The 125,621-nt window shown below is 28.3% G+C and overlaps 14 protein-coding genes and 1 long non-coding RNA gene across 22 annotated transcripts; 10 read left to right on the top strand and 5 right to left on the bottom strand.

Annotated features, from left to right (window-relative positions):
* Positions 1-4,504: 4,504 nt before the first annotated feature.
* LOC119669488 (probable WRKY transcription factor protein 1) lies at positions 4,505-26,973 on the bottom strand. Its single transcript, XM_038079392.1, has 6 exons — positions 26,367-26,973; positions 10,316-10,429; positions 9,489-10,079; positions 9,172-9,426; positions 5,395-9,118; positions 4,505-4,761 (listed from the first exon to the last, which is right to left on the bottom strand). Exons 1-6 carry the CDS (start codon positions 26,709-26,711, stop codon positions 4,709-4,711), a joined length of 5,082 nt encoding a protein of 1,693 aa, XP_037935320.1. The 5' UTR covers positions 26,712-26,973; the 3' UTR covers positions 4,505-4,708.
* Positions 26,974-29,933: 2,960 nt separating this feature from the next.
* On the top strand, positions 29,934-32,399 carry LOC119669487 (CDP-diacylglycerol--inositol 3-phosphatidyltransferase). Its single transcript, XM_038079391.1, has 5 exons — positions 29,934-30,163; positions 30,380-30,514; positions 31,652-31,805; positions 31,899-32,059; positions 32,126-32,399. Exons 1-5 carry the CDS (start codon positions 30,112-30,114, stop codon positions 32,296-32,298), a joined length of 675 nt encoding a protein of 224 aa, XP_037935319.1. The 5' UTR covers positions 29,934-30,111; the 3' UTR covers positions 32,299-32,399.
* Positions 32,400-33,048: 649 nt separating this feature from the next.
* LOC119668511 (mitochondrial inner membrane protease subunit 1) lies at positions 33,049-33,983 on the top strand. The gene is made up of 2 exons (XM_038078051.1): positions 33,049-33,186; positions 33,582-33,983. Exons 1-2 carry the CDS (start codon positions 33,094-33,096, stop codon positions 33,954-33,956), a joined length of 468 nt encoding a protein of 155 aa, XP_037933979.1. The 5' UTR covers positions 33,049-33,093; the 3' UTR covers positions 33,957-33,983.
* A 1,761-nt stretch (positions 33,984-35,744) lies between these two features.
* LOC119669485 (T-complex protein 1 subunit zeta) lies at positions 35,745-38,170 on the top strand. Its single transcript, XM_038079390.1, has 2 exons — positions 35,745-35,995; positions 36,505-38,170. Exons 1-2 carry the CDS (start codon positions 35,859-35,861, stop codon positions 37,961-37,963), a joined length of 1,596 nt encoding a protein of 531 aa, XP_037935318.1. The 5' UTR covers positions 35,745-35,858; the 3' UTR covers positions 37,964-38,170.
* Positions 38,171-39,901: 1,731 nt separating this feature from the next.
* LOC119669484 lies at positions 39,902-41,218 on the top strand. Its single transcript, XM_038079389.1, has 3 exons — positions 39,902-40,073; positions 40,129-40,615; positions 40,676-41,218. The coding sequence occupies exons 1-3, from the start codon at positions 39,991-39,993 to the stop codon at positions 41,021-41,023; spliced, it is 918 nt and encodes a 305-aa protein (XP_037935317.1). The 5' UTR covers positions 39,902-39,990; the 3' UTR covers positions 41,024-41,218.
* Positions 41,219-41,708: 490 nt separating this feature from the next.
* Positions 41,709-45,810, bottom strand: LOC119669481 (ATP-binding cassette sub-family F member 2). Of its 3 annotated transcripts, none has more exons than XM_038079384.1 (5): positions 45,724-45,810; positions 44,241-44,937; positions 43,653-44,158; positions 43,055-43,591; positions 41,709-42,000 (listed from the first exon to the last, which is right to left on the bottom strand). In XM_038079384.1, the coding sequence occupies exons 2-5, from the start codon at positions 44,920-44,922 to the stop codon at positions 41,878-41,880; spliced, it is 1,848 nt and encodes a 615-aa protein (XP_037935312.1). In that variant the 5' UTR covers positions 44,923-44,937; positions 45,724-45,810; the 3' UTR covers positions 41,709-41,877. The 3 variants fall into 3 exon arrangements, with proteins under 3 accessions (XP_037935312.1, XP_037935311.1, XP_037935313.1); XM_038079383.1 differs by lacking the exon at positions 45,724-45,810 and adding an exon at positions 45,533-45,675; XM_038079385.1 differs by lacking the exon at positions 45,724-45,810 and adding an exon at positions 45,401-45,420.
* Positions 45,811-47,611: 1,801 nt separating this feature from the next.
* LOC119669483 (beta-lactamase-like protein 2 homolog) lies at positions 47,612-49,081 on the top strand. Of its 2 annotated transcripts, none has more exons than XM_038079388.1 (5): positions 47,612-47,825; positions 47,880-48,046; positions 48,232-48,441; positions 48,496-48,605; positions 48,670-49,081. In XM_038079388.1, the coding sequence occupies exons 1-5, from the start codon at positions 47,707-47,709 to the stop codon at positions 48,937-48,939; spliced, it is 876 nt and encodes a 291-aa protein (XP_037935316.1). In that variant the 5' UTR covers positions 47,612-47,706; the 3' UTR covers positions 48,940-49,081. The 2 variants fall into 2 exon arrangements, with proteins under 2 accessions (XP_037935316.1, XP_037935315.1); XM_038079387.1 differs by having other exon boundaries at positions 48,217-48,441.
* Positions 49,082-49,091: 10 nt separating this feature from the next.
* Positions 49,092-50,554, bottom strand: LOC119669482 (39S ribosomal protein L3, mitochondrial). The gene is made up of 4 exons (XM_038079386.1): positions 50,400-50,554; positions 50,217-50,313; positions 49,622-50,166; positions 49,092-49,567 (listed from the first exon to the last, which is right to left on the bottom strand). Exons 1-4 carry the CDS (start codon positions 50,435-50,437, stop codon positions 49,138-49,140), a joined length of 1,110 nt encoding a protein of 369 aa, XP_037935314.1. The 5' UTR covers positions 50,438-50,554; the 3' UTR covers positions 49,092-49,137.
* A 196-nt stretch (positions 50,555-50,750) lies between these two features.
* On the top strand, positions 50,751-55,297 carry LOC119669480 (solute carrier family 25 member 46). Of its 2 annotated transcripts, XM_038079380.1 has the most exons (9): positions 50,751-50,944; positions 51,014-51,130; positions 52,355-52,509; positions 52,685-52,750; positions 52,971-53,094; positions 53,158-53,316; positions 53,379-53,435; positions 54,373-54,588; positions 54,646-55,297. In XM_038079380.1, exons 1-9 carry the CDS (start codon positions 50,922-50,924, stop codon positions 55,205-55,207), a joined length of 1,479 nt encoding a protein of 492 aa, XP_037935308.1. In that variant the 5' UTR covers positions 50,751-50,921; the 3' UTR covers positions 55,208-55,297. The 2 variants fall into 2 exon arrangements, with proteins under 2 accessions (XP_037935308.1, XP_037935309.1); XM_038079381.1 differs by lacking the exon at positions 52,685-52,750 and having other exon boundaries at positions 50,753-50,944; positions 54,646-55,296.
* Positions 55,298-55,392: 95 nt separating this feature from the next.
* LOC119669479 (pre-rRNA 2'-O-ribose RNA methyltransferase FTSJ3) lies at positions 55,393-58,508 on the bottom strand. Its single transcript, XM_038079379.1, has 4 exons — positions 58,390-58,508; positions 57,046-58,324; positions 56,213-56,727; positions 55,393-56,125 (listed from the first exon to the last, which is right to left on the bottom strand). Exons 1-4 carry the CDS (start codon positions 58,454-58,456, stop codon positions 55,554-55,556), a joined length of 2,433 nt encoding a protein of 810 aa, XP_037935307.1. The 5' UTR covers positions 58,457-58,508; the 3' UTR covers positions 55,393-55,553.
* Positions 58,509-59,358: 850 nt separating this feature from the next.
* Positions 59,359-67,866, top strand: LOC119669477 (thyroid adenoma-associated protein homolog). Of its 2 annotated transcripts, none has more exons than XM_038079377.1 (12): positions 59,359-59,652; positions 59,718-59,800; positions 59,853-59,953; positions 60,048-60,302; positions 60,359-61,173; positions 63,250-65,516; positions 65,573-65,716; positions 65,781-65,840; positions 66,342-66,493; positions 66,565-67,221; positions 67,280-67,461; positions 67,517-67,866. In XM_038079377.1, the coding sequence occupies exons 1-12, from the start codon at positions 59,544-59,546 to the stop codon at positions 67,849-67,851; spliced, it is 5,160 nt and encodes a 1,719-aa protein (XP_037935305.1). In that variant the 5' UTR covers positions 59,359-59,543; the 3' UTR covers positions 67,852-67,866. The 2 variants fall into 2 exon arrangements, with proteins under 2 accessions (XP_037935305.1, XP_037935306.1); XM_038079378.1 differs by having other exon boundaries at positions 59,575-59,657.
* A 2,185-nt stretch (positions 67,867-70,051) lies between these two features.
* On the bottom strand, positions 70,052-85,226 carry LOC119669476 (zinc finger FYVE domain-containing protein 1-like). 3 transcript variants are annotated; one of them, XM_038079376.1, is made up of 9 exons: positions 84,933-85,226; positions 73,296-73,727; positions 73,020-73,230; positions 72,515-72,960; positions 72,290-72,453; positions 72,033-72,231; positions 70,950-71,142; positions 70,684-70,788; positions 70,052-70,619 (listed from the first exon to the last, which is right to left on the bottom strand). In XM_038079376.1, the coding sequence occupies exons 1-9, from the start codon at positions 84,996-84,998 to the stop codon at positions 70,270-70,272; spliced, it is 2,166 nt and encodes a 721-aa protein (XP_037935304.1). In that variant the 5' UTR covers positions 84,999-85,226; the 3' UTR covers positions 70,052-70,269. The 3 variants fall into 3 exon arrangements, with proteins under 3 accessions (XP_037935304.1, XP_037935302.1, XP_037935303.1); XM_038079374.1 differs by having other exon boundaries at positions 70,684-70,842; positions 84,933-85,225; XM_038079375.1 differs by lacking the exon at positions 84,933-85,226 and adding an exon at positions 78,521-78,622 and having other exon boundaries at positions 70,684-70,842.
* Positions 85,227-85,945: 719 nt separating this feature from the next.
* LOC119669475 (RILP-like protein homolog) lies at positions 85,946-90,028 on the top strand. The gene is made up of 5 exons (XM_038079373.1): positions 85,946-86,472; positions 86,557-86,865; positions 88,866-89,305; positions 89,372-89,467; positions 89,538-90,028. The coding sequence occupies exons 1-5, from the start codon at positions 86,167-86,169 to the stop codon at positions 89,653-89,655; spliced, it is 1,269 nt and encodes a 422-aa protein (XP_037935301.1). The 5' UTR covers positions 85,946-86,166; the 3' UTR covers positions 89,656-90,028.
* A 15,218-nt stretch (positions 90,029-105,246) lies between these two features.
* Positions 105,247-112,759, top strand: LOC119666516 (gustatory receptor 23a-like). Its single transcript, XM_038075799.1, has 3 exons — positions 105,247-105,351; positions 111,260-111,418; positions 112,544-112,759. The coding sequence occupies exons 1-3, from the start codon at positions 105,247-105,249 to the stop codon at positions 112,736-112,738; spliced, it is 459 nt and encodes a 152-aa protein (XP_037931727.1). The 3' UTR covers positions 112,739-112,759.
* Positions 112,760-119,944: 7,185 nt separating this feature from the next.
* LOC119668507 lies at positions 119,945-122,853 on the top strand. Its single transcript, XR_005251503.1, has 5 exons — positions 119,945-120,502; positions 121,337-121,530; positions 121,991-122,356; positions 122,426-122,561; positions 122,650-122,853. It is a non-coding gene; the product is annotated as an uncharacterized LOC119668507 (long non-coding RNA).
* Positions 122,854-125,621: the final 2,768 nt, after the last annotated feature.

Here is a 125,621-nt window from a genome sequence, read left to right as displayed (position 1 = left end):
TAATATATATATATATTAATATTTATATATATTATTTATATAGTATTAGATGTTTATATATAATTATTAATGATATATATATAAGTTAAAATTCAATTTCTTTAAGCTTATATTTAAATAGATTATTCAAACCACATATATATAAATAATACATTATATAATAAATATATGAAATTATATATATATTATATTATATTATATTTATATATATATTATAGTATGTATATATTTATATATTATATTATATACATATTATATTATATTATGTATTATATTATATATATAGTTATATATTTAACCATTTATTTAAAATGACTTGTTTTTTGTTCTTGTATAATATAATATATATTTATATTATTTGTGTAACAAAAAATTATTAATTTTATATGAGAAAACTTTCAAGTTAATTTTTAAACAATCAAAATAAAAATTTCGCAATATACTTATTAGTGGTTACATTCTTTCTTAAATTTAAATAGTTACATTTTTTATATTATATATACTAGGACTGTTTTTTTGTTTTTATATATAATTTGTTACAATTTATCTCTAAATTGATTTTATTTTCATTGGTTGACTCATTTGATAAACTGGACATTTTGATTAATTAGCTTTTAGTTTTAATTGTTAAAAGGAAATCACACTTTGATATATGTATATTTCTGACCATAAATATATATATATATATATATTTCTAAACATATACATCACACAATATATATGTATTTGTATTTATATTTATGTATCTATATATAAACATAAATATATAAACATATATATTTTTCAATATATACATACACATTAATGTACACCCAATTTTTTACATGGATTTATAAAACAAAATTCAAGTTAGTAAATTGTTTCTGACAAAAAAAAAAACAAACTTCGTATTTAAAGAGCAAATAAAGTTTATCATTTATATTTCTATAATTCTCTAGGATTTATAAATATATATTAATTCGTTAAAAGTACTTTATAAAAAGTTTTCTCTTTGCCCTAGCCTTGGTACCAAGTCTTAGTTTAATTTAATTCTAATTATAGTCCATATCCACTCTCAGTTAAATCACCTTAATTCGATAACTATTCCCTACACCATTCTCAGTGTATATACTGTCAATCAAACTGCATATCAAAACTTATGTCGTTTTCAGTTTTGTTTTTATAACAAAAGTTTTAAACCATATTTTATTAATTTATCAATAGGGTTTTCAGAAAATATATAACATATATTCCCAATTTATAACAAACGTGTCTACCATGTTAAAAGAAGTTAGGTGTTTACATATATATCTGTATATATTATAATGAAATACATGCGTACACATTATTTATATTTATATATGTATATGTATACATATATATTTATTTTATTTTATAATAAATTATATATATATATATTTATATATAACTGACCATGTGGCATGTTTAAAGTTTATGTACAACAGAAAATAAAAAGAAAAAAACAATTTTAAAAAACGGCTAGGGAAACTCAAAGTTTTTCTCAACTTGCAATATTGAGAAAAAATTGTGGTACCACTTTTTTAATACAATTTGAACTTGAACTTTTAAAGTTCTTTAAATTGAAATTATTTTAAATTTTTTATATATAATAAATATTTAGTTTATAGGCATGTAACTGTGAAAAACAACATTTATAATAGAAAAATAAAGCTTATTATTTTTTAAGGCTTTAATTACAAAAGAATATGTGTAAGCTTTATGAAGGAAATAGTTGTTAAAATTTTTTTTTGTCTTATTGTTGATTTTATATAAATGAATATATAATAAAAATAATTAAAATTAAACAATATGATATTATAATAATTAATTAATAGATGTAAGTCTTATCTCAAGCTTTGTTTGTGTTTGTCAACTTTGCTTCCGCGTTTAATTTCCGAAATTCTGATTATATTATATACATTTTAAAATTTTTAATATGATTTTTAAAAAAATTAATGTTTAGGTTTTAGTACAATTATATATATATGTTATGTATATATGGTATTTAATTGCCTTATATTTGTTATTACATAAACATGCCACATTAACAGCACTAATAAAAATGAAAACATGAATAATTTGTGATATATTCGTACACTATTTTAAATTATATGCAATTGAATAAATGAATTTATAATTATTACGATACTTTTAAAATTTAAATACAGAAAAGTTTACCCAGTTCTCATAGTAAAAATATAAAATTATTACATTTAAAAAAAGAAATAAAAAAAATTAATCTTTGTAAAAAACAATATATTATTTTTAAAATGAATGAAAATTTTATGTGTTCAATTTTAATCATTCAATTTATTTGTAAACATTTTAAGTATATTAAAATTGATATATTAAAATCATATGCAACCCTCTTTAGTCTTAATATATACAATAATTTAATTAATATTAACTATGAATTTTGATATTTAAAAAATTAATTTCTAATTAAACGCAATTAAGGCTTTACAAATTTACATACTCTTTTACACATTTCAATTAGAGTTGAATTTCAATTAGTTCTGAAATGCACAAAACTTTTGGTAAAACTTAAAATATAATGGAAAGTAGGCTTAAAATGAAAAAACTACTTGGCCCCAAAAATATTTGTTAAACTTGTAAAAAATAAAAAAAAACGAATTTATTTATTATGAATAAGTTTTTTTTTTCGTAGAAACAACAATGAAAATTGAAAATGATCCAAGTATAAATTTTCATTCACTTCTATTCTTTACCTTTAAAAACAAAATTCATTTCTTCTTTAAGTCGAATTCTAAACATAGTAAAATGGTAATAACATTATTTATAACATAAAAAATAGTTATTTTTTAAGAAAACATGATCATGAAATATAAATATAAATAATTTTTTTATTTCTTAACAACCGTAATAAAAAAAATGATATGATCTTATTTAAAACAAACTAAACATTTAATTTTCGTTATATTTTTTGTTGTTTTTTTTTTTGCTACTAATTATCACAATTACGTGTCAATTACTTACACGATATTTAAATGTAATAATTGCTGAACGTTCTTGGAAATAAAAGTTTGTAAAAAAAAAGCAGACTGACTCTGTCAATAACATAAATAAAATTATAACTTAATAAGATTAGAATAACTTTTAATATTTCAATTAAATATGTTACTTGTAAAATAAATAATATATATAAATTTAATAAATAACAGTGATATTTTAAATTAAATAATTATATATACTCCTGACGATATTTATTCATCTATATTCAAATTTTTATATTTTTTGACAGATAAAAATTAAATTAGTTTATATTATTTAGCTAATCATTTAAACTAATTACTTAAATATAATTTTTATTAAAAATTAATTTCTTTTTCTTCTTTTTATATATAAATATATATTTAATGCTTCGAAATTTTAAATTATTTAATGCTAATTTCACACGTAGTAGAAAAATTTTTTCTTTTTTTTCGTAGTTAAGTTTTTTTATGATTGATACAGTAATAATTATTATAATTCACAATATATAATTATGTTTAACATTAAAATGTTTTATGGGAGGTTTTAAAGTTATTTTTCAATTTGCAAATTACTAGCTACTTTAAGAACTTCTCTTTTAATATGTCTGTATATTTATTTTTTTTATAACTTTTAGGACTAAATTTTAATCATGATTTTATTAAATTTATTTACAGAAGTTTAAATTTACAAACATAATTATTTGTTCATTAAAACAAAAACCTAAAAGAATGAAATTTAAAAAAAAATATTATTTTAAAATAAAAGCAAGTTTGGAACTTAACACTTTTGTGTTTTAATTATTTTATCATATTACATGAATTTTAAAAATGCTTTTATTCTTTACATTTAAAATATATATTAAATGTATAAAGAAGAAAAAATAACAACATTAAATGTCAGTAAACATAATTTAAATTAAAATATAAATCTACCCTTTTCTTTTAAGTTTTTTTTTTATTTAACTATCTATGGTGCTTTACTCTTTCTACCTTTGCTCTTTATTGAATTTCTAATGTTAAACATATTTTTCTATTCAATAAAATTTTGCTTCTTTCAGTATTTTTATTCATTTTTAGAAAAAAATTCAATTGATTTGTTAACGTACATTAATATATGTTATGTAAAAATAAAATAACATTACAAGCCAGCATAAAAGAATTTAAAATTCAACATAACCAATTGCGTTTTTGCTTTGATTTTGAGATATCAACTATTATAAATTAATAATATACAAATTTTATTATATATCATTTATAAACATAATTATTTTTGTGTTAGTTTTTCTTTCTCTTTTTGTTCTTTTAATGCTTTTTTGTATTTTTTTTTTTTTATTTTTTTTTTGAAAAAGAACATATTTCTTTTAGAAAACTTTATTTTAAATAAAAATGTCCTCTTAAATGAATATTTTTTAAATTTGTATTATAAAGTGTTTAAATGTACATATTAATCAAACCAGTAATGATAATAATATACATATATAAATTACAAGGTATTTTATTTATATAAAAGTTTTAAAACAATACGTCGCGTTCGGTTTTTTTCTTTAATACATGAATCGAAACATATTTTTAATATATAGAAATTCGCTATCAGTCACCAAAAGCTTATACAGAAAAGCAAATTATTTGTTTTATTCTACATATTTTTGTATACTCTTATGTTGTCTATTGTAGTCCACTTTGTTTAGAGATGTGAAATTAGAAAAAGCAGCTTTTTATTGTCCATCATAATATACAGTCAGCTTACTATTAGCGATTTCCTCCCATGCTATGATAAAAATAAAATAAATTTCAGTTTAATGTTAAACTATAAAATTTATGCCATAAAAAAAATTATTAAATTCACTTTTAAAAAGATGATATAAATAATAACTATCAAAATTTATTGGGTTATATGATCAGCCGGAACTACGTCCACAACCCGTTTATATAGATTACCAAGCACTGTTCATCTCTCCCAACAAATACACAAAAATCAGATTATATATTGTATTTGTTAAATACAACATTTAACACATATTTTATTGGATAATATACAATTTAATCAAATATAACGGAAAATGAAAACATTGCATGGTCAAACTGCTACTGTAATCTGGTAACAGATACGACACATTGATGTGTCAATTAGAAAATTGTAACAGTTATACTTTTGTTTCTATTTAAGAGTCCTTTCTGTGTAGAAATTGAAAGTAGAGCAAAGCAGGTAAAAAATATTTAATTGTAATAATTGCCAGAGAATAGATAAAAGAAGAGTTGTTATAATACAATATATATTTGTTTATAAAATACAATTTGTATTTATAATAGTTTATTAATACTAAATGTATTCTTACTGAATTAATAAAAAAAAAGAAGTTATTTTAAAATATTATAAAAAAAAGCTATATACTGAACTTACCGGAATCAATGTAAGCTACAATAAAATCATTATGTTGCTTATTAAATGCGTCTGAATTGGTGGGCGGTATATATTGTAAATCAAACTCCTGTTCTTGTATACTAACAACATGCGAAGATGGGTAATCTCTTTGACCGCTACTGTTACTTCTGCTACGAATTAAATAATCACTTTCAAATTGTTGCGTTTGGCAATTAATATTAGAAAAATTGTTGGCTACAAATGTTGGAGATTGTGGTGTATATTTTGCATCAACAGATACAGATGACGATAACGAGCTGCAATTCGATGATGAGTTGAATGTTTCATAATGCACGCCTTGATGGTGTTGACATTGTTGTTGGTGTTGATTTTGATTTTGGTCAGCTGCAGCGCGTGCGGCTGCAAGTATAGCTGTTTCAATGTCATTACAAGTTTCAAGTTGCTGTGGTGGACAGATGTTATTTGCATTGTAAGATGAGGGTTTACCATCTTCACTAGCTTTATTGGTAAGTGCTGTTGCTGGATTATTTGTGAATGAATTCATTTTTGTATTAGCAATTTTTGAGATAGGTGTACGTTTATTATTACTACTTGATTTTGATTTGTTGCTGTCGTTTAAACCGCTATCATTAGATTGATTTACTACCTGATTATTGATAAATGATGTATTGGGTGACGAAGCGTCAACACTAGGAATCAACATTATATCATCACCATGTTGAATTGAATTGTTGATGATATCAGACGAAGTACCTGAATCATTAAATATTGCTGCTGGCGTTGATGATTTTGTCAAATTAGTAGATATTGATACGTGAACATTTCTGTTTGAGACGTTTTCCATTATATCTGATTTCTCAAAATTATCTTTTCCGTGAATTACCTTCTGTGTCATTTCATTATCCAAGAATCTAAGCTCTTCTTCATTAAAGTCACCAAAAGTGAATTGATTATTTGATAATACAAATCCAGAATCGTCATTTAATATTATTACAGCTGGGCGATTTGAAATTGTTTGCGTTGCGTTAGTTTTGTTCTGAGTCGTATTTAACATAGAATTTATTTTCTGAGCATTTGAAGTATTATTTAGTTGCTTTGCAGTTACAACTTCATTGGCTGAAGTTGTGCAAATTTTAGGAACAGGTTGTGTTTGTGTTTGTGTAGCTGCCGATAGTTTTTGTGCAACATTAGAATCATTAGATTCATGCTTTTGTTCTTTTTTCATTTTCTTCATCTGAATTACGTTATTATTAATGAATGAATCATTTGTTGTCGAATCTATTATCTGTGATGTAATAGACGGTGATAACTTTTCTTTAGATTTTTTAATACCAGCATTGGCAGTCGTATTGGCAGGGGTTGCAATTTGTGTATTCATGGTCACCACATTGCTTGAGGTAGTTAATGGGGTACTTTGTTTTTGAATTCCCTCAAAGTTAGTATTGATTTGCTGCTTAGCAGCTGCAGCAAAATTAAATTGACCCGGCGCTGATAATGGTGTTGACATGCTATTAGCAACCACTGATACATTAGTAGCACTATGTCGTTTAACAGTCTTTTCTAGAGCTGGATATTGTTGATCCAAGTTACTATTGTAATTGTCATGTTCCACACTTTTTGACTTTTGCAACGGCTGTTGCATACCTGCTTGATTTCGAGTTACACCACTTGTTGCTGCAACAATGCTGGTCTTATCATTCTCCATAAACGTGTTCGATTTTTCGCTTTTGGGATCTTTTATGTCTATATTATTTTCAAAGGTATTTGTCAATGCAGTAGTAATAGACATATCACTACTTGTTACAATACTATTACTAGTATTATAACCTGATGGCACTGTAGTTAAACTTTGTGAATATGAAATCGGTTTTGTTATAACAGATTTAATACCATTATGTTCTGGATTTAATATTGGTAACAATTCTGGAAAATCTGATTTACTTGACACTTTTTTAGCTTTTATTTTACTGCCTAAAATAGTGCTGCTTTGCTGGTTACTTGATGTCTGAGTTTCATCGGTAATTCCAGTTACATCATTTATGTTATTATTAGAAACATCTACTGTAGGCCATTTATCGACACTATTAGCGTTAGCAGAAATTATTTCTTTATTAGTTCGAGTAATATCTGCATAAGAAATTGGAGCAGGTGAGCTGTTAGCATAGCCTTTTCCAGCAGTAGACGATGATGTTGGTACGTTCGAATTTTTATGGCGTTGTTTATTTTTAATAGCAGACTCTATTGGTAAAGAATGCACAGAGTCATGATCGCTAGAATCAGATTTTTCTGACGGAGGCATGGAGGAAGTTGATTTTCGGCGTGATTTATCACTGTTTAATTGTTGGTTACTAATATAACTTTGATGATTAGAATGAGAATTGGGATGGTTATTGTTAGTATATTCTATACGATCTAAATTTCCCGCAATAAAGCTTGAATTATTTTTATAACGCAATTGTTGCTGTTGGACTCCGGATGTTAACTTTTGCTGCTGTGTATTTGTGATATTATGTGTGCGATTAAAATTTGCGACACCACCGCAGTTAACATTTGTTTCATCCATATTTGCTCGTTGTTTCTTGGTTTTTTTCTTTTTTGTAACAACATGAAATTCGGCAGTTTCAGGAACAATCGCGTCCATTTCTAAAAAATTCACATCTCCATAAGTGGATTCTGCATTAGAATGAACAAGATTTTCGAATTTCTTACGTTTTTCGGTTTTACTGTTCAACAGTTCATCAATACTATTAACATTTTTCTCAGGTTTATCAAGAAGCTTTCCATCTTTCTCTATTTCTCTATCTTTATATTTATTATTTTTTCTCTCTTTTAATTTTTCTTCGTTCACTTTGCTGTTTTCTCCAAGATACTGCAATTCTTCTGTTCCCCAAGAACGACGTTCATTTTTTCGACTAGCAGAAGGGTTTATTTTAGAGCTACCATCAACATTTTTATTAATATCAGCAGATGATAGTGAGTGATTTTTATTTTTATTAGTAGTCTTGCCACGCATTGTTACAGCATTTTCTGTATTGACTCCACTTCTCTTTAGGACGTTATTTTCTTCATCAGAGCAATTGGCTAATTCCTCACAAGATGTACTGATTTTTGATGTCTTATTTCTATGTTCTCGACTATCTTTATATTCCTTACTATCTTTATTATCTTTCTCTTTTGTATCCTTAAATTCTTTTATATCTTTGATATCTGTGCTATCTTTAAATTCTTTTTCTTTCATATCCTTAAATTTCATATCTTTTTCCTTTATATCTTTATCTTTTTCTTTTTCCTTAATATCATTTTCTTTACAATCCTTTTCCTTAATATCTTTATCTTTTTCCTTTACATCATTTTCTTTGTTCTCTTTTTCTTTTACTTCTTTATCCTTACTTTCACGATCCTTAATATATTTTTCTTTGTTATCCTTTTCCTTGGAATCCCTCTCTTTATCCCTGCTTTCTTTCTTATTTCGATCTTTTTTCTTCGGATTTTCATTACCTTTTACACCTTTTGAATCAGATGGATTTTCAATATATTTTACCAACACATGAATGGGATCTTTTCCTCTATATCCATCTACTGATTCTAAGTCAACGATCTTCGTGTTTCGATCTTGTTGTGTTTTTTTCTTCTTAGCCTTCGCCAGCGATTGGCTATTATTACCACTTGAAAAAATATTACTAGCACCTGAACTACTTTGCAAAATTTCACTTAAAGAATTTCCGTTCTCGTCATATTGACGCTGTGAAAAAATTCAATTATTTTTAATAATTACATATATATAGTTAAACTTACACTTACTGTACTTAATTTAGAAGCAAACATTGTATTAGATGATTTCAACGTGTCGCTCTTTTCTCCCATTACTGATCTGCAGGCTTTATAATTCTCATCCAAAGGAAAATATTTTTCACCACGATCCAAATGCTCAAAACGTATTTGATCATCAACAAAATTTCGTGAACTATCAACTTTTGTTTGTACGGTTGTTACAATATTTGCTCGTGGTATACGTACATCAACACCCCAACGTTCATAAATATGATTACCCTAAAGATGTTTATTGAAATATATATATATATTGGTAATATGTTTTTTTTACGTATATATACCTGAGTTATTTCATTCCCATCTGAGAGTAAAACCTGTTGTTGTTGTTGTATATCTTCAATAGGTTCGTTTATATTAATAATTGTATCATTTGGATTTAATTTATTTATAATATTGGTACCACTACTACCAACACTATCATTAGAATTTTTTGTTGTACCAGTTGCTGTTGTTCCAGCTACGTTGTCTTTTTCCGTTTCCTTTGCAGTATTTGTTTTTGTATTGCGTCTTTGTTGCTTTAAACTTGCACTAGCACGAAGCTCTTTCATAAAAGCCGGCTGTTCAAGTGTACCAAGTAAACCCCCACTATTAGCAACATTAACGTTACTTGGTAAACTTCCACCTTCTCGTTGACGCGATGATACCGATGAGAATTTTTTTTGTCTTGAATAATGATTCGAGCGTCGATGGCGCTGCCCTCCTGCACTATAATCACAATCCGACGTAGATTCAACGAGATCTTGCAAGGATCCGCCTTGCTTATGACTATTGGACGTAGTAGAAGAGGATGAATTACGTGTAAATCGTGAAGCAATAGCACTAAATGAAAAAGTTTGATCCTCTTTTTCACTTTCAGCTTTCTCCAGTAATTGCTATAAGATAAAATAATATTTATAATAAAATAAAATAATGAATAAAATGATATTTTTGTACAATTTTAAGAAATGTATATTATCAATGTACACATTATGAGGTATTAAGTTGGTATTATTTTTTATTACGTATGGACTAACGACAAACCTAATCTTTCAATGTAAATATAATAGGTGTTTAAATAAAATCGTCTAATATAAATAATATTCAGGATATTTTCAACACATGTACTTACCAAGAAAATTTCACTCTTATTTTCTTTATCTATTGGGTTTCGATAAGAATATGCTTCTTCTAATAAATTTTTTAATTTAATATCATCCAAACTGTCTACCCAAGTATCAGTTTCCTGGAAAAGAAAACATTCGTGTAAATTATTTATATTAACAACTGTTTTTAACTAAAATTATAACAACGCAATATTTTCAAGAAATTTGTTTCACAAACTGCAAAATTCCGCCATCTTTTTTAAAAAATTATAATTTTTATTTTTATTTGTGTATATTATAACCACGCACAAAACATATATAACCGTCAATTACTTAAATAAAAATATATTATATTTTAAAATATATTTACTTAATTACTCTATTTTCTTAACACAAAGTCATAAGCAAAACTTTAATATACAATCCGACAACTTCGTGTTAGCATCAATTGTATTCTTCTTCTTAATCATAACGGTAGTTAGCAGTGTTGCATACAATGATTTTAAGGGACATGTTCAGTATTTGCACGTGGATTAAATTAAAACATTTTCACATTTTTCCCTTTTATATATTATACATATATATATGTTATATAATATAACAAGCATTTACACTAAGGTATGTGATAAGTAATGATTATATATACAATTTTTAATAGTGAATCGATTATTGATATATAAAATTTTAATATTTTATAATAATTAAAATTTTAATATTTTAACTAATAATATAACAAGCAGAATGAGTTAAAAAGTTTTAAAAATAATAATAGGACAAGATACAACTAACAAAGAATAATTTAAGAATTATTATTGAATAATCACCTAACAAAGTTAGGAATCCTATCCAAGTCGCACAGCAGATGCTGCAGGGAAAAGAGAAAAACTGCATGCCATGTGCTAGGAAAATGTCCGGCACTGATGCACAAGTGGAAGAAACTCCTGGAAGGATATTTTATGAAACGTAGGAGAGATAGGCTACATTCTGTCTTTCATTAAAGAAATCAGATTTGAAAAACTACTCTAATCCGACTAAGAGGCACAAAATATCTTTTAAGTCGCAGTGCACTATTCAAATAATAAGCACATCATTTAGTAGGTTTCAAAAATTACATGTATTTATATATGAGTATGTTCCCACTGGCCTCGTTAGACCAGTTAACTTACTTGAGATTCAAGTAATTCAAGCAATCTCAAGTTAGTTAACAGTTCTAACGAAGCCAGTGGAAACGTACTCTTATATATGTATTTTTATACAGCAACTTATAAGTACTGTAACACTGATTTCAACTAATTAATGAATTTATAATTTTTAATCTAAAAATTTCTTACATACTCGTATGTATCGAAAATGCAACACTTGGTTTCAGCCATTTTTTACGCTCGTATAATCAAAAATAATGTACACGATTTCGCCACAAGAACAAAGTGCCGTTAGATGACGTCACATGTGAAAAGAAGTAGTTGCCAAATCTTATGAAGTAGTATTTCAAGTTGTCATTGTTTTATAAAGTTTTGTTAAAAAATGCGATTTAAAATTTTATTTCGAACAAAGCTCATCATTTCAGAAGAAATGTACATTATTTTTTCAAAAAAAAATTACTTATTATATTCTAATAAACTATTGAGTGAGTGAGAAAAATTGTAAATAAAATTATATACAAAAATATATTTTTAATTATGCGAATAAAATACGCTTAATTTTTGTATACAATCCTTAAAATTTCTGCAAGGAACCTGCAGCCGTTATAAATAATATCAGTTAAATTTTAACAAAAGTCAACAACTTGAGACTTGAGGTTTGATGTAATTTAAGTAACAAATTCAATTTGGTGCAAATGGGTAAACTCGTGAAAAAGATAATTTTCTAAACCCATTTACTTCTAGCATATCTGAAATATTGGCAATTGATATTGTTAATTTCTATAAATATAATCATATTAAGTTTGGAGTGAAAGAACCGGTTTCTAATGATGTATACTGTGCAAATATGAATTTGTTATCAATTACTTTTTTCCAGGTTTCTTACAATTTAGGATTACGGATTTTATATATGACAGTTTTACCAGTCTGCAAGCGAAGTCTATGTTAGTAATTCATTCATATATACCAAATAACATATTGCTCAAACGTATATATTCAGATATGACAAACATATATAGCTTTAGTGTGCGTGTTCATTAAATTTGGATGAAAAACACAATTGTATAAATATTTCAAGGCTCTGATAGAACAGCTGTAACAGCAGATACATGGTTATTGATAATATATGGATATATATATCACTGGGTACTCAAGAACAATCAAAATGATAAATTGAAAAGGCGAAATAACTTAAAAGCATTTGAAAACTGTAGTTTTCAGTCACAATTACAACAGAATTCTCAAGGTCACGACAGCAACAACGTGACTGCAGTGACAAAAGTCAATATGGCGTCAAGGACAATTGTACTGATTGAAATTAATAACACTAAGACAAAAAGTTAGAGATAAAAGTTCATGTTCCTGGCAGAACTATACGACTAAAATATAAATCAAAGCAAAAGAAAAATATTCAACATTATTTACTAAAGTCATAAGATCAGACATTGAAAAGGTACGAGTTAAAAAGTAAACTTAGTTGTAGATATTGCAAGTTCTTAACAAAATTTATTAAAGTCATACAGGTACATCGAAAATGTCATACTACATATGTGTTACTATTATTAAATTATTACTTTTACTATTAAATTTCATTTATGTACATCTATCAAATAGGAAGTAAACTCCCCTTTCATTATACTCAACTAACTAGTAAACTGAACTAGTCAATGTTTAATTTAGCTAAAATATATATATTAAAATAGACTATAAAACTGAAACTACTACTCAACAGCATCAAAAACGCCATAAACTGATATATAAAATCACTTCAAAGGCGAAAAACTTAAAAAATTTCCCAAGTAAATATCTGTATACATATTTACAAGCATTTTGCAAGCATGTCGCAAAAGAACAAATAAAATAAGCACTACTTTCGATGGCAACTCTGGACAAAATGGAAATTTTGATAGGCTTGTATATGAAAAACAAGTAAAAAATAATGATTGTGAATAAGTTATGAATTTTTATGTCAGTAAAATAATAAATAGAAAAATTAACGTATTTATTAGGAACAATGACGACACGATATACGAATAATTAACGCAAGCATTCGTTGACAGTTAACTGGGAATTTCGTAAGTACTTCCAAAAGTCGTTTACAATAGACGAAATTTTAGTCTTGGCAACCATGCGATTTGAGCTGCTTGTTAGAGAAGCGATTTCAAAAAGGTTAGGCTAAATAAGCGAGCAGTGTTGCTATTTCATGTTATTTTTAAAATAAGCAGTTATTCTTTTGTGATATGCTTACAAAAGAAAACACCTAATGTTAAAATATCAGTTATGAAGTACGCTTCTTTACTTTATTCAAGCAATCGTTATGCATCAGTCTATAGAAACGGTCTATTAACAGCTCTTAAAAAAGCAAAAAATATAAGAAAAATGCTAGTTAACTGCAATTAAAAAAAGCAGAAAATATAAGAAAAATGCTAGTTAACTGCAATTAAAAAAACAGAAAAACAAGAAAATAACTTAATAAAACATTTCTGTAAAAAACGTCTGATATACATTTCAATGCTAAAAAAATTCAATTTCACAAGTTAGTAAATTAGTGTAACGTTGCATAATTATTTCTTTACATTACAATAAAGCACCTTATGTGAGAAAAACAAATATACATACATACGTACTCTGAAACTAGTATATAAAATAAAATTTACAAAAACAATTTTTTTTATTAATAAAAAAATATTTTTGAATATACAACATTTCTATCTATATTACTAATTAAAATAATAATTCAAAAGAAATTTTGTTTAATAAAAAATAATATAATTAGAATTTTTTCTTTTTTTTAATTTATTAACTTTTAAAATATAATATGATATATTTAAATTTAACTACGATTAAGAGAAATCAATTTTAATGAACGTTATGTTAAACATTATTTAAATTTGTTTTTTTAATATGGAAAATATTGTCAAAATTTATAGATTTATATGTAACAAAAATCTCATTTTATATTGATTAATTTTTATTTGCGAACATAATCTTCTTTCAACTATGAAATATTCAACCATTAGATTCAACCATTATTCAACATTTTAAAGCTGGTTGAGTAATTACTGCTTCAACGGAAGGCGTCGATGTGAATTATAACTCTGCTAGCCGATATGATTTGCTTGCGGCCTCAACCTTATCGATAATTTTTGATATTGCAGCATATATTGGATTTCTCGAATAAGAGTATAGTGCACGACCACGTTTAATTTCATTGACCCAATTGCACAGAATTACAAACGAATATATGATATTCAGTTTATCGATTTTGATTTCTTTGAATGTTAAATCCTTCTAATCCAGATAATTGATAAAATCCACAAAATTATTTATTTTTCCATTTTGTGTGAAGTATAGTTTGTCGAACATATGTTACATCTGGCCAAAATGGAACTATGCAATAATATAAGTTTTTAATCCTTACATTACCAATAACTATTTTTTAGGTCCGCTTGCCCCAAGAATGGACAACTGTTGTGAAGCTGTAAATGTTTCTACCCAGCGCATAATATAAAAAATTTAATGTTATGTAATGCAATATAAAATAATGTAATGTTATATAATGTAATGTAATGTAATGTTATATAATGTAATGTAAAGTGACTATATTAAGTTATTATTATATAGAATATAAAAATTCACAATTCATTATATCAAGTAAATGTTTTGACAGACGCTCATAAGTTAGATTAGAAATTCTAGTATAATGTCATATAATATCACAATGGGCCATTTATATGTAAGAGCATCGCTTTCTAAATATAGCAGTAATGAAAATCGAACTAGTTTACATTCTAAAAAAAAAAACTGAAATTGTTCGTTTTAGTCGTCTACACGATTTAAACTACGTTAAAAAATCTTGCTAACATTTAACAGCAAACAACTAAAAAAATCTTATTATTAAAACGTAATAATATCTATAACATCAAACTGCTTTCGAATTTTTGAACATCCGCGCAAAGTTGCACTCTTTACAACAGTGACTTGACTGATAATCAAGTTAACTCCAATTATTTCGTAATTTAAACAAACCAAAAATCATTTCTAGTATATTTTTGACCCAACATGGAAAAGGAATATTTATTTGAACGAATGAACGTCAACTACAGCGGTCTAAAAAAGTATTCGTCATTAACAAAATTTTTATAAAATGTTTTAATAACAACACAACGCAACAAAAAAATTTAAAAAAAATAATGTAATTTTCAACATTTGTATTCTGTTTATTTGTTTTAATTGTTTTTACTCCAAAAATTTAAAAATAAAATAACAAAAAAATCAACTCTATTGCGGAATACCAAAAATAAAGCAAAAAAAGTATTCGACATTTATGCAACAGACTGCAATTTTGGTTAGCAAAAACGGGTAAATCCCATATTTTTATTTTCTATGAAGAAAGTAGCATTTGGCTCCTTATTATAAAGTGTTTGCTGCAGTGAAGCCTTAATATTTCCAAAATGGGTCGTAAGGGAAGAGAAATTTCTGAAGAAGTTAAAGTACTTGTAATTAAACATTATAAAAATGAATTAAGTAAAAAAAAAAAATTGGTGAAATAGTAAATAGACCAAGAACTACCATTCATTATATTATAAAAAAATGGAAAGAAACAAAATCGGTTAAAATCAAAGATCCGGTCGATCTAAAGCACTTTCCAAAGCAGATGAGCAGTGGTTAGTATGACAAATTCAAAAAAATTTCAAAACAAATGCCACAATTTTTTATAATAACGTTCAGGAATATTCGAAATTCCACAATCTATTCGAAATTCGATCAAAATTTATGGTTATAGAAGAAGAACTGTACGTAAGAAACCATTTGTAAACAAAATCAATACAATCAAAAGGCTACCATTTGCAAAAACTTATTCAAAAGAGCGAAAATCGTTTTGGCATAATGTAATTTTTGCTGTTGAGAGCAAATTCAACCTTTTTGGATGCGATGATAAGATAATTGTGTATAGAAAGCAAAATACGGAGCTGAAAGAATGCAATACAGTTGCTACTGTTAAACATCGTAGTGGTGATGTTATGATTTGGGGATGTATGCGGCATCTGGTGTGGGAAATATCGAAGTAAAAAGTGGGATAATGGATCACAAATTATATATTTATATATTAGAGAAGAACTTGAAGCAAAGTGCAGAAAAACTGTGCATTGGGAATGATTTTCAGTTCTATCAGAATAATGATTCAAAGCATTCTGCGTTAAACACTAAGCTTTGGTTGTTATATAACTGTTGAAAAGTGATAAAAACACCTCCGCAAAGTTCAGACCTAAACCCCATAGAACATCTTTGGGATCATTTAGAGTCCAAATTAAGAAAACCCAACTTTTCAAACAAGCAACAGATACAATAGATTCTAATGGGCGAATGGGCAGATATGGATCCAGCTATGACAGCAAAATTAGTCCAATCAATGCCAATGCGTTTAAAAGACGTAATAAAACATAAAGGACGTTTAACAAAATATTAAATTTTAGTTATTGTTACTAAAATTGCAGTCTGTTGCATAAATCTCGAATACTTTTTTTGCTTTATATTTGGTGGTCCGCAATAGAGTTGATTTTTTTGTTATTTTATTTTTAAATTTTTGGAGTAAAAACATAACAAATACACAGAATACAAATGATAAAAACTGCATTATTTTTTTTTCATTTTTTTTGTTTCTTTTTGTTCTTGTTACAACATTTAACAAAAATTTAGTTAATGCCGAATACTTTTTTTAACCGCTGTATAGAAGATTTGTATACAATCTAAAATACTTTTAGGCTGATGTTATTCTGTAAAAGTGTTATATCAAGTCTATAGTAAGTATGACTTAATTATTCAGAATAGAGAATGACCATTGATAAAATCACGAGATTCGTAATGATGACAAATTAGGATATACATGTATCCTAACGCAGTTTATCTTTATTGAAACTATCAATTCTTTTTGGGTCTCGTAAATCAAGGGTTTTTCCGATAGAGCTTACTGCTCTACATGTAGAGGGTATAGTTTGTCGGAACATAAACATTTCTAGCAGAAACATGTGTTTAATCGATGAATTAAACCATTATGAAGTACTTAACTTACATCAGTTTATTATTAGTACAATGATAAGCTGTCATAGGAATGTTATTTTAATTTATAACATAGAAATATTATTGATAAATGCAATGATGAGCTAAACATACAAGGTACTTTATGTCGGATACCTACAACCTCTTTAGCACTCCATACATTTAGTTATTAATAAATAAATTATTTTATTAATAAAATAAATTTCTGTACTTATTTTTCATCATACTAATTATCGCATTCAATTTTCTGAATTTTTAAAAAGTGAAACCTAACATAAATTTCAATATTTCTGATATTTATCAGAAATTATTCTAATATACTATAATTGAACAAAAAGAAAATTAGTAATTTAGCATAATCAATTCTAATTGAATTCCACCCCTTTTTTACGTTAATTGTTGTAATCGACGAATTAATAGTTTAGCGATAATGGTCGTGGGTTCCTTTTTGACTTTGCCGAAGTTTCAACATTTTTCGTACTCTAACTATTTTAAGCTAACTATTTTTGATTTTTAAAGACAGACAAAATTTGTTAACGGTAGCTAATCTTTAAGTTATTTCGTATAATTGCATCCATTCATAGCCAAAATCTTATAAAATTCACAAAAACTATGATTGTAAAGTTTTAATGGATTCGCTGAAAAACAAAGAGACTATTTGGTTTGCAGACTAATAGAAAATAAACAACGTTAGACGGATTCAATTAAGAATATACAGAGTGGCCAAAATAAAATACAACCAACTTCAAATTGCTGTAACTTTTAAAGTGTTCATGAGAATTGAAAGTATCTAATCTCAGGCTAATCACTAACCGTATGGGGCGATACGCAGATCTTAGATCAGTCACTGAATAATCACGATGCTGATGAGGAATACACAAATTAATCATTGAAATGGATAGGACTTTGCAGAAACCCCCCAGCTATCAAAGAGTAAGAGTGCCCAGATGCACTAACTCAGAAAAGGCTCAACATTAGAGAATCGAAACTGCAAATCACTACTGCTGGACCACTCAAATTTCTAAAAATACAAAAACGTTTGTGCTTGAATGTTATAGATTATAATGATACTGTCATGTTGCAAAAATAACTAATAAACAAAATATAATTTGCATGCCGGGCTATTTATTTTTAAAAACAAAAATAATACACTTTTCTGTGCGTTGTAGTTGTTTTTGTAATCCCATACGATATGTATCAAAGGGTTGATGCTGGTAAGGAGTTAATTTTGTTTTTTTTTTCCTTTCATGCAATTCTATGAGATTAAAAAAAAGCAACTACACATAGAAAAGCGTTAAATTTTTCTATTTTTAAAAATAAATAGCCCAACATGTAACTTATACAGTATGGCTTCGATTAATGCAACCCTCGAATATCGCAACTCCTCGCTTATTGCAATCTCTTAAATTTTCCCTGTATTACCTTTGATATTGCAACTTTGAAAATTGACTACCGCGAAGAATGCAACTCCCTCTTTTGCTAATTGTTTTTCTCTCTTGCATTCTAAATGTTTTATTTGTCAGTTATGTGTATTTATTTGCTCTCCTTTACTCAATCATAAGAATTTGCAAACACACTCTCGGTGCATAAGAATATTATGAAATCATGAAATTATTCCAGATAATGTTATTTCTCAACAAGAAATAGATAAGTGGGTTACCAAATTTTCTGTGGAAAATGTGTCTCTTACTGAGGACAGTGTAATTACACTTTAATTCAAAAATAACGTGGCAGTAAATGCATTTAACACATGCATAGAATGGGCTGAGGAAAATTCCATACCTCTTACAAAAGTTGTAATAATTAAAGATCTAAAAATTGGGGCAGTTGTAACAATGAATCTTAATTACAATAAAAAGCAAGTTGAAATAACAAGTTGTTATCATAAAGTATGATTGCAATTATGTTGTTATAAATAAAAATAAATAATCATATTATTTTCTAATAAACTTTGTGTTAATGTCTCTTTATTAGATTCCAAAATTTTAAATGCACTAAACAAACTAAATTCGATTATTGCAACCACTTCGATTATTGCAACACCCTCGAATTCTATTAGTTGCATTAATCGAGGTCATCATTATATTATATTATATTATATTATATTATATATTATATATTATATATTATATATTATATATTATATATTATATATTAATAATAAAATGTAGTATTATTATTTATAATATAATATATTATATTATTTTATATATTATACATTACATTTCATTATTTTATGTATTACATTATATTATGATATATATTTTATTACTTTATATATATTATTTTATATATTATATTACTTTATAAATATTGTTTTATGTATGACATCGTATTATTATTATATTATAACACTTTTTATATTATACTACTTTTTTTATATGGTATAATATAATATACCATACCATATAATATATATTATTTTATATTATATTATAAGATTTTATTATATTATATTATATTATATATTATATTGTATATTATATTGTAAATTATATTATATTGTATATTATATTATATTCTATATTATATTATAATATATATTATATTATAATATATATTATATTATATTATATTATATTATATATTATATTATATTATATTATATTGTATATTATATTATATTCTATATTATATTATAATATATATTATATTATAATATATTTGCTTTATTTTAAAATGTGAATAATAAGAGTTACTATTTCATTTTTATTGTTTCAATAATAACTGTTACGATTTCTGGTTATATCAGTAATTCGATATTAATTTAATATGTTTATTTGATTTTAAATATTTTTTATTTATTTCTAAATTTTTTGAGTCCTTACGTCGAAAATATTTTAAAGTCGGTTTTTGTTTTTTAACATGTAATATGTGTATCTTAAAATACAACGTATGGAATAAAAGTTAAAATATTAAAAAACAAAAACTGTAATATAGATAAATATCAAAATTATACAATAAAAGCTCACTTTATTATGTGCTTAATATTTTTCCTAAAATGTGCAACAATAAAATAAATATTTAAAATACCGAAATACAAATATTAGAAGGCTGAATTATAAAGTTAGGTTTGAGTTAAATAAGTAAAGCGATTTTGAAGAAACTCGGCCCCAACTAAAACAAATACGTAACGTTATTATGGTACTATTGAAAATTATTTTAAAAATATAACTACAATATAAAACATATTTGAATTATATGTGAGCATGCAAGAGATTTCCATTTAAGGATAAGCCGTCGATCTCAAGAAGTCAGGATTCACTTCATTAAAATATATGATTAAATTATATAAAAACCATAAAAATATATAAAAAATCATATTCATATTTCAGTTATACCACTTTTATCTTATTTTTTATTTAAAGTCAGATATACAAAATATATTTTACAAATAAAGTCAATACAACCTTGATCTTTTGTGCTGGAACTACAGTACGCATGATTTGGGTTCAATTTCTATCAAGGTCTGGTCTGGTCTAAATACAAGCTTTAAAAAATTCTTTAGAAAATGGTTGGTAACAGAACTTCATTCCTGAGAGGGAACTTCAGGACTGAAGCTTCAACCACTCCTTAGATTCGTAAAAAAGCGACTTATCCTACATTATACATACGTATGTTGTAAGAATATTTAGCTGCATCTGGGTGTCGCAAAGAACTAATAGTCTATGTTTGATTTACAGCTATCTAGATTAACATAACCTTATTTAATATTTTTTAAAAACTTCGGTTTTGCAGACACTTTAATTCATTGATTAAAAATTTACTTAAATCAAATTTAATGGATAGAATTGTTGACATTATTTAATATGAGTTCAGTCTTTTAGTAGCTATACAAATTGGACTTAAGTACTTGAGAACATTTTTATAATTCAAGAAAATATAATTAAAAGAAAAAAACATTTCTAATATTAAGATTATTTTATATATTATAAAAGTTAACCCATCATAACGTTAAGAACTTATGACAAGTTAAATAATATATCTATTCACACTATGTTTGTAAGTTTTTATAAAAGATATTCATTGCTTTGTAATGTTTTTAAATAATTTAATAGCATTTATAAATCTAGATTCTTTCTTCAATATGTGAAACTTCTTTTGTTTTGACAATTGCTTAACACGCACTACTTTTGGTGAATTTGCGAAAATGGAGAAAGAAAAATATTGATATATAATAAGAAAGAAAGAAAAAAAAAAAGACAAAAGAAAAATAAAATATAATAAGTAATATGGGTGTAATATTACTTACAGATCCATATGGATAAATTCAAAAGTGGTTTACTGAATTTCATTTCAATTGTTTCATAACCAAAAAAGGTGAGCTGTCAAGATGCCTAAATGAGGTAACAACTTTCAATATGGTGTACAAAATTTATGATCTACTGATAAAAGAGCGATTAATTAAGCTGGACGAAATTACTGTTATAGGAGAAAACTCAAGTTAATAAGATTATAACATTTTGTAAGACTATTGCTATATAAAAAAAGTTATTAACAAGACAGATGAGTGCAGTGCAAATATTTTAGAGCAATAGTTTTTGTTTCCATTTATAGATGTGGTAGATAAGCAACAGTTTTAAGGGACAGTCTGAATTGTGTACTTCATCAGAATATATTTCAAAAGACCTGTCTTAAATTATAATGAACTACCATTATTTGTATTGTACGACGATTTAATGAAGCCGTTGTAAGGATCAAATTTAACGTGAAAATTTAACTTACACCAATTCAATTAATAAAAATAGTAAATATAAAGGGAAAAACTACATATAATGAGTTTTAAAATTAATTAATTCCATATGTAAAACTCAATTGCTTCAAAGCAGCACCTTGTTTAATTCAAAATGTTTCTTGTCGCTTACAGTGGTAGAATTGTGGTGCAAAACAGCACCTTGTTTACTCCAAAATGTTTCTTGTCGCTCACAATGGTAGAATTGTGGTGCAAAACAGCACGTTGTTCACTTCAAATTGTTCCTTTGTCGCTTACAATGGTAGAATTATGGTGCAAAACAGCACTTTGTGTGCTTCAAAATGTTGTGTCGTCACCTGCAATGGGAGAAATTTTGTATAAAAGGAAGTCAAATTGTGGCTTTCGTTCCATTTGTGATTTCACACCATTGCAGGTAAGTTGTGTGTGCTACGGACAACAGTTAGAGCTCGGTCCAAGCGACCTGAACACATGATGGTTTGTTTAGCCTTTGCTGACGGTCGTCAGGTGAACAATTGAGGTTGGATGAGCGAGGTGACGTTGGTTGCGTTACCTTTCGTTTGGCTTATGCTGACGAAGGATAACTTAACCAGCCAATCAGATTTCCATCTCGCCATTGTTGGTGGAAAACTGAATGGCAAATTACCAGCACTGTATTAGAAGATTGCTAGGGACAACAGCGGGAGCCCGGACTAGTTGGTCTGAACACATGACGATTGGTCTGGCCATTGCTAATGATTACCATGTGGATGGACGAACAAGTCTGGGTGAAGTGAGATTGGGTGGGTTGCCTACTGCTTGGTTATGCTGGCATAGTGTAGCTCAACCAGTCATCCGGACTACCATTTGGCTAAAGCTGATGGAGGAATAGATGACGAGTCACCAACAATGTTAGGAGACGTGTAGAATATACGAGCGTTTGGCAATTGCCGACGAGCGTGTTCAGGCGTAGCACCAGGGAAGGGACCTTTGCCTGGCTATAGCTAACAAGGGTATTCATCCAAATCTTTAACAATGATTTGAGGCCTTTTGTGATTTCACACCATTGCAGGTTTAGCATTGCTGATTTCGACAACGCTTCCCAACGATTACAATCGCTCCCAACATTTCCAACGAATTTCGCACCATTGCAGGTTCTACATTGCTTTATTATACATTATAACAGAGATGTCCAGCTCAAAGAACTTGAACGTGTTTGGACTCTTTACAACAACTTAAACTTATAGTTGCAAGGTTCCGGAAACAGAAATATAGAAGGTGTTGCAAACATATTTAACTTTGAAGATAAAGTTCGAGTTTTTATTTGTAAACTTCAATTGTAGATGGGCAAAGTTCCCATATGAAAAGCGCTTCTAAATAACCAAATATACGATATCATCAGTATTTATTCGATAAAATATTTACGACAACAAAATACATCTGTAAGTACTCGCTGATGAAATCAATCGATACTTTCCGGAATACAAAGAAAGTGAATCAAAAGGTATCCAAAAGCTTGTTCGTAATCTTTTTGTCATTAATTTTAGGGAAGTTACTGATGAAATCCAAAAAGAGGAGATTGATTTACAAAATGTTGGAAACTTTAAACAAATGTTTGAATCTGTCTCGTTTGAGGAATTTTGGTGTAAAATCACAGTTTTATATATTAAAACGCGCGAAAAAGTCTTAAAATCGGTTTAAAGCAAGTAATGACATCAGGGAGCGAAAATAACAGTTGTTTCAAAAATATTTAAGAATAAAAGTAGGAACTAAAAGTTGTCTGAACTCATATTTAGGTATAAAGTTATCATTCTAACAACTTTCATCCTTAATATTATGTATGATTTTTATATATGTGAGCGTTTTAAAATAAAACTCAAAAAATAATAATTAAATTTCTTTTTCTTGATTTTTATTTTTATAAGTCAAAAATAACAGTTATTTGTGCGTTTTGAAATAAAAAGCAGAATGTAAGAGTTATTTTTGATGAATATAATATAAAGTAAATTTAATTAATTTTTTTGGAGTTTTATTTTAAAATGCGAATGATAACAATTATAAGGTGATTTCTATTTTCTATTTTAATGGTTCTTGAATGATAAGCGTTGTAGCTTTGAGCACTAACATCAGCTCCAGGATTTCACAGCTATTAAAGGAATTGCAAGCTCAAAAAACATATTGAAGATTTTTACATTAAATTTGCATTTTTTTGTTATTATTTGTGCGTATTACTTAAACGAACATGATGAAGTTTCTAATAAAACTAATAATTAAAATAATCATACAGTTTATTATTCTTAAACTTTGTGGTCCTTACTAAAAACAAAAATATCACAGTAGTCCTTGGGAACTACTGATGTAGAAAAATAGGTTTAATATTGATCAAAATTTTAACTTCTTTTGTTTATCAGTAACTTAACAAAATGCATTTATTAAGATCATTAAGATTTCTGCTTTATTATTTTTCTTGTGGTCTTTTTCATTTTTAAATATAACCTTTTGTTGACGTCACTTTCAAAGGAATAAAAGACGTTCTATAAACTTTTGTTTTTAATTTTAAAGAAATTATTGTAAATGTTTTGTAATAAATTTTCTGCTGTTCTTTTTTTACTGTCAAACCCTATAATACTCAGAAACATTGTGGTGTCTTTAATTGATAAGACGTCAAACCACAGCATTATTTGCATTTGATTTGGTTTTCAGAAAAGAAATTGATAATGTATATTAAATAAACGCGATCATAACTAATCATTACTAAGAGTCGAAAACAAGCAATAGGGTTTGACCACATGATTTAGAAATTCTAAATATTAGATCTAATATAATTTAACTTAGATTCAAAAAAGTGTAAAGAGCAAGACTACCCATGTTCATTTAATTCGAAGTAATTCAAAAAATAATTATTATAATACCGCAACAAGTTATAAAACTTTAGATATATACACAATCCTAAAAGTAAAAGTATTATTGTGTTTAAAAAAAATTTATTTTTATTTTATTTTTAAATTTTATATTTTTATTATTTTTTAGTTATTTTCCCCACTTTGGTAACATACTCATATCGTTACAAGTAAAAATTGTGTGTCTATTTTTTGTTCCAGAGATTTTAAATACTAAAGACGACATAAATTAAAACCAAACAGGTTTTAGATTCTAAAAAATAAAATATATTTTAAGTTTAAAAATGTATTTGGAACCTTATCTGTCTAGGTTTTAGAAAATGAAACATATTTTAAGTTTTAAAATATATTTCAAAAGGTTTTAGGTTTTAGAAAATAAAATATATTTTAAGTTTAAAAGTTTATTTGAAACCTATTTAAATATTTGGAACGTGTTCTGTCCAGGCTCTAGAAAATCAAACATATATTAAGTTTTAAAATATATTTCAACAGGTTTTAGGTCCTAAAAAATCAAATGTGTATTTCGGGTTTTAAAGTTTTTTTGAAACCTTTTTAAATATTTGAAACCTGTTCTGTCCAGGTTTTAGAAAATCACATATATTTTAAATTTTAAAATATATTTCAACAGATCTTAAGTTCTAGAAAATCAAATATATTTTAAATTTAAAATTATATTTAAACAGGTTCTAGAGTCTGACGCTTAGCTTAATTTGTCTCATAAAATTTATCTTTTAAAATTATTAGCAAAGAATGGGGTCCCCGTCTTTCGCTAAAGTTGTAAAGATAAAAGAAAATGCTATACAAGAGATTTACAAGAGAATGCACTTATAACTTTAAACCGTAATAATAATTATAAAGAAAATAATCCAGTTTATTACACTTTGAGGCATTAAAATACTTTATCGAAATAATAAATTAACTATTTTCCTAGATTATAAATGAAATTTATATATACTTAATATGTATAAAATTGTAACCTGTCGTAGATTATACACTTTACAAGAACTAATATTTCATTAAAATAATTTTAATTTATTTAAATTAATATTAAAATGTATATACGCACATTTCTACAAGCGATAAACATATGAAATATATAAACCAAACATATTACAGGTTATATTACACAAAAAAACAAAATGCAAACCACAAAATTTAATAGAAAAATTTATTTTCAAGTCAAAAAAAAAAAAATTTATATGATTTACATAAGGACTATAAAAAAACCAAAACTATTATTAACAAAAAAAAAAAAAAATATGTTAGTATGTGGGACTCTCATTACCTTCAAATCTGTGTCTACAATTTTTTCTGATTTGTGTGCAGCAGCTGGTGTCGGTTCTTTATTCAAGTTAATATTGGTAGTGACATTTACAGCAGCAGCACTAGATGTAGCGCCTGCCGATTTAGCAGCAGCATCAGACATCGGATTATGATTTGGTAAAGATATATCGACTTTAGACGGTTCTAAAGACGTCGCTGTAGGTGTCGGAGTTGTAGTAGTTGATGTTGTTGTTGTTGTAATTTCACTTAATGTTGATCCAGCAATGGACACAATGGGCGTATCAGGTATAATGGCGGCGAGTGATGCGGTGACAGATAAAAAGGATTTGCCGATTTCATTGTTCATTTTCTCGTAAGAAAGAAAATCGCAACAAATGCCATTAAAAGTAAAATATTTTATTTTCGTAGGATAATGTATGAAGGAACGTTTGAAGAAGAAGAATATCCGATTACTTATGTTACGGAGTTATATTAATGAGTTATGACAGTGCAATAAAATTATTACACCAATTAAGGATACCCAAAGTCACTTTTAATATATGTATATATATATAACAATATCTATATTTATTTGTTTGTATACATATGTATATGGATCTGTATACATACACACATAAAATATAATTTTGTTCTGTATTTTATTGCACTTTCAGCATTTTGATTAATTTAATGCTACTAAACACTACTTTCACTATATTATTTTATAATGTTCTTTTTCAGTCAATACAATTCAGAATAAATCATCTGTGGTTCAAATATAAGAAATGTTTAATTAATTTACTTTTTTAAAAAAATTTTTGCTGCGTAACATACACAATGCAAAACACGATTTGTCAAAAATTCGCCATTTCAACACATTAAAATGATTAATTCAAGCCGCATATGACAAATAAAGATGTTGGAAAGAGACAATATTATAACATGTTTTTATAAAACAACAAATATAAAAATTCAGGGTTGGAATATGATAAGGCAAAAAGCTAACATTGACCAACGATGACAAAGGTTTATGTCTACTAATTAATAAGTAATTTTTAACAAATGTTACAGAACTAAAATAAATTATGTTTATGTAAGTGCGTATAAAACTCAGGCTTCCAATTAAACACTGTTATTATTAACAATAAATAAATAAAATTGTCTTTTGCCAATTAATCATCAAATTTTATATTTATTTTTGATAAACATTTATGAAATAATTTTAGCAATGTTTGGATAGAAGAAAAATCAGGCGCCTGTTATTTGACCTTTTCGTTGTTATATTTGTCTCTCTCTAACTACAATTTGCGAAACACGTCATTTTCAATAGATTTTTCTACCTTTGTATTGCTTCACAAATAATTCTTTTTCAAAATTTTTTTATAAAGAATAAATTAAAAATTTTGTCTACATATTTTAATTTTATTATTATTTTTAAGAACAATATTTAATTGTTTAAATTAATAAAACACAACTTATTATTTCATTAGTTTCTTTATGTTTTCACAATTTTTATTTTTTTTATTCTCTTTGATTTTTCATTCGTATTCGACTTAACTTAAAAAAAATATAGCACTCATGTATTTCAATTTTATAAAGTTTAAACAAAAAAAGCCGGATATTTATTTTAATATTATATATTATTACTTCGTTTTAATTGTCTTTTTTTAATTAATTTAATTTGCTGTAACGCCGATATTTAAGGATAATATGAACAGCAAAGTTCGACACAATTTTTCGTATATACTTTACTGTCGACTTGTGTGTGTGCGTAAATTTAGATATTGTGAATTCATTTTACAACATCGCCACACCGCGGATAAATATAACATTAAAATATTACAAGTTATAGATGCTACAGAGATGGTTTGACTACAAAAGAAAAATTAAAAAGTTTAATAGATAATCGTGAATAAGTTCATATAATTTTTATAACTTTTAATTAAAAAACAAAAAAACGAAAAATGTGAACATATAATATGTAGTTATTCTTATAAATATATGTTTTTATCATACATAATTTCTAAATACAGATAATATATTAATTATGAAAAGGGAAAATTCAATAAAACATATGAACATAGAACACATGAGCATAAAAATAATAAAAATTTATTCTTTAAGTTGAAAAAGAAGTTTCTTTTTCTCAATTTTAAAAGAATAATTTAAAATATTAAAGCATCTAATTGAAATTAGATTTAACTAATTAACTTAACATGAATTAATTAACTCTTAAATAGTACATAGCATATTCACGCTGTCTCATCTATGCACTTGCTTATTTATATTGAGTGAACGTTCTCATTATAATGAGCTCATTTATGTAGCTGATAGAACTTTTATAAACTTCATTTATTAATGTATCACACAAAACAATTATATATACGTATAGTTAATATATTAAATCATTTACATACATTTAATATATCAATTACATATTTAATTAATAAAAACAAATATTTTATTAAATACTTATTTCCTCAATGCCTTTGTTTTGGTTATTTCCCTTGTGGGAAAATAAGGAGACATTGCTATTACCTTTGGCAGCATCCTATTATTATAATTAATTCGATGAACTGCAAAAAAACTTGGACGCAAAATATTTTCCGGTATATTAAATTTTAATAAGGTATTATAATTTTGGCTCTTATACTCATGTAAAACCATTCAATAACAAATAAATAAATAATACTATGTTCACGCACACCTAAATTTCGCAAAAGTCTTAATTTCATCTTCGTTTTAGTGAAATTAAATTGTTTTCTCCATACAAAATTCAGTTTTGAGGTTAAAACGAATTTAAGGAAAATGGCCTTATATCTCGTTAAAACGAAGGCTAAAATTAAGGAACATTTCAAATGCAACTATGCGTAAGATAAATTTTAAGCAAAAGATAAAGTTGAGATAACGAAAAAGTGTCATTTTTTTAAAATAAATGTCGATGACAGTTTTATTAAATTGGGAAATATTTTGAGAGTAGTGCAAATTTTTAAAATTGATTATAGAGAAAAAACTGTAACTGTTATTTATTTAAAATAGAGTGAAAAATAAAAATTTACTAAACCTAATAAAACTACTGAATGACCTTTATAGTAATAACAATCAACTTTTAAAATTTCCCAAATACAAATCGTATTTGGAACATGTAATATTTAACATTAGATTTGTAAACAGAAAACACATAATTTCCTCTATTTGAGACAGTATGAAAACTTCGAAATTAACTTCATTTCATTTTTATGAAATTAAGGAAATTTGGCTGTCTGAACATAGTATAAGTGTACATTTACTACTACATTTAGCAGTTCAAACCATTAGAATATGCATAAAATTGTAATAAATTATTAATATTACTATTATAGTATTAATAATAACAAAATTAATATTATAATATTAATAATTCTTAAATTAATATTATAATATAAAATAATTAATATATTATTCATATTTTAATTGCTAAAAAATAGTCTCAAATATTTAATATCAGCTGTTAGCATTAATTGACATATATGCATAACTGTCAGAAATATTTTGTTTGGGCGGTGACATATGTAAATCAGCGGTAGTAACATACCTGTTTTTGGAAATAATGAGTAGTTGCATTGAGGTGTTTTGATTTTCCACGTACAAGCAAACGAGGGTGAAAATTCCGTCATAGTAAAACAACTTCCATGCGGAGAGCAGCGGGAGTGATTTTCGTTAAACAATTGCACGGATATTAAGTATAATAAGATTATACATATACAAAGGAATTAAACCGAATAAAAATGGGAATGACGGAGCACGATAATGTTTTCATTTTTATACCAAATTTGATCGGTAAAAAAAACGTCACAGTAATTATTAAATATATTCCTATAAGAATGCTATGAAGCCAAAAAAAACCTAAATGTTTTAATTTAATTAGTTGATACAAAAATAGTGTTATTGATTTTTAAACTTTTATGTATCTATACTACTTAGTGTATATACAAATATTGTATCACTTCGTGTACCTTAAAGTAATAACTTCTAAATACATTTTCTATATATTAGGATATGCCAGGATTATTTTGGCTGTTATTGCATTTTGGTTCATGTCCACAAATTACATTATATCTGGTTGGTGTTATGTAATTAGCGCTCTACTGGATGCCGTTGACGGTCATGCGGCCCGCGCTTTTAATCAAAGTAAGTAACACAATATGATAAAAATGTAGATTCGTTATCAATTGTTTTATTATAATTTCTAAAACTTAAAATTTTATGTATGAGGCACTCATATAAAAGCATTCGATTTATTAAGTTGTTATTCAATAACAACTATCTTGTTTGTAATATTTTCTTATAATATAAAAACTCTGTATATTGTGTATCAAAATGTGTGACGCAGAGAATAAATCATCTTCGATCCTATTAAAAAAACACATATATTCGTAATAAATGAAAACATTTATTTGTTTTTATTTCTTTGAGAAGACATACCAACAAGTAGTACCTTGAACCTTTGCTGAAAGGATTGCAATCAGTTTATTTCATAATGGAAATGCGATCTGAATAATACGGTATAATCATAGTAAAGATGTATTTAATTGCAATAATACAAATAATATCATAATATATTATCTACCAATAATAATAACTTACACAATATTAAATGTTTTTACTTATTTCTTTCATATCTTTTTAGATTTATTTATCATACAAACAAATGTTTTAAAAATATATTTTATAATAAAATTTTTTTATTTACTTATATTATTTATCATAGAGGGTAACGTAATTAATGTTAGACGTTATAATTTAATTTTGAACTAATCAGTTATAATTTGAAAATATAAGTCAAAATTGCTGATGATGATTAAAAGCCCTATAAAAATCTTTCATATTTTTGACTGTAATCTGTGCAAATATTTTTGATATTTTTATACATACACAGATATCAAATGGAGAAGGGTTATATACATAACAAAAAGAGTTCAAATCTAGGCTATCCTAACAAAAATAGCTATTTGTTTGCTTGCTCCGATTTAAATATTGGAACTACTGTTGCAAGTATTTCTTTAGTTTATTTCTGTATCTGCAACTTTCGTGTATCAATTTTGAATAGGATCTCAAACTAAAAATTATACCATGAGAGTTACGATTTTGATTAAACACTTTATGGTTTAAAAATACATTTCTTTTTTTATAATTTCAAAATATTTAAATAAGAATGTGTATTTTTTTTAACGTATATAATAATTTAAATGCTATTCACTACATTTATTGCTCCTAATAAACAAAATGATGGTTTTTATGTTTAACGTATGTTATTATTCCTTAAAGGCACACGCTTTGGAGCAATGCTCGATCAGCTGACGGATCGTTGTGGAACTATGGGTCTATTGGTTACCTTAAGTTATTTTTATCCAAAATATATGTTTTGGTTTCAAATATCCATAGCCATTGATGTTGCTTGCCATTGGCTTTATATGCAAACGTAAGTATTTTTAAGTTCTTAGTGATTATATATAAGAATAAAATGAAAACCTGTCGACATTATTCAAACAAAATAATTTTTATACATATATAGGAGCGTTGTTGTTGGAAAAACCTCACATAAGGCATTTGACGTCAATGAGAACATAGTAATGCGTATTTATTATCAGAAGGATGTGCTGACATTCATGTGCTGCGTAAACGAGCTTTTCTATGTATGTCTTTATTTGTTAAATTTTACCTATGGACCATTAAGTAAGTATAATAGTTACACTATTAATAAGCTAAAATATACATATATCAAAATTTATTGCCTTTTAGTATTAGGAGCTTCCACATTTAAAATATTGGCATTCATAACTGCACCATTTGCAATCTTAAAATCTTTAATATCATGCGTACATGCATATGTTGCCAGTATTGATTTAGCAGCAGTGGATGTAAAAGATCGTCAGGCGAAACGACAAAAGGAGGAGGGCAAAAAAGCAGAATAAACTAGAAGTAAGATTATCTGAAATTGAGAATTCCAAATATATTTTTAAAGTCAATCAAAGCAGCAGTCATTTGCTTTATAACTAATCAATTATAAAAAATGAATTTACTTATGTATTTATTGTTTTAAAATTATTGTATATTTAGATTTTATATTTGTAAATTTTTATTTAAATTTTCTTGAAGAAAAATAGTTTAAGTTAATTTTTTTTTGTAATATAATTTATAAATCAAAAGTATTTTATTGTGATCATAGTAAAATTAATATTATTTATTTAAAATATCATATTTCTGTTAATAATTAAAAACAAATCATTTATGACGGTAAGGCCAAAATAGATCAATTTTTTTGAGAAATTGTATTCCAAAAAATTTTATTTCAAATACTTGAAGACTTGATTTTTTTAATATTGTATATTTACATTTTTTAAAAAAATTTTTGTTTTATATCGTGTTATAAATATTTCTTAAATGTAAATGGATATATGAAAACTAAATGAATACATGTAATAATTTAAATTAAACAAATTAATTGTTTTAAAGGTGTTATTAAGAATATTAATATTGTTTGACTAACAATGTGTAATATATGTACCTCAAATAAATATTTAAAAATATATTCTTTTGTCTTTAATTTCAAATCATGTAGTTATATATTTCATAACATGTATGGAAAATATCAGCATTTGCTTCGACTGAACATACCTAATTGCAAACATATGATTTATAATTTATAGATTGGTTATGGACATTACGTCTTGTTGACATAAAAGTGGATTTGTTTAGGTTTTGTTAATATGTTACAGACTGTTAAAAATATTGCTAAATTAAGTATACAATATGCTTGTGTAACACATTGCATCTTCGAATATATTGCAGATTTTGTTGTGGTAAATTATTTCCATTTTTAGTATTAATTGGTATTAAGAACCAAATAAGTTTTCAATTCAACTTGGAAGATAAAACTACATAATGTAATTTATCATGGCAAATCTTTTACTAATTTCGTAAAGCATTCCAAATTTGTTTTCAATTATAACTAATGCTTACAACCAAAATAAAGGTAACGAGTTCAAACACTTGGTTTGCTTATTTTACCTAATGGTTATCAACGATTATTACGATGTGTTGTTTATTATTGTATTGATGCCAGGATTTTTCAAATAAATATTCAAAATAAATATATAATTGATAAGACGAGAAGAATGTTATTTGATAAAATATTATAAATTATTTATAAATCTACAATTATGAAAGGGGTCTAATGAAGTTAATTTTCTTACAGTGTTCTGGTCCTTCAATGCAACCAACATTATTTACAAATAACATTTTATTTACTGAAAGGATTACTTTGAATTATAGTGTACCAAAACGTGGTGATATTATAATTGCAGTATCTCCAACTAATGCTGATCAGTATATATGTAAACGTGTAATTGGTGTTCCTGGGGATAAAATTATAAAAAAAGCGACTTCAAATGAAGAATATAAAATAGAAAAAAACACAAATGAATATGTACCTCGTGGACATATATGGATAGAAGGAGATAATCGTGAAAATAGCTCAGACTCTCGAAGCTATGGTCCAATACCATTAGGTTTAGTTAAGAGCCGAGTATTATTAAGGCTATGGCCATTAAATGAAATGAAATTATTGTAAATAAATTAAATTTGTATTAGTAAAGAATTGCGAATATGGTGAATGTGTTATTGACAAATCAATATTTGCGGATCAAAACCTCTTAAACTCATTTTGCTTAGTTGAATTATTTATTTTACATTACTTTAATTGATGTTCTATCTGAAATAGTCTCATAAACACAATATTATATATTTTACTACAGATTAATTTATTTCAAGAAGTATCTATTTGATTTTGAAATATATAAAACGATCAGCAAAAATTTTCTGTAAAGAATATGCTCATATATTAAAAATATGAAGCGATATTTAAATATGTTTTTACCTACCCAATATATAGATAATGTATATGGCCCTGATAATCGATATATAAGTTAACACGCGTTACACTTGCTACATAAGAATAATGTGGTTATAATTCTTATCAGCACAAGAAACAAGCGTTAACTTATGAATGATTAACATGCGGTATATTATATATTGATTAGTCCAGAAGCAACAGTCACATTAAAAACGTGATCTAGTGCAGCTCTATCAAACTTCGTGTTAGTAATAATATCGCTATAACCGTTAATCTGGTTGTCTATATGTTATTAGAATACCTAGTGTTTTATTTTAGATACCGCAAATGATAGGATTCGTTAAGAATTTTAAAATTTTCATAATACTATACCGTACTTTCCAAATAAAAGTCAAGTAACAGAAAATATATCTAGATAGTTTTAGACCCTGAGTTTTTCCTATATATACGGTAACACAATCGGTCAATAAACCTAAGTAAATCCACTAGGGATCGCAGGTATTAGCTAACCTCACCTAACAGAAATTAATATGATATTTACTCTCTGAGTTTACGCACAACTTTGGGAATGCATTATAATAAATATCAAGTAATTCAAATGTTTTAGGGGCACTACAGACGATCAACAGGCTTGATACTTCAAACCAGATACATTGAACCATTCACTTTTATAAATCGTTGAACTGTACGCTCAGTTATTTCAGATTCAGATGTAGGGATTGCTGCCGGTAGAATTAGAATTGCTTCTCTTTTGTAATGAATCTTTTTATTATTCACACATTAGTTTATATTCAATTTATTTTATTTCATTTGTGTTGAAATAGTGTTTCCGCTGCAAATTTGAATATCAATCAAATGTTGAACATATACACAGTGTTATAAATGATTTCGATATTTAAATACACGATGAAAAATAAAAATATTTTGATATTTGGTCCAGTTCTACAAGATCAGTTTGTGTGAATGCATGCATATATATTTCACTTATATATATATTCAAAAGCATGATCATGTAAACTGACCGTCGGTATTGGCCTTTATTCTTATTGACCATTTTTTAAAGTTGGTAATTTTAGTTTTAAACTTAATATAACAATGAACTCTTTGTTAAACTTTGCAACAATATGTATAGAATGTGCTATATATTTTATATGAAAGATTAGGACTTAACTCGGGTTTTTAAATTTTACTTGAACAAATTTATTACGTTAAATTTTAGTTTTGTATAGCACAAAGATCTTTTTCTTTGCTATTTTTTTCTTGTATAGATGACAAAATAATAAAATTTAAGTTAGTTATTATTGTATCTTACTATAAATACAAACGGTAATAATCCTATTGTAAATCATAAATATATATGGTAATATAATCATCCATTACCTTAAACATTACCTTAAATATTAATTTTAAAAATAACAAAATGTACTGAGTAATTTGTAAATTTAATCAGCAACTCTGGTCTTTTAAATACATCTCTGGAAAGAGGTTGAACTGAACAATCACATTGCTTTTAGATTTGTCATATGCACATTTTGCATAGCCGGGCGTGATTGCTACTCTAGAATTTTCTTTTTTAAATTTAAAAAACAAATTATTTAGTATTTGTTAATATTATTAAAAATGGCATCAATAAGTCTTTTAAATCCTAAAGCGGAGTTTGCTCGTGCTGCTCAGGCTCTAGCAATTAATATATCTGCAGCTAAAGGTTTGCAGGATGTGATGCGTACCAACATAGGACCTAAAGGAACAATGAAAATGTGAGCAGTATTTTTAATTTTTTTTATTTTGTAATTGTTATCAAGTTCTGTAAGTATGTTATCCATACTTTATTTATATTAAAAACATTAAATTGGTTTCATATGCCAAGTTACAAAGCATGCAAATGTGAGGTTAAGTTAACTACAATGCGTCATTTGTGTTGAATATATCTGTTTACAGTAAGCAAGTAGCATACAACATTTGAATCTCTTTAAAGTTATACTTTAAGTGTTATAAACTGTATGTTCTTGTTTCAACTAGATTTTATTATAAATTAATATTAACTATACATAACTAAATCAAAATGGAAATCTTTGTGAAAAGCGATAATCTTACAGTGAAAAAAGCTTGAAAAACTTATTTGAAGGAACTAACAAAAATATGCAATAAAGTTTAACTATGCCACTTTAAAAAACCTTAGTTGTACTCCATTTGAGTGCATAAAGTATTAAATAAAATTATGAAATATACATTTTCTCAAACTAATATTTTTTTCTCTTTTTTAAAGGTTGGTGTCCGGAGCTGGTGACATTAAAATTACTAAAGATGGTAATGTCTTATTGCATGAAATGCAAATTCAGCATCCTACGGCTTCAATGATTGCAAGAGCAAGTACTGCGCAAGATGATGCTACAGGAGATGGTACCACTTCTACAGTATTATTAATTGGTGAGCTGCTAAAACAAGCTGATATATTCTTAGCAGAAGGATTGCATCCACGTATTGTCACAGAGGGTTTTGAAAAAGCAAAAGATAACGCATTAGCGATATTGGATACAATGAAAATTCCTATTGAAATCAATAAAAAGAATTTAACTGAAGTAGCGAACACAAGCTTAAAAACTAAGTTACATCCCGCTCTAGCTGATCTTTTAACAGATGTATGTGTTGATGGTGTATTAGCTATAAAAAAAGATGAGAAACAAGTTGATTTGCACATGATTGAGTTAATGGAAATGCAACATAAAACTGCAACTGATACTACGCTAATACGTGGTATAGTAATGGATCATGGTTCACGCCATCCTGATATGCCCAAACGGTTAGAGAATGCTTATATTTTAACTTGCAATGTTTCATTAGAATATGAAAAATCTGAAGTTAATTCGGGCTTTTTCTACAAAACTGCAGAGGAACGCGAAAAATTTGTATTAGCTGAAAGGGACTTTATTGATCAACGTGTTAAAAAAGTGATTGAACTAAAGCGTAAACTATGCGATGGCACAGATAAATCGTTTGTTGTAATTAATCAAAAAGGAATTGATCCTATATCATTGGATGCGCTTGCCAAAGAAGGTATAATTGCTTTACGACGTGCTAAACGTAGAAATATGGAGCGCTTAGCTCTTGCTTGTGGTGGCACTGCAATGAATTCTTTTGATGATTTAGAGGAATCCCATTTAGGCTATGCAGGTGTAGTCTATGAACATGTGCTTGGTGAAAACAAGTACACATTTGTAGAAGAATGCAAAAATCCGCAGTCAGTTACAATTCTGATTAAGGGACCGAATAAACATACGCTTGTTCAAATTAAAGATGCTATACGTGATGGTTTACGTGCTATTAATAACGCAATAGCTGATAAATGTTTGATTCCTGGTGCAGGTGCTTTTGAAGTGCGTGCCTTCAATGAACTTATGAAGTACAAAGACACTGTTAAGGGTAAGGTTCGTCTTGGTATACAAGCATTTGCAGAAGCACTACTTGTAATACCAAAGAATTTGGCAATAAACAGTGGTTATGATGCTCAAGATACTATTGTGAAGCTTACTGAGGAGGATCGACTAAATTCCGATGCGATTGGTTTAGATTTAGCTACCGGTGAGCCTATGAAACCAATCGATTTAGGTGTATATGATAATTATATTGTTAAGAAGCAAATTCTAAATTCCTGTTCTATAATTGCTAGTAACTTATTACTAGTGGACGAAGTAATGAGGGCTGGTATGACAAATCTTAAAGGTTAGGTGCAATGACACCTTACGATTCTACGATATAACCTGCTTCTCGTATTTTTTTCTCACAATCATTAACCACTTATTTCAGTTTTAGTAATATAATTATTTTTGCGAATTCATTTACTTGAGTTATATTAAATCACCAATATATATTAACTATAACTAAATTTAAAACATTTGTATTAACTTGTAATTTGAATAAAAACGCTTCTATAATGGTATGTATTTTAATTATTAAATTGTGAAAACTTGAAATGAAATACGCACTTACTACATTTTCCATTCGGATCGTTCCTTTAATTGTTTTTTGTGGGTCTAATGATATATTGAATAGATTTTTAGTAGATATTGTAAAAAAGATTTTTTAGATAGATATGCGTAATAAATATTATTAGTTACTTAAGTAACTAATTACCAATGCTGGTAGTATAAACTAGGTGAAGTTGCTTATAAAGTATATATTTTTTAAATTTATTTTAGCGTCTTTTAACTGCTGCTATCCTGAGAGAACACTTATGCCAACGTTTTTTTCAATTCTAAAAACAAGGGTTAAAGCCAATTACCAATGCTGGTAGTATAAACTAGGTGAAGTTGCTTATAAGGTATAAAACCATTTTTTTTTTTTTTTAATTATTTTAGAGTCTAAACTACTGCTATCCTGAGAGAACACACTTATGCCAACGTTTTTTTCAATTCTAAAAACAAGGGTTAAAGCGCTCTGCCTTGTTTCAGTTTTTATCTTTTTAATCGTGTCCAAACAGCTTTCGCAACACCTACAATTAGAATGGTGCTAAACCAATCGAATACGATAATGTGTTAAAATTTTGAGAAAATAGACTGGAAGAACTAATGCATTGTGAACTGTCTACCCACAATTGTTTGTTTTTTGCGAAACGTTTTAATGTTATATGAAGTGTAATCATTTTTCTTAACAGATTTGTTGAGCGAAAAAAAATTCTTGATTTATCACGCCACAATAATCAAAGAAATCATTAACGTGTTCTTGTTTTTTGATCAATTTAGCGTGATCTTTTTGATCTTGGCTTACCTAATAATGAGTACTATTTTAAGTGGTCTCTTGCTTGTGAGTTATAAATTTTGATTCAAGTCGTATCACCAGTTATGCATTTTATCTTATCGTAGTAGTAAACATTGTTTAATATACTTTAATATACTGCTGTTTTTCCAAAACATTGAATGTTTTTGGTATCAAACATTTTAAAATTGTCAACTGAAAGTTTTAACAGTTTCAACGCTTTCTCTTACTTAACTTACTAAGTAAGTAAGGCTTGTAGTAACTTTGAGTAACACTGTGTATAGACAAGTGCGTTCTACCAGAAAATTTAGAGTAAATGAGAGCATCTGAGAGAACGTAACATCCCTGTCAAAAACTAAAAATACTACACAAATTTCACTCGTACATTTTGTTTCAAGTAAAACTTGTGTTGATCAGCTATTTTGGTTTGAAATTAATTTTTGTATTGCTTATTTGCGCGGTACTGGTGTTCTCACCAGACTTTACACAAACCTGTTCCATGAAAATCTGACTAAAGAGAGCATAATTTGGTATTTTGGTATTTTTGAGTGTTACTACGAGTAGCTCGTGGAACAGACCTATAATTGCAGTTAAAATTTAAGTAAACTGTATTTGGAATTTAGTGTTATATTTTTGGCGAGGCGGCAACTCTAAAATATTTATTCAATTAGTTTTTTATAGTTGAATAATTTAATAAAATTATCTGTTTAATATTATGAATTGTTATGCAAATTTAAATAAAACATTAAAAAAATATTTACTAAGGGATTCAAAAAAAACTATAAATATATATATATGAATATATATAAAGCAATCTTTGCGTTATCTTCATCCAATGCAAAGAGCACTTATACAAGTATTCTTTGGTCAAAATTAAACAAAAATATGTTCAGTAATTGCAAAACAAAAATGATTTCATAAAATTTCAGTTGTAATAAGTTTATAAGTATTGTTTATAAGTTTTGAAGATAGATTAGTTTATAATTTTGATTGTTTTAAAATGGATAAATTTCCACAAAATATAATTGAACAATATTTAAAGACTTCAGTGAGATTAAAAAAGTTCGAAAGAATCGTATTCAAGTAATGAACATATATCGTTAAAAGGTATTGGTAATTGAATTTTTAAAATTTACAGACGATTCGCACCAAACGTTTCAGAAGTTTTAAGCGAATTTTCAAGCTTAGCCAAAAAATTTGAAGATGCTGGAATTTACCAGTATGCAGCGATGTGTCACTTAGGAGTGGCAAAATGCGAAAACTCAAATGCTAACACAGTAAATGAGTGTCATGCATATTTAAGAGCAGCACGTTCATTCCGTTTAGCGATGAATACATCAGAAAATCTGTCATTCCGCACAAGCCAAAATCAATACAATGAAGGAGCAATTCGCTGCTATACACAAGCAGTGCAACGTTGTCCAGATGATGTACTACGCTGTGCTATAATACGTGAAATGAAACCTGCATTTGAAGGTACAAGCAGTTTTTCATCACCTGGGCATCGTATATTTGAACTAGAACTCTCGGCTCATGAGTGTTTACAAAAGAACGATTTTATGGAAGCGTTACAGCAATTAGAAGAAATCACAGATGACATATATGAACGCAAAAAACAATTACTGGTAAGATTTGCATTATTTATTTTTATATAACTTTTTAATGTATAATTATTGTTTTTTTAGTATGAAGATTTATTAAAACGAGTTGAAATATTACGTTTACTGCTGATTATAGCATTAAGATTGCCACCGGCACGTCAGTCACCCTCACATATTAAATTAACAGAGTATTACTATCAATTGGGCAATTTTGAACTTTTTGAAGAAGAATCCAACAATTGTAATAATTCCATACAAGGTGCTTCTTTGTCATTGGATATAAAATATGCACTTGGGGAAATTGTAGTTTTATCGTTTGAAGATAAAAGAAGCGAATTAAAACTAGCCTTGCAACAATTTATGTCAGATTTTAGCTCGTTAAATGCGGCGCACTGTTTTGTAATAAACTCCATATGTAATAAAATTAATTAAATTTGTGATGTAAACATTTTTTGCTTTGTAAAGAATTAGTACTATATTCATAGTTTTGAAACCTACATGCAAAACTGTAAATAGCAAATTTATGTGCAGCTTTAGACACTTAAACGTGAAAATGTAGATCGTCAATAAAGTCAAAATTGTTTAATTTAAGTATCTATCCTATATATACTTTTAAAATTATTTAAATTTGTGAGGTAATTTTGTAATTCATAATTTTATTTGATAAAAGAAAAGAATATATACGAAATTGTGTAGTGTAATTAAAGTCAATTTTTATTTAACTCAACATACAGAGCTTTACTTTAAAACATAAACGTATTTATTTATTTCATAATGTATTTTTATATATATTTTAATTTTTTTCAATTTAAGAAGCTGTAATTTGGAAATATATTTTATTATGCATTTCATAATTGTAAATTGTTATTTTTTTAATTAAGTTGAGGCAAGTTAATTAGGTTAAAATTATTATTCGAACATTATTTATAGAGTTTATAAAATATAATTTTATGTTCTATTTATACAACTTTAACATTTTTTTATTCAAAATAGTTTTATTCTTAAATACATTAATAATATATGCATAATTTAACAAAAAATTTGGGTTTCATTTAATTAAAAAAAATTGAATATCTAAATAAAATAAACATATTGTATATATATATAGTTTTGCTTATTTGTGTGCCTTCTAATGTTTTATAGTTTAAAGAAAATACAATAATAAATATTTGCTAAATCACAAAAATTTGTATATAATTTAAATAGTTTATCTATTACCATAAAGAATATAAGTTCAAATTAATAATTTGCAAATTCGTGTAACTAATTTCTTTAAATAAAAATACTTATTTCTTCTTTCGATCATTTTCGTCTGAGATTTTATTTTTGAGATGATCCTTGTAATCTAGAATGTTACCATTCCATTTAGTTACTGTCTCATTCTCACAGATCCAAATTGCTTCGGCAACCTGAAATTATAAAATAAATAATTAATCGATATTAACAAATATAAAATATTATTAATAAAAATAATATATCAAATATAGAATAAATTTTGTCATAAATAGTAGTGTCAACTTAATATTTATATGTCAGAAAGTGAATATTGTTTAAAAATTGAAAGCACTTTTTCAACGTTATAAAAATTAAGTAATATGCTGCAGATATAATTATCACTATCTCAACTTTCAACCTTAATTCAATAGGTGGTTAAGAAAAAATAACATTTAAGAGCAAAATTTATTTGCTAACTTCGAAAACATCACTAATTACAGCACATTGCATTACACTTTACACTGTAAAGTTGCAAGAACGTCTCGAAGGCACCTATCTGGCAATTTGAAATGGCATTCACCATTTCTAACTGGTCTTCAATAATAACAACACAGTATAGAACCTATGGACTAAGGGAATTATTTTATTTATTTATTTGTTTAACACTAAAATTAATTTTAAAGTTAACTAAGAATAAGGAACTCGACAACTAGGCCCCGCGCACTGAAAAAGAATTAAGATAATATACTAGCTTAAAGCATTTGTTTCCATTTCCTTTTTTTATTGCCCACCTTTAATTTCTAACCAAGTAAGTTGACGTAGTCTAACAATTTGTCATTTGTTAAAAAAAATCTTAAAATATTTTTTTTCAAACAGCACTACTGATTAAACTATTTTGCATTAGATTGCTATCAATAAATGATATCTAAGTTTTAATAAATATTTTCTAAAAAAAGTGTTTAGTCTATCTTAATATTCGGAATTATTATAGTTATTTAATTTAATAATATTATAGTTAATTTTAATAACTATAATATGCATGAATTAGTATTAATCTAATAGTTTATATACATTTATGTATAATGAATATTTAAATTATATTAATGTTTATAACAAATGTGTAGATAATAATTAAGCATGGGAAAAAGATATAAAATAAAAGAGTAATATGTATACAAAATATTAATGATAATAATTAAAAAAAATTTAATTATATTAATTTAAATTTTGATTGACATATAAACTGACCTGATTAATCAGACGAAAATCGTGACTAACTAACACCATTCCACCATCGAAGTCATTAATTGCGTCCGCTAAAGCATCAATAGTTTCCATATCCAAATGATTAGTAGGTTCATCGAGTAGCAATAAATGTGGAACTTGCCAAGCTAACCAGGCAAATACTACACGGCAACGTTGACCATCTGATAACTGTCTAATGGGACATACTTGTTGTCTGCCTGTCAGTCCATATCGACCAATAATTTTACGCATTTCCTCTTTTTCCTTAACGTCAGGAAAAGCACGCATCATATACTCCAGTGGACTAGCATCCAGATCCAGTAATTCATGTAAATGTTGATGGTAGCGTGCAATACGTAAATGTGAATTTTTACGTATCATGCCTGATGTTGGAACTAAATCACCATATAACAATTTAAGTAAGGTCGATTTGCCAGCACCATTAGGACCAACCAAAGCTAAACGAGTATCTAAATCGATACCAAATTCAAGATTTTTATAAATCCATGGCGTGGTTTCATTATAACGGAAATTAACGTTCTAATAAAAAAAAATAATATTAAGATATAATTCTTATACACATAAATTTAAAACTTCTTACCTGCACCATTATTACGGGTGGTGGCACTTTACCACATGATGGGAAATAGAAGTTTAATATTTTATCATCTGTTACTTTCTCTGTCAAACCTTGGGCCACCATCTTAGCTAAAGTTTTTTCCTTTGATTGTGCTTGACGTGCCAGTTTTGCAGAACCATGACCAAATCTTGCAATATAATTCTTCATATGTGCTATTTGATCTTGCTCCCAATTATATTGCTTCATTTGGTTTTCTAATAATTCCATTCTTGTGCGTACAAATGCCTCATAATTGCCGGTATAATATTTAAGTCGCTTTTTGGTCATATGAATAATATTAGTACAGACACCATTGAGGAAATCTTGAGAATGCGATATAAGTACAAGTATACGTTTATATGTTTTAAGTTCTTCTTCAAGCCATACACATGCATCCAAATCCAAATGATTTGTAGGTTCGTCAAGTAACAATAAATGAGGTTTGACAAACAGAGCGCGTGCTAAAGCAATTCTCATACGCCAACCGCCTTAAATAAAATAATTTTAAAATATATTAAAAATAGTAAAAAAAATTGCATAAAAAATAAAATGCAAATGTTTTTAGTTTACCTGAAAAGTCTTTAGCTTGTTTTTGCTGCATAGCTTTATCGAAGCCAAGACCATGCAATATCCGGGCCGCCTTAGCTTCAGCTTGATCTGCAGACATATCATCTAAGCGCTCGTATATGTCAATCAGTTGCTCTTGTGCATCGTCATCTTCGCTCATTGCTAACTCTTCAGCGAGTTTTTCAAGTTTAATACGTTCTTCATCCACTTCCATAACACACTCTAATGCACTTTTGGTACTAGCAGGTATTTCGCGTGTTAAGTGGAATATGTCTATATGGTCTGGTATGGGGACTTCACGATAACCAAGCACAGATAGTAACGAAGATTTACCACAACCATTTAGACCAATTAAGCCATAACGTCGCCCACAATTTAGCTCAAGCATAGTATCCTGCAAAAGTTCAGATCCAAAAAATGTTATGGAAAAGTTAGCCATTTTAATATCTCGAGAGCGTGGATGCACTGCCGATGAACCAGTACAGGAGCGAGCTTCAGCGCTAATCCTGGCTTCTTCTTCCAATTTGGCGCACAATTTCTCTTCTTCAGTCATTTCACGAGTTTCAGTTACGCCATTAGTGCCGTTTACTGCTATTCCCTTTTTAGACGAAGAAACCTGCTGGATTTTTTTATTTTTGGCATCCTTTTTGCGTTGAGCATCGCGTTTTTTTGCATCAGATGGCATTTTTTAACACAGAACCTTAAATATATATTTCAATTTTAAAAATTTAGAAAAAATACAAGAAAAAAAATTGTAACAATTTTCAATGCTATTCTTAAATTAAATGAAAATTTTATTATATAAAAATTTATGGACACTCTTTAGTAAAAAAATCAATTAAAATTCATACTTTCAATATTTACACAAGTGTAGAAAATATATTAAAATACAAATTAATTTTCTTTGACAGCCCTTAACAACAGCCCTAATAGAACAATTAATTGTGTTTAAAATGTGTTAAGCAATGCATTAAATGGTAATATCTATAATTAAAATTTATTTGAACAAAATTTTCATTTTTCTTAAGCACTTTGTTAAAGCAAATCTTAATCTACGTATTAACTCAGGTAGTTCATTTTACATTTAGCAATGAACAGGTAAAATTTATACAAAGAGAAATACGAATATATATGTATATTACTATATATCGGAATTTTTTTACCAATTTTGGTTCTTTGTTTCTTGCGAAATTCAATATTTGCAATATTATATAGTTTTGAGTAAATATACTAAATAATTTTTCACAATTTGTTTAAAAATATAATATTCTGCCTTAACGAACATTCTTACACACCTTTATGGAATTAAACTGACGTGCTCAATAATTAATTCACGTTTTAAAAAATAAATTTTCACGTGCTAAAAAAAGCGCCTCCGTACTGGCAACTGATTTACAACGAAGAGAACAAATTTTGTAACTATGTTTATAAAAAAAACCAGCTGTCAATATTTGCTATGTTCCATAAATAATTTAATGTTGTTTACCTCTGCAAGAAAATGCGATTTATACGTTCATACAAACTCGCAAATAATCACAACAAATTTATTAGTAAATTAATTTTTGGAAATGATTATAAAGCATTAAGTTTTTTATATTCAATGTAAAAATTAATTATTATTTTGACTGATACTTCAAAAAAGACTCAATTGAATTAAATTTTAATAATATAAAATGTTGTATAAAACGCATACAAATTTATTGTATTTTTGAACATATAGTATGTTGCCATTGTCTTCATTTAAGCAGTTTATTTGATTAAGGTCGCTTATGAAGAGAAGGTCGCTGTACCAAGAGATTTTATGCTTTCCTACTTAGTTAAAAATATATATTAAGGGCAATCACACCAAAAATGTCGAATGCAACATTGCAAAATATATTTCCAGAAGAGAAATGATTATGGATTTATATACTTGTTTATAATTTAGTTTTGTTTGAAATTTATTTTGATAAGCTGTTTTCATTCAAGAGTTGTCATTCAAACAAAATTTTTAAAGAATAAGGGTGTTTTCGCACGCCGTAAATGTGTTAGTGCAACCATGCAAATATATGCTCTTGAATGGGTGACAGACTATCATTCACAACATGTTGGCGAGAAGTTGAACAATGTGCCAATATGTTGATTGCGTGTCATTCAAAGATACAGACTATTTTTAAATGTCATTATTAAATGTTCTTTCTTAAATGACACTAAAAATAATAGTCTGCACCACGTTATAGCTTCTCTTTGTGTTTGTTACAACTTGCACCCATTATTGTCATATTAGAATCATTTGAGGCAGCATTTACCAAGCCAATAGATATCAAAAATAAGTATGTGCTTATGTCGTACTTCTATGACAAATGTAACTAACCCTACACGCTTGTCTAGATAATCTCAAAAATGCGTTGAGTATAATACTATAACAGTATGTTTACATATAATACCCAAATGTGCTTAAGGTTCGGTGATTGTAAATATAAAAATGTAATGTAGAGTAATTAAAATAATCACCAACTCTGCACCAACTTGCTCACTTTACACGTTATTTAGACCTTATATCTAACTAATTAATTTAGGTGTATTCGGATGTAATTCGATAATCGATTCAAATTAAAAATTTTTTGAATAATTCACATTAATAGCAATCAGCTGATGTTTTACAGAATATTGAAGAAGTAGTTCGACCTGATTAGTCGGTTATGTTATATTCGCAAAAGTGTAAAATTAACGTCAATTTATTCGAATTTGTTTTTTACTTGCCTTAAATAGACTTGTTCCATGAGTTTCGAATTATTGCAAGTATACATAAATATATTTCAACAGTAAGTAAAAGACATCAGTTATTTAATTTTGAATTTAATCTATTAGTTAAATGTGGAATGAAAAAGTTTCAATTTAAAATGTAAAATTAAATAAAATAATAAATAAATAAAAAATTTCATGAACTGCATGTCTTCAATTTGAACATTAAATTTTTACTTGCTGTTAAATTTAATAGGAAATAAAAATATAATTTATAGTTGCTAACTTGAACAAAGCTTTTACATGAAATTTCGTTAAAAAAACGTGAAATACTATTTTATTTGCTCTCGCTCCCAGTTTGTACTTTTTTTGTGTTTAACTCGAAGTTTACTGAGTTGTTTGCAGAACAGAACTAATAATTACTAAGTCAAGATGTATAGAAAATCAAGAAACAAAATACAAGAACAAGAATCAAAAATCTAGAAATCACAGATAAAAATCTAATAACATAAGACCCATGTCGAGAAAAAAGTTATTCATATAACTCCTTTTATCATTTGGAGTTTACCTGACATCATGCAGAGTGTCAGGACTGCCATAACATGTAAAATTTTTCCATACTTAACATTTCTATAATATGCACTTAAGCCATATGTTTTTATTTACAGTAGGGTCAATTTGATAACAATAATATAGACTTTGGTAATAGTCAGCAAGTTATTCGGTATTATTTTTATTAATAAATATGGCTTTAATACCACCTGTAACACGTCTAACTGCATCTATTATACGAATACTTGGGTGCAATCCAAGTCCTATGACTCTTCAAGGAACTAATACTTACTTAATTGGTACCGGCAGGAGGTGAGTACAAAGTTCAACAGTTATAAATTCAAATTACGCTGAGTTGAATTTCAGACGAATATTAATTGATACTGGTGACTTAGACGTTCCTGAATATATAACACATTTAAAAGGCGTACTCGATAACGAAAAAGCCACAATTGGTACAATAATTTTGACACATTGGCACCATGATCACATTGGGGGCGTAGGCAGCATCATTAAAAGTTGTGCTGAAAATGGTAAGTTTAAAGGTCGTTATATACTCGTAGTACTTAAGAATTGTTTGTATAATTGTACAATAAAATGCATGTTAGCACGTTCCTTTATTAATTTTTCCTAATGCATGTTATAAATAACACAAAATCGAACGTGGTAATAAATTATTTATGGTTTTAACAAATTTTTAAAGCAAAGGTTTATGCAGATTGTAAGGTTTACAAATTTCCTCGTACCGATGCACCAGATGTTTATTCTGAAATACCATCAAATGTTAAAGTAGAAACTCTACGGGATAATCAAGAATTCGATGCTGATGGTACAAAAGTAAAAATAGTACACACACCTGGACATACCACAGACCACGTCGTATTAACTACAGAAGATGGTATATTATTTAGTGGAGACTGTATTTTAGGTAGGATTTGATATTTTTATGCAATAACTTAAGTAATTTAAGTAACTGGTATAGGTGAGGGGACTGCTGTGTTTGAAGATTTATACCATTACATGAAGAGTTTGGATAAAATTTTGGAAATAAAACCGCAAGTTATTTATCCAGGTCACGGCAATATAGTTAATGTATGGAATTTAAGATTGTATTATTATTTTATTAATTTCTATAATTCTATAATTTTTTAACTAGGATCCAATTGATAAAATAAAATTTTATATTGCACACAGAAACCAACGTGAAGAGCAAATAATGCAATTTTTCTATAAAAATTCAAATAAACGCTGGCAAGCTATGGATGTCGTAAAAGATGTTTATAAAGAAACCCCTGCAGAATTATGGCCAGCTGCTGCCTATAATGTTGGACATCACTTAGAGAAGTTGCTTAAAGAAGGCAAACTTAAAGTATTTGAAGAAAATGAAGAGAGATTTTATGAGTATCAGCGGAATAGTACATTATAATAATTCAATTCTTTACAATTTTCTTTTCGGGAGTGGTAAATTTATGTAAAATTTATATAAAAAAGGAGTGCTTTGTAGCAATATGTATGAAACTTTTACAATATATACTCAATGAAGATATTTATATTATATTCCATTAAAATAAAGCTCACTTAAAATATAAACTTACTGCTTTATTAAGAAATTTATTTAAGTTATTTATTCTGGCTTAAATGTTATGGATTCATTTCTAAAATCATGAACTTCTTCATGCCAAATATCACCTTCGTTGGTTTCATCGCTTCCAGCTTCTCTTAGTGCAGTTGGAAATGGTGGTGCGGTATTTGGTTTTCTTAACGGTAATATTGTATCATATATGTACACCAAACTATTTACGTCGCCAGGTATTCCAAAGCCTTGTACCCACATTACATTGTATTTGGTATTTATACGCCATATGCGCAGACCTTTTGCTTTACGCCACCGATTACCCATGTGTCCAGGTAATTTAGTGCCTGGCCACACGCGACCTTTTTCACCTCCACCGCCAATATTACCAGGACGACGATGAGTTTTTGTAACACCATGAGATGCAGGCATACCTTTAAAACCATGCCTTTTCACCACACCTTGAAAATTCCGATAAATTCTAAAAATAATTTATTATTAAAGTAAATTCTTAGTTATATTTAGTTACATTTACGTTTTTCCGCGAACATCAACTACATCTCCGACACGAAAATGATCTACATTTAAGGGTGTACCAGGCGGTATAGCTGCTTTTGGTGATACAATAAACCTTGCAAGATTTTTTGTTGGCATAACACCAGACGCTTTAAATAAACCACAGTACTCTTTAGTTAGAGTAGATGGATCGGTACTTTCAGCTCCAACAAGCAAACACCCATATTTGTTTATTTGCTTAACATTTGGTTTATGTGCTGGTGTATATTCTTCTGGTGGTATATATTTGATAACATGATTATCAACAACTTGAAGCAGTGTCGTTCTTATTTTTTCACCATTTTTAAGCCACATTGGATATTGACCTATTTTACGCGCTATAACCCCACAACGTCTAACCTTTGGATCCCACTCTTGTTTTTCAAATTCTATAACTTTAAGAAGTTTATTTTCATTTTGATTATAAGATGATACGCCTTTTATAAGTGCTGGTGGTCCATAAGTGTCGTGCACTACTTCTTTTATAAATGATTTATTTTCTGCTGTCACATAATCTTCATGTATCTGAAATAAAAGCTTAATATATAGCGACTATGAAACTGAATTTGACTTACAGTTCTTGTTTTTTTTGCAAACCAATAAGGATTTCGCAGACGGGGCCGATTTAGATGACCCTTCTCGCGAACTTGTGTAACCACAACCGGATTAATACTGCACAAACCATTTTTTATAGGTTAAAAAAATATAATACAATATATTAGTGAATGAAAAAATTTTGATTTTATATGCAGATTTACCGTAAACGACTAAAACTATATAACACTGAGTTTAGCATAATTAAATTTACTTTATATTTATCATATATATATTTCACTAAAATATTAGATATTTTATTATGTAGACAACCACACTAAATTGAAATTCAGCTGTTTAACTTCTCGTGAAGGGTGTTCAATAAAATTCAAAATCACAATTTTTAATATTCAATTTAATTATTTAAAATTGCTAAAGTATGTTTCATATATTTTATTATGAAGTTCAGTAATTATTTAAAATAACTTTTTCAGTTATAGTACAAATTAATGTACATATATTGTTAACGACAGATAATTTTTCTATATTTTTTTTTATTTATATTTTCACTGAACATACTAAAGCAACTGTTAATGACAGCACTCGTCAATTGTCCTGCAAATATTTTACTTGTATATTCTAACCCAATGCAGAAAATTATATTTTGTAATATATTTTTGAAAGTGAATTATTTATAGTAATTATTTACATTCAGTAAATATATTATATCTCGTTAAATATAAGCTATGAGTAATTATTCAACGTTAATGTAAGTTAAGATGTATGTTTATAAACTTTTATGAAGTGTAAAATTTAAGAAATATGTTGTAATTGATAGGTATGCGACAAATCAAAAACAAAAACTTAACGAAGATGATCAACTAGAAAGCACCCAAAGTGGTTCCGATCTAACAAGGCAAATGACGGAAGGTAACATACCTCAGCGGCCCAGACAGTAAGTATTCAAATATGTAACAACGGTAACTTTTTTATATAAAATTAATTTTTATAGTATTGTTTTGTTAATAGTATATAACAGAGTCCAATATTTTTCATGATATTTTGAAAAAAATTTTGTTTGTATAATATCTGCGATATTGGAAGACTGTTATACGCGATTATTATATCTTATTATAATAGGCTAGTCTGCTTATATTGAGCAAATTTATTGCTTACAAGTTATGCAGTTTAACGATAAAAGCATCTGTCATCTACTTTGCTTCCGCCCAGCTTGTGCACATCGACGGTGGAACATTTTAAGGACCCCCTTACTTAAAGATCTTGATCAACTACAAGACCGCCCACTAAACAGCATTGCAAGCTTCGCCAAAGGTGGTTTTAAACCCTGTGTTACTTCATTGTACATAATGGGCCAATAGATTTAAGTGGACCCTAGGAACCGCCGGTATAACCTAACCTTACCTATGCAGTCTTACCACCGCCTTAAAACCATTCGTGAATTACTTGAAGAAAAGTTTTTCTTTTCATTGCAAAAAAATCAAATTATGTGCTTAACAACGCTTCTAAATACTTCAACTAGTTACAAAAAAAACTAACGAGTAATTTTTTTTGATACTATCAAATATTTTTAATCCACTATTTTATGTTAAACAAGAATGAGATAATGTGATGTAATAAAGTGGTCGGAGCAGTATTAACAACCCTGCAAGCTTCTGTTTGTCCTCTAATTTCCTTAGCAGTTAAGATGTTAATAATTAGGAACGTATTGGGGTCGTTGACTATGTTTTGAAGAACTTTATTTTCAAGCAGTTATGTTAATATTGTTATAGAAGGTACAGTGTCAAATTTTTGCCCTACAAAACCACATTGACTTTAGAATTTGATGGTGGATGGATGTTATGAATATTGTTATATGCGTAGACTATTGATCTTCGTTTGATGAAACATTATTGAAGCTATTTTCATTGATCAAGTGGAACGGGTTCAAACGTTGTAGCTGTTCAGTAGTCCTTTCAAAGCATTTATTATTGTTATTACATATTATATACATATATTTCATACATTTTATATTGCATATTATTATATGTTATAAATACAGATTAAAATATAATATAAATAACTTGTTGAACTTGCTTGAAATGTATTCTTTATTTATATTTATTTTTCTATATTTTTTCTAAGTCCATTTAAGTAAAATTTCGTTTCTATTGTATTTCAGGCTCATGTTAGATGACGATCGATATCAAGTATATTTAAATAGTTTACAAAATGATAACACAACTGGCTTAAGAAATGTTAACTCAGATCGGGATTTATCTTTGCCATTAGAAAGAAGTAGAGGGCTCGACAATTTCTATGACAGTCAAGAAGATGGTACGTTATATTGATAATATAATATGCTATCATATCATTAACCTTCAATAATTTCAAATACCCTAAACCTATTTATATTTATATAAATATATTAGTTTTATGTTTAATTTTATTTTTCTACATTAACCTTTATTTTTTTGTACGCCTATTTGTTTTTTTATTGATTTATTTGAAGAAAATTATCCTGAATCCTTTGGTCAAGCAAGGAGTATACGTAGAAATAGTATACCAAACAGTAAAAGTATGTCATTTTTAATGTACTTTGCTAACTAACTAATTACTACCTAACTCATTTATCATTATTATTATTTTTTAGTTACTCTATATTATCCAATTCTTTATTATTAACATATAAATAATTTTTTAGTAACTCTTTCTTTTATGTAATTTATTTTGTTTTAGCTATTTTAGTTCATAAAATAACATATACGTATTGGAATAATGCTATATTTTATTTACAGAAATATCTATACGTAAATATCTTGGATATACTGTACAATGGGTTAGCTTAGTTACTGAAAATTTATTGAGTCATCCGTTCATTGTCCTGCGAAGGCAATGTCAGGTTTATAATGCATCGCAAAAGTATTTTTTTAATAAAAATTATTTTCAAAATCATATTGATAAAAAAAACATATTTACATTAAGGTATCATTTACATCCATTGGGCTTATTTCCAACAATTATTCATTTACACAGACGGCAAGGTGTTACAACGCTATGGAAAGGACTTGGCAGTTGCCTTTTAGTACGTGGTATGTCACTAGCCATTGAAGATGTCCTATGTAAAATAACATCTTGGCCAAAGTAAGTTGATATATTGTTTATCAGTAATTCTTGAAATAGTAATTAATAAAATTTTTTTTCAGGGAAGTAGATAATCGTACTGGCACAAAGCGCTTTGGTCAACATTTAATATTAAAATGGTAAGAGTTATTTGGATTTGATTAAGTCATATTTGGGTTCACCAATTGTAATAATGTCGAACTCACTATTTAAATTTATATTAATTAAACTTTTATACATAAGTAGGTGACATTTATCTTATTAAGGTGTATATAATCAATTAAAAGTATATTTGGCAACTGTAAAGTATATAAATGCTTATTTTATGAAATGTCGACTGATTTCTGAGTCTATATATTTTTCCTGTGAGATTAATTATTCATTGCTGTTAAAATCCACCTTTTAGATACGAATGTTAAGAACACTAATATCTACATACTCTGTGAAATGCAGAACAAAATATTACCATTTCTTATCTGTTCGTTTCCTGTGATTTCCAGGTAACGATCTTATACCTTAGGCCTAGTCTTAATTTTCTAAAAAAAAAATTTTACGTCAAAGTTTAACGAGGTAAACTACTAACAAATTTTAATTCATGTAGACGAAGTCACAGATTATTATTCCGTCGAAATATATCAACATATTTATTAAGATTTTAACAAACCTTAAGAATTTTCACGTAACGACTCGATGTAGTTCAATGACGCTTTTTAAAAAAATCTTAAATATATAGCTTGATAAATTCATGTGGCAGCGTAAATGTGAAAATCTATCGTCATCTTCATAAATGTAATATTGATTGAAAAATGATTAACTTACATATTTATAACACAATGACTTGTTTGTGAAGCCATAATTAGACCATGGTATGGTTTATGAGATACCAAGATAACTGTATATTATTATACATTTGATAAAATCATTTAAATAATTTAATTTTTTTACACTAGTTATTTGTAAATTCACTTTGTCGTACAATTGCAATTTATTCATTGTTGTCATATATATTTGGTTATAAACAGTTGATAATTATCCAAGCTACGCTAAACCAAGATTTATTGTTTTACTTCTATTTAGTGTGAGTATCGCCATCGTCGTACCATATTATTCAGCTTCTCTAGTCGAAACTGTACAAAGTGATATTGCCAGTGAAAAACCTGGACTGTTAGATGTATTTCGCGAAGGTACTCTTCGATTGCTTTATTGGAGTTCACCACAAAAAGGTAGAATGCTGCCAGCATGGGCCTTAATTGGGCCTAGCGTTTCATTGGGCATAACGAAATATCTATTTAGGTAATTCTTGAATATAGTACCCAAAAACAACATATTAAATTAATTTTTTTCTTTTAGTCTGGTCATCAAAGGTCTTTCATCGCGTATAATACGTCGACGTATAAAAAATTCGCAGGAGAGTAAAGGCGCAAAGTATAAAGATGATTCACTGGAAAATCAAAATGTTGAGATATATTCGAATTTGATATCAATGCTTACTTCCGAAATGATTTTTTATCCCTTTGAAACGATATTACATCGTATACAATTACAAGGTACACGTACTATAATAGATAATTTAGACAATGGTGTTGCGGTTGTACCCATATTGACCAACTATCAGGGTGTAATTGATTGTTATCGCACCACTGTTGCCAGTGAAGGTGTTGCGGGACTTTATAAAGGCTTTGGTGCCATCATTTTGCAATTTGCAGCACATATTGCAGTTATAAAACTAACTAAATGGGTGGTGAATCAAATAACAGAAATTGTATCTAATCGTCCACCTCAAAGAGTAATACAATATTATAACTTAGATAGAGGCTTAAATTCAAATTCATCAACTATATCGCCAACTACTATCAGTTCAAATAGTAATTTGGATGAAATTGCAGCGGATGAAGATCATTATGTTGAATAAATTGATTTGTTCTTAAAAGTTAAAGCTTGTTTGTTTTTAAATTATAAATTGATTATAATCGAAATTAAGTTACATTTAAAAATAATTATATATTTTTTAGGAGAATAAAAAAAATTGTTGATATGTTTGCATATTATTTTCAATAGTATTGTGATAAGTTGTCTACAATAATAAAAAGAGTGCAGTAACAGTCATGTTTAACAAAATATATTTTTTATGTTATATTACATTAGGTATCTCCATTATTTGTACTGTATATATAGGCTTATACACAGTACAAATAATGTAAAGTAAACAGACACTAAAATATTTATTAATTATATAAATCCAATTAAATTACTAATTTTTACTTTCTCTTTCTCTTATCCCTCTTTGTTTTAGCGTCTACTGCCCGTTTGTCCTTTTTCTGTCTTGGATCGACAACACGATACCTTCCTTTCACACCTGCTGGACGTCTTGCTCTTTTTCCAGTTTGATGTTTCTTAGCAACAACATATGTTACTTCTTTTTTCTTTTCTTGTGTATTTTTATATATTTTTTTTAATTGTTTAGCTTTTTCTTGTGCTGTCGCATCAACGTTTTCCATTATCTTCTCTGCTTGTTTTTTAGCTTTCGCTAGTCGTTTAACTGCACGACGCCGTTTACGAGCTTTGGCTTCCATTACTTTTTTGATTGGACGTACGTTAAGTTCCTGTACTTTACGTTGATATTCTTCTGTTAGCTCCTTCGGTACTGGAACAGGTTTTTTCATATGCACATCTTCATCTTGAACAAACCAAGCTGGTAGATTCTCATCATTAAATGCATAACGATTCCAAGCACCATCAATTAGATCCCTTCTTGTTTTTTTACCTTTTATCATCATTGCACCCAGTGCAAGCTCCTCTTCTGATAGTCGAATTTTTTTCTGTTTAGGTTCTGGAAAAAGGAACAAAAAATTATAAGTATAAATAAAAAATTATAGACATAAATAAAAAAATTATATAAATTTTTCTTTTTATATACCTTTGCCCATATCATTATTTACTTTATCAATATCTTCTAAATCTTCTTCACTGTCCTCACTGGATGAAGATTCCGATGATGACTTTTTATCAACTTCATGTCTAGCACGACGTTTAGCTTTTTTACCAAGCAAAATATTTTTGTCATCATTGTTTTGATTATCTCCAAGAATTGTAACACCCTTGCTTTTATATTCATTAGCGAGGCGATCTATATCGTAATCTTCATCGTCGTCCGATTGAATTTGTTGAAGGTTATCCTTTTCAAACCACAATTGTACACGGTGTTGTCGCTTTGAATCTTTATCTCGAAAGTCACCTGATTTTATTAAAGGATGTTCTACTTTTTTCTTCTTCTTTATATTTGTTTTATTAACATTGTTTTCCTCATTATCACTTAATCCCAATCCCTCTTCATTATAGTCACTTTCGGAATCATCATCTTCAGAAACGTCTGGCTCGTCATCATTTTCATAATTAGCATCATCATCAAGTCTTTTATCATCTTTATTATACCTACATTAAATAAAATGTATGTACATAATATTAAAAATTATATAAAAACAATAAATAATTAATTGTTAAAGCGATTTGTTTATCAATAAGTTTTTTAATTTTTACCGGGTTTTAGGTCGTTTATTTGACACTTAAAAATGATAATAAAACATTTATTAATTTGTGTTAAGCTTTTTAATATAATTTAAAAAAAAAATTGTAATACAATTATTTCGGTCTACTTCTAGACCATCTTCTGTTTTTATGACGATTTAACGACCTGAAATCCGGTAAAAATTAAAAAACTTATTATTTTAAAATAAATTTAAAAATAATTACATTTTATATTTTGGCAATTTTTCAGGTTTCTCATCATCCATTTCAACATCGAAATCAGGTGCCACATCTAACATTTCATCAAGGTCCTCTTGCGTTCTTACATTATTTAAAGTAAATATCTCTTGATCACCTTCCTCGTGTGGGCCTTCGTCTCCTTTTATAACCATGTTTAAATTCATTTTTTCATGTAACTTAGCTTTTTCTTTTTGAGTTTTCTTGCGCTTTCGTTTTACTTCCTTTTGTTCCTCAACTTGTAGATCATTAATTTGTTGCTGTAACTCTTCATCCTCCATATCTTCAATTTCTTCTTTAGTTAAAGGATTTTTAGTTGATTCGTCTTCCTCTTCAATTACTTTTGTATCTTTATCTTCCTCCGTGAAAAGTTCTTCCTTTATAGCTTTCCACCAGGCAAGTAAGCCTTTAACGTCTTTGCGTCCAAGCACTTTAATATCCTTACAACATTCAAGTATTTCTTGTGTAGTTTTTGGATGATTTGCAATACGTTCATCATCTATACGTATTGAGCCAATACCTTGTAATGCAGCTAAGCCACTGTCAGCAATCATAAATTCGGTGGCCGCCAAGTCATTTCGTAAAGCAATATCTTGCTCCGTATAACCTTCTGCTTTTATTTTTTTTTGTTTTTCTGGATGTAGTAAACTACCCTTTTTTTTACCCTCCAAATCTAATTCTTCAAAAACATATTTAGCATCAAGTATACGTGGGTCAATACGAACTGGTGCCAAATAACCTTGACATACAACAAAGATTTCAGCAGATTCTTTACGTGATGCACTTGGTTTAGTAGCATGTACTTTACGAAATAATTGTTTTAGTACCCACAATAATGCGTTATAATCTTTAGAGCGAAAAACCTTAGTTACAAACCAACCGCCGCTCCGCAAGAATTGTGTACCCAATTTTAGTGCATTTAATGTAAGACAAATTTGTTGGTACGCATCGAATAACCAGTTTCGACCAACATTGGGTGCACCATCATGTAAAACAACATCAGCTTTCCAAGATTGTAGTTCTTTTGTAAGCGATTGCCGACATTTATCTGTTGTTATGTCTTCTACAAGGCCAATACAACCTGCTATTGGACGTATAGGATACAAATCTACACCAACAACGATACTCGACACTGGCATATTCTGTTTTGCTACTTGCATCCAGCCACCTGGAGCAGCACATAAATCTATACATACTTGTGATTGTTGAAGAAAACCAAATTTCCTATTTAGTTGAATTAACTTAAAAGCAGCACGAGATCGAAAACCTATAATTTTGGTAGCACTTTAGAATTACATATATTATTAATAAATCATTAATAAATCAACTTACCTGTTTCTTTTGCTAACTGATAAAACTTATCCTTTCTAGTTTTTCCAACTTTGGTTTTTTTACCCATTTTATTATTAATTAATATATATAATGAAAATTCAACAGTATTATATCGAACATGTATTTATTGTTTAACCGATACTTTACACGTGCTTAAAAAATTTTTATTGAAGCACAATTTGCAACAAACAGAGTTTCAGTGCAATATTTTCGTAGCAGGGAAAAATGGAGTAAATAAATTATAATACAATTTTATAGTTTACTTCATATATATTAGTTAATATTTTTTTGTTTTATACATAAGCTATTTTTTTATATAAATACATATTTAAATTATGCACCTTAAACAATGCAAATAATATATACACTTACAAGGTCTGTTCCACGAGCTACTCGTAGTAACTTTGAGTAACACCTTGTATACACAAGTGCGTTTCACCAACAAATTTTCGAGTAAATGAGAGCATCTAAGAGAGCGTAACATACCTGTCGAAATTTGAAAATGCTATACAGACTTTACTCGTACATTTTCTTTCAAATAAAATTCGTGTTGATGTGTGAATCAGCTGTTTTAATTTGAAACTAATTTTTGTATTGTTTATTTGGGCGACACTGGTGTTCACACCAGATTTTACACAAAGCTGTTCCATGAAAATATGTGTAAAGAGTGTAATTTGGTACTTTATTTGTATTATGCTCACAATTTGTACTGTACCTGTGTTTTACTTAAGTTTTACTACAAGTAGCTCGTAGAACAGAACTTTTATTTTAAATAAAATTTGTGTTGATGTGTAAATCAGCTATTTTGGTTTCAAAATTAATTTTTGTATTGTTTATTTGCGCAGCATTGGTGTTCTCACCAGATTTTACACAAAGTTGTTCCCTGAAAATATATGTAAAGAGCGTAATTTGGTACTTTATTTGTATTATGCTCTCATTTTATAGTGTACCCGTGTTTTACTTGAGTTTTACTACAAGTAGCTCGTGGAACAGACCTATATTATACAACAGAAACAAATACTACTAATTTAATTCAACTCATCATTATAGTCAAGTAGCAATCCCTATTCCTCGCGTGTGATTCGTTCCGGCCTGTGTTTACATTTTGTTTGTTTTTTTTTAACTTTTTACCATATAAAATTAAACAAATATAAATGAATTCTTTAAATAATCGTGTCTCTACTATTAAAGCAAGTGAGAATGTCAAAAAAAATTCAGAAATGCGGGCCGAACTTATTAAATTACCTGAGAGCTATGAATTATGTACGGTATTTACTGTCAACAACAATATTTTTATTAAGATCTCAAATAAAAATGTGCATTTCTAGGCGAGGAAACATATTGCTTGCGAATAAGAGGTGCAAAATCTGTACAAGAGCAAGTTTCTACTATAAAAGATGTAGGCAAAAGTGTACGTATTTTATTTAAATAAATTTAAAAAAAAAATAATTATTTTATTTTAGGTTTCTAAATCTCTTGAAAATGATGATCAATTGTTCCAGTTTCTTGCTGATATGTATTTTCACTGTCCTTTAAAACATCCTGTACGAAATCAAATAGTGAAGTCAGTTGTATGCTTTAGTAATTTAAAATTAAGCAATATTTCTTTAATTTTTTATTGTTATTATTTTTTTAATAAATATTCTTTTAACCCTAAGGTTACTTATCACAACGGCTCGTGTTGGTACCAATATTGATGAAACAACAATTATTAAATATTTGACTCATTCCTTACAATCTGTTATTTCGAATGCAAAGGCGAAGATAGATAGCTGTGATTGGAATAAAGCAATTCTGTCTTTGAGTGGTTGCTTTGAAAATTTTAATTGCGGTTTAAAGTCAGTTGGTGAAACTATTTCTACTTTTTTTCCGTTTTTGTGTTTATCCTTACAAAAATATATAACAGAATTGGGGTATGTATATAAATATGACAATTACTACTAGTTATTTTTAATCATGTATTGATTAGTGTCCTGCAATCACCATCCAGAAGAAATGAATATTATCTCTATATACATAATGTGTTGAGAATAGTATTATCTTGCATTCAGGAGTTTCCTACAATGATTAAAGAAAATAAAGAACCATTGGATAAATTAAAAATAATTTGTAAAGAGATATTATTGAATGATGAAATCCCAATGGATCCTCGAACGAATTCAGGCATTATTTTGGCATACAATGCAAAAATATTTGATGAATTTGAATCATTCATACAAGAAGCTAAAAATGCAAAAAATCCAAATGAAATTGCAATGTGTGTTGGAGTCATAAATATTATAAATCAGAAAGATTTTGATACATTTTCAGCAGATATACGTGATGTTTGCGCTAAAATCGATGAATTTGCTAATTCAAATTCAACTGTGCCAGTTATTTTGTTATCAGCAACAAGAGCTTTATATCAGATGTCAAAAATAATACTGACTCTTGATTTGAGTATACAAAAAACCATCGATAGTACAAAATCGATTTTAAGAAAATTATTAACTTTCGTTTTTGGTTATTTGGAACATCATATGGATAGCGTTAGGCATATGTGTAAAGATCTATTGAGAAATATATTAGCTCTTGCAAAAAACCTGAATTTTGAATATTTATTGGAAAAAATATACAATGCGTGCAAATCGGAACGTTTATCTATATCTATGAAATGTGTAATACTTCTTCATACGGCTTCTAATTTGGGTGCAGTTGATGTTTTACGGAATTGTCCAGATTTATTTTCAAAACTATTCTCTGAGTATATGGGACGAGATTTTATGGTTAATAATTTATTTGAGGGTAAGTAGTTATAATCCAAATAGAATATCATAATATAATATCTATAATATCTTTTAAATAGATTATGTAATATAGTAGGTGTTTATATATTAAAATGATCAATACTTTTTATCATTAATTGTTAAATATAATTCGTTCTTATAACTCTGTTATAAGTTTGCATATATTTTCTGATATTCCAAGTTTATATCAGTTTTGTCATAAATTATATTCAAAACAGAATTTGATAATTAAATTTTGAGTATAGAAAGTTTTTATGCATTTATTTCCTTCCTTGGCTTCCTTTAAAAAATAAAATATTTCAAATATCTTATTGTTAAAATTAGTAAGTTCACTGTAAATAACCAAAGAATTGATTAAAATTGGTTAATTGATTTGTATGGACCTGCATTAAGATATATTAAGAACTCTATTCCGGCTCACTTGTCTCGACAATTTTAGCAAGAATGTGATCTGGATTAATTTTGTACAAAGTTTCTTTTAAATGATAAAATAAAAAGCAATTGAGAAAATGATTTAAAAGACAATTATAAGTGAGTAGAATCTAATTAAGATAAAGTATTTTTTGTTAATTTTGTCTCCTGTTAATTTTATTATATGTTATTTTCGTAAATCGCAGGTAAGTAGATGTATTGGTATCAGGACCAAATCCTTTTCAATTCGCTAAGAAAGCGGTTCGATTCCACATCCCTTGTAACTGTGGGTAGAACTGTCGTAATTGTTGGCTTATTAGTACCAGCCAGACGCATTGTGGCAAGTACCTGGTCATAATGTTGGAAATATCATTGAGTGTACTAAACAGTCGGGCGAGCAAAAGCTTAACCTTGTTTCTGAACAAATACACTACAGGTGCTAGATATGTACTACAGAAGATTTGACAGAGCAGGTCGAGCCTGCTTTCATGCAGTCTATAGTTCTCAATGTCCTGTTTTAATAGATTTTATCTTAGATACTTCCGATATACTTCTATGTATTAAGTCGAACGTTCTATATTTGGAGTATAAAGGCCACGTAGCTCTTGACCTATCTGCTTAAGAAATATGAACCCAATTCCTATAATATATATGTAAATTTATGTGCACAAATTGGCGTCGAGAGTAAAGTGATCAATATATTATCCTTTACTGGCAATTGGCAAATTCACAGTGTTAAGTTTGGCAAGTCTGTGTATTATTCCGGTATACTTTATATAGACAAAAACTACATAGGTTTAGTCAGACGCAATAGATAGATCACCCTTTTTTTAATGCGTATATCAGTGTTTTTCAGTTCTTATATAAATAAGTTATTGAATTCATTATTTATTATTGTTAAGCTGAATTTCATCAGGAGCATAGACTATTTACATAGAATCATCAGGAATTTCTATTCAATGCTAAATATCATAATTCATTAAATGCTTTGTTAGTTTTATGCTGGATGGTTTTTTCGAAGTGCTCTGAGGACTGCCGGGTCTTCAATTGCCTTGCGGGTTCCATTGTATGGCAGCATGACAGACCTCTTCGTAGGGTTTTGTAAATGTGTGCCCGAGCCAGTTGTATCTTGAATTCATTAGTCTACATGTGTTAGTACGTCTTATTATATCGATAGAAATATTTATATAGTATATAGTATCTTTGAATAACTTAAGTTACATACTTTTTCCTTTATTTTCGAGAACTTTTAAAAACTCGATTTAGCATATAGATAATTTTTTATTATATATGGTATATTTGTCAATATATATATACCGTAAATATTTTAATACACAAATCATAATAAAATTATATATATATTATTATATATATATATATATATATGTATATATATATATATATAATTTTATTATGATTTGTGTCTAAAAAACTTTACGGTTGATGAGTAGTTTGAGATATTCTTATTCTCTCTATAATCCTTTAATACCTTTGCAATGACAAATCTGATTATACGAATCGTCTTATTCAGTTATACCATTATCGTCTTGTTTTATATTACATTTTGTTTGTAGATGCACTAATATCTTAATTTTTGTTTGTGATTTGTAAGTTTTATTATATTATAAATAAAATAACAATTTTCATTTTTCAACCTTTTTAGGAATGTTTACTGTAAGTCACAAGGAATTAGAATATAACGACTGGTTTGATTTATGGATCAAATACTTACTTAAATTTGCTGCAGACAACGATGATTATATGCCAGAATTGGAAAATCTGCTTGTTAAAGCTGTTAAAGTGGAGCCAAAGATAGTGCGAGATGTTGTTGAAAATACAGAATTTGAAACTCCAACAAGTATAAAATTATCTGCTCTATGGGCTGTAAGAAAATTAGGCATAAAAATGATCGATTTCAATGAACTTATGATAAAATGTTCTTGCGATTTATTATATAGTATCGTTTCAAATTCAGACGAATCCCGTATAATAGCTTTACGGGTCTTGGTAGAAACTCATAAAACTACAGAAGTATTAACGGAAGTTGAATGTGGACATTTATTGACATATTTAGAATACAACTTAAATACACAAAGTCCGGCTACAAGACAGAAAACACTTTCATTACTTAAAAAAGTCTTAGTTCGTCTAGAAATAAATTTAGTTAAAGCTTTAAAGGAATGTAAAACTAAAGAAAAGTTAGAAAAAAATATGCATTATGGATTTTTTGTTGACGTGATGCGGATTTTAGTTCAAAATCTATTTTATGGTTCAAATTTTAGTAGAAGATCAGTGGCACTTCAACTGTTCGAGCAATGTCTACACATATGCATAAATCTTAATATTTCTTCAGAAAATGTATTTGTGCCTAGTACTGTTCCAATTCTTGCGGAAATGTTATCTGACTGTTACGAAGAAAATAAACACATTGCTGTTAATATCCTGCAAACACTTGAAAATATTCTAGGTTATAGTCTTGTGGAAAAATATAAATTAAATATTAATCGAAATCAAATAAAAGAGCTACTGACTTCGGTACGTCCAACGTATTCCATTACTGGTGCATATCAATTACAATTTTATTGCAATATGGTCAATCCGAGCATTTTCGGCACTTACGAGTTAACAAACTATCAACCTACATTCTATGCTTCGTTATGCTGGTTATTAATTGAGTTAAAGGATGGATTGGATTTAGCTAAGCAAAGCATATTACAAGCTGCAAAGTTAAATCCACTCTATGGTATTTTATTTGCCATTAAACATTTGCTTAAACAGTTGGATTTTCAAATTTTGTCTCAAGAAATTCATTGGCGCATTATGATAGCTGAATTAATAATATTATGCAAAATGCTAACCGCGGTTGTTGCGCCAATCGTAAATAGTTCTTCGCCTGAAGGACATCTACCAAATGATTTTAGTGAATTTCCAGCAGAATTCACTAAAGATGAAACTGAAATCAACACAGGTGAAACAGAAACTGTGTGCAAAGTGTTATCATCGAAAAATGCTAAATTGAATCTATCAACTGTTAAAACTACTCCACAAATGGTGCTTCTCTGCAGTTGGCGTACAATAAAAGAAGTGTCTCTGTTACTTGGTGAAATCGTATTACGATCACCCATCTACTGTAGTCAAATAAATGAAAACTTTCTGATTACAAAAGAGCAAATTATAGAAATAGGCGAACATTTCAAATTGTTGCTCTTTGAAACAAAGCATCGTGGTGCATTCGAACAAGCCTACGTTGGTTTTTCAAAGCTTTGTTGTCGCTTATGGCGTGTCGAAATAGCTGAATTAAATATGCTACCGATGGTTTGGTTACGTGATTTAATAAATTTAATATCTAAAGATGAACAGATTAATGAGAAAATATGTGCTACACGACGAAGTGCTGGTGTCCCGTTCATGGTTCAGGCGCTAATCACATCCGAACTGCAAATGGGCTCTACAAAATCATTACACTATTGCATGTCTCAGCTACTGCAGCTATGTACACCATCGGAACATATAAGTGGTGAGTCGCGTACACATGCCATGAATATACTACGAGCCTTATTCCGTTGCTCTGATTTAAATGAAGCGGTGGGTGAATTTATAAGTGAAGGTGTTAAGAGTGCTTTACGTGGTTATGATGCAGAAACGTGGTCTGAAAAGAATTCAGCAACTTTATTATTTGCTGCACTTATAAATCGTATATTTGGTGTGCAAAGAACAAAGGATTCAGAGAACTTAAATATACGTAACAAGCTAACAGGTCGCATTTTCTTTCTACGTTACCCCAAACTATATGATTTCTTCTTAGAGGAATTACAATGTGCTAGTTCATTAGTTTCTATGCAAAAGAAAGCTAATAAGTTGCATCCTTTACTTTTACTTTTAAGTCGTTTGTATCCATCAGCTTTAGAAGGCACAGAATCTAATATAAAGGTGAGCAGCTTTTTAGATATTACATTTACAGAATAAGAAACCAATTTATTTTATAGCTCTCAGAATTTATACAATACATTGTGACATGCTCTGGTTGTCCAGAATTTCAAACACGATTTTTGTCTGCTAAAGCGATTACTGCATTAATATCAAAGGATGCTGTACCCACAATGATTTTAGAGAAGTGTGCAGATATAATAGTGAGCATTTTTTCATTGCAAATAAAAAAAATGAATTTAATACAAAATTACATATAACTTACAGATGTGGGTTGATAATTATAAAGATGCAAATCTGAATGTGCTGCATGGAAATTTAATATTGGTAAGTTAAAGTATGTAAACTGTAGTAAAATGAACGTTAAATACAAAATAAGAAAAGGTAACAAAAGCGCTAAACTCACTGAGAATTAATCTTCGTGGATTATATTTTGCTTGGGGTAAAATTAGTTGTATTTTATAGGATAAAAATGTATGTATCCAAACCGAGCTTGATTGTGTGATGTGTATAAATATATGTTTATATATGGATATGTGTAAAAAAGAACCCAATTGAAACATATTGACTGTCATAAAAGTGATAAAGATATACCTAAAAACGGATCTATCGAGACGTATCGAATAAGAATAATTCTTGATTTTTATATTTATAATGCAAAAATAACAGTTATTTGTGTAAGAGTTATTTCTTCGCGAAAAAATAAAAAGCACATGAAAATAATTATTTTTGTTAAATATAATATAACATAGTTATCTTTATATAATCTATATAATCTTTTTAATTTAATATAAATAAAATCATAATCTTTAACTATTATTTCGACAGGTACATATGCTTCTTAAAACATATAAGAGCTTTGTATTGGAGTTAGCCTGTGATATTAGTTATACATTAGTGATATTCCAACAAAAAACAGAGATGAAAAATTCAATAATATTGAAAGCTATATTTGACATCTTAATTGTACTTTTAAGCAGGTGCGTTGTAATAAAATTATTTAATTTATATATGTATCTATAATTCAATTTTATCTTCGATATAATTTCAGTACGACAAAATTGAAATTCTCCGAAAATGTTATGCAAAATTTAACCTACTTCAGCACCCAAAATCAAATGATTAATCCCGAGTTTAGTAAATATTTTCCTGTTTTGCGTAAAGCATTATATGTTTATAATTTGCATATAACACGATTAACACTATCTCCAAATGCTATATCAGATTCCCTACTAAACTTAAACATAAATGAAAAAAATATTGAGCAAACTGAAACATGCTTAAATATAATTTTATTGCTTTTATTAAAAAAGCATTCAAATGCATATGTTATGTCCGAGTTCGAATTTACTGCCCATGAATTGCAATTTGTAAGAATATTAACTGCCGATGCACGTGATATTATAATAACTGAAATAAAACAAAGTAAAAAGTTAGATTCAATCTTGAAAGAGCTTGTGCTTTTACCAATTTACTATCCAGAGTGCACTACAAAAGCATATGCTATCTTAAGTTTCCTAGATCATTTTAATTATACTCTTGAAAATCTTATAACCGAATCAAATAAATATCCTAGTGATGTTAAAACATCATTGGCAATGTGTATTGAACGATTTGTAGTCTCGCAAGGTGTAGACGAAAAAGTTTCTCAAGCAGTACTGGAATATTTAACGGAGATATCACAACCATGGCAACCAGACTTCTTAAGGTATGTAATTGATCCGGGTGATAAATGTATCTACTAATTGACATTCTATTACTTTCAGATTTAAGGCATCACATATTTTGTACGAAATACATGAACATTTTTGGAAAGCTTTGAAAAATAAAAATATACGCTTTGTGCGTTCATATATTAACTTATTGCTTTCACTTATTATGGATGATGACTCTGATATACGTGATAATGCATCAAATATTGTTTTAAAAAATTTAGATGTTGATATGGGTGTGTATATTATAGTAAATATAAAAATCAATTCACTTATTATTAATTTTTATAGAAAATGTTGTTTCTACAATGGCACAACGACTCTTTCTTCAAGCAATCGCAGATGTTTTACTTTCAACTAAGGCTAGTGACGAATATATAATAGATATATTCAATATAATAACGGATATATATTCTCCTAATCAATCTAATAATAATGATATCAAAAATTCAGAAATAGTTACTGATTTAGAAGTTTTTGATAAAAATGAAGTAAATGTCTTTGCTGAACCTATAAAAGTTATTTATGACATCATCGTAGTTTTTAAAAACTCATTTAATGAACGTCCAAAAGTTTTGGATATAGTCTGCAAGAATGCATATAGCAGTTATAGTCAGAAAAAATAATGATATTTTGTTAATATAGTTAAATTAAAAGAAATATACTTATTAAACTAAGTAGTTTAGTAATATAGTAAACTGTTTTTGATCGTTTAACATTATTTTATAGTATAGTTAATACTAAATTATTTTAATTTAAGACGATCTAGAATTTATGAAAATGACTTTATAGACTTTGAAACTGTTTTTTTTTTTAAGAAGTTATTATAATGATAAAGCGACATATCGACGTTTATTGATGTCCGAGACATGATAGACCTTTTGCAGTAACACAAATAATGTATGTAAAGTATTAAACAACTATATTAATATATTCAATTTTCGATTAGTCGCCCATTTTAGAATCTATAATCTATGTTTATACTTACAATTATTGTACCGCATATTTTTGTATAAATTTTATATGAAAAATGATATTTGTCGAATTAATTGCGTATTTGTCGAGTTAATTGCGTATTAGTCAAGTGTAAACGTACTTTTGTTGATAGAGCATTTAATAATTATGACACTTTATAACATAAATTTTATTTTATTACCATTTGGATTATTATCAGTTTTGTTATATTTTTTTTAAATATTCTGTCCTGTTAAATTTAAATATTTTTCAAAAGTGTTTTTATTTAAGGTTAATAATGTTTTGAAAAATTGTACGTATTTTCAATAAAAAAGTGAGGCATAAATAATTGTGTAACATTCAACATCTTCTTGTAATATTAATGTAAACTATAAACAATGATAGTCGATGACCTTAAAATTATAACTGAGATATAACTTTAAAAGAAAAAGTTTTTGTAAAAACAGTTACTTGTGAAATGTGTATCTAACTAAAAATTAAAAAAAACTTCATAAATAATTAAATTTAAATATGTACTTGTCATAAAAATATTAAAAATCACTAACTGTAAATGGCTTAGAACCATGCTAGCAGGAGGTGTTTAAGTTCTTACAAATAATGAAGCGTTGCAAGAAATATATTTATCATAAAATTTGTTATTTAGTAAGTATTATAGTACATTAGTTACTCATGGAAGTTTTTTATTTTTTAATATGAACTACTTTTAAACTAAACTACCTAACTTATTTTAAAAATTATATTTTTGCTTTTATAGCTAGTTCTATTATTATATTGATTAATAAATCAATCAAAATATTTAAAAATTTCTTTAATCACAATTTTATTTAAATCTGATATTAAATAAATTATTATAACGAATTCCAAAATAATTGGCTTTAACTTAGTATAAAGCCGCATCGTTGAAAATATATGATATTACTGCCTAATCCCTAATGAACTAAGTTTGCACCCTATCCTAATCCAATCTTCAAATTTCTATATTCTTTAAATTAAACTATAACAAGTTTTTGGGATATGTTAACCACAATTTGCTGGCATAAAGTTTAAAAAGTCGGGCTAAGTTATTACGAACAGAACGACTAAAATTACTGCTAAAAATAAAGCGGCATGAAAACAATTCGCACATCCTCTTCAAAAGAGGCATAACTCGAAATTCGACAATTTAAAGAAAACGAAAAAAATGTTTTGCAGCTTAGTGTCATTCCTAACAAAAAAAAAATGGATATATAACTGTTTTTTCCGACAATTTGCATTAATAAAAAGAAAATGCTATTTTGCGTGTTGGTAGACAGGTAAACTATAAGCATGTTCCATACTTCTTTGTGCCTCTTTTGAAGAGGGTGTGCGAATTGTATCTTCATTACAAAAAATCAAAAATAACAACACGATTATTTTTAAATAAAAATTTAATGAAGCTCAAAAAGATAATAAAAAAATAAGAGCACAAATAGTTTAAAAGAATAATAGCACTAAAATATAATTTTTTTTTATATAAATTATATTTAAAAAATTTTCTTTTTAAATTAATTCAATGTATAATGATGAATATATCTGCAATATAGTTTGTTTTAATTTGTAAATAAAAGCTCAAAAAATTGAATATGCGAAATTGTATTAAAAAAATAATGCAACGAATATAATGAAAATGCTGACATTGTAAATAAGAATATTAATGTCTATTATGTATATTTTCATCATTTAACAGGAACAGGTATTTTTCAATATTAAATATAATTATGTTTAAAATATAATTTTTTTAATGAACTTATTAAATGGATGTTATTAATATCATATTTATCTTGTTAACAAATTTTTTAAACAATTAACTTTATTAAACAAATTGTGCTAATATTTACAAAAACACTTGGCATCAATAAAATGTTTTGAAGTTTTGCACTTAAATCTCAACTTTGTATAATAGTGTTAGAGCTAGTAGATATCATTAAAGAAAATTTTATGTACAAGTATCACATTTTAAATATAAGTATTTCATATTTGGGATTTGTTGGATTTTTACTCAATGAAATGCTCTCCTCATTTGGGTCACAGATATAATTAATTTAATACATTTAATCCTTTTTGGATTTCTTGTCATCATTATCCGACTCTATGCATGCACATGAATCACAAACGCGCACATCAGTTTGCCAACCGCGTTCAGGGACAGGACAACGAGTTTGTGAACAATCAGCACAAACAGCTTGACCACATCGTCTGCAATGATGACGTTTGCAATCACCTATTACTTTCGAAGTATTATTAGTTACATTCTGTCTATTAGCTGTAGTTGTTAATAAACCATTTTCTTTCGCTATTTCTAATTCCTCTACGGTTCCAAAAATTATACGACAAATATGACAATGGGGTGATTCAGCATCAGGTACCCAATAAGATGGACGTGCTGAATCCTTAATGATTTCTGCAAAGTAAATATATTTATATTCAAAAATAACACAAAAGCTATTATTTATAGATAAACTAACCTTTTGGATAGTCCAAAGCAACTGAAGCCACACTCGTTATCGTGTTGTAAATACTTTCACCATATTTACGTACTCGTATATCCGTTTCATCGGTAAGTGGTGGGCCTGTGATATTGTTATGATTTGAATTGTTATGAATTAATGGTTCTGAAGAAATTTCTGTATAATAAAAATATATAACAATAATAAAAATAAAAATAACACAAAGCTTTGTATAATTCAAAGTTTGTGTCGAAAATATTTAAAAAATAATGAATTATAATTACCAGGAGCAGAGTCCTCCTTTCTTTGCAATTCATGTTTACAATCATTGCACACTCGTACCGGTTGTAACCAACCACGGGCTGGTACCGACATTTTATGTTGACTGCACGGATGACAGAAGCCTTCGCCACAGCCCCGACAGTGATGCTTTGGAAGTCCAGTTTTTTCAAAATTTTTTCTACAAGCATGGCAATTCTAGAGAGGAAAATAATGTAAAATAATATAATAATTTAATTTCTTATTGTTATTATTATTTTTTTAATAATATTTGTTATTTTTATTTATTTAATAATAATCATTCCATATATTTATAAGCTAAAATATGCATATATCTGGATATATAAGATAAATTTCATATATATACTTATATATACTTAAAGTAACATAGAAAATGAATAAAAATAAAAATGATAAAATATTTATATTAATCAGTGTTTCAAACTATTCGAACGTTGAACTGCTCCAACGACTTAAACAACAAATTTGCTTTGCGTTTCGACTTAAATAAATTATTATGACTTAAATAAATTATTTCTAGAACATTGAGTATTTTTTTTTGAGTAGGGTTTTATTTGACACTATACTATAAATCTCAATTAATATTGCAAATCAACCTTGGGATTTATCCTTCTATTTTAAATATAATCTAATATGAAATTAAAAATAATATAATACAAAATAATGATGAAATAAAATTTAGTATCTCATATTAAAATAAAATAAAAAATAGTAAAATATATACCATTATATATAATAATATTATCAGTTGTATAAACTTTTTCTAGAATATTGTGGATTTTTTGATGTTTTTTTTTTTGAGTGAAGTTTTCTGTAACATCTAAGTCTCGGCAATTATTGCATGACATAGTCCTCCATATGATAATTTTCTGACCTAGGAATCGTACTTGACACTATTATGCCAAAAAAATATCTATAATATATATAATAAATTTACTCCTAACAAAACAATTATATATAATTTTAATATTAAAATAAAACTTCTGTTATTAATAGTATTAAAATTAAATAAAAGTAAAGTGTGTGTATATATGTGTGTATAAACAATACACATTAAACTAACGTACTATTATTTCATGATTTGGTTTCCAATAACTTGGTGCTACTTTATCTGCAAGCCAACCAGTTATAGCTTTTGTGGGTGGAGCTGATATACAAGAAATTGCTTCACTTATATAAGATACGCCATCCAATACCATTTGAGCCGAATGTACAGGACCTTTTGTAGTAATATTACCACCTTTCCATACATGAACAATTTCTGATCTACGATTAGAATTATAATTTTTATTCTACCAATAATTTAGCATTCAAATTTATTTACCTAACAGCAGTGGTTTCTGGAGATTTGTTTCCGTACCAATATTGACGCGCTCTATATATTTCACCACAATGAGGACATTCAATCACAGGTCCTTTCCAAGCATATTTAGCCAAACCATACCAAGAACTATCGTTTTGAGCTTGTGTGCGTATTGTAACAATAATCTACAAACATAGTTATTAATTATTTCTTTTATTTAATTGAAAGCTGTTATAACAAGTTCACCTCTTTTCCATTAATATAACAGGTTTTACACAAATAAACTTTATTTTCATACTGGTGCTGATAATTGCAAGGATGTTTATTGAAGTGATTTTCTCCATCGATTACATGACCCATCGAACGTTGACAACGTTGATTGCATGACTCGCAGTGTACAGGACATGTAAAATATTGTTCGGGAAAAGGATTTATTGACTTTTCTATAATTTCACCAGAAAACTTTACATTTAAGGCTTTCATTGCTTTGAACACTACACCAGGCTGTCGTGATGAACGGACTGATGTGTTTTCAATTTCCATACGCACAGCGGCAATAACTTTTGAGAAATCAGTTGTTTTATTGTTTTCGGTTTGAATTCCAACATAACGCAGCGAACTAAAGGCATTTATATCATAATTGAGTTTTGAGAAATTTTCTCTTAATTTATCTTCCGCACTTTCCTCTACAGCTGTAATTTAAAAAAAATATATATAATAGAATTCCAATGATAGTCATTTTCAAACTTACAGCTTTCTAAAGGTTTTGTATGGCGTGTTTCATGAAATACTATTATTGCGGGACCAAGTGTTTTAGCAGTACCAGGTATGGCTAATGATTGCAAAGCTTGTGCGAAATGTGTACAAAATGCTTTTGAAGCTGTTCCTAAAAATTCAAACATATCACTGTGTAGCCGTTCAGATCTTGTACGATAAATAACAATGTCCGATATGGCAAGTATCTATTTACAAAAAAGTAATTACAAAAATAATAAAAGAAAACTCAATTTAATGAAATCAGACTAACCTTTAAAAGCATTCGCATTCGTCTATTACTTTTCTCTGATGTTCCTAATAGGCCCTCGGTATCTAAACATAAGACTCCTAGTTCATGTTGCATTGCTGCAAAAACTCCTACTGTACATGAGTTTTGTTCGGGCGATGTTTGAAATATATTTTGTCCATGAAAAAATGTATGATTCAAAGTATACGATTTACCATCACCGGTATTACCAAAAATGGATACAACTTTAATTTTATCATTTTCAGAACAATGTAGTTTTCTAGAAAACATATCTGGTGTGGCAATGTGTAAATTTTCACTGGCATCCATTAACAAAAATGAACAATCTCCATTTAATTGAGGTTGAATTTCATATTCATCACTTGTGAGATTAGGAATAAATGGAATTGATTTAAATTCAGCATCATGTACAATATCCGGTTTAAGAGCTTCATCCTGAAAGAAAAATCAAAACATTTTTATTAAAATGTTAAAAGTATTATGAAATTCGTATTAATTGTTATATAGAATGTAAGATATACGGTTTGTAATATTGAGCTTGAAAAAAAGGAACCAAAAAATATACTTGTGCTGATAAATTATATTAGAATGATAAAGGAGTTATAATGACGAACGACCCTCTGTGAATGAAGACAGAAAGAATTATATTTCGACTACTGGCAAAAGTATGTTTCCTCCGGACGTTAAGCTGGACACTGCACTTTCGAAGCTGTAAAAGATTTTATCTATTCTGGTACAGCGTTAACCAAAAACAACAATGCTATTTCAAAGTGTAAAAGGTACGCACTTCTTTTAAAAATACCATAATCAACTACTGTCAAAGCAATATCTCCTTGCGTGCCACACAGATGGGCATGTCTTCGTATTATGAATACATCGACACCTATCATCAGTTACCTTTTGCAATTAATAGCTGTATTCTCCAACATAATATAAGCCATATATGTACATGGCTTCGAGCCATTGAAGTCTCCAAGATTTTTTAAATTGACACAGACTAGTTTCAATCTAGTAACTCATACTCATTTCTTCTCTTCTACAAATCCTAACCTATGTATTTGTGTTACAACAACAACAACATACTAGACTGGAAATCATAAGTGGAGTTAGCGTTGCCATTAGGTGCTACTATGGACTTCGTAGGTAAATAGAATGTAGAGCTATTTAACTCGAACGAACAAATTTCCACTCTATAGGTGACACAGCCTATCTATATTTCTGTGTGGCGCACATTATATATCAATGAGTGATGAAGCAGCACTGAGTGTTCAAGAAAAAATCTATTCATATGATCTTTGATCCTCGATATTAGGGCTGTTCAAAGTACGGCGCGCGGCTAATGTTTGTGCGGCCCGCGACTTATTTTTAATCTATTAGAATTACCCATATTTTCTTTTGGTATACTAATAAAACTACATTATTTTATTTTTATGGTATACCAAATAAATGAATTTAAATTTATAAATCAATAAAACTAAATTTAACATTATAACCGTATTTTTATTTTTGTCGAAAACAACTATGAACGTATATATTTGTTTTTGCGGCCCTCCAATCTGTACAGTAATTTGCATTGGCCCGGGATCGCATCTGGTGTAGACAGCCCTGCTCTATATGTTGGCGTAGTCCATGGTGTACTAGACTGGAGCAGGTACAGACGCAGCAGAGCCGATTAGATAGTTCGTTATGACCAATTAAATAAGTAATATAGAAAATTGATCAAATTAAAAAAGTATTTGAATTTAAATACTCAAATTCTGCTTTTTTTGAAATTTAATACCCAAAACATTTTAAAAAACATCATAAACAATGTCATTTAAGATTATCTTAAACAGTCAGCAAATTAAAATATATAATTGATCTAGTGGAAAAGTTCAATTTCATAAATAATAAATAATGCAATAAATAAGGATAAATAATGTAAAAAATTATTAAAAAAAATAATAAAATAAATAAATAATATCTCTTGTTGCGAAACACTTAAGATTTTTTAGGTATATTAACTTTGTTAATGAGAAGTGGATAAACTTTACAAAAAATTGCTTCTGGCTTTATCAGCGCCCTTGATATTGTATTCATTCAGTTGTCGTCTTCATATAATTATTTTCAGATAATAAAAAAAATGAAATGTTTAAAATACAGAGTTGAGTGCATTTTCAATACAAGAGTTGAATTGCTCTGTGAAATACTTACATACATATATATAAACAATTTTTGTTTTGTTTTTTAGTTTTTCGTTGTTTATGAATTGCAAATAAACACAATCATTTCATATTACATATATATAAACATATATGTATATAGTATTTATAAAAGAAAATAAAATTGTCATGTAAGTAGACGCACGTCAGGGGTAGAGAACCTTTTTATAATGGACGGACGTTTCACAATTATAGAACTGGAAACCCTATATAATGGACATAATAGACCTTAGGAAAAATCGTCGACAACCTAAATTTACATAAAAATAAATAACCTGTAGAGAAACATATGAATATTTTATTTAGTTGAGAACAATTGCGCAGAATAATACTTATTTATATATGTATATGTATAGTATATTCGTTCAGTTTTAACGCACTGATCTAAGGAAATTCAGTTCTTTTTTGTGAAGGCGCACGTATAATATATCTCTCCACTAGAGATAGAGTCTAAAACGCAGTCTTATTATCTTGTATATAATCTAAGCTTTCTCTATTTTCTATTTCCTTAACCGATCTGCCCAAAGTCTTATCATATTAACTCAAAAACTGAGAGACTTGGCTATGGTTAATCTCTTCATACTTATTAAGAATATAGATGCTTATATAATATATATTATTTTTATATAATGTGTGTGAATAATAAAAAATATGTAGCTACATGCATTTAATGTAAAATAAAGTTAAAGTATTATGGACATATTTTATTATATTATTATTCTAATCTACGTAAATAGGGAAGATGATATATCGTGTGCGATTACTAGAAAATACATCAAACGCGAATTCTTGTTTTTGTTTTTAATGTATGTACCAAAATAATATAAAGAGATGGAATACCATAGTTAGAGCGAAATGTAATGGTGGTACGTGATAAAGTAAGCAGTAAGTGGTTGAAACCATGTTACAGAAGGTGTTAAGTCTACCACTTATCTATGATTTATTAATGAAAATCATAAGTTGGGCAATTTAAGGAGGATTTTTAAGTAGTAATTCAATGTTAGTATAAAAAATTTAATAGAAATAAATCAATTATATTTAGTGAAAAATGGTCCGAAATATTATAGAAGAGAATTCAACACAAAAACCTTTAGAAGAAATCTAAAATCTATTGAAAAAATATGCACTTCTTAACTATAGCGTCAGTGCTTTTATGAAAGTGAAAATATATAACTCCTGAAAATAGAGGAGTAAGTATTTAGTGATATACAAAGTATTATTCGTTTTTTTTTTTTTCACTAAAAAAGTGATGAATTCTTGTAAGTGGTGGAGCAAAATACACTCAGAAGCTGTTAAGAAAAAGCGGAGACTCTGAGCATTACATATATGACAGTTTGGAATCATTTAAAAAGAGCAGGCTACGGAAAGAAACTCGATGTTTGAGTACTACATGAATGAACGAAAAAAAATTTGATTGACCGAATTATCATCAGTAAAACACTTTTGCCGCGTAACAAAGTCGAACCAGTTTTGAAACGAATCATTCCATGCGATGCAAAATAGATTAAATACGGTATTATACAACGTATGTTTTACATCAGGGTTGTCCAAAGTACGGCCACTGGTCTCATGCCGCCTGCGGTTAATATTTGTGTTTCTAATATTTCTAATATACCATAATTAGACAAATTGTTCTTTGTTATATTTTCGTAAGATTACATTCTATGTAATATAACATTTTACATTATATAGTATCCCAAATAAAAGAATTAAAATCATTTAAATAATTTATTACATTTCATGATAATTTACTTAATTGACAAAGACACTATTTTAAAATAATATTTTTCGTAAGGCAACTAATATTAATAGTGTTGTTAGAATTGTAAAAGATAAATTAATGAAAAATTAATACAACTAAATTTAACATTATCGCCGTATTTATATTATTTTTCGATAAAATTATGAACATACCATATCTATTTATTTCTGCGGTCCTCCAGCCTATTCAGTGATCTGAATTGGCCCGCGATATTATCTGTTCTGTATAGCTTTGATTTACATGATCTTAAGCTAATGACCACAAACGATTTCAAAGCTTGGATTGATGGCAAGCAAGATAATACAAAGTGTTTGGTGGAATTAAAAGGAAATTGTTTTTACGAGCGACTTCTGTCTGGAATAGCTTGAACGACATAATCAAGGAAAAGGGACCAGAAAAGGGAACAGAGTTGTGTATCATGCTAACCCACAAATAATTTTATTGATGCAAAGGAATAAATTGACGAAAATTAGTTGGAAACTTTTAATGCATCCACTGTATAGCCGACTAAAAAGTGACTAAAAATCAATTATGCAAATTTTTAGCCGATAAACCACAGAACTTCTACACCGTTTAATATCAATATTAATGGTCAATATAAACTTCATTAAAATCAATTTTTAATAAAGAAAACTTTTTAATGCAGAAAACAATGGCGAATACTTGTTGTAATAGATATAATGGTTTCATTTTCATTTAGTGGTTAGTGATTTTAGTTAGTTGATTGATGATTGCTTTACATTTCGAACCATAAATTCGGAAATAATAGAGGGCGCGTGCCCATGGGAGCAAGTACACAAGGCAACGTGTCTGATTGCATTTCACATGGAAAATACCAGCGTAATCCTAGTCACACAAGAATTTTCCTTGTAATACACAAAGTTTCTGCAAACAGATCATCAACAGATAGCCCACAATCTCTAGGTGTCAACTGACCTGACCCATATGATACTTAGATGTACTAAAAGTTATATGGACAGTTAGATATAGACAGCCATCTATGGTGATTAGACTTTGTTATATTTTATATATTATTTTTAATTATTTTCTATACTACCTAGGATAAAATACCTAGGATAACTAGGATTACATGCCAATTAAAAGTTACTTTCAAATGCTGGGCACGCTACGCCCCAACCGTGATTGCAATAATATATATATTAAAAATCTACTTTAAAACCTAAGCGTCAAATTTTTATTAAACAAAAAAAAAAAAAATGCCGGTACAGCAAATATGTATTTTACATTTTATTTAGTTCACTTACTTCTGAAATTTCCCTTAGAAATGCCATTTTAAATAAAAAATTGGACAGACCACTACTTTAAAGTTGGGATGACATATAATAAACTGTAGTCCATATTATATTGTATATTGTTTTATATTATATTATATATTTTTGTGTTTGAAGACACGTATGCATTCATTTATTACGTTTAATGTATTAAAATTACGTATGGTTATAATAAAATAAAAAAAATTCTTGCAAAACACTTTTTGTGATATTAAATGATATAGGTTTGTTTTGTGAAATTATTATTTGTATGAGTCAGTACATTCACTAATCAATATCAGGCAATTTACTTATTTACATATGCACATTTTTATAAATTAATATTTAAAACAAAATAATTAAATTCAATAGAAAAAAAAATAAACATTGTTTAGAATAAAAGATAAAAGAGACTGCAGAACGCGGAACGAAGACCGAAAATAAATGCATTATGACTGACATTCAAAACTGATGCGCGTATGTTTTAACATCGCGTTGCCAATCAAATTTTTTTTAGTAAATTTAATTTTAACATATTTCTTTGTTTAAATTTTATTGTAAATAAAAAACAACCTACATCTCTGATCACACACTTTTTGTTTCAACAAATTGTTTACTTCTAAATATAGAAGTAAATGCTTTAAAGAGAGAAAAAAACTTTTGCACATTCAAGTACAGTGGTCATCGCTTATAAGTGAAACAGAGAATAGTGTTTGTGTCTACTTATCATATTTTAAGGTTTATTTATATAATAAATAAAAACTATTATAGTCAATATATTTTGAAGAATATATTTATATATTTAAATAATAAATAAAAACTATTTTCACACACATACAATTTTTGTTTATATTATATTAACTCAACGTCTACCCTGACTGGACTTTGGCAAAATTTTTACAAACGCACTCATTTTTTCACGAACTCATATAAATTCTCGTTCTCACGCTATATTAAAAAAAATTGAATTTACAGTCGAACATAAAAATCTTACCAAAGTCTAACCAAAGTAGAAGCTCAGTAAGTTATCGATCATCATGACAATGCAAATAGATGTTCGTCTGTCTGTATGTTAATACCTATTGTATTATATTATTATTATTGTTATACTATCTTTTAAAAACCTTTAAGGTTTGCTATAAATTTATTAAGTCAAGTAGTCATCAAATAGAAATAGTAGGAACAAACCTGTTGACACTTATTACTATTATATAATTTAGTCTTTCAGTTGTTGGTCTAAATAGAAGAGAAAATAAAATTTTGAATATCGGATTTTTTGTGAGCCCAGACAACTAATGTCGATAATGTTTTCTTAGTTTTTGAGTTAATATAGATTATTATTATTGTTTATAGGGTTATTTAAATTTATCGCGACCTACAAGATAATTTGTGTAGACCTTTTTCAAACCAGTATTTTTCAGACCTTTTTAGCAGTATTAGATTATTTATAAAACCTATAAAATTTAGTACAGCTAGCTGTAAAGTCCCATATGATACGACATGCCTAGCTGTAATTAATCGTGACGGTGCATGCATGTGGCTATTTTCAAATTTTCTTTATAGAATCTACAAGAATTTCAATTTAGTTGGTAATTTAGTTAACAATGTACTATTGTTAGTTCAATCTAGATTTTACTCTCCGTGGTTAAAGATAGCTAAATAGTTTAACATATTTAAGGTTAATTAGTTATCTCGCATGCCGTATATCCCAATGGCTTTTCAGTAGTCTATAGACTGTTATTTTTCCAGCCGCAAATTGGTATGATTTTTGTAATTGTTGTTTAACGGCAGTTTGCTGTTCAGAATCTAGATCCTCTAACATTGCAGCATCTATTCTAATCAGTATATCTATTTAAATGGAGATAATTAAAACTTGAGTAAAGGTAGGAATAACGTTTTTGCTTAAATTAATCAAAAATCATTCATTCATTTAAAAATATATACATTTTTTAAAAGACGCATATCTGCAGCTAATGGTGCACATCCTTATCGCTTAAAACAAAATTTTTGAGATAATATAAGCGCGACAAATATTGCCAAAAAGTAAGTGTCAGAGATTACAAAACAAGAGTATATATTTATATAAATAAACACTTATCGGAAGATGAATCAATACAAATAGTATATAATAAACCAAAACATCTGAACTTAAACAAAAGATAGTAAATAATATTATTATTGTGTCTGTTTCGACATAAAACAGAAAATATCAACAAAAAATATTGAGTTTCAGCAAAATAATTAAAAAAATATTCGTAATATCTCTCAAATATCAGTAAAAAACCTTTATAACTGCATTCGTGTTTAAGTTTTGTATTCTATTAAGTAGGTATAGTTATCTGCGTTTGTTGAGCACAAATACGAATAGAATAAAAAATATAACCAATGTTCCGCCGATCTAATTCTGTTGTTTATATGAAAATATGCATCAAGATCAGCTGCAATCGTTTTTATTGCCAACGATAGAGTGTAAACGGGATTGAAAAGGCGGGATCTTCAAATAGAGTCGAAAGCAATAGAGTCGAAAATCTTAGCGTGAAAGACTTCAACATGAATCGAATAATTTCTGACTGAATAATTAGTAGAAATAAAATCAATAATCGTTATACTTTCTTGATTTTTTTTAAATAAAATTTTAAAGTATTAGTTCTACTTTAAGTTCGGAAATTTACAACTTAAAATTTGTTTCGTATTATTAATCTTAGTACAGAGTTTTTAAAGTAAGAAAAATGTAAAGAATACAGTTGGAGTACAATTTCTTTTTTAAATATATTTCCAAAAACCAAAAATTACATGAGGATGACATATTAAATTCTATATTATAAACACTGATAACTTATTGTGAGAAAAATATATTTTTAGCAATGTGTTGATCTAAACCTAAGACATTTTTATAGCAGAATGTATTATTCTTGAATTGTTTACACACAATCATCTCCTTACACCTACCATTACCATAATATTTGTGGAAGTACTTATACCGATAATGATACATATTTTTACCATTTCATGGTCGTATGTATTATTTTGCGTCACTTAAAAATTCTATATAGTATAATGTATAAAATGTATAATACAGTTCATATCAAAAGTCAACGACTGTTTAACGAAGCTAAAGAACGTCATTACCGGAAAGCAATGTGTGTGCCATTTGTTTTAATTTAAAAGCGCAATTATTAATTTTTTAAATTTTTTGATCTATATTCCTCAATTATTTTATTCATAGAAGAGGAAAACAATGTATATATTTTTGGAAGTTGGTCCCGATACGTTAAAAAACAAATAAATACATAATTTAAACATAAAGAATTAAATACGTGTATATTCAATTAACACAACTGTCGATTAGCAATTACTAGCTAGAGATTATCAATGATAATCTGCTACCAATCATTGATTTCATCACAGTTATTATGACATTTATTTGCTTTGTGATGTTTTTGTATTCCTGCATCATTTGCTTTCCTGCTCTTTTACTCTTAAATACTAAAGATCTTAAAAAGTTAATTGGTATTAGCTTAAAAATAAAAACAAAAACATATATAATTATATAAATAATATTAATATTATTATATTACTATTATTATTGTTACAGTATATAATTGTAGTTTTATTTTTTTGGCAACTGGTTCACTGGTGAATTCACACATATACAACTTTTGTTTATATTATATTAACTCAGCGTCTACACTGGCTGGACTTTGGCAAAATTTCTACATACGCATAATATTAATATTATTATATTACTATTATTATTGTTCCAGTATATAATTGTAGTTTTATTTTTTTGGCAGTGTTCACTGGTGAATTTCATATTGAGTTGCCATTGCCAGTGCCAATTGTCCCAGTACATGTCGACAGTAGTATTTTACTAGTTGATGCTTGCTGAGATAATGTTTTTAATTAAGATTTATATATTGCCGATAATTATCCACTGGAGAACTACTGGAATATTTTACGGCTTATTTGTATGAAATATCAATCGAAAGAAAATTGTGTTTGAAATAAACAGAGATACCTTGGTATGAGATGTAAAAATAACTGTTTTTTATGCCGATATTTTCCGCAGAATAACATTACAAAAAAGCCATAATTTTATAACTATTTCATTAAATCCCTAGAACATCTTAACTTTGAAGTCAAAAACGATTTCATTCTAATATGGGATAAAAGACGGAAAGTAATTAAACACAATAAACAAACTGATGCAAATGTCATCATAATGACTGAGGTGATGTCAATGACTGTTAGCAAAATAGCAATGTTAGTCATATTCATACTTGAGTATACATTACCACAATGAAAGCAATAAATGCAATAGCAGTGAAAAACTAATAACTGTAAAATAGAAAATAAAACAAGATATAGAAGGAAAAAGAAAAGTCATTAGGATTTAGCTACGCTTTTTTATAGTCAATCTAACACCTTCAAAGTTAAAACTATATTTTGTGATTAAAACTGTGAAGACTTCCTGCAAGACCAAGAACTATTTATTCTACATGAGATTTCTATTAATTTAAGCAGTTTAAAATAACTTCTAAGATAATATATATATATGTATAAAATTTATTGTTATTATTACGAGTATGTGGGAGGATTTTGCACTGTGAAATCTATTGTGCCCCGTTTATGGATATAGAGTATTGCTTTAAGTTCAACTTCCTCCTTCAAAGTTGTAGTATTGAACATGCACTACCAAGTTTTATATCATCAAGCGATATGAGCTCCTTACCTACATATCTATTTATCTTGTGTATCAGTGGTAGGCGGCGGTATTTGAAAGAAAGGCTATGAGAAAAGTATTTGGCCCAGTGCAAGAAAACGGAGAATATCGCATAAGAAATAATGATGAACGATCAACTGATGATAACGCTTGAAGTGGCAACACTTGAAGGGGGTAGCACACGTGTGCTTCTGCGGATGCCAGAAGAAACCAGCAGTAGCCAGAATCTTCGAGAGTGAAATTAGAACAACGAGAAGAAAAGGAAAATTGAGATAGATATGGAATGACAGTATTCGACAAAGTCTGAGATATATGAATGTCATCAACTGGAAGATAAAAGCCAAAAATAGAGTAGAATTAAAGAATGTCGTAAAACAAGCTTAGGTTCTACATGGACTGTATAGCCATAGATGATGGTGATCAGTGCTAGGCAAACTTTCAGGAATGTTTTGAGAAAAGAAATGTTTTGAGTTTTTCTTTCCCTATAAAACCAACTAGTTTCCAGTTTCTGTACTAGTTTCTGTAAGGTAAGCGCTTAAGTTTAAGATGCATAAAAAATGTGTGCTTTCCAAGGAAAACAATGTTCTCATTTAGAGATAAAATGATTTGCATCAAATTTGATTTAAGAAAACACAAACATTTAAATATTGCACTTAATAAATAATGTCGTGTAAAATTAATTTTATTTATTTATTTTTTGGTATTCCGTTTTAATATAAACACAGCAAGTGTATTTGTTGATAAAACTTTCACAGCAAAGTAACAAAACTCCAGAAAAATGTGCGAACATAAAAGTCAATTACGGCTTTGGGTCAGTTGGTTAAGGTTCGCTGACTCTGAGCTTCAAATTTGGTGGGGCACGAGTTCGCTTCGTGGTACTTGTAGTCTCAAAAAATTATATACTAATAATTAAATACAAGAATTATTTCCAAGACAATTGATGATGGATATTTGGCAATATTTGAAATAACTATATGGTCAGCCAAAAAATTCAATTACTTAAAATAATATAAAAATGAATTTTTGTTGTTGTAGTTCACTATTGTTCGAAAAACCTCTTTATATCCTGTTTCTTAATATTTAATTGTTTATTAAAAATTGTTTGTTTATTTCTATTATATTAAATTGTTTTGATTATGAGTACTTGAGTGATCTTCTAATAAATTGTAATTTTAATTTATTTATGTTGTGTTTAAATTATTTTGTTTGGTCAATTTTGTTTCAAAGCCTTTTATTTTTTTAATGCGCAGAAACTGTAGTTTATTTTTTTATTAAAAAACCTGTTACAAAGTGTATATAACAAATACAAATATAAATTAAAATAAACATATGAGTATGGAATTTAAAAACGAATTAAATTAAATTTACTTTTATTGAGCGTTTAGAGTTTTTAAATTTGTTTTCTTTGTTATTTGGCTTTGTATGCGACGTGCCCCTTAATGCAATTTCACACATACAGAGTACTAGTCTTATCAAATCTAATGTGCGCCAAATTATTTTTAATCATAATTTTTTATAAATTTAAAGTTATCAAATACTAATGCAAAAATGTAATAAAACTAAATTTTAAATACGTAGTTCATATACATATTAAGTTTTAGTTTATAAAAGGATTTTAATTAACTTGAACCGATTACAGTACACCTTGCCGAACAATTGAAAAGCTATAAATAATACACTTACGCGTAAAGAATCCAGTGGTTCCATTATTGATGGCTGAATTTCGTACTTTGTATTTAAGTTTAACATAATATAACATCAACTTTAAAATATTTAACACTTGAAATTAAACATATATATAATTCATAAGAGGATATAATTTTTATATGTATTAAAATAATATTTTTATTATCATGTGTTTCTTTTTTCATAACTCTCTTTCAAGTTCATGAGATGCATTTCTGCAAACTCTCGTTAATTAAAATATTCACACTTTTGTTAATTATTTATCCCCTTTTCTATTATTTTTATTGCATATAACCATTAAAATTTTATGTATTTAAATTAATTTTTATAAATATATTGCAATTCATAAGTTACTGATTGGACAACAACAAACTTATGAGAAACACGGCGACGAAAATGAATGTGCAATTTACAGCGGCTGATAGCTTTGGACAGCGGGTATTTTTTCAGACGTTTGGTACTAAAATAACAACTCATGTTGTGTTTATAGCTTTTAAATAAATAGTATTAGTTACTTTAATAATTTATTATCAGATTTAAGCGACTCGTTATTTATAATGTAAATAGTTGTAGCAATAAATAAAATAAAAAAATAAAAACTTTAATAATTTTAACAACTGATTTGTGATTTATTCCGCTATTTTACTTATTAGTACAATACGAAGCATACCTCTCACTCTTCATATGAACTACATTTGGCAAATGTCAAGATCTTCAACAATTTCAAGGAAATTTTGTTAATCTGTATATTGTTCAAATAGATGAAAAAATTCTATATTATAGCTGTTAACGCAGTGTTGCATTTGAACATATAAGATAAAAAGAAAACTATATAACGCTTATAATATTATAATAGGTTTACTCACGATTTTCAGATATGGCATATAAACTTGCTAAAACGCGCATTATACTTATTATGAAGATAATGAAAATACGAAATGTGCTTCATAAAGCGAACTATTTTATAAATTTTTTCAAATATAAATAATGTTGGCAGCTCTAAACAATTGGTCATTTTAGATTCATTTGCAAATGCACATCCCGAAAGTTTATGCAAAAACTAGAATAGTTTTGCAATTTTTAGCTGGTGCTATTCACAACAAATTGAATATTAACAAAACATCGAAACAGTTTTAATTTAAAATTATAAATTAATACATCAGCATTCGTATAATATCTAATACTTGCAAATAAAATTTTGGGTTTGTGCAGGCAAAGTTTTTTTCTTGTAATGCCAGGATTTCATTTTAATGAAATGGGCGAAATGGTGTTGGACAAAATTGATGAAATTGGAGTTATAGATGTCTATGAAATGGCGTCCGAAATAGGCAAAGAGTATGAAAAAATTATTGAACGGTATGGTGCTGATGCCGTAACGGGACTTATGCCAAAAATCATTAACACGCTTGAATTGTTGGAAGCTTTAGCAACAAAAAATGAACGGGAAAATGCAACAATACAAGAATTGCGTGATAAAGTTGCACAACTTGAAAGTGAGAAATTGGAAAAAGCAGAATTCCGAAAACGTTTTGATAGGGTAAATTTTTTGGTGTTTTTATTTCTTCCTCTTTCAAATTTGATTTTTTTTATTTCATTTCACTAAATTTCCTTTTATGATTAGGAATTGGAAACAATTGAAGATCAGTGGCGCACTGAAACTAACGAGTTGTTGGATTTAGTTTCGTCATTACAAGATGAAAATAAGCGACTAGTTAAGCAAACCGAAGATTTGCAGTCTGCGTCTGCGCATTCATCTGGCTTAGGTGCCAGTCTAACCGAAAGTATTATGAGCATTACTAACAACGAACTGCATAGCGCGCTATCAGATACACAAGTATTACAAAGGCTTAAAGAACAAATCTACAAGCAACGTGATGAATTGAAACACAAAGAGCGGGAACTTCAGGACAAGTATATTGAAATTGAAAATGTAAGTAAAAAACCAAAAAATTTAGTTATAAATAAATACTTGTCCAGGTTATATTTTTGGTGTTTTTATAACTACATCACTGTTTGGAATATTAGTTTCAATTAGTTCCAATGTTATAAAAAATTATTATATGTAATAGCAATATTATTATATGTAATATGTAAATATGTAATAATAGCAATATTTTAATAATAATAATAATAATAATATAATATATCTAATACATTTCATATGTATTAAATGTGGGCCCTGTTTATCAAGAATCAGTTAAATAGTTGACAAATTTGTCAAATTGACAAGGAGTATTGTAGTCACAATTGCTTAAAAAACAATTGATAAATATATGAATTAGATCACAATTAGATCACACAACTTTCTATAGCACAAGATTTGATAAATTGCGATTACTAGTCTACCAAATCAATAATTAAAGAAAATTGACAATTTAATTCGACATTTAACAATTATCTATGTAATTGATATTTAATACATTTAAATATTGGTATATATATATATAACATATAACATATATATAAATATAATATATATATATATAATATATACATATAATATATACATATAATATATATATATAATATATATATATAATATATATATAAACACATAGAAAAAGTCTGCGTTCATCCACAAAATTTTTATTAAATTTCGCATAACTTTTTTAATTTTTACTCAAATTGATTTTTATCTAATTTATTTTAACCAAAAAACCAACAATGAAGTACTAACTTAAAAATTAATAGTTACTCTTTAAAAAAAAATTAAACAATTATATGCAAAAAAAACCAGTTTTTGAAGCAGTAAAAGGCTGCGTTCAGTTTTTAATATTTAAATTAAAACAATTACAATTCACAGAAATCTTAAATTTAATAGCCTGTGGGATAACCTTTACGTTTAATAATCTATTTTAAGCGTCTTTGCATAGACTCAACCAGCTTTGCAGTAACCTGTACGTTTATTTTTAGCCATTATTTCTTGATGATGTTTCGTAACATATCCTTGCCGGAAATGGTGTGCTGGTGAATCTTATTTTTCAAATAAACCTACAGATGGGAGTAAGGTGTGGTGATTCTGGTAGCGTTTGAAGTTGCCTGGAAACTTGGTTCAGCAGCCAAATCCGTACGATCGTTGCCTGTTGTTGTCCTGTTGAAACAAAAAGGTTGCCTCAAGCTCTAACATTCTGACATTTTCTTTCAATTTTTTTAGTATATTTAGATACTCATATTTATTCATTGTGTCTTGTATAAATTCCAGTTTGCCAGCATCATTATTTGCTATACACCCCAAACCATTACGCCTCCACTACAATGTTTTACCGTTGAAATTAAGGCTGTAAATCATAGGCTGTACATGATTTCTTCCACACAAGTTTTCTACCTTTGGTACCAAATATGCAAAATTAACTCTCATCGGAGAAAATAACTTATTTTTAGAACTCCATAGGTTTATTTACATGCTTTCTTGCAAAAGTTAATCATTTTATTCTATTATATCTGAATATGACTTCTTTCTTGCAACCCGGGTATAATACTTTAAAACTTTCTGCACAGTATCAGAACATATTTTTTTTCAAGTATTGACATATTGTCAAGCTGTATGTGTAATATGTTGTAATGTATACTATGTATTTTTTAAATTATGTTCATTTACACTATTCGATGCGCCTCATTTTAACCATTGTCATTTGTAGAGCTCCCTATTTTGAACTACTTCTTCCATTACATTATGAGTTGATATAGCTTGGTTCTTGAGATATTTGTCATTAAAGTCGTAATCTATTTATTTTTATATCTATATAATATAAATAAACAATTTTTTATATAAAAAAAATGTTCATACTATTTAAAGAAAATTTATTTAATAAATAATGTAAAAATTACGTATATATATTGATTTATTTAGATTAAAATGTACTATATAGTTAGTCAATAAAAAAAAATTTAAATAAACATTAAATATATACATTTCCTTATGTTTTTTAGCTCAATGTTCAACAAGAACGTTTGAAAATTTCTGGTCGCGATACTCGTCGAAGGCAGAAAGTTTTACAAACGCAAGTGAGAAATTTATGTGAAGAGCGCGCAGATTTTTTGGCGCAACTTCAAGATCAATATCGAGAAATAAATCATTTACGCAAAAGTCTTGGATTGGCCGAAAAAGAAAATGAGGATTTAGTAAAATCGCAAGGGGATGATCCAAATGATCCCAACAGGCCACGTTATACTACACTTGAACTGAAAGAATTATTAAATGAGCGTGATGAACTTTTGACAACGATTGAGAATTTAAATGATGAATTAAAAGCACTGAAACCACCAGAAAAACTATCGAAACGTAATATTGACTCAAGTACTGATGATGATGATGATGACATCGACTGTGATGATGAGTCACAAACAATTGAAGCATGCGCTAGCGGCACGTAAGTGTTAGATAATTGATTCGTTTTATTTTATTGTAAACATTTTTAAAAATGTAATATTTGCAGACCACCTAGCCATGATGCACCAGTACAAGGTCCGTTGCCTTATGAACCAGATGATGCACCATGGAAGAAGAGCACAGAATCCGGTATTCGGAAATTGTAAGTCTAAATGAAATACTAATTTGTTTTATTTAGTATTAAACTAAAAATATGTTTTTATTTTATTAAGCTTTCGAAAATTATTTTCGGATCCATCGGAAGCTAATAACACTTTTCCCAAACGTTCCTTCGCAACTTTGTCCAAAATGGCTTTGTCTGCTACTCCTGGTAGTACAGATATAAAGTAAGATAATTATGTATTGTATTTACGTACGAGGCATTTTAATATGGATCAATTAATTTCGTAAAGCAACATACATGCACGCGGAAAAACCAAAAATTACTTGTTGATTATCATATAGTTAAGTACATTTTTTTTACACTTATTTATATATGTATTTTATATATACTAACACAAACAGGTGCACAAGCCAAAAATAACCTAAGGTTACAAAATTTTTATTTATTTTTAATTTCGTTACTAATTATTTAAATATAACCAAAATCAAAGAAATTTAATACATTGTAAATTATTTTGACTGAATCAAATTTCGAATGTTTAACACTTGTATTTTATAAAATTTTTTGTTAATGTAGAGTGTTAATTAGTTACTCACAATTATTGTTAATATATTTCAGATATGCTTCTGACACTCATTCTCTTAAGTTAAGTTTTTAAAATTGTTTTACATATTATAAAAAAAATTGTAAATATATTAAGTTTCTTTGGTTTATGTTATGAAAATTTACTCTGAAATAATTTCCTTAAATTGTTGATAAAAATGAAGAGTGAGTTTTAAAATTTTACAAAATTTTATAGTATTATAAACTTTTAAACATAGTAGAGGTAAATTACAAATTATATATATATATTAAATAACAGAAGCAAAACATAAAATAAGCAAAACACAAAATAAACAAAAAAAAAAATACTAAAAAACATTCCATATAAAAGACCAATGAAGGCCTTTCGTTAGCAGCCTTAATTAATGTATACATTAACTTATCTGTTTTAGAGCTTCCATTTTAATTTTTAAAAAATGAATCTTTTTTGTATTTCAATTGCAATTAAAACAAAAGAATATTTTAAAAATTTAAATTAATTAAAATTGAACTCTAAAATATTACGAATACGCAAAATTTAGCGAATATCTTACCAAAAATAGAGATTTTTAATAGAAGTTATAATTATCGATATATGTAGTATTGTTCGTTGCAAGCATAAATTTAATCATCAATAATGTAAAATTATTGACATATATATTATTATTACCAATTAGCTTTCAAACTATAATTAGCCAAATTGTTATAATTGCATCAAGATCTCTACTTTTTAACCAAGTGTTTACATGAAAATTCGTATTTCGAATACTTTTGATTTTTTTTGTATTTATTTCGTTATTTCATATTAATAGAAAACAACTAACAAACACAATTCTTAAAGAATAAGCAAAGAAGTTTATGTTGAAAATAAATATACTAAATTCTTTTAGAATTTAGCAATAATTGATTTTCAAAACATTCTTCTGTATTACTAAATCAGAATTATTTACTAATCAACTTACTGTTTTTATGTATTTAAATATTTTCTATGTGATTTATTAAAATATTTGTGTTAATATATAATTAATTTTTATATAAATATAATTTTTTAAGTTCGAGGTTATTGCAAAAAATAGCTAAAAAATTTTTAAATTATTAAAAGTTATTCAAAGTCTAAACCCTAAACATCATATCAAAACCGAATATTTTAAAAAATTTTTTAAATAAAGGTATATATATTTTTTTAAAGTTTCCTGAAAACAAATAGTTACCATTTTATGGAAATATGAAATTTGTGCCAAAGGAGTCAAATTGTTTTAATGCCATTTCCATATAATTTGTTAATAATTTAAATTTGAAAATATTATACCGTTTGATATTATATTTATATACTTTTTAAAATAAATATGGTATTTAATTTACAATATATATATATTCTTGTATTAAAAAAATTATTCATAAAATACGTTCCACATTGAATAGGTTGTTGTTTTAAGGCAAATTAAAATCAAGTAAAACAGATTTTATTTTCTAAATAGAGATTAATGTTTCCTAATTTCAAATAATATTTTAATGTAGAAAGTGTTCTGTTTAACGTTTATTAGATATTTCAGTAATATTTTCTAGACGATAATATTGTGTCTTATTAAGTGTTATTAATAATATTTGTTCCATTTTAACTAATCCTTTCCTAGATATATATATTTATATTTATATATATATTTTTTTTTCTAGTTACTAAAGTCAATCTTTAGTAACATAACATTTCTAGTTGTTTTCATATTTGTGAATTTTATATGCTAATTTTAATTTCTTGTGCTCAAAGTTTTTGAAGATTGTGCTTAAAATAGAATAGAATTTATTTCTTTTTATTTAACGTATATGTATGTGTCTTAATAAGAAAGAAAAATAATGGCTAGTAAATAAGTGTTAACCCTTATTTACTAGCCTCAAATATAACGATGATATACATAAAATGTTGAGGATATTTAGACGTAGCTCAGTGATTTTGTATATGGTAAAGTGGCAACATGACAAAAATTTGAAGGCTGTTTTTTATTCTATTTTCGGTAAAGTTGTAAAGTGAAACTGTCAAAGCGGCTTATTTTGTTTTTATTTTTTTTTTTTGTGGTATACAAAACAAATATTTGTTCTTTTATTTAATTTTTTACTTATATAAATATTTCTTTATTTATTATATTATATTTTTAAAACATATAAAATTTGAAATATAATTTAAATATAGGTCGTGTGCGAGTTAGGATAAGTTGCGTTCTAAATGAGAGAAATTCTAAGTTGTGTTGATAAATAGCTAAATGTGTGCAGTGCAAAAAATCCTAAAAAATCTCCCATTTGGTTTAGCATCAACTTAACCTAACTCGCACACGTCCACAATTGCTAAACTTTACAATAATAAGAGTCAGCTCATGTTTCACCAAATATCAAAAAATAATCAGACCCGATGCATCGGTATTTTGCTAGCTCGTATTATACAAAAACAAAGACACTTTATCGAATTACTACTACGTCTGAATACCTCTATTGATAACTTGGTAGTCCATATACACTGATTACTTTTCTAATAGGTACTACTGTTAAAAAGTACACTCCTCATGGGGACGCAAATCTTTTTAAAATTAAATATTGTTTTGTTCAATATTTTTGACAATTGAATCATTTTTGTTGTCTGAGCAATAATAGCCGATTATTATATTTATCAGTGTAATAATTAAAGAACCTAAAAACATACTTCAATTAAAAAGCTAGATATCGTAAATGTTTACGTTCTTGTAATGACAGCAATTAATTTATACTAAAAAATTTAACAGAGTTATGTTTGTATATCTTAAAATATATATTTGTTTTATGTTTATACATAGTTAGAACAAAGTAAATATATTTTTCTGATTTTTATTTAATTATATCTAACTAAAATAAATAAATTTGAGCAATGAGGTACACACAGCGCTTTGTTTAGCACGTAATATCGTAAATTATGATTTATAACAGAATTGCCAATTCTTAGTGTTATTCTGCGCACGTTCCTGTATTTCTAAATGCTTGTATATATTTATAGCATCAATTTCGACTTTGTTTAATTTAACAGCAGAGTTTCAAACCAACAAGTTTGTTCGAAATGCTTCGTTTTAGTACTTTGTGCTACTTCTAAACCATTTTGCATTCTGCTAGAGAATGCAATGCATTTCAAACAGTTTTTAATATAGTGATATACTATTTTCCTTATATAAGGAAACCAAAACGTTTTAAAAATTAACTTTACGACTTTATCAGTTCCTATGTGCCCCATTTCGTCATGGTACTTATATGCAGAGTTCGTATTTGCGTACACATGAGCGGCTCATTTTGGCTCATTCGGCTCACGGCTCATGAGCCGGCAAAAAACTCTTTTTATACTATGGCTCACGCTCACGAGCGAGCCCAACTACAGAGCTCACGCTCACGAGCAAGAGCCGCTCTTTCATTTTTTAACAGCTCGATTTCTACTTTGAGTGTTTGATTTTCGATCTGTAGAGATTCTTGTTTATCCGTTTAACTCGTGTATATCGTCCTTTGAAGCCAGCATTGTCATTTGTATGTCAATGTTTTATCCTAGAATTATGAGTTTTTTTTATCGAATTTTTCCGTCATTTGGCGTATTGCTGCCATAATAATACTGATTTTACAAATACCTTTACTTGTCACTTTTACTTTTTCACCATTCACAACACTAAGATCTGTATGTTCTTTATCAATTGTAGCAAAAAGCTCTTTATTACTTCAAACGTGACAGGACGCACTAGAATCAATCACCTAATTCGTTTGATTTCATTTTTGGCGATATTGCAAGAGTGAAATATTCATTATTTTTTAAAACCTTATTTACCTTTCTCGATTGCTCTTTGTCTTTAATCATTTCCACTCTTTGTATTTTCAACAATCGCGCTTCAGATGCCCTTTTTTTGGCAGAAAAAACATTCTGTTTTCTGTTTGTTCCTTTTAACCTTCATTGTTGACCTTTTGTTACTTTCGTCTTCTTTCCTAAGTACTCGTCGATTATTTTTCCACCGACAATTTTTCCATTACCATTGATAAGATAAGTGTCCTTCAGAACGTGATTCCAGAGGTGTTACTTAATTGTCATAACTTTGTGGTAAGCTACTTAGTAAAATTGCGATTTTTAAGTTGTCGTCCAAACCTGCATCCATATCTGTGAGCTTTTGAAACCATTCTAACAAACTTACAAAATATTTCTCGAGATTTCCTCCTTCATTTATTTTTGTATTAAATATGCGATGCATAATACACAGTTTATTTATTAAGCTGTCTTTTTCACAATATTGTTTTAATGCATTTCATAAGGGAACGCATTTTATAAGGAACTGTAGTTCTTATCTGGCGAAGTCTCACTTTTATATCACAAAGTACATTTAATGTTTGTATCACTTCAATCACTGAACGCGATAGTAACGTCGTAGAAGGCACTTTCAATTGTTAGTGATCTTTTAACTGTTCGAGGACGACCAATTAATTATAAATACATCAAAAATTTTTAAAAATACTCCGCGCTCTAAAAACCATTTGAATTTTTTGATAGACCCATGAAGTTTGGCAGTAGCGACTGTGATATCTGGACTTCCTGTCTGTTTTTGGTACCAAAGTTTGGCCTATTTCCGTCATTGCATATAATTACGTTATAACTGAAAATAAAATCAAAAAGTAACTCACGTAAAGTAACGTTCATTTGAATTTGAATGTGGCTTTGTAGTGTTGCATGTTATTCTGTAGTATCCGCATAAGGGCTCGTTGTGGATGTGGTTATGTCCACCATCGTTACACCGACCGCTCTATCTTCCTCTGATTCATTACCTGAGTTTAGAAGCTTCTCTTCATCAAAAGATAGCGCTCTCCTCTGATGCAATTGAGGGAGTTGGAGTGGAGTGACAAAGTAACGTCCATATTCATCAGTTAGTCAGAGGTGGTAGGCATATGTAAGTCAGAACGCGTGAATAGGTTTTGTGGTGTATTGATGGGCATCTTTTTATTATCGCTAGGGCGCGGTGGGTGCCCTATTTCGACACGTGGTGTCCGAAGGTTTTGAGCTCTATAAAGCCAAGTTCTCCGCTATTAAAGTATTTTTATTTTTTGGTTCATTCTTAGTCTAAACCCAGGAGTTGCGGAGAACGGGAAAGTCCATCCAGGTAGAGATCCGCGATACCCGAACAAGGCTAAATTACAACCGTAGGGCGCTAGTTATCGGAGGCCTCCGTTTAAAGACACACTAACGTAGTGCCGTTCGTCTCATCGGCATGGGTCAAATAACACTGGAGATGACGGGTTTTATCAAGTTTTCCCTCTCTATATCCATGATGTTCTGTTATGTCGAGGTGATAGTCAACATGAAGAACAGGTACACTTGTAATAAAGGATGTGATAAATTATCACGCATCATGGTCTTGATATCACATAGGCTTGAGGTATTTACATACTTTATTACATAGAAGAACACGAACCTAACCGTGTGATATATGCATCCGTCCGAACTGTAACGTAGCCCAAATGTTATGTTTACAGCTGGTTTGTATTATTATCATCACTATATGCGTGCGCATTGATATTCGTATTCCACACTCTCATTTGTTTTGTTTACAGTTGCTCCTATTTTCGATGTGATTTGTGCGCGCGAATAAAACTCTATTCTCTTTACGACTGTCATATTTGGTTCTGTCTGACATTTGAGTAAACGTGATTTTGTTTATTTTCATTTTATTTATGTAATTTCTAAATTATAAACTGTGTTATATTATTTTATTTGTGAATTAACAAAAGTGTAACAAATAAAAAATAAACAATAAAACAAATACTTGAATTTTGCGTATTTCTTTATTTACAATGTCCAGCATCCGTTGTAGTAGCTCGTTGGTGCTGTGCGAAATTTTGTACTATCTGTTGCGACGTCTGGGCTACTAACACCGCATTTAAACTTTTATACATATAACGTCGTGTTATGCTCGGAATTGGTTTATTAATATCTGACTCATGGGTCATGCGTTTACTCTTAGTATTGCGATTGGTACTGATGCTGCGGATTGTATATTTTGTTACACTAATTTAAAAATTCAGAATCATATCTGATTCGGTTGTGGGTGATAACGTAGATTCACCCGTACCTGGTGTACATTGTATTAAGTATGCTAATAAGTATTTGTAGTATCCAATGAAGCTGTGTTAATTGCACGTGTAATTTCGGGTAGTAGTTCTTTCCATCGGCGATGCTTTTCGGATACCAAAATACCCAGTAAGCGGATCATCAGGGTTTTCAAAGATGACTAGTTATGAAGATTTTTCGGGACGCATACATTTTAGTGATTATCTGACTGATTTTTCTCAGTTAGTGGTAGTCGTTTGTGGAGCTGCTAATTTGCAATAAATTATAAAGTCGGGATTTTGTTCTGGATTTCGTGTCAGTTAGCTCAACTTCTGCTTATACCAACTATTGCGTGTGGTGTTATTGGTTATTTAAATTTGCCTGGTGTTTTGTAATGGTTGTCTGAATAGTGCATCTACTACTACGTTTAACTTCCCTTAACCTCCATGATATTGTAAATCAAATCTATCTTGCTGTATTTCAAGGGTCGTGTGTAGCATATGATTCCTTTTCTGTGGCCGAATAGTTCATTTCTGATGCAATAAGGTGTTTGTTAGCATATGCAATTACTCTTTCATGAATGTGCTAACAAAACCGACCCTAAACCTATGTTACTCTCGTCTGTCTGGAGACAAAACTCTTCGTTAAAGTCGGGACACGTGAAAATGGGTGTCTCAATTAGACATGTTTTAATCTTTTGAAATGCTTGTTGCTGCTTCTCACTTCATTTCCAATGCTTACACTTTTTAGCATACTCGTTAGGGAGTGGATAATGTGGGCGAAGTCAGGAACGAAGCGTCGATACTAAGAGGCTGTACCAATAAATTGCCTAAGTGGTCTGATATTGGCTGGTGGTTGGATGTTTTAAATAGCTGCAACTTTATAAACAGCTGGACCTGTATGTTATCCTTGTGAAATTACGATATGCCCAAGGTACTTAGTCTCGGTTTTAAAAAACTCTGACATTTCAACATTAATCCTGAGTTTCGCTGTCGCCGTAAAACCTCTCGTAAATTTTGAAGATGGTGTTCAAATATTGTACCTGTGACAATAATGTCTTCCGCGAATGTATGAGTTCCAAATCCACTTCTATAACTTAATCGAGTGCTCGTTGGAAAGTGGCCGGTGCGGAATGTAAGCCACATGGTAACACACGCCAATGAAATAGGCCTCTATCTGGTGCTGTAAAAGCAGTGGACTGTTTGCTATGATTCTCCATAGGTATATACCATTACCCATCCTTCAAATCGATACTACTAATGAATTTAGCGTTTTGCAATCGATTCAAGATATGGTGGATACGTGGCAATAGATACTCGTCTGGTATGGAATTAGCATTAAGCAAAAATTAGCATTTATGCAAAAACGACAAATTCCATTTTTCTTTTTAACCAATACTACAAGGGCACTGTATGAATTGTTGGACAGTTCGATGCAATCCTTTTCTAGTTTGATTATTTGTTGCATAGCTGGATTTTTTTAGAAAGTACCTCTGCTTTATTGGACGATCATACTTCATGATGATTTTGTGAGCTGTGATTTTGGGCAGCGCCTGGAATTCCTGTAGTTCTTTATTAAAAGATTACTGTATCAGTTTATTTTTGTCCGATTGTTGGGAATGTGATTTCTTGATAATGGATTGTGTTATCGGTTGATCTGGAGTTGTTATCGTATTGCTTAATTGACGTTAGCTAGGATTAGTTGTAGTTGAGTTCGTTGGCAAGGATGTCACGTGTGTTGTTAAAGAGACGTAGGTTATTCTGGATATTGATTCATGAACATCTGGTTGGTTTCGTTGTGTGTTTGGTCTGACTTTAAGTTGATTTCTAACTTTAAGTTTGTAAAATATCCAGATCTTAAATCAACCTATCCGTGCTTTTTAAAAGGACCAAAACTTCTACTCCTATAGTATATATTCCTAGTTATTGTGTAACTTTTATTTCACATGTGGGAACGTGTGTTGTATCGTCTGCCATTCCAACTTTAATGATAGTCTTGAGTTTCTTTGGTGGGAGTCCTAGTTTTTCTGATTGCTGCCTTTATCTGGGCGTTCTTTACATATAGTTGCTTTGTATGAAATTCATAGGGCTCCTGTTGGTAGGATTAGCTATCCGTGGGGTAGAGCGCTTCCGGTTGTCGTTTCCTGAATATTATCTTATCGGCCAGTGTCACAATCCCAATACAATAGTATTGGGTGCCCTTGACATGTATTGGCAATGTGTCCGCATTGCCCACAGCGACGACAGGTCAATTTGGGTTTATCTGTTCTCGTTTTTTGGATTTTAATGGTATGGTTACGTTTCTTACGTGGCCGGTTATGAGTGGATCTTTCCTGTTCGAGGCGTAACATTTCAAAGTTCTCGGCTTATGCAACTAGTTCCTTCAGATTCTCAAAATAACGCCACTTATTATATGTTGTGTCAGCTTTGATGTTACTGTTGGAGTAGGGTTCTTGGCAACTAATCACCACTGCTGACAACAAACAAAGAAATCGTGGTATTATTTTTTAATATTATTATATATTTTTTAGCAAAAAAATGATACAGACGGTCCGATGTATTTTAACAAGTCTTTACTTCACTTTATTATCTATAGTAATGAATAATAAGAAAAGGAATATAGAATAATGACAGTCCAGAGTTGCCAGACAGTTAATATTTAAAAAAGTACTTTACATAACAACACCCCCTCTTAAAGTGCTTTTATTATGTATAAAATATGATTTTAGTATTTCATTCCTAATTTCCGTAAGCAATTAACATGCTTTTCTGTAGTGAGAAACGCCATTTCACAATCTTCAAAAACGTTGTTGTCAGGTTCATCATCTGAATGGTTTTCGTCAGTAATTTTTCTTACTGAACTTGTATTGTCGTTTTCGTTGGATGATTCTTCACCATTCCGATTTGACGTGTGATATTCGTCGTGTGATATATTTGACGTGTGAATATAGAATAATGACAGGCCAGAGTTGCCAGGCAATTAATATTTAAAAAAGTACTTTACATAATAACAAATATTACTTCAAGTAGGAAACAATTTTGAACTAAAAGTTTTAAACAACGAAAAAGTAAAAATCCAATCGAAAACCTCTGAGTCTTATGTTACGATAGTAAAGCAACTCGAATCGAAAAAAACTGAATTTTATACCTACAAGCCTAAAGATGAACGAAATTTTAAAGCTATTTTGAGAAACATGCATTCGTCTGTCAACATCGAGGACATTAAAACAGCTCTGGCAGAAATGGGCCATAAAGCTCTAAACGTGTTCAATATGAAACATAGAGAATCGAAATTAACAAGGAGATCTAAAGCATAAAGAATTTGATGCATAGTCGTGTCACATTTGAGGCTCCTCGTCCTAAACGGGACATTCCACAATGTAGTAAGTGCCAAGACTATGGCCACATGAAAAGTTATTGTCGAAGACATCCAAGGTGCATCAAATGTACAAAAAATCAATTTTCGTCTCAATGTCCAATCCAAGGAAGAAGTACTGAATGCGAAGGAAACCATCCTGCAAATTATAAAGGTTGTTCGATCTATAAGCAGTTACAAACCGCGAAATTTCCGACACTAAGACCCAAACCAACATCAAATACAAACAAAGAAACTGACGAAGGAAAAGACAAAGCTTCTATCCCAACGGCTCCCAAAAGAAGTTATGCTAGCGTGCTAGTGGAACAATCACCGAATCTATTTCTATTGCAAAATCTTCGGATACAATGAGCGAAGTTCTAATAGTAGTAAAGCAAATGTTAGAACAAATCATAACGAAAATTATGTCCGACAGTGAAATAAATAACCACTTTATGAGCAGAATGATAGCAGAAGGAAGAACGTTCACACGCCTTCGCAAACAAACGCCACTGGAACTTTAATGTGTCCGACTCCAATAGATGGATGTACTACTGAGCACAGTCTCTTCAAGCTCACAAAAATTTTAAGTATTTAGTCACTTTTAGATATTGTTTATTGTCTATTCCGAATTGACAGATCGCAATATAAGAAAATAAATTTAAAAAAAAATTATACAACTGGGCTACTGAATTCTGACTCCGATCGTTCAATTACACCATTTTTCAACCACTGTTCCACTTGATCATCCACAATGCACCTCTTAGTGAACGGTAATCTACGCGGCCTTGAATAAATGGATGTTTCGTCTTTGACCACTATGTACATCGCCATTTGTGTTGTTTTACATTGATTCGGTTGATAATTTATGACCATTTCGTGTACATGTCATCTTGCATTCTCACTCGCGGTTTTGTCGATATCAATCGTTTTGTTGTCATTTATTAAGTCAATTTTCATTATTTTACGAACTATAAACGTTACGAACCACGATTAAATAAAATTTCAGCATATAAGTATAGTTCTTCGCCAATGATCACTTGTAAGTCCATGCAACGAATTGGAACGACATAAAAGTCTAGTATGAAAACATTATCGTCAATTTTAATTAAGTTTTTAAAATGTCCAATCGGTTCAATGCTATTTGAGTCGCGATCACTACCGAAACCAATTAAACATACGTTACATTTTTCTAAGATAGGCTTATTCAACTTGTTGTATAAGTCTTCGCGAATTATATTAAATTTACTGCCTGTATCGAATAGGGCTGCGCACTGTAAATCGCCAATAAAAATGGATTTGGTAGTTAAATTGTTTTTTAGCTGTAAGCTGCGCGTATTTATTTTGTTTTCGGCTTGTTCACAGTTTTAAGAAATATGTCAGTACTGGTTGCACTTAAAGCATTTAGTACCTTGATTTTTATTTTTGCAATTCATGGACAAATGTCCCTTTTCACCACAATTGTAGCATTTCACGTCTGTTTTTTCTGTTTTATTTGTTGAGAAACTTTTCTTTTCGCTTTGTTTAAAATCGTTAACTTGCTTACTGTTTTCACACATTGTTTCATATGATCTTAGTTTGTCTTTAAATTCATGAAGGTTCTTTGCACCATATAGTATCATTTTATTTACATAACCGTCTCTAATTCCATCTATTATATACTGAATAAGCGCTTCTTCTTCGATATTGCCGCAAGATGCAATATCTTTCATTTGATAAAAATATTCAAACACATTTTCATCTTTTTTATTTTGCGAGCACTAAGTTGCTTATGCAATTGTGCGCTATTTGTTGTTGTTCTAAACTCATTTAACAGGGAGTGTTTCAAAGCACACCACGAATTTAAACCTCTTTCGCTCAAAATAAAAAGTTTAGCAATGCCTCTAAGAGATTTTTTTGCAAACACTAGTTTTTGAAACCCATTCCAACACATCAGTGCAGCTTGTTCCTCGAATTTTTCAATCCAGCTTTCTACCGAAATGATATTTGTGCCATCAAATGGTCTAATTGAGTCCTCTATATCGCGAAAGTTCATTGCGAATTTTGGTGCTTCTCTTTGTAAATATTTTGTACGTGTGTACGCTGCTGCTTTATTATTATCATCCACTTCAAACGTTCATCGTCTCTGAAAGTGCGTTTACTGTCGTCATCTTCACCGTCATCATCGACTTCTTCATCTCCTTCTTCGCCATTACATTCATCGTCGTTTGCGTTTTCGGTCGTAATCGAATTCAGATCGAATTCTCTCTGTCTTTCGATTATTTCTATCACCTTCTTCTTGATATATAAATTTGTGCAAAGCTATTGCGCAGGCTGCTGCTTACGAAGTCATTTAAGCAAGTGATTGTGTAGACTGAATTTCACAATTGCCAGAAATTCAAATCCCGGACGAGCCCCCAATTTGTAGGATTCCTTTTTATTAAAATCTTAAATATGTTTATGGTTATATTAATTTATTAATACAAAGGTAATTAATAAAATTGAAAAAATATAAATGAAAAACTTTTTATTTGTCCGAGCACACCGTCGTTACTTCACACGTCTTTTTCTGCACTATTCGTTTGCTTCTTCTTTTCTACTCCCTAATGCTCATGTGCTGGCGTTGCCAGATCTGCACCCCACATATATATGAATCATTACAGTGTCCAGAAGTCCCTTCATTAATTGACCATGAAACGGTCCTTGTAACTGCTATTGATTTAAAATAGAGTAAAAAATAATATTCAGCATATCTGAAATCCACTAAACTTAATAAAACTACTGAACAATATCCTTTACAGTTATAATAATCAAATTTTGAAATTTCGCAGACCTCGTTATTTTAACCTCGAGTTAAAAAAGAGTATAAGTGCTTAAGTGCACTAGCTCAAATCAGCTTCAACATAATTATTAAGGTAGAGATTGTGTTGTGCTCACTAAACTTCTCTATTAGTATTTCTTTCAACTCCCTCCAGTTAGCTGGTTGTTATCTTCGTATAATATTTAAGGCATCTTTTGTTACTGTCCTCAATATACAATTAGAGTAAGTTGTTCAGTCTGGTGGTATTTTATATGATAGTATTGTTATACTTGGCAAATAATTTTTTTTATTTCCGATATATAATGCAACTTTTTCCTTGTTACCATCGAATGGGTCAATATATTTCAGATTTTGTAACACAAATTTTCAATTTTCACGTGGTTCCATATTTATATTGTTGTCTCCTGTGTTTATATTTAAATTACCAATTAATTTATATAAAGTATTCTCTCCATTGATCATAATAAGTACTTTAAAAAATCTTAATGCTTCAACATTGAAAGCTACGACAAATACTTAAAGTAAGAAATACAAAGTATACAAAATATATATATTTGTCATTGTTTCAATTGGTCCCAAGTGGTCTATATGAATTGTATGTAGGAGAAAGTTTTTTATTGTGAATAATGCATGTTACGCAATTTTTAATTATTTGTTTTACTTTGCTTTTCAAGTGAAGAATCCAAAAATTCTGTTGTAAAATATGTATTGTTTTTTCTGTTCCAAAATGACTATCTTCGTGTGCAGACGTTATAATTTTTTTCTCCATACATCTGTGTACTACGATCATATCGAGTTCTTTAACAACCTTATACAACATTTAACCTTATACCACATGGAATAATTTACACATTGCCTCTCTTTCTTACTTCCATAATTGCACGCAACTGCTTATCTTTGCATTGTGTATCCAATTCTAGCTGAAATGTCGGATTGAATGATGTTTATTTCAATAAGATTACGACTAAGTGCATCCACATGTTTTATTCCTTCTGCACGTCAATGTTCCACTTGAAATTCAAAGTCTTGTGTATAAAAAATCCATTGGGCTATCTTTCGAGGTATATCTGCCTTTTTGATATTCTGTGTGAATGCTATGCAGTTCGTAACCAGCTTGAAATTTAGGCTCAACAAAAAATACCGTATAGGGATAACTATGTTGTTGCAATTTTCGTACTGACGTTTATTCCAATAATAAATCGGATGAAGTTTACTGTCGAAGCGTTGCAGCAACCAAAGTCATATTTCGAAGCATTCGTAAGCAGACCCATGTCAGTATTTTTGTTATTTATGCGTAGTATAGGGTAACTTGTTAATGCATTTTTCAACTGTTGTATAGCTTGCAGTTCAGTATTGCCTATTTCAAATTTCACATCTTTTTGCAACAGCTCTGTCATCGGTCTGGCCAGCACAGCATAATTTTTTATTAAATTTGCGGAAAATCTGGATAAACCTAAAAACGACTGAACAGATTTAATGTTTTTTTTAACAGTGAAGTTCACCAGGCCAAGTTATGTCATCTTCAATAATATGCCTTAAGAAGCACACACACTTTTCCATAAAGCTACATTTGTTCCCATTAAATTTAAGCTCCTACTTCTTTGTGGCATTCAATATAGTGATCATTTTTAATACTATCGGACATTCTTCTTTGCTCGATGCAATTGTATAGTATTTTACCATACTTTTAATTTCACTTTAATATTTTGGTGGCACATCAATTCCATAATTAAAACAATGTTCACCTTTAATATATAGCCTTTAATATTTTGGCTTTTCCATTCTGGTTTATCAGTTTCTTTTATTTTTTCCAAAATTTCGTATTCTTCTATTAGTTCTCTTAAATTTTTGCATCGGTGCATAAACATTTTTTTACTCATTTCTCATTTTCAAGTCATCCACTACATATTAAATAATTGTTTTCTCTTCAATATTTCCTGAAGCTGCGATCTTCTTCATTTGTAATGTGTACTCATGAAAGTAATCATGCTGCACTTATCATTTTATCTCCAGTCAATTTGTATTATTATTAATGCTCAAACTTCCAATCATCATTATACGATTGGAAATTACCTACGTACATAATTAATACACATACAATTCCTATCTTGTACAGGCCTGTCCAAATACCACACACATATATCAGAACTAACCCAACCCCAAATACTCACTTCAATCCTTCATAACTACATCCCTGATATACTATATCCTTTCCCAATCCCTGGTGGGTTTCAAAACCTGACATCTTTAATAGTACTAAAGGAAGTGGAGATACTGCTAAGCTTTGGGCCGCAGTACTGTCCGGAACTCCATCTATCATAACTAATTATATGACAGCCATATATACATATTATGATGCCGATATGAATGCGCTAACCGATTTAAGTCAGATCTGCCGTAGAGAAATGGAAGCTCTATCTCAAAATTTTTAGAGGTGATGATAAAATATAATCAGCCCACTTCATACCATGAAGTGTTACTGAATCTCTACCAAAGAACTAATGATTACATACATATTTAAGAACACATATTAACTGTGCAATCCGATAAATGTAAATCGACAATTCTAATGTACAAACAGGATTATGTGACCGACGACTTACCTAGACACTGGTTATTGTAAGGAATACAATGGAGATATTAGGCTATTAATACGAAAAACTCGCGCCCAATACATAAAATTATATAGAGCTTTATACCGACTCTATAAGGGGAATGGTGATCCCTACCCCTACAGTCTGCGTCTATTATTAAGAGAGCGAGAAACCAGCACTGCCATACTTGTATGGTACATTACAGACAGATAAACCAAATAATCCTATAAGATCAATATTTAGTCAAATACATTGGTACTCACGACCTATCCAGAAATTATGTCAATACATATTGGAAACAGTAACCAAAGGACGATTATCGTCTCACAACTTGTCAGATATAAATCAACTGACCGACCATATATTACATCTCAAACACCTACATGGCTACATATTGGTAACGATGGACATACGTGACATGTATCCTCGCACTCAAGTCGCATCATTATGGGCAATACTAGAGGATATGACCGCTGAGTCATGGTTTAGGAATAAGTGTCCGATAAATGTAAAATTATTTCGGCAGATGTTAAATTACATTACTGGAACTTTTTTACATTTAAAGAGAAAGTATACCAGCAAGTCCATGGTTTGCCACAAGGTGGGAATTCATCAGGGGTACTTGCAATAATTTATCTCGATACCCAAATCGCTATTAATTATAACGCATTATTTTTGTCCCATCGATGTCCCATGATGTGTTGCTGTATGTCACAAACCACTGGTGAGCCCATGACTCCAAACCGTACCTTAATATTAGACCAATTCCCGCAGCCATATGAACAGCCAAACAGACCTATGTATCCTCGCTTATGTGATGTGGGAACAAAACATCCCCGCCAATACAGACGAAGTATCATATATAGCTGCGAAGAATTCGGCGGGTTGTTACCTAGTGTTGTTAAATCCTTAGAAATGGCGACATCAACATTCTCACGTGCTAAAACGTTGTTCTAGTTGTTACATATGTCTCCGCGGGAAGTACATAACACACCGTTAATTAGTCCACGTCACCATATCCTCTTGTCTACGTGTAATACATGTGGCATCGGGTTTATACCTACCGAAAAAGGGCTATCTCATGAAATATACCGAGATTTGTTGGATGAAGAAACATCATCTATGTCGATTCATAAGAACCAATATAGACATGAATTTTCTGAATTTCCCACTATACTACCTATCATGCCAACCATATCAATTCCAGTACAACTAAGCGTGTATGAGCATATATATACCTTTGTGGGTATAACATGGAATTCATCATACCACTACAATTCCATACCACGTTTTTTGGCCCATATGAGAACGTGTTTTTATGTGCTCAAACCTTCAGCCTTACCAAACAAAACTTGTATTATTATTAATGCTCAAAGTTCCAATCATCATTATACGATTGGAAATTTGCTTACATAACCCAACAAGTGGGTTATCCAACCAAGCCTCCAGAATAGTAACAAACGGACACAGTGACGATGATCACTGAAAAAAATATATATACTTAACCTTATAAAACTTTGTCAATAGATAACTACCCCAATTCAAATACACAAGAAAAAACTACTTTTATTATCATATACATATATTAATCTTAAAAAAACTCCAAAAAAAACCTAATGAATCTAAGAAAATATTCAGTATAACAGAAACTATAAAAATAGAATAGGAAAGAATACAAAAATATAAAATATAAAAAAATAAAATAAAAAATAAAAAATAATTAATTAAATAATAAAATAAATAAATACAAATAAAAATAAAATATAAAAAATTAAAAAATTACAACAATACTAAAAGTATAATAATAATATAAAAAAAGTATATATAAAAATATAAAAATTAAAAAAAAATATACTTACAAAAGTATCCATGTCCGGTTAGTATCTGAGTGATATAGTAATTTGTGTCTCCCGATTTTCGTTTGAGCCAAGTGATCAATCTAGCTGTCTATTGTTCCATCTTTGTTGCCATATTTCGATGGTTTGGTCCTAAACTTCTGTTTTCAATATTTGAGTCGTTTTACAAAATGTGTGCAAAGACTATCTTGATTTAAACGCTTTGTCATTAAAAAATAAATTTCAGTTGAGGACTTTAAAATGTCATTTGCTAATAACAAAGCAGCTTGTAAACTGAGTTGCAGTCCTTCTAAAAAAAACACTTTCTTTGATGTATCTGCCAAAGACACCTGTTTAATATAATTTAGAAAGTATTTAATAAAATTACAACTTTCATTTTCTAATTGGATTGCTGATCTAAAAGAATTGTCAGCACATAAAGAACAGCTATTCATACAATCAAATATTCGATCAATTTTTTGTATGAAATGTGCAGTTGCCAATGCAACTTCTATAGTGCTTTTTTTAAAATCAGATGTATCTACAACGGTTTTAATAGCAGCTACAACAGTTTTACTAAATACTTGTGTTCCAAATTTTACTCTCATTTTTTCAAAAGAGTTAGGGAATATATGTTGTCTCGTTAATTTTGGACACAAAGCAATACAAATTTCTTTAAAACTCATTAAGTATAAAATGCTTAAACACTCCAAACTCTCCCGCATGTTAAAGCTCAAAAATTAAAAATTGAGTCACAACGAGTCCATGTGACACAAAAATAACTCAAATACTATTTCCCCGATTTCTGCGACCGATTTTTGTGAAATTGCCCTCACTTCATTTTTAAGATTTTTTGAGTGATGCACACTCTATGTATATATACTCTTTGATGATAGTCTGTCACCCTAAACGATTCATACGTAATACAAGAGCATTTTTACCTTACAAATTTATTGTAAGCAGGCGGAATATGTAGAATTGTAATATAAATTTAATACGTTTTTTTATTATTTTATTATTAATGTATTTATTATTATTATTATTATTTATTATAATAAATACATCCTAAATTACAACCTAAATCACATAGAAAATATATTTAAATAGCTTAAAAATATTAAACAGAAATTTGCAAGAGTAGGAGTATATATGATATGTAATATAAATTAATCATTTTAATAAAAAAAGTCAAAAAGTATTAAATTTTTTGCTTATTTTGTGTATATATTATATTATATCTTTATATATCTGCGTTTTTATAACTAAAATAATGTGTTAAAAATGTTATATGTAAAAAAAACTGTAACAAAATGTATATAAAGAGATATTGTATTATAAAATTAAATTAATAATATTCACAAATTTCGAATATGATTTCATTTGTACAAATGTATATAAATAAAATTAATAATTAATAAAATTAATATGTATATAAATTAAAAGTAAAGTTTTAAAATTTAAGCCATTTTTAATAATTATATACAAAATTTGTTAAAACAAAATTATAAAGAAAAGAAATAAGTCTATAAATTTTGCTTTTTTTTTGTGGTATGAAATTACGTATTAGAACTCTATTAGATGGTTTTTTAGCTGCATAAAAATTTATAATGATCTAGTAGATAATTTAATGGCATTTATTTTTTAAATATGATTGCCGGCATATGTTCGCCACGGCTACAAGTTACAGAACGAGGAGTCCAGTAAACGGGATTACTTTTGGAAATAAAGTTACTACGAAATTGATTGTGGTTTCGCGATAAATTAATTGTTAAGCGCACTGCATGACAAGTTGTGCCATTAGAAAAAAAAAATGTAGTCGATGTTTAACTGATTAATTTTTGGAAACGGAAAATTGACTCGATAGCTACTTTTTTCTCTTTTCGAAAGAGGAAGCGTGTGAATCGCATCAACCAGTAAATTTTAATGGATGTTATCGTGATTCTTTAACGGCTTGAGGATTATCTTCGCTCCATCTACGGTAATTTTGCTTATTGATGTGGCCATTTAAGAAAAAAGCTTTTTTTTATTAACTTCGCAAACATATTTATTTTTTTCAAAGTAAATTTCTACAATTTGGAAGCATTGTTCTACCGTTAAACGATTTATGATGAATTGCAAAACCTTACTGAACACAAATATAAACACAGTTTGACATTCTCAGCTGGCAAACTAGAGTTATCGATATTAATAGTTCTCATGTAGCTAAAAAAAACACCCAATATATCAGTATATATATACTGGTCTATACTGACTAGTCGACTAGTCGTCAAATGTGTTTGGCATGGATTCCATTATTATTTGTACAAGGTGTGATCTGTGTGCTTTACCAATTTTTATTTTAGTTAGAATGGAAAACTTCTTGTATATAAACACGATTAGTCATCGCTTCTAATTTGACAGGCACGAGTTCTAAGCCTGGCACTTGCAGTCCAAACAAATTATATACGGACTATAAACTAATTAAATAAAAATTCGATTATTCCAAGGACCACTGATGAAGAGTACTTGGCAATACTCGAAACAGAGTTGTATGGTCAGCCAAACTTCAATAAAATTAAAAAATAAATTTTTGTATTTGTCCTTTAAGAAATAAAAATTTGCTATTCAAAATCCCTCTAGAATGGAAAACTTCACAACAGCTAACCGAGCGCTTAAATACCACTATGAACCCTTTTTTTATTGGAAGATGTCCTTTCTTGATGGACATTGGAAGTAAGCGTTTTACACTCGTTATACTCAGGTGTGTATTTATTGTGACTTATTAAGTGTTTATCAAATCAGTACTTTTATTGCATATTAAAACAGTTTTTTTTACCTGATTTAAAGCACTTCACACATACTGATATTTTTTAATAATTAGAGTACACCATGGCAGCGCTACAAATAAGTGGATTAGAATGTAGAGAGAAACGCTTTGTTAGTGCATCATGCGAAGCGGTTCAAATAAATTTAGTGGGCTCATAATAACCTTTTCCGTGCGATTCTTACCCTTAAATAATTTTGGTTAACCCTTTGTGTTTAATTTCTTGTACAAATTTTTCCATATAGAATCGAGGAAAAAACATAATTTGCGTGCAAACTATAGTGGGTCTCAGTTGTATAGGAAAAATACAACTATTTTTTTAATTAATTATTGAGGGCAGTAGCAATTAAGATATCCTGGTCAAATTTACAACCACTGTAGGTAATTCAATTATATTAAATCGTAAGTTTAATTTAATAAAGTATTAACTCAAAAAATCAGTGTTTTTAACGTTATGTGTTTTTAGGGTGTTAGAACCACTGTGCCTTCTTAATAATGATTATAACATTTAACTGACTATTGATTGATTATTTATTTAGTATAATTTTAATGTGTGCTTAGTAAGCACTTAACATTTAACATATAACAATTATAATACTTAAAATCAATTAAAATGTTTTATATTGAATTTCAATTTATCATCAGGTGAAGTTTTTTCCAGATTAAAGAAGTATTTTGTTTTTCTAGCAGACTAAAGTAAGGTTAGTAAATCAATGGAGCAACAACAAAGTGGTTCATCTTTTGGAACACCAATGGTATTATCTATAAAAATAAAACTTTCCCGTTTAATAATGACTTGCATAAGTTTTTGGTTGTGCTTATACGCCTATACGCCATTTACGAATCTACCGATGGTTTATGAAATTTATTCAACTTTATGGGTTATTGAAATAATGTTTGTATATTATTTCGCAATTACAAATTTACTTTCGAATGGATTCGTTGTCAGTCGCGTAGTGAGATCATGTATTATTTCAATGGGCATGATATGTCATCTATCGTATTTAATGGAATCAACTTCATCAAGAAAATTACATGCAGATATTGAACAAAAATTTAACCAAATTGAAATGTGTTTAAATGAAAAACTAAATTTAAAAACCACTCCTATAGATAATATCTGGAATAAGGCATTTCCAAATCTATATTTGATATTAGTTACATTTTGTGCCAATGTGATCATAATTTATACCATTGTACTTGAGCAAAATATAAACGGAGTTGTAAATATAGTCTTTTGGATATATTTTCCAAATGCTTTGGCTGGGCAAATAAGAATTGTTGAGTTTTTGACTCATATTATACGTGTAAATCGTAGCGCGTGTATTGTTCTTAGCACAATCAATGAAATTGGTGAGCGCAATCTACGGCATATATTTAAACCATTATTTAAGGTATCGATAAAGAATAATTTTGTAGAGGTATTACCTCAGGACGATAGCGAAGACGAAAGTCAGATAATGATTCTCAAGAGTATTTACACCGATATTTTTGCTTTGTTCAAATTGTTGAACGAAACCTACGGTTGGTCTTTGCTATGTTTTACAACAATTTATTTTATATATTTTCTTTTCCATTCGTATTGGTTTTTTGTGGCTTTGGTTTCCCTTAATGGATTCAAAATAATTCATCATATGGCATTTTTAATTGTCATTTTTTCTTTTTTAACTGCAATGTGCTGGCGGTGTCAGAAAAGTTTTAATTATGTAAGTTTTATAAAAATTACTTTATTCAAATTTTAAACTTTAATATTTCAATATTTAAAATGCTTTCTTTAGAGTCGAAATATTGGTTGCCTTATTTTCAAGCTTGTAAAGCCTCTTGGCAATAAACGGTACAATGACTTAATAAGTGAGTTCTCATTGCAAACCCTCCATCAACGTTTCGTTATTACAGCAAAGGAGTTTTTCAACTTGAATTTGAATTTGTTGGGAAGTGTAAGTAAAAGTACTTAAATATATTTTAAAATAATACTTTACACCTAAATAATTAAAACAGTGAAAAATTTTATAATTTTAATAAAAAAGGCAGAGATATAAATTTAAAAAAAAAAATTATTTATAAGAAATCAGGGACACTGGTTTATTTTATTCAAAATTGTACTCTTCTGTCTCAATACAGTGATTTACATGGTCTTTAACCATGCCTATTAAAAGTTTTGAATCTCCGGCCGTAATGTCCTTTAGAATACGGGTACAAGTTTTTGCATAACGTCTACGTCCACAAGATGACAAATTAGGTGTTTGCAGAAAATAAATGCCTTAGATTTATTTGATTTAGTTGAAAACTAAATAAATTGATTTATAACCTGAATAGTTCAAAAACGAATTAATCACCGAGAAGAACAATCGACGACGGGAACACTTTTTTTTAAAGATTTGTATAAATCTTTAACATACATGTTTTTTAAAAAAAAGGCTCTGCTGATAAATTAAAATGAATCTGTCGCAAAAAATATGCTTTATAATAGGACTGTTCCACGAGCTACTCATAGTAACTTTCAGTAACATTGTGTGTACACAAGTGCGGTCCATCAGAAAATTTTCGAGTAAATAAGAGCATCTGAGGAAGCGTAACATCCCTGTCAAAATTTGAAAATGCAATACAGACTTTACTCGTACATTTTATTTCAAGTAAAATTTGTGTTTATGTGTGAATCATCTGTTTTAGTTTGAATTTAAATTTTTGTATTGATTATTTGCGCGGCACTGGTGTTCACTCCACATTTTACACAAAGCTGTTCCATGACAATCTGTGTACAGAGCGTAATTTGATACTTTATTTGTATTATGGTCTCAATTTGTACTGTACCTGTGTTTTACTTGAGTTTTACTATGAGTAGCTAATTTTTCCAAACAACTTATTATTATATTAAACAAAGTATATCTTATATATATACAGAGTTTCACTGCTAATAGAAGAATTGTAGCAAACTGAAATTAAATATTTTACGATACATTTTGAATTGAAAGAAATAAAAATATAATCATTAAATACTTAGTAAATAATCACTCTTATATGTTATCGTCAGTAAATTGTTTGTTTTTTATTTGATTTTTCAGATGGTTGCCGCTATTGTGACATATTTAGTAATTCTAATACAATTTATGTTGTCGGAAGGAACTGACCAGAAACTTGCAAATACAACCGTCATCCCTCCTATTATTACGAATAGTTCCTATAATTTTTCGGCAAGAAAAATTATTGAAAATGTCGTTACTACTGTACTTACTACCGACATTTCTGAGAGGACATAAATTAATTATAAATAATTATTGATGTTATAGCAAAAACTAACACTAATATTTATATTTTCATATTTCACATGTAGTTACCATACTTCAATAAACAAAAAAATAAAAAAAAATATAATAAACAATAAAAATTTCATTATAAAATGAAATATTAAATATAAATGTAGAATAAATATCAATGGGATATACACATCAACAATTTAAAAATACAATAACAATAGCAACAGTGGTAATGATAATTAAAAAAATAAAATAAAATTTAAATTCATAATTAATGGTAAATTTTATTTTGTCAACATTTTTACGCCGGGCAGATGGAATTGCTATTTTGTTGAAACCAGAATATATCTTTAATATCTGAACAAAGTACTTATTTATATAGATATGTACTATATATGAGGGCATATATTGGAGACAAACTTTGTAAAGGTGTGCGGCCCTTCCACAATGTTAATATATGAAATAAATTGAAAAAAATGTTTTATTAATAATAACTATATTAGATTAGGAAACAATATATTCACAACATAACATTTAATAATTCATTAACTAAATAACATATTAAATAAATTAAATTATTAATTTATATACACATAAGTTTAATATTATATCAATATGGAATAAATACAACTTTTCACATACTTCTTATAACATCAAATCAAATTTTTTCAAACAAAAGAGTTTGTACTTAGAATCATACATGTTTATACAGTAATCAAACAAAATCGAACACACTTGCAACGTATGAATGTGCGGCCAACTTTTCCGCGCACCAAACGGCTCACAATCGCTGGTGCTACAGCTAGAAGGGGAGAGATGAAATTTAATAGAAATGTACTGAAATGTGTGCTGCAGATTTTAGTACACAACTAAGTACTTCGGCAAATCAACATGTTCGATCCATATGCAAGAAGTTCATATTCGAATAGAACAGAATAATAATTGTCATACATTTCCCACTATATTAATCTGTATTTCTCATATTGCAAACGAAAGCATACAATGAATTTATATATTTTATTCAACATTTCGCAAATTATATTAAGGTGCACAGCACACCTCCGCACCTTAGAGTAGCCGTCACTGGCATATATACATATAAACAAATGTGTGGTATTTATAAATTTTATTTATAAAATAATTGGTAAATAAAGGTTGGATTTGTTAAAATATTTAATGATTGAATGATTGATTGGTTATAAGAAAAATTACTGTTGATTTTTAAGAAATTTTTTGTATTTGTATTTTAAAATATTGTTGAGAAAGATAATTCGAGGTAGAATTTAAATTTATTTGATATATTTTATATATATTATACAGTTTATAATATATTTAATATATATTATATGCATGAATTATAAAGAAACGGGTGTTTTTTTTTTAATTAAAAAATTCTCAAATTCTTTATAATAGAAAAACGAAGTTGGCATCAATTTAAAAATAATAGATGAAGTAAAAAAAAATCCATATTTTTGCATGAAATTAAAGCCTAATTTGTTCAATAACTTCTGCCCATTTTGAAGGTAAATTCATTATGCCACTCTCATAGAAGTTCTCGTCCCTATTGGCAAAAGGTTGAGACAAATGATTTTCACAAGCCTCGTTTTAAACGAATTTTTCATCAGAAAAATTGTTCTCAGTTGGTGCAAGCTCTGGATTCTAAGGTGGATGCATAAGAACTTCCCAACCAACCTTCCGGAACTTTTGGCGAGTCATTATCGATATGTGTGGCCTGACGTTGTCTTGATGAAACAAATCCTCTCCTATTTCCCAAAGCTGGTCGTTTCTGGATGATCCGGTGTTCCATCAGGACAATACCAGGCTACACATATTGTTTGCGATATCGATGACTTGCCAAAAGCTCCGGTGGCTTTTTTGAAAAGTTCTTACGAAAATTCGTTTCAAAGGCTTGTGAAAATCGACTGTCTTAATTTTTTTCCAATAGAAACGAGGATTTGTATGAGAGAGGCATAATGAAAATAGCTTCAAAATGGCAATAAGTTATCGAGCAAAACGGCGCATATTTGATCTAAATCTGACCATTATAACTATGATAAATTAAATTTTTTTTTTATACTACACTTATCATGGGCTAAAAAACCAGAGTACCACGTCACTAAAAGTCTTAACATTAACAGTTAGTATCTTTAACATAAAACTAAGAAGTATTTTTAAATCGGGTAGTTCAACTTTTACTAATCTATAAATTTGATTAATTGATTTGAATGACTGTTCGTATTTTATTCAATTATTCTAATAATTACGTTAAAAAAGGTTCAATTTTAATATATTCAACTTGTCATTTCCTTTTTAGAGTTCTGTTAGTCGCTAACATAATGCAAGTACATGAAATCAGTATATCTTCAAATAGATCAATATTATTATTACTGAAATTATATATTTGCCGATTCAGTATATTCTATCTTAAGATATGTTTGTGGATTTTTGCATATAAGCCGTTTACTAACGTACCACTAGTTTCCGAAATGTTTGCGTCGTTGTGGGTGATAGAAGTTTTGATGGCTGCATATTTCGGTGCTACTTTAACACTTTCGGAAGGCCTTATTACACGTTTGGTTGTTAAAACATGTGTTTATCTGATGGCAATGGCGGCACACATAATTTATTTAACGGAGTCTTGGATGTCGAAATATTTACATAAAGAGATTGAAAAGAAATTTAACGAAATTGAAACTTGTCTATACGAAAAATTGAATGTAAAAATAACACCAATCGAATCTATATGGAAAGTTCAACTTCAAATGCTTTTTTACCATACAGTGATATTTTGTGTAAATATAGCAATAGTGCTGGCCAAAGCCAAAGAGGAAGATTCTGTTGGCGTTTTTGGTTCCGTATTTTGGATGTTCTTTCCCACTGCTATTGGTGGACAAATAAAAGCTGTGGAATTTTTAGGGCATATAGCACGTGTAAATAGAAATGCCAGTGTTGTTCGTGATGCCATTAATGAACTTGGTGAACGAAACTTAAGACAAATATTCAAGGCATTGGTCAAGTTTTCAAAGAATAGTAATACAGAAGTATTGCCACAATATGACAATGAAGACGAAACTAAAATCATCGTTTTGAAATCCCTTTATACTGAACTTTGTGATATGTTCAAGTTATTAAATCAAACTTATGGCTGGTCTTTACTATCTTTCATTACTGCATACTTCATATATTTTATTAACTACTCCTATTGGGTTTTAGTGGATGTGGTGTCCACTGACAGCATTTTAACGACTCAAACTGCTCCATTAATAGTTTTTATATTTTCTCTGCTTTCCGTTTTATGTTGGCGTTGTCAGGAAAGTTATAATTATGTATGTTCTCAGCATTTAAATAAGTATTTTATTAAATTTTTGAATAATTAATTAATTAAATATTTATTCTATCTTGGTATTAAATTTGTAGAGTAGAGATATTGGTTCCATTATTTTTAAACTTGTAAAACCTCTTGGGAGGAAACATTACAACGACTTGGTGAGTGAATTTTCCTTGCTAACGCTGCATCAACGTTTCGTTATTACTGCAAAGGATTTCTTTAACTTGAATTTGCATTTATTGGCCAATGTAAGTAGAAAATATAACAATCTTAAAAAAAATACTAAATAGGAAGTTATTATGAATATTTATTATATTTCTGAAAATCGGAGGTATGGACAGTAATAAAAAATTTTAACAAACGATTCATAATCCAATTTTTTTGTTATTTAATTATAAGCAAATTACATTAAATAAAAATTGAAAGAATTTTTATTAATTTTATAAAAATTTTAATAATGCTATTATAATAACCTTTTAGATGGTGGCAGCCATTGCAACATATTTCACAATCCTGGTGCAATTTATATGATTTGAACTGTCTGACCGCCTTGTTGATATGAGTATACATCAAATATTGTTTCTTTCGTATGAGAATCTTTTTCAATATTGGAAGTCTATTGCCAAGTACTAATTTAATTTTAAGTCAATATTAATTTTTTTTAAACAGTAGTCATTTAGATCACTATACTATAAATAAAACTGCTTATGCATTATTATTACAAACTAAGCACAAAATCTTATTGCAAACTAATTATTAATAATTTTTATTTATGAAAAAATATTTTCGTATATATTATAATATCATAGTTACAAACAAATGTTTTTAAAAAAAGTATAAAATACATCTTACATTTATTTATATGAGGACTATATATTTTTTTCATTGTATAAATAATATCATTTTAAAGTCTACGAAGAACAACACGTTTTTATTTACAATATTTTCGAACATCATAACATACATATGAGAGGCTATTCGTTAATCCTTGAAATAAAAAAATAATATCCTAAAAGAAATCATATAACTCCTATAACTTTAACGTACGGAGATATTGATCGACAATTAAAGACAGAAGCAAAAAGGTCATCCATCCAACCATTGGATGAACCATATGGCATTGGTCCAAATGAGACAACACCAACTAGGAAATAATAATTAGCCCTTTATTCGTTTAATCCGAACTGAGTCTAAGCCTTCTAGAACACCAGCACGCATTTGACCATCTTCTAATAAAATAAATTGCTTATTATAAATATTTCTAGATTCATCTTTTATGTTATTAACAGATGCTTTCAATTTACTTGTGCTTGGGAAACATCCATTACAATTACATCAAAAGTAGTCAATCGTTGTATGGTACTAATAGACAAGCAAATAGGACTTCTAAAATCCGTATATGAAATGTTGCAGTTCAACCGTAGCAAAACTATGTTGTTTGTTTGATTTTTTTAGATAGGTTCGTAATCTGGATAGGGTATTTTTGACCGCTCATATTCACTTTACAATCTGGATTTGTTATTGTATTGGATTCATCAACACGAACACCGGTTAATCGTACAACAATTAATCGGTATATCTTGAATGTGAATTTGTAACAACATATCGCGAATTTATTAAGGATCCACCAGAGTGACATTTCTTTGCTTCGTTTGCTATATATGAAAGTATTTAAATTTTATATAATATTTTTTACTTCTATGCGTTTTGTATATTATATTAAAGCCATCAAAGGAAATTCATTTTTGTTACGTTGTCGCCATAAATACGATTTGATGTTACGTTACCACACTCACCTGGTTGTGGTAAAAACTTGTTAATGTAACTTGCAAAAAGGTTATAGGAATTTAATGGATTATTGTTTATTACACCTAACATATATATATATACATCAAAACCAATACCAAGTACTTTCCGAAATCCACGGTATTATTCCAGATAGTAGAATTCTAAGCTCAGTATACGCCAGGTTTATAAGTATCATTTAAATTCCATGTAAAGTGCGGTTAGTATTTAAAGTAATTATGATTACTTTTTAACTGCTTGCAGCGATAGCGTTCGTATTTTTTTGTATTTGCTTCACTGCTTAGTGAATCAGCGCGATTTACTAATTTTATTAGTAAAGTCAATGTAGTGTTTATATTGTGAGATTAAGGTAATCTGTATTTTTAATCTCCACCATTTACATTACATATTGGAGATTAATTTTGACGTTTCTCTTGTTGCGTTTTGTTTCGTGTGTTTAATAAATTTCTGTATATAAAACATTTAATTATAATTTTGTACAAAAAAATTGCAATAAAAATTTAATAAATAGTTTTATAACAATAATATAACAATAACAAATTTTAGTTATTAATATACACAAAACTATTATTAAACAAATTTAATAAAAATTTACTCACTTCGTCAATTTTAAATTTTCAATGTTTGTTTTGAATAGATTTTGACATTTTTTTTCCAATTCTTCTTAGATCGTAAAAAAATCTACGATATTAAGCCATTTGCAGAATTGCACAAAAAAATAATCACCTTTTTTAAGAATATAAAAAATTAATATCGACCAAAAGGAGATTGACTTTTGTATGGGAAATCTAAGATTAAACAACGAGATTAGTACTTTAATCTCACAATGCAAACGCCGTATAAGAAATTAATAGCACATTGAAACTCTCATTGTGAAGGTTTTGCTCATTATAGCCACATATATAAACTTTCCACAAGGGAAATGACCATAATTTCAAAGTGTCATATGTTTTATATGTAAAATGTAAACGAACAACAGCTAAGCTGTAAACAAAGGCACTGCGGAAGTGCTTATTTAATAAAACCTTTGTTTTTATTAATTGGTATATAAAATGTATATAAATGATTTAATATATCAAGTATATTGTAGCGTACATGCATCAAAGTAACTAATTTCAGACATACTTTGTTATGAACAGCGACATGGAATGTGCTTAACTAGCATATTTTCAGCGCTTATTGCTCAAGCAACAATATTGCTTGCATAACGAAGTTATGTTGTTATATGTTTACTAATGCACGCATGCTACTCTATATATAACAAATAATTCTTACGTATGCACATGTGCGCTTGTGCACAATGTACTTTAAGGTAGTTTTAAGAATGTAAAAATGTAAAAAAAAGAATGTAGGAATTTTATCAGCTGCATAAATGAGCTCATTATAATACGAATGTTCACTTATTAATATAAATAAGCCAGTGCCTAAATGAGATAGTGTGAATGCACTATAAGCCATTGATGTGGCGCATCCAACAATTTAACTGTAATATTAAGCAGAGAAATTGATTGCAATTGCAAAGTTTAGCAACCTTAAATTAATCTTAAATCATTAAAAAATCAGAAGGAAAAAAACTGTTTTTGTCGCACAGGGTAATTATATTATTAAAAGTCAGTATATTTTTTAAACGATCATTTCTTAAATGATCATTGATAACTTATGCTTCCGTCTGTTAATGTTATAAATATATTAGTAATGTTATTGTTTTTTATTTAATCTATTCGGGTCTATAGCTAATGCACACAAGTTAAGCAGTTCTCAAGTTTTTGATATTGAAGACTGAAGTGACATTTAAAATTTAAATAAATTGTTTACTGTTAATTTTAACAAATAAAAGTTTTAAGTTTAAAACTTCTTGTACAAAAAAAAACTCTGTTTTTCCAGAACAACTCTGTTATTTGTCAGAAATTTATGCTTTCACAGTTTTATTGGAGTTGACATATAAAACATTTTTAAATTTATGCTTTGCTCAGATAATGATGTGTTTGAATATTGTTTAAGTTAAACAAATAAATTTGTTATTGATTATTACTTAAATTATTAATAAATTTAATGTTAATTACTGATAGTGTTGATATTAAACACATTTGTTGTGCAATACACAATAGTGAATAATACCTTTTACACATTTTGTATTCAAAATTGTATCAACGTTGGCAACCCTGAATAGTGGAAAACTGACATCTTTGCTGACACTGAGCTCATTTGTTGATGCATCATTGCAGTGAGTGAATTTAAGGGAATTGCAGTGGAAGTGCCGGTATTTTTGTAAAGATATTTCTTAACTATTTTAAAATTTTTTTTTGAATTGTGTAATTTTTATGTATTGAATTTGGCGTATGTTACAATAATGCAAATAAATAGTTGTGGATCATTTAACTAATTGGAAAAGTTAAAAATTTTGCTATGGCGCCGTTCAAATGTACTGATTGAAAATTATACTGATGTTATGTTACTATAATAAAATGAAATAAAAACATATTCACAGTTTAATAAAAATGAAACGTCTACTGATAAGTTCAATATTCGTGCTTTATTATAAAGCCGAAACATTTGATCAGAACTTTGTGCTTTATAAGACTTCACTTGTCGGAAATTTGCAAAAAAATGATTTGATGAAGTGTTTTCATAAGGTAAGTAATTTAGTAATTTATATATAAATATGTATTGTATACATTGGCGTAACTACAGGGAAGCAATTGGAAGCAACGCTTTCGGGCCCCCGAATTTAGGGGGCCCCACTATAAATTTTTGTATTCATTGTATTTATTTTTAATAAATTCTCAAAAGTGGGACGAAACGTTTTTGTTGGAATAACTTCATATTGCATTTTTTAAAAGATACGTAAATTTTAAATTTAAAGTACATAATATGTATGTACTTCAAATAAAATATTAAACCTATTTATAAAATAAAAAAGTTTTTCTAAGAAAAATATGTGTCTTAATCGAGAGTTTATATGGGAGCTATATCTAGATTAAAACCCATTTAAAAATAATTTTGTACGTTGTCTTTTGCAAATATCAGTACTGTATACACCAAATTCCATTTGAATACCTTTATTAAAAACGGAGAAACCTCATATCCGATTGTTAAGTTTATATCACAGCTACAAGAAATAGACGTCCAATTTCAATCAAATCAAATGGTGAACAGGGTTGGCTCCCGAAAAGTATGTGTGTAAAGTTTCATTCGAAGAGTTCAAAAGCTGAGAGAGTAGTTTGAACTGAAAAAGTATATATATATATTGTACTGATATATACTTAATGGTATTTCCGACGTTTTCTTTAATGCGTTACGAAAATCTTGACAAACATTATATACCCTTTTCACATTTTTTCGTGTAAAGAGTATAAAAAGAGGGGCCCCATAGTATGTTGGTAGGGGCCCCTTAGTTAGAATTTGCTTACAGGCCTAAAAAATGTAGTTACGCCACTGATTGTATATTTGTTTTTTTTTCTTGTTAGGATTTAAAAATATACAACATTACAAAAGCATGTTTGTAAAAACGGTTCAATTGTCACCAATAACATGCGACGCAGTTGGTACTCACATCTGTAAACATTAAAAATCACCAATGAAGATGTGAAAAAAACCCAAAAAAAATTTGGGTTTATTTTGTTGCCTTTAAATGCATAGACTTCTCATCCTTTTGGCAGATGTAAGTAAAATTTAAGTAAATGCATATGTTAATTTTTTATTTGGTTTTTTAAGTAGAAAAATCACCACATAGTTATGGATCGCTTTATGTTCAAATATCCTCTATGTGTAGATTTATTTTCTCTGCAACATTTAATAATAATTAACCAGCATTAATTTTGATTTAAATATACAACCACACAACATATATAAATAGTAATAGTTGAATGTAAATATCTTTTGATTTATATAGCGAGTACAATTTAGAGTCATTAATGTTATGTTATTTTGGCATATATTAGTTATATATTAATTTGTTATAATACATAATTAAGATTTTAAAAACAATATGTTGTAAAAAAATGTTTGGTTGTATTTTAAAAAAAATTAATACAAACACGCAGATTATTAGAAAATACAATTTTTTTAAATAACAAAAAATCTTAATTTATAATAATTTTTTAATTTGAAATATTTTGCAGTTGAAAATGTATAGAAGCATTCGAGTGTTTTGCCATTACAGTACCAACAGACCCACAATTTGCCAAACGCAAATAAGTATATGAGTAAAGCAGAGTACGCCAATTTTTAATATCAGATTATATTTATATTAACGTCATAAAATTCAGAAAGTAAAATCATTAAATGATTCAAATGAGCATCATAATATCAAAGAATTTTGAATGCAAAATGATGAATTCTTGATTATATTAAAAATTAAAAAAAGCAATAGCTCCTAAACATAACCAAATCAAAGTAATGATTCAGCTTTTGTTCATGATGTTTGTGAGTGTGACCATTATAATAATCCATCAAAAATTGGTGGAGCATATGTATGCTATTAACTTGTACGTATTTTATTTATATTTGATTTTTGCTAGTTATTAAAAATGATTTATTTATCCATAATTTTACAGACAATATAGTATAAGCTGGTTTATTTTTTGCTGATGCATCATGGAAAAATGTAACCATCATTAATACTTCAAATAATGTTATTATTGTGATGATGCACAATGTGAAAACGAGTGATAAATTTATTGCTAAGAAGTGGTAAGTTTAAATAAAATACTACTTTTTATTAAATCTACTTTTTAATAAATAATTAAATTATAAATAATAAATTATTTTTTGTTTACAGACTTTCATCCTATATCATGTTGAAACATTGAATGCTACTTTGCTTTTCTATCTAAAGGATGTTGTTAACTACAATCAAGTTAGAGTTACCTTCAAGTGAATATATTAATGTATTGGAATAATTATAAAACTCAACTTAGAAGAAATGATTTGTTGAAACAATGCCTCTTCAAGAAACTTAAAATGCAAGCAATTCATCAACAGCTAAGTGAATGTTTTTTTATACTTATGAATTTATTTTTTAATGCATATTTGGTTAAAAATGTAATAAAAAAAAATCAAAGAAACTTAATATAATATTAACTTTGAGTTTAAGGCTAAATTTGATTAAAGAAATTGGCTAACAAACAATTTTTATATTTGTTACTAGTGTTATTTTAATAGCTTAGTTTCAAATTTTCACGTTTTGGTATTCAGTGTTAAGTTTTTAGTAAATGTTACATTTAATTTTAATAAAAACAAATAATATTAATTGCATTAAGTTTCTTTGATTATATTTTAAAAATCATACTAAAAGTTTTAAAGAAAAAGTGATTATTATATAAAATATACAAAAATGAAACATAAAATAAGCAAAAAAAGAAATATTCTCATATAGAAAAGGAATATTTTAATAAAAAGAAATTATCTTTTTAGATCATTCGTTAAAATTTTAATCAATTTATATATAAAACTACTTATTATATATTTAATGTAATTGAAGATTTGATTTAATACCCTTAAATTTTATTAATACCCATATATTTATATATATATATATACCTTATTGAACTACTTTTTGCGACAAGTTAACGTTGAAAGTATCTCACGTAGTACTCGGCGGTGTCAAAATTAATTTGGAAATATCTCAGACTTTAATAGGTATAATTAGAAATATATTTTTATTATCACAAAATGGCTCCGTGTTCTTAGCAGTTGCCAACCAAAAAGGGATTGGAGTTTCCATATTTTTAACCAGACTTATTTGTTAAAAACTGTAGATTCTTTCATTAAAATATAGATCAGAAAAATATAGATTTTTACTAAACATTCTACCTAACTAGAAAATACATATGAATTTTGCGCAGACAATTGCGTACCTGCATGTGTTTTTGCCAATTATTAGTCTGTCAGAGATGTAAGATGTTTTACAAAATATATGCAGTTAATATTTGTTACATTCTTTTTCTTTGTATTGTAATAAATATATTTTAAGTTAACAATACATTATTATGATCTAAGTTGGCGTGGTATTTCTACTTTGCGATAATTATGCAATGAAACACTAGAATAATCAATATTGTGACCCAAAAATAATTTATTGCACATAAACAAAATTCCACTTATGCACATATCTGTTGCATTTTCCTAAACATTTCCTAGAAATGCAACATATTGTTTGTTGTAGAAATCAGTAAGTGGAATACTTTCGAAATTTCTACCACTTGCATTTTGCCATTAGCGGATATTTTGTAATATTGTTTTTTTTTTGTAAGTGCAGTTTTCTTTTGAGGTCGAATAAGTATATTTTTAATGCAGAGACTTACGTCGTAATTTGAGGACATTGACTTAAAATAAATAAAAGGAAAATACAATAAGTGGTTTTGTAATAATTTTTGAATTAATATGAAACTAAACATTTTATATATAGAAAACAATAAGAGGTTTTGCTTGATTTCATTTATAGAAAAATAGTTTATTCTTTGTCCATAGTCCATTCTTCGTATGAGTGCGTTGTCATCTTGTGTGGCGGCTTAGTGAATAATTGTAACTCCTGACCCCTTAGAGTAGAAAGTCGGCCACAAGGAATTACTTGGAGTAGAAGCAATAGTTGCTTATATTTTTATCAACTATAAGACACGAACAATGAAACGCATTTATTTAGAGATATTCGCAAATATTTCGTTCTTTATTTAAGAACTTCATCAGTGCTATAATTACATAAATTAATTTAACTTCAAAATAACACAGAAATATAAATACCTTATTCTTTAAAATGCATACATTTAAGGTTCAATCATCGTAATTAATAATAAAAATTAAATTAACAACTTAAAAATAGAATAATTAAAAATTACAAATTAAAACTCCAGAATAAGTTTTTTTTGATATATATAACAAAACTAAAACAATATGGTGATATTGCGCAAAAAATTAAAACGTTCTCTTCTTTTCTCTTCATATTTCTCAATAAATATAAACCAAACAGCTAACTTTTATTTGTCAGATTGAGGCTGTGTTATAGCTTCGGTGTCATCAATTGTGGTGGATGGACAGTGTGCGACTTCATCTTTCACTCGTTTGCTCATGCATTCAGACTCTGTTGTTAATTCCTCTAGGCTTTGTTGTGTTTTTCTGTGGAAATGATGTTGTGTCTCCACAACAGACCACTAAAAAATAATACACCCTCTTAATTTTAAACTCAACGACTTTATTTTATTTAAAATATTTGTATTGCTGCTGTACCGCTGCAGTTGTTGTTGCTTCGCTGTTGCTGATATTGCTGCTAATGTTGATGTTGCAACTGCTGTTGTTGCTGAAATTGCTGCTGTTGTTGATGTTGCACTGCTGGCTGATGTTACTGAAGTGTTAAATTCACTAAATATTTTCTTCTGTTGCACCTTCTTATTCATATGATCGATTTAAGTTTTTTTTTTTGTTTTATTTAATGTTTAACTTTGTAATAGGTGGTTTCCTTTGTAAAACACTTACTCATAATTTCATTAAAAATAAAAATGTAACTAATCAATTGATTTTAGCAACAAAACCCGAAAAAAACTGTTTCTTGGATACTTTAACGCTCAAAACAAAAGCTTCTCAAGAACAATTCTCAGAGCAACCACATCGTAACGCACTGCTCAAAAACCAACTGAACTGTTCTGAACTTTCCATCTATGTTTTCACCTTTGGAAAGTAGTGATACATTGATCATGTGCGTAATGCATGGTCGGAAAATTCAATTAATTTCTGCTGTTTCCGCAGAAAATAAAATTA

The sequence above is a fragment of the Teleopsis dalmanni genome, chromosome 1 (genome assembly GCF_002237135.1).
Source record: "Teleopsis dalmanni isolate 2A chromosome 1, ASM223713v2, whole genome shotgun sequence".
Lineage (NCBI taxonomy): Eukaryota > Metazoa > Arthropoda > Insecta > Diptera > Diopsidae > Teleopsis > Teleopsis dalmanni.
This window is presented reverse-complemented; position numbering and strand designations above follow the sequence as displayed.

Coding starts and splice junctions, on each gene's coding strand:
- LOC119669488 (XM_038079392.1), bottom strand. CDS start 26,711: ATGAACAATGAAATCGGCAAATCCTTTTTATCTGTCACCGCATCACTC. Junction 10,080..10,315: donor ATAAGAGTGAAATTTTCTTG/GTAAGTACATGT, acceptor TTTATCTTATAG/CAATTACTGGAGAAAGCTGA. Junction 9,427..9,488: donor ATGGGAATGAAATAACTCAG/GTATATATACGT, acceptor AAACATCTTTAG/GGTAATCATATTTATGAACG.
- LOC119669487 (XM_038079391.1), top strand. CDS start 30,112: ATGGGAATGACGGAGCACGATAATGTTTTCATTTTTATACCAAATTTG. Junction 30,515..31,651: donor GGCCCGCGCTTTTAATCAAA/GTAAGTAACACA, acceptor TATTCCTTAAAG/GCACACGCTTTGGAGCAATG. Junction 31,806..31,898: donor CATTGGCTTTATATGCAAAC/GTAAGTATTTTT, acceptor ATACATATATAG/GAGCGTTGTTGTTGGAAAAA.
- LOC119668511 (XM_038078051.1), top strand. CDS start 33,094: ATGTTACAGACTGTTAAAAATATTGCTAAATTAAGTATACAATATGCT. Junction 33,187..33,581: donor ATATTGCAGATTTTGTTGTG/GTAAATTATTTC, acceptor ATTTTCTTACAG/TGTTCTGGTCCTTCAATGCA.
- LOC119669485 (XM_038079390.1), top strand. CDS start 35,859: ATGGCATCAATAAGTCTTTTAAATCCTAAAGCGGAGTTTGCTCGTGCT. Junction 35,996..36,504: donor CCTAAAGGAACAATGAAAAT/GTGAGCAGTATT, acceptor TCTTTTTTAAAG/GTTGGTGTCCGGAGCTGGTG.
- LOC119669484 (XM_038079389.1), top strand. CDS start 39,991: ATGGATAAATTTCCACAAAATATAATTGAACAATATTTAAAGACTTCA. Junction 40,074..40,128: donor TTCGAAAGAATCGTATTCAA/GTAATGAACATA, acceptor TAAAATTTACAG/ACGATTCGCACCAAACGTTT. Junction 40,616..40,675: donor AACGCAAAAAACAATTACTG/GTAAGATTTGCA, acceptor TTGTTTTTTTAG/TATGAAGATTTATTAAAACG.
- LOC119669481 (XM_038079384.1), bottom strand. CDS start 44,922: ATGCCATCTGATGCAAAAAAACGCGATGCTCAACGCAAAAAGGATGCC. Junction 43,592..43,652: donor CACCCGTAATAATGGTGCAG/GTAAGAAGTTTT, acceptor TTTTTTTATTAG/AACGTTAATTTCCGTTATAA. Junction 42,001..43,054: donor ATTTTCGTCTGATTAATCAG/GTCAGTTTATAT, acceptor TTATAATTTCAG/GTTGCCGAAGCAATTTGGAT.
- LOC119669483 (XM_038079387.1), top strand. CDS start 47,707: ATGGCTTTAATACCACCTGTAACACGTCTAACTGCATCTATTATACGA. Junction 47,826..47,879: donor TTAATTGGTACCGGCAGGAG/GTGAGTACAAAG, acceptor GTTGAATTTCAG/ACGAATATTAATTGATACTG. Junction 48,606..48,669: donor GTCACGGCAATATAGTTAAT/GTATGGAATTTA, acceptor TTTTTTAACTAG/GATCCAATTGATAAAATAAA.
- LOC119669482 (XM_038079386.1), bottom strand. CDS start 50,437: ATGCTAAACTCAGTGTTATATAGTTTTAGTCGTTTACG. Junction 50,167..50,216: donor TTGCAAAAAAAACAAGAACT/GTAAGTCAAATT, acceptor CTTTTATTTCAG/ATACATGAAGATTATGTGAC. Junction 49,568..49,621: donor GTTGATGTTCGCGGAAAAAC/GTAAATGTAACT, acceptor AATTATTTTTAG/AATTTATCGGAATTTTCAAG.
- LOC119669480 (XM_038079380.1), top strand. CDS start 50,922: ATGAGTAATTATTCAACGTTAAT. Junction 52,510..52,684: donor CTATGACAGTCAAGAAGATG/GTACGTTATATT, acceptor ATTTATTTGAAG/AAAATTATCCTGAATCCTTT. Junction 52,751..52,970: donor TAGTATACCAAACAGTAAAA/GTATGTCATTTT, acceptor TTTTATTTACAG/AAATATCTATACGTAAATAT.
- LOC119669479 (XM_038079379.1), bottom strand. CDS start 58,456: ATGGGTAAAAAAACCAAAGTTGGAAAAACTAGAAAGGATAAGTTTTAT. Junction 56,728..57,045: donor AAATTGCCAAAATATAAAAT/GTAATTATTTTT, acceptor TATTTAATGTAG/GTATAATAAAGATGATAAAA. Junction 56,126..56,212: donor AAATAATGATATGGGCAAAG/GTATATAAAAAG, acceptor TCCTTTTTCCAG/AACCTAAACAGAAAAAAATT.
- LOC119669477 (XM_038079377.1), top strand. CDS start 59,544: ATGAATTCTTTAAATAATCGTGTCTCTACTATTAAAGCAAGTGAGAAT. Junction 61,174..63,249: donor GGTTAATAATTTATTTGAGG/GTAAGTAGTTAT, acceptor CAACCTTTTTAG/GAATGTTTACTGTAAGTCAC. Junction 67,222..67,279: donor TGGCAACCAGACTTCTTAAG/GTATGTAATTGA, acceptor TATTACTTTCAG/ATTTAAGGCATCACATATTT.
- LOC119669476 (XM_038079374.1), bottom strand. CDS start 84,998: ATGTTAAACTTAAATACAAAGTACGAAATTCAGCCATCAATAATGGAA. Junction 72,961..73,019: donor TACAAAACCTTTAGAAAGCT/GTAAGTTTGAAA, acceptor TTTAAATTACAG/CTGTAGAGGAAAGTGCGGAA. Junction 71,143..72,032: donor AACCAAATCATGAAATAATA/GTACGTTAGTTT, acceptor TTTCCTCTCTAG/AATTGCCATGCTTGTAGAAA.
- LOC119669475 (XM_038079373.1), top strand. CDS start 86,167: ATGCCAGGATTTCATTTTAATGAAATGGGCGAAATGGTGTTGGACAAA. Junction 86,473..86,556: donor TCCGAAAACGTTTTGATAGG/GTAAATTTTTTG, acceptor TTTTATGATTAG/GAATTGGAAACAATTGAAGA. Junction 89,468..89,537: donor GAATCCGGTATTCGGAAATT/GTAAGTCTAAAT, acceptor TATTTTATTAAG/CTTTCGAAAATTATTTTCGG.
- LOC119666516 (XM_038075799.1), top strand. CDS start 105,247: ATGGACATACGTGACATGTATCCTCGCACTCAAGTCGCATCATTATGG. Junction 105,352..111,259: donor GGAATAAGTGTCCGATAAAT/GTAAAATTATTT, acceptor TGCTTTCTTTAG/AGTCGAAATATTGGTTGCCT. Junction 111,419..112,543: donor ATTTGAATTTGTTGGGAAGT/GTAAGTAAAAGT, acceptor TTGATTTTTCAG/ATGGTTGCCGCTATTGTGAC.